Source organism: Mauremys reevesii, linkage group 19 (assembly GCF_016161935.1).
Source record: "Mauremys reevesii isolate NIE-2019 linkage group 19, ASM1616193v1, whole genome shotgun sequence".
In the NCBI taxonomy this organism is placed as follows: Eukaryota; Metazoa; Chordata; order Testudines; family Geoemydidae; genus Mauremys; species Mauremys reevesii.
This window is the reverse complement of record NC_052641.1, coordinates 19,520,760-19,648,676: the sequence shown is the minus strand read 5'-3', so window position 1 is coordinate 19,648,676 and position 127,917 is coordinate 19,520,760. Positions and strand designations below refer to the sequence as shown.

At 46.7% G+C, this 127,917-nt stretch overlaps 4 protein-coding genes, 1 long non-coding RNA gene and 4 other non-coding genes across 18 annotated transcripts; 2 read left to right on the top strand and 7 right to left on the bottom strand.

Moving 5' to 3' along the window:
* Positions 1 to 27,563: 27,563 nt before the first annotated feature.
* DIPK1B (divergent protein kinase domain 1B) lies at positions 27,564 to 65,626 on the top strand. 3 transcript variants are annotated; one of them, XM_039506405.1, is made up of 5 exons: positions 27,564 to 27,697; positions 39,581 to 39,715; positions 60,367 to 60,474; positions 61,444 to 61,620; positions 63,652 to 65,626. In XM_039506405.1, the coding sequence occupies exons 1-5, from the start codon at positions 27,635 to 27,637 to the stop codon at positions 64,462 to 64,464; spliced, it is 1,296 nt and encodes a 431-aa protein (XP_039362339.1). In that variant the 5' UTR covers positions 27,564 to 27,634; the 3' UTR covers positions 64,465 to 65,626. The 3 variants fall into 3 exon arrangements, with proteins under 3 accessions (XP_039362339.1, XP_039362341.1, XP_039362340.1); XM_039506407.1 differs by lacking the exons at positions 27,564 to 27,697; positions 39,581 to 39,715 and adding an exon at positions 58,899 to 58,948; XM_039506406.1 differs by lacking the exons at positions 27,564 to 27,697; positions 39,581 to 39,715 and adding an exon at positions 59,351 to 59,471.
* A 982-nt stretch (positions 65,627 to 66,608) lies between these two features.
* Positions 66,609 to 84,785, bottom strand: LOC120386733. 2 transcript variants are annotated; one of them, XR_005589885.1, is made up of 7 exons: positions 84,670 to 84,785; positions 83,808 to 83,868; positions 75,328 to 75,377; positions 74,276 to 74,321; positions 72,537 to 72,602; positions 69,162 to 69,246; positions 66,609 to 67,018 (listed from the first exon to the last, which is right to left on the bottom strand). It is a non-coding gene; the product is annotated as an uncharacterized LOC120386733 (long non-coding RNA). The 2 variants fall into 2 exon arrangements; XR_005589886.1 differs by lacking the exon at positions 84,670 to 84,785 and adding an exon at positions 84,185 to 84,330.
* LOC120387036 lies at positions 71,387 to 71,518 on the bottom strand. Its single transcript, XR_005590010.1, has one exon. It is a non-coding gene; the product is annotated as a small nucleolar RNA SNORA17 (small nucleolar RNA).
* LOC120387034 lies at positions 73,442 to 73,575 on the bottom strand. The gene has a single exon (XR_005590008.1). It is a non-coding gene; the product is annotated as a small nucleolar RNA SNORA17 (small nucleolar RNA).
* LOC120387035 lies at positions 75,167 to 75,299 on the bottom strand. The gene has a single exon (XR_005590009.1). It is a non-coding gene; the product is annotated as a small nucleolar RNA SNORA17 (small nucleolar RNA).
* LOC120387033 lies at positions 76,108 to 76,238 on the bottom strand. Its single transcript, XR_005590007.1, has one exon. It is a non-coding gene; the product is annotated as a small nucleolar RNA SNORA43 (small nucleolar RNA).
* A 2,445-nt stretch (positions 84,786 to 87,230) lies between the features above and the next one.
* On the bottom strand, positions 87,231 to 90,793 carry MRPS2 (mitochondrial ribosomal protein S2). Its single transcript, XM_039505959.1, has 5 exons — positions 90,775 to 90,793; positions 90,599 to 90,735; positions 89,578 to 89,700; positions 88,833 to 88,962; positions 87,231 to 88,117 (listed from the first exon to the last, which is right to left on the bottom strand). Exons 2-5 carry the CDS (start codon positions 90,624 to 90,626, stop codon positions 87,574 to 87,576), a joined length of 825 nt encoding a protein of 274 aa, XP_039361893.1. The 5' UTR covers positions 90,627 to 90,735; positions 90,775 to 90,793; the 3' UTR covers positions 87,231 to 87,573.
* Positions 90,794 to 91,657: 864 nt separating this feature from the next.
* On the top strand, positions 91,658 to 94,951 carry C19H9orf116 (chromosome 19 C9orf116 homolog). The gene is made up of 3 exons (XM_039505960.1): positions 91,658 to 91,868; positions 92,870 to 92,948; positions 94,459 to 94,951. Exons 1-3 carry the CDS (start codon positions 91,747 to 91,749, stop codon positions 94,645 to 94,647), a joined length of 390 nt encoding a protein of 129 aa, XP_039361894.1. The 5' UTR covers positions 91,658 to 91,746; the 3' UTR covers positions 94,648 to 94,951.
* Positions 94,952 to 96,939: 1,988 nt separating this feature from the next.
* PPP1R26 (protein phosphatase 1 regulatory subunit 26) lies at positions 96,940 to 114,041 on the bottom strand. 7 transcript variants are annotated; one of them, XM_039506750.1, is made up of 7 exons: positions 114,027 to 114,041; positions 112,187 to 112,324; positions 105,568 to 109,407; positions 102,645 to 102,728; positions 100,850 to 100,967; positions 99,518 to 99,619; positions 96,940 to 98,801 (listed from the first exon to the last, which is right to left on the bottom strand). In XM_039506750.1, the coding sequence occupies exons 3-6, from the start codon at positions 109,344 to 109,346 to the stop codon at positions 99,527 to 99,529; spliced, it is 4,074 nt and encodes a 1,357-aa protein (XP_039362684.1). In that variant the 5' UTR covers positions 109,347 to 109,407; positions 112,187 to 112,324; positions 114,027 to 114,041; the 3' UTR covers positions 96,940 to 98,801; positions 99,518 to 99,526. The 7 variants fall into 7 exon arrangements, with proteins under 7 accessions (XP_039362684.1, XP_039362683.1, XP_039362685.1 ...); XM_039506749.1 differs by lacking the exon at positions 114,027 to 114,041 and adding an exon at positions 113,290 to 113,425; XM_039506751.1 differs by lacking the exons at positions 100,850 to 100,967; positions 114,027 to 114,041 and adding an exon at positions 113,290 to 113,425.
* Positions 114,042 to 127,917: the final 13,876 nt, after the last annotated feature.

The window sequence follows — 127,917 nt, the reverse complement described above, 5'->3', positions numbered from 1 at the left end:
TCACTTGACACTGGTATAAATCCATTGTCTTTGGTGGAGTTACTCCTGATTTACACCAGCGTGATAGCAAAATCAGGACCAGTGACTTCACTGGGTCAGTTCATGGTGGCAAACACTACCGACCTGATCCAAAGTTCATTGAAATCAATGGGATCATTTTCATTGGGTTAAGTGAGTTTTGCAATAGACCCTATTCCTGAAATTCTAGCCCCATTAAAGTCAGTGGGAAAACTGATTAACTTCATTGGAGCAGGATTTCACCTGAAGACTGGTAATAAATATTTGTAGGATGAGGCTCTTGTGCCGTCTAGGGCTGCACCCAGCTCCTATTGACTTCTGTACATCAGGACCTAAAAGTCACAAAAAGACAGAGAACAGATCATAGATAATGAACACCATGTGGTCATTTTAGTTAAATCCTCCCTTTACAACCTCTTGTCCTTTCACTATGATCCCTACATTCAATAACAGAGGTACAGACCTTTCCCATATGAGCACTTAGCAAAAACAGGGTCTGCCTGTGTGTATTTTTACTGTCCCTCTTAAAGAGGATCTGATAACTAATCTGCTTTAATACTTAAAAAGAGAGACAAGTCCAGCTGTTACGTCTCTTATTTCTATAGATGGAGGCCTGCAGTCCCTAAAATTGCCTGCACCAGTGTTATGCAAGGAGGGCAAGAAAGTTTCACCCAGTGACTTCTCACAGCCGGCCTCATGATTCCCACTCATACCACCAAGAAACCTGATTTTATTAGCATCCAGATACTGCATTAAATTAATCTGTGTGGTCTGTACCATATAAGACTTTTCAGTTATCCTTGTTAGGATTTTGCACCATACAGCATGTGTTTGTGGAAATCTTTGAACTCTGTTCAGTGCTGGAACACTTTTGCATTGACTTATTATGATACTCACTTTTGTTAACGTGTTAAGAAAGTCACTCACAATCTATCACTTTGGAGTCTTATTAGCTAAGCATCCCTGCTTGAAAATAGGTGCCATTAGAAAAAATGAAATTTAAAGATGACATGAAGTGATGGTAGCAAATACAATATAAAAGAGATCATTGTGTTATCAGTTTATTTCACCTACCTGTCTCTCATAAAGTGTTAATGTCTATTTCAGCTATAAGTCTTGAAGCCCTCTAATGGATTTGCTTGAGCAACGCAAATGAAACACTTAATATAAGTCTGTAGCTGTTAAGTGAAGGAAAGGGAGTAATTTCTGATGCCAAATTAGAAAACCAGGCATGGACCTGTACTGTATGTTAGGAATTGAAGTGGTTATATTGAGTTACTGCATAAAGAAGATAGTTATCTCCGGATTACAACTGCTCACGCATTAATATTATCATAACAAACTGATTTATATAGTTGCACACACAAGCCCCCAAGTACTTTACAGAATGACAAGTGAATGTGGCAAGGATCACGTCACAATCACTGAAATGCAGCCAGCTCTGGGCAGGGATTAAAGTGGGCAGGGGCGGCTCTAGGATTTGCGCCGCCCCAAGCAGGGCGGCACGCCGCGGGGGGCGCTCTGGCGGTCGCCGGTCCCGCGGCTCCGGTGGACCTCCTGCAGACGTGCCTGCGGAGGGTCCGCTGGTCCCGCGGCTCCGGTGGACCTCCCGCAGGCATGCCGGCTCCACCGGAGCTGCCTGCCGCCCTCCCGCGGGACGCCGCCCCAAGCGCGCACTTGGCGCGCTGGGGTCTGGAGCCGGCCCTGAAAGTGGGAACACAGGGTAGCACAGCTACCCCATCCTCTGCAGAAAGCATAGGGAGAGCATCTCTTCCTGGGCAAGAGTCAACAACAATGTACATTATACAACATTATGTATTTTTAATAAAACCTACCAGATTGTGCAGTGCATTTTGCATATTTAAAAGATTGATTTAATTATTTAGACTTATTTCAAATGTGCCTCTGGGTGGCTCTAAATGCATGTGTCCAACACATTTATGCAAAATAAAAACACCACTGACCCTGAATAGACTGTAAGCTCTTAGGGGAGGGGATTGTCCTTTTATTCTATATACAGCACCTAGCGCAGTGGGGCCTTGAACCTCACCTGAGGTCTCTAGGTGCTGCCAAAATACAAATAGAACAAACCAAGGCCCCAATTCTGCATGATCCATTTCAGCAGACCTACCTATGCAGGCCCCACTGAGTTCAGTACAGCTCTGTAGAGGCATAAGAGAGTCCAGCTGGGCAGCTTGTAGGATTGGGATTTCAAACAAAATCTCAAAGGCATAATAGATTTTTTTTTTAAATGCCCGTTCCTGGATTGTTTGTATAGCACTGTTGTTGTTGTTGTGAGTCAAATCCCCACCTTTCATGACTGAGAGCCTGTGTCTATCAAATGGCAGCTTCTCCACAGCTGAGGCCTTGGAGAAGCTACAGTTATGTATAAATATGCACAAAAACGGTGACTTTCCATTTACTTTAAATCAGGCCAAATCTATTCAGGTGGGTGGGACAGAATCCCAACGAGGTTATTCAGCTTTTACTAGATTTATTGCCTCCCATGGAAACAGCACAGGAAACTAAGCAAGTGCAAGAAGCAGCCACTTTTGATTGAATAGATTTCACCTAGAAAAGAAAGAAAGGGAAAAGCAGCTCTCCCTCTGTCTCTCACACCCACATGCACACGCAGGGCAAACAGAGGAGATGAGACAGTGTGGGAGGAAACAGGGAGAGGTGCAGATAAAGGAGATATGCAACCAATAATTTTGCATAACCCTGTACATAGCTGAGCCCGGTGGATGGAGAGTGAAGGTTTTACTGCATCCCAAGCTCTGCGCTCAGTGGGGCCGTGCTGGGCTTTCTTGGGCACAAAAGGGGCTGAGGAGGAGGCAGGGTCATGGTCTTCCCACTGCTGGGATGCAGGAGGTGAGGAGCATGGCTACTACCCTGAAGGGATGGATGGGGCCTTGGGGGTTCTAACCCTGTGGGTCTGGGCTTATGCTCCCATCAGGTTCAGTGCCCCCTGGTGCTCCCGCTGAGATGGCCCTGTTCTACATAGCCTGCCAACATGGGACAGTGGGTAAAGCTGGCTAATTGTGTGGGGAATCCATTCCATTACAGAGACCTGCAGTGCCAACTGCTCGAACAGCTCTTTCTTCTTCACCTGCTTCTAGCACCTCGGGTGGCTCCCCGTCCCCGCAAGCAGGTCCCATCCCTGCTGCTGGTGGTGGAGGCGAGGCATGGCCAGGCAGCATGCTGCACGCTGCCTCCATCCCCCCTCCCCAAGCACTGATTCCGCGGCTCCCATCCCAGCCCATTGGCCAGGTCCAGGATCCGCGGCCAATGGGAGCTGCAGGGGCGGTGCCTGCAGAGCTACCTGGCCACATCTCCCCTCCAGCAACAGCTTGTGGGGGGAGCCGAGCTGCCCAAGGTGAGAGCCTCCCACACCACAGACCTTGACATTTTTACGACGGACACTTGCATCCATGTATGGACACGTTGCTGACCCGTGGTGTGGGGGGCAGCAGATCGTTAGAGAGGACAGCACTGTGGTAGGCTAAGCCACGTGGCCCTCTAGCAGTTCACCAGGGTTGTAAGACCCCCTGTGAAAGAGACACTCACATTGCAAACACTGCAGAATCAAAGTCAAGTGCCAGGAATAATCCCACATCTGGGTAATACTAATGTGGATTAGATATAATGACTCCGATCCCCAAAGGTATTTAGTTGTGTAACTCCCAAGATGACTTTTGAGAGGGAAGGAGGAAGGAGAGATTTAGAGCCGTCTTTGGCATTTCACACACAAACCATGTTTCTTTCACAAACACATTCACTCTCCACCCGGGGGATCTCACTTGATTTCCATCAGCAGGAAAAAGGACAAAGGAACCCTGCAAGATGTGAATCTGGGTGCAGGACAGTGTCTGGGGTTGGTTTATGACCTCATGCGCACTGGTCCAAATCTAGAGTCGTGTCATTGATTTCAATGGAGTGACTCTGGATTTACACAGGTGTAAATGAGACTAGAATTCAGCCACCAGGGGCCCAGAATTCTCCAAGGAGCTCAGCTCTCATTTAGGCACCAAAATCAAGAGCCAGCTTTTCTAAACAGCTCCACACCCACTATCATGTGCTCGCTGGAAAATCTGACCACAAGTCTCACAATGGGAGCAGCCGGGGGCTGAGCTGTTTGGAAACGCTGTCCCTTATTTAGGTGTCTAGATAGGGGCCTCACTCTTTGGAAGACATGGCTCCAATTGTGAATGCTGAGCACTTGGGAGCCTGGCCCGATGTGTTTCTAAAGTAGGGTGACCAGACAGCAAGTGTGAAAAATTGGGACGGGGGTGGGGGGTAATAGGAGCCTATCTAGGAAAAAGACCCCAAAATCAGGACTGTCCCTATAAAATCGGGACATCTGGTCACCCTATTCTAAACTGAAGTTTATACTACTATAAACTAAACCTACCTGTGCCTCTTTCTATCACACTGACGGGGCTGAGTTCAAGAGGTGGGCGTGGCTGGGTTAGGAGACAGTGCCCCAGCTGCCAAAACTGAGGGCAACGTGACTCTTTTGGCAGACCTCACTCTCAGCTGAAAAACAACAAACCCAGAAGTGCTAAAACTCCTGCGGAGAAAATGTCTTTGGGGAACAGTTTCTCTCTCTCTCTCGCCTCTCTTGGCCCTCCCCCAACGCATTCATGTGCATTTACCTCTTATTGATTGATTGCTTTGAATGACTCCAGCTAAAAAATCTTGTAGCTGCAGCCTGCAAGGGGAGATCAATGGAGAGGCATTAGCAAGAGACACAGAGGAAAGATCTCCTTGGTGGAGGGTCTCTTCAAAAGTCCTCTCTGGGAGCAAAACCACAAAGTGCCCGATCGATATTTCATCACGACCTCTCTCTCCCCTCCTCCCACAAGGGAGCTCGATAACAAAGCAGGTCCTCAAGTCTTTCACAGAGACTAGATTATAACTATCCCAATTGATTTGATATGTAAACAAAAAGGAGGCCCTTTAAGCCAAGCAACTGTATTGGCAAAGCTCCAATGGCTGCACAGACAGGGTCAAACTCTCATTAGTTTCTAAAAGCTTGGAACCTGTCTCCTATGGATTGTGGAACCTGAGCTGCAGAGAAATTCAATTAGTTACGGCAAATTTTAACTACTCATCCCCAGAGACTTCCCAATCAGCTGGCCGCTCTGGTTAGACCTTTTCACTGATGTCAGAGTCAATTTTCTTTCTTCACCGGTTAATGTAGGCCACAGATTTTGACCAGGGGTGTTTGTATCCAAAATTTGGATTCAGTCCTGTGGAGAGCTACAGGCCGCCCCCAGTGTTTGGGTGCAGATCCAAACGTACCCAGACACCAAGAGTGTTGAGATTTGGTTCCATCCCTCATACAAGTTGTGACATTTGGATCCTGGGTCCGCACTCTCCCAAAATTCAGACCCAAATTTTTGGTTACTGGGGATTGTCCCCAGTAAAAATAAATAGGAGAGGAGGGGAAGACCCGGAATAAAACTCTGCAAAGCCAGGTTTGGTCTATGCTTAAAAGCTAGGTTGATATAACTATGTCGGTGCAAGGTGTGAAAAAACCCACACCCCTGACTGACATAGGTATTCTGGCCTAACCTTTAGTGCAGACACGGCTATGTCAATGGAAGAATACTTCCGTCAAGCTAGCTTAGAGGGCTAGTCTACACTGAAAAATCCACACCCCAGAGAGATACAGCTCTACCAACCTATGCCCCGGTGTAGACAACGCTATGTTGACTCAAGATTTCTTCCATCAAACTAGCTACCGCCTGTCAGGGAATGGGAAGCGGATTAACTACGGCAATGGGAAAACCTTTCCTGTTGCTGTAATGAGCGTCTACACTGACGGGCTACAGTGGCTCTGCAGCATTTTAAATGCAGACATCGCCTAACTTCGTTTGGGGAGGTGGTGTTCTGACCCCTTCTGTCGGTGTAGGCTGTGTCTATGCGGAAGTAGCTAGTGTAGACACAGCCTAATCTGCCAAGATTCAGAGTGATCTAGTGAGCACAGCAGGGAGGAGAAGCTTCACCTTGCTCTGCAGTGATACCTGGGCTGACTGAGGCACAGTGTCCTAGGGTTACAGGTCCATCTCCTCTTCCCAGCTGGGAGTCATAATTACAACAAAGGCCTGTCTGCAGAGGGAGAATTTAAACTTTCAGCAAATCTCATTAGATCAGTATCTTCAGCCCAGCACTGCCACAGGGGCTATTACTGGGATGGGCTGGTGAATACTGGGAAAGCAGAGTTTGTGGACACTCACTCAGATCCCCAGCGGTTGGTTGTTTAGCAAGAGACACAGAGGAAAGATCTCCTGGGGGAGTGGGGGGTCTCTTCAAAAGTCCTCTCTGGGAACAGGTTGTTCCAGCCACATCTGTGCTCTTTGTATTGAGCTCTTGGGGAACAAGGGTGCAGATGGGTTTTTGCTCACATGACTGTTTGGAGAATCAGACAACTTCCTGGCTCTGCCACTGAGCTGCTGCATGGCCTTGGCTATCTCACCTCACCTCTTTGTGCCTCTCTTTTCTCATCTGGGAAGCAGGGCTAATGATATTTGCCTTCCTTTGGAAAGTGCTTGGAGAGCTACGCCACTAAGGATCATTATTAGTTATCATTCTGAAGCTGCCCAGAGGCCTTTGGACCAAGGCCCTTGTGATGGAGTGTGTAAACTCTGCGCAGCAATGGCCACAGCGGGGTTAATGGATAAAGCAGCTACCTCCTCACCTGCAGCTAATGACCTGACTAGCAACAGCTGGGATAACAGGCTGTCGCTGAGGCCCAAGGGGGCAGCTTCCAGCTGCCAAGGCACAGCCCCACAGGGAGTAGGGTGAGAGAGGTGGGAAGGGACCAGCCAAGTGGATTTCTCCCACTCCATCCCGCCAGGTGGAAGAGAGGATGGGGCTTTCTGAGACTCATGTCAGTCAGGCCCTTAGAGAGATTATGACAAGGCGTTAAAAGGTAGCCAGCACAGGCTGGAAAACCAGGTCTGAAGTCAATAGGGTGAAATTCAATAAGGACAAATGCAAAGTGCTCCACTTAGGAAGGAACAATCAGTTGCACACATACGAAATGGGAAATGGCTGCCTAGGAGGGAGCACTGCGGAAAGGGATCTGGGGGTCATAGTGGATCACAAGCTCAATATGAGTCAATCATGTAACACTATTGCAAAAAAAGCGAATACCATTCTGGGCTGTATTAGCAGGAGTGTTGTAAGCAAGACACGAGGAGTAATTCTTCCGCTCTACTCCACGCTGACTAGGGTACACTTGTCTACACTTTGCGGTCGTCGTGGTGAGGAGAGTTTCGTTTCTCGAAACTCTACGCTAATAATCTAGATCTAGTTCAAACTCCCCACCCCTCCCCTCCGAACTCCACTCCACCCACGCACCGCGGCGCGCGCGGGGAGTGCGGGAGCTGGACCGCGGACTGCGGCGCGGCGTCTGGGTGTAGTAGTACGAAGGTACTTGCTAGTTCACGCTTTCACAGCTTTTCGAACTGCTGACTGCTATTTCGACTCCCCCTTAGTGTAGACCAGGCCTAAGCCTCAACTGGAGTATTGTGTCCAGTTCTGGGCGCCACATTTCAGGAAAGATGTGGACAAGTTGGAGAAAGTCCAGAGAAGAGCAACAAAAATGAGTAAAGGTCTAGAAAACATGAGCTATGAGGGAAGATTGAAAAAATGGGGTTTGTTTAGTCTGGAGAAGAGAAGCCTGAGAGGGGATATGAGAACACAGTTTCAAAAGGTTGTCACAAGGAGGAGGGAGAAAAATTGTCCTCTTTAACCTCTGAGGCTAGGACAAGAAGCAATGGGCTTAAATTGCAGCAAGGGCAGTGTAGGTTAGACATTAGCAAAATCTTCCTAACTGTCAGGGTGGTTAAACACTGCAATAAATTGCCCAGGGAGGTTGTGGAATCTCCATCACGGAGATTTTTAAGAGCAGGTTGGACAAACTCCTGTCAGAGATGGTCTAGATAGTGCTTAGTCCTGCCATGAGTGCAGGGGACTGGACTAGATGACCTCTCGAGGTCCCTTCCAGTCCTATGATTAGATGAGAACAGGGTCCTAAAGGGCCAGCATCCCCTTACTGGCCCCTTGGGGGGGACTGTGCCCCCTCACGGCATCAAGGAAGTGAGCTGATGCTCATTAAACACCCACACAGTCAGGTTCCCTGAGCCATCAAGCTGAGAGTCTCTGAACACCGTACGAACTGGAGTCTAGCAAATAAATACAACTTCAAGCTGCTAGAGACTCTCTGAAAGGAGCTTTGATTGCAAAGACTGCAACCAATCGTCTTGTTTGCTACACAGCCTTATTTCTTCTATTTCCCTCCTCTGAAAATTGCAATGTTTTGGCAACCAAGCGAGGGGAAGGGAAGGCTGTTTGCTCTTTCCCAAATGCCAAAGAGCTGCTGCAAACACTCGCCTTGGCTCCTGTACATCCACGATTCCCGCAGCGCCTTTCATTGTGTTAACCCTTTATTTGGTTAATGGGCAATCACACAGACAGCACAGGCCCTGGGGAGCTGAGACGGTTTGGAGCTACATTCTGCTCTGTGACACCGGGGAGAATCTGGATTAAATCTACTGATTTCACGGGCATTCACATTGGCGTGACGGAGAGCAGAACTGGGCCCTAATTTTGTCTCGCATGATAGTTGCAGATTAACATAGATACAAAGATAATCTACCTCCCAGGGTGGGTGGCTATTTTCAGCTGCAGCAGATTTCTTTTTTTAAGTAAAAGGAGTTACAAAACCGAGCGTGACTAAAAATGACATGGTATTAAAAATATTCTTGTGAGCTGGGTTAAAACCTCATTGAAGCCGATGGGTGCGAAGGTCCTTTTCATTTAAGATGACAGTAATTGACATGTAAGGGGCCCCACCTATATGAGGCAGGAGGAGGCTATGGAAAAACTAGCACCATGTGGACGGTTCCACTGAATATTGCACCTGTGTGTCTGCATCGGTGGGAGTGGGAGTGAAAAAGGCAAGCTGGGGTGCAGACAAGAAACTGAGGGAGACTCAGATGCAGAGCAGGGAAGTGATGCAGCAGCCTGGGTGGCTCTGGGAGAAGCCTAGAGGAAGATTTTGGGGTGGGACGCTGGCTGAAAGAAGCTATCCACTGGCTTTAGTTCCTCCAGCCCTCACAGAAACAGGACTTTCTACATTCCTTGTAAATAAACAAGACCGAATCACAGAAAGCACAAACTGAACAGCTCCCTGCTAGCGAACGAGGCCCCAGGAAGTGAGATTGACTCTACACAAGTGGTGCGGGGGCTGCTCTAATTTACGCCAGGGCCCAAGCAGAACCCAGCACAGCCCCACGGTGTGGAAAGCACAACGTCAGCTTAAAGTCCCACCTGTTCCAGCCCTGCCCCTATTGTGGGAATGGAGGGAGTGGGAATCAGGCCCAGGGATACTCCTGGTGTGGTCTGGTCATTAATTCTTGCTCCAATGTCATCACCTGAGAGTTGAGGAAAAAGTGCCTGAGAACCCTGACTGCCGGCGCTGCGTCTCTCGGTGTTTACAGGGTCTTTGGGAGACTTGTAGGGGGATGAGAATCACTCTTTAACCCAGCCCTTTAATGTATTCTGGACAAACTATTGGCACTGCATCAAAGAGAAACAAAAAGGGTGCCTGGGGGCTCGCAAAGGAACCAAGGAAACTGGGCTGTCACTCACGTGATGGAGGCTGGCATGGGGCAGGGGGCAGCAGCGAATCCTCTGCTCTGTATGGCAAGGCAGGACCCAAGCCAGATGTTATGATGCAACTGAAGAAAAAAGTGGGACTTATCTGCCTCACTGGCTCCTCTGCCCAGCACCTTAGACAATCAAAGCACCAATGCCTCGGCGTTCCGGGCCAGAGGCCACCTCCGGGTGTGCAGAGGACATGGGTTGCAGTGGAATGACACTGCCAGGAGAACAGGAGGTCTCTGAGCTGGAGTGAGGCATAGAGCAGGGGATCGAGCCAGGCCATATTTGAGTGAGTGGCACAGCAGCTGGGCCAGACCTGAGCGGCTCTGTGACCCAGGTGGCACTGCACGGAGCAGGGAGCTGAGCCCAGCCTGCACCGTGGGACAGGGGCCGTGGTGTACGTATGTTAATGTGTATGTTCTATATTGTGGGTAAGAAATATTTAGCAAGCCAGATTTTTTTTTTTGCACTAAAGGCATTCCCTGGCTTGTGATGGGCCATCAAGGTTTACAAATGGGTCGGGAGCCCAGAAAGGCTGAGAACCACTGGCACCAAGTGTCCATGGGGATGACTCTGGGTATCTAGCGGATCCCGGACATGAGGGCCAATCTTGGGGGTGGGCTCCATTGAGCAGCTGAACCTCTGCCCTGACACAACAATGGGGAAGGCTCCGAGACTGGGCCTTGAGTTCAGGAGGGGATGCTGCCCTGCCAAGGATGGAAGGCAGTTCCTCCATCATCCGCGATTCCCCTGGCTGCCTCAGGTCAGTAATAACCCTGCGGCGCTCCGAGACGCTGGAATAAAGCCGTGCAGTGTGGTTATGGACACTTGGCACTATGAACCTCCGCTGTCTACGCGTGTTGTTGTTGTCGTTCTCCAGGACTGGGAGAGGCTAGTGCTCCCCTTGTGCTAAAGTGTGTGTCAGGCACAAGCTGGCTGGGGTGAGACCACCCAACACCTGTCTTCACCTGAACCAGGGTTTGAACCCGAGTCTCCTGAGGTGCAAGGCCAATGGATTAACCCCCCTCCCCGCAACTATATCCAGAATATGAAAGAAGAAAAACCACCCTAGGCCCAGATGCTCTTTCCAGAAAGAGACGGGGCTGCAAACGAGTCAGATCATGGCTGGGGCATCTATTTCCCACAGGCTGTGGGGAGCGGGTGCTCGGAGGTGCAATGTGCCCCTGTCGTGTGTGTGCACACGGATACGTGTGTGTGTGTGTGCGCGTGACCAGCTTGGACTACGCACATCTGGGGCCCCACCACATGAGTCTGCCGAGAGTCACACCACATTCCAGCAGCACCCGTCAAACCCAGCCTCCTCCGGCAGGACTTGACCCTTGGGCGCCACCTGCCGCTCAGTGTGACGCTCAGTAACACACCCTTGACTAAGGCCGAGAGAGACAGAACAAAGCTTTTCCTTCTTTTAAACCCCACCCCACTATTTGCCCCCTTTCCCTTCCCTGCCTGGAGCTCGTGGTAGCTTTTCTGTGATGAAAGCCCTGGGACATGGGGAGCGAGCGGGGTTGGGAGAGACCTGTAGCCCGGAGCAGGTGTCACCTTGTTGAGCGTGACAGCTTGTTCCAGGCCTTGTGGGGGAGTGAGACCGCGCAGCCTGCATCAGTCTGCACAGGAAAGGAGTCATCACACCAGCCCCATTCCCTGAGATCCCTCGTGTTGCAATCAGCAGCAACTTCAGAGCCCTGAGCTCACCTGTTAAACAACAGGGCTTCTCCCAAAGATTGCATTCCTGTTTCTGCAGCTCGCAGACATATCAGTTTCACAGGTGCCTGCCCCAAGGGGCTTACAAGGCCCCAATCCTGCATTCAGGTCCACATAAGTCCCATTGGGTTCTGCAGGGAGCCAGGGGTCCATCCACACATATCCGATTGCAGGATCGGGGCCTAGGAGGCTGACTCTATGATGTATCCTCAGTTCCCACTTCAGTGGGGGTTTATCCAGGAGTCTCTGAAAGAAGAATTAGGTGCTTGGGCGGTAGCTTATGGAAGAAAGGGGCATTAACCTGGGGGGCAGGTTATTGCATTGTTCTGCATCTGTACAGCACCTAGCACCATGGGGTCCTGGTCTCTGATTAGGGCCCCTGGACACTATGGTAATACAAATAATAGATAATAATAATACTTGCCCATTATGGAAATCCTTGCACCTTGCTCTGAATCAACTGGTGCCAGCTGCTGTCTGAGACAGTGAACCGGAGTAATTCTAATCTGCTCTAGGCCTCTGGCCATTCCGGTGTTATTGCAAATCCTGCCCTTTTGCATGCTCACCCCTTCGAGTTCCGCTCTTTCCTACTGACACATTATGTCAGTAGATGAGATGCACTTGGGAGATGAAGACTGACTTTAATAAACCCGAGAGCTGTGTATTTCTTTCCCAGCAGAACACCACTTAAAGGAGCTGTGATATTTCATGGATTCTGCAGACGCTCTTAGAAGTGTAGCTCAGTATAAAATTTCATTTCCTGCCTCCATGCCTCTGAAGCTTTATTGTAATGATGTTGTAACCTCTTCACTGCACTGCCTGATGCTGCACTGAAGAGCTCGGTTTGCTCAAAAAGTGGACCAGCTCGGAGCACCGCTCTGATGCCAGGAGGAGCTCAATGTTTTTAAGCATTTTTAATCACATGCCCAGTATTAGTGACTGATCAGCCCGAGGCCTCTGTCTTTGTCTGACTATGGCTTGTCTGCACACCTGCCAGAGTATAGTCCCAGACACACATGCATTGTATGTATGGGACAAATACACAGTAAATATACGCGTGCACAGTAGAGATGGACCAAACAGGAACTGATTAGCTGTGTTTGTATATGTGTGTGTGTACAATAGCTCTGTGTGTGTATGTGTGTGTGTACAATAGCTGTGTGTGTGTGTGTGTATACGGCATCTACGTATATCACTGTCTGTGTGTATTTACTGTAGTTGCATACGCAGCAGTTGTGTGTGCCATAGCTCTGTGTGTATAACTCTGTGCATGTGTCCAGTTGTGTAGCAGTGTGTGTGTACAGCAGTTCTGTGTGTATTGCTCTCTGGGTGTGTCTGCAGTAGCTCTGTGGTATTAGCTGTATGTGTATGTGTGGGTGGAGGGGTGTATAGCGGTTCTGTGTGTACAGCTCTGTGTGTACAGCGTTATTGTGTGTAAAACTTTGCATCCGAAGTCCATTGCCCTTGTTTCCAAGGAACTGATCTCATTGTCCGTAACTCTTGCAAGGAGAACATGATGGCTTTGGCTCACGGACTCTTTCTCTGGAGAAGACCCAAGCTTCTTTGTTTTAAGAGCTAATGGTGGGATGATGCCTTGTGGTGGGGGGAGGGATTAGAGATGGGGGAAGCAAAGGACACTTCCCAAGGGTTTTTCTCTGCAGCCTTCATCTTCTAGCACAAACAGTGAAGACTGACTAACAACTAACTCACTCACTGACTCACTAACTCAGTGAGCTACTTTCTTTTCCTACATTGTCTCAGGCTCCTTCAGCAACCCCCTGTCTTCCTTCTGCTCTTGGATTCTCAGCTGGGAAGAACCTGCAGTTGGCACATGACAGAAATCCTAATGAAAGCAGCTACCCTTTCAGAGCCGCCTGGCTGGCTGTTCTGAATGGCAGCCTCCTCCCACTCCCCCTGACTCCACCTTTTTGCCTTTAACTCCAGCATCCGAGCCCCAGCAAGCTGATGAATTGGGCTGCTATGCAAGCAGCTCGGGCCGAGCCCAATGAATTGAGCTTGGAATCTCCTGTGGAGAAAGGCAAAGAGGAAAAACAATTCCCTGACTTCTGCATTGCTAGGGATTGTCACCTGCGTCATAAGCCTCGCTCAGCTCACCTTGGGCTCGGGTGGAGTCTGGGTGCTGCACGCGGATGATATCAGGGCTCTGGCCCAGCTGGGGTCTCCCCAGCAAGAGCTAAGCTGCAGGGAGATCCTCAGTGTGTTGAGTGACCAACAGACGTGATGACAGGGCTGGCAGCAGTGCGGGATGGCTAGCGGTGGGAGGGCATGGCCTAGCCTCTCCCCTCCCTGTCCCTACCCACACACAGCCTGGCTGCTGAACTGTCCGGGTGCATGGGAGTGCAGAAGGAATCCTAGCTGGTCAGCCCTCCTGGGACCCACACCCATTCGTGCAGACAGGTACCTGCACTTGGGCTCACATGCACTAGCACACCTACACACACACACATGTATATGCACACAAACACACACGCATGCGCACACACACTCTTCCACCAGCCTGATAACTGGGGAAGTGTCTCTCCTGGAAAAAAAATCAAAGGACAGAGGAAACTGAGGAAAGGAGCAGTGCAGAACAGACCGGCCCTCTTCCTTCCCCCATCCCACATTGTATCAGCTTGTTGCCTCTGCACCCTATTGGCACAGATAAAGTGGGGAACTGCCCTGTTGCTGGGCAAGTGGTAGGTGGGGACCTTGAACACCATGGCCCAGAGATGCACTGGGGTCATTAAAGTTATGTAAGCTGAGCAAAGGGCACTGCCTCCCCCTTGTTCTGGGGCTGGGCAGGTAGGTCCATCTCTCTCTTCTGTGACAATCCTGGCACAAAACAAGCCCAGAACCTCCAGGCCTGGGCCTTTGAGTTCCACTTTAGCTGCCCAGGAAGATTTCCTCTAGCGATGGGGACACGTCTGCTGGCTCAGTGTTTAGATTCAGGTTGAGGAGAGACCACGGGGCTCGGCTCTCGCTCCTGCCGTGCTAAATCCGGTGTGCAAATGGGGCTGTCTGGGGCAGGACACAGCCAAGGCAAAGACACGTTCTTCTCCAGCGTGCACCTGTGTAAATCAGGAGCAACATCACTGAAGTCAATGGGATGACACTGGGGTAAAAGCAGGGAAAGCTGAATCAGTCCCTGAGAGACCATCTAGTCTCTACAGACCATCTCAAGGATCCGGCTGAACCCAGAATCCTTTGCCCTTCTCCAGCCCCTGGTATCCGAGGATCTCAAAGCACTTTACAGTCATGAATGGAATAAGCCTCACAAGGCCCTGCTAAGGGGCAGGGAAGGATTATTATCCCCTGGGTAACAGTGTCATTAACAGGACTTTGTTCATATTCACCCTGTGCTTTGAGAAATGTCCAGTGGTACGTAGGGGCTCAGTGTCCTTAGTCTTACACCTGGCTAGTATTATCTCCATGTTAGAGACGGGGAACTGAGGCACAGGGAGGGGGCATGCCCCAGCCCTCAATCTGAGCATCCCTGAGCCCTGGAGAAGTCCCAGTGCTGTGGCTGTGTGGGACTCGCACGAGGGAGACAGCGGATGAGCCAGGAATAGAACCCAGGGGTCCTTTGGGGAAGAGGGAGAGGGGACGGGGATAGGAAACGGGGACGCTAAGAGTCTCAGCTGAGGGAATTGAATCCTGACGTCCCATGGGGTGAGGAAGAAATTAAAGACAGAACCTTCCTCTCCTCCCATTCCCCGAATCTTCACCGGCCTTTGCGTTCAGGTTCTGAAACAGCCTGGCCCGCGTCTGCGTGCCCTGTTTCAGGCGGAGCCCGGAGGGGGAAGTGCTGGGAATCCCCTTGAACTCTCGAGGTTGCTGGCCCAATTCTGCACAACCAAGAAGTCCCGGCAGGCAGGTAATACAAACGTTGCTTCTTCCCCCCTGCCCCGCCCTGCATGCTGATCTGAACAGACCCTGAATTCCCAGATTGGAGACTCACTGATTTCAGCAGAGTTTAATCACAATTAATGGGGAATTCAGAGAAGGGGTGGAGGACACACACACACACACACACACACACACACACACACACACACACAGGGAATATTGTGTTGCGGGTGGGTGGGCTGCCAAGCCAGAAAAACAAGAGCCGATTAGCATTTCTAATTATAACTGCTGCACCCAGCAATATCAGCCCTGTCAAGCAGTCAGAGACAGCTGATGGCATTGTGTACAGCCAGCTGTGAGTTAGATGCAGGAAGTATGGATGATCTGCCTCAAACACTTAAAGGATGAACAGAAAATAACATTACAATAGGGGTCTGTCATCTACTGAGCGGAGCTGGGAATCCCAGGTTGGGCTATGGGTCAAACCTGCGGCCATGCCCCCACCTCACTAGGCAGAAGGGGGATTCCTGAATGTGATGTTTCCTCTTTAATGCTAACAGGGTGCAGTGTGAGCTGCTTCATGCTGATTGGGCTCTTGGTGGTTCAGGGCATTATCCCCTTTTTCAATGCCCTGCCTGGAGTGCATCACAACTAGCCCCCTTCTTGGTTGATAAGGGTAATGCCATCCATGTAAGAGACTTCTATATGGCCTTTGACTTGGGAACACACAACATTTTGATGCAGAAACTAGAACGATACAAAAGCAACATGGCACACCCTAAATGGACTGAAAAATGTCTAATGGTTGGTCTCCGAATGTAATTGTAACTGGGGAATCTCCATGAAGTGAATATGTTTCTAGTGGGGTCCCGCAGGGATTGGTTCTTTCTTGGCCTTGTGCTACTTAACATTTCTATCAATGACCTGGAAGTAAACATGAAATCATCACTGATACAATTTGGAGATGACACAAAGATTGGAGGAGGGGTAAACAATGAAGAGAATTGGTCACTGATACATAGCTTGGTAAGCTAGGTCGCAAGCAAAAATATGCCTTTTAATAAGACCAAATGTAAATGTACACATCTAGGAACAAAGGATGTCAGCCATACTTAGAGGATGGGGGGCTCTACCCTGGGGAGCAGTGACGCTGAAAAACCTTGGGGGGCTTGGTGGATAATCAGCTGAACATGAGATTCCAGTGCAATGCTGTGGTGTAAAGGGTTAACATGATCCTTAGATGTATGAACAGGGCAATACTGAAGTGGAGTGGGGGGTGGGTGGGTGGGTTATATTTTGTATTTGGCACTAGTGCAACTGCTACTGGAATACTGTGTCCAGCGCATGAGTCCTGAAGCATGTTGAAAAATTGGAGAGGGTTCAGAGATGAGGCATGAGAACAATTAAAGGGTTGGAAAACGTGTTTTATTGTGATAGATTCAAGGAGCTCAATCTATTTAGCTTAACAATGAGAAGATTAAGGGTTGGCTTGCTCACAGTCTATAAGTACCTACACGGGGAACAGGAATTCGGTAATAAATGACTCTTCAATCTAGAAAACAGAGGTATAACAAGATCCAGTGATTGGAAGAAGCTAGACAGATTCAGACATTTTTAACAGGGAGGGTAGTTAACCAATGGAATAATTTACCAAGGGCTGTGATGGATTCTCCATCTTCGGGAATTTTGAAATCAAGAGTGGATGTTTTTCTGCAAGAAACACACTAGTTCACATGGGAATTCAAGGAAGTCCTATGGCCTGTGCTATCCAGGGTGTCAGACAAGATGGTTGCAGTGGTCCCTTCTGGTTTTACAATCCATGAATCTCTGAGCCTGCTACATCCGCGGGTAACAGGGCAGGCTCTTTTAGCTGAGGCTGCAGCACGCTGTTAGAACCAGACATCCGAGGTTCAATCCCTGCTGATGATAACCCACCCAAGGGCGCAGTGTTACAAGTGGTGGCTCCAAACTCCCTGGGGACCACCGTCCTGAGGCTGAACTTAGAGCAGATGCCTAGCTCACTGCAGCCCAGAACTCCTGAGCTCACGGGATCCATCAGCCTCATGGTAGAACAGGTAGGGGCAGATGGGGAGAAGGCTTCTAAATCTTGGGCTTTACAACAGAGGGCGTAGCTGAGGGGCTTGGTAGGGGGCCCTGGATTAGCTTGACCCAGCCTGGAAACCTTGACCTGAGGGCTCCAGGTAGCTGGAGTCCTTGCGCTGTTCGACCACATGCAGTAAGCACTGTGCCTGCTGCCTCCCAGGAATAACGGGAGAGAGTGGGTGGGTGGAAGAGACAGAATCTCATTTTCAGCTCCGCATTTTGTGGTGCTGGCTCATCTCAGGCTCTTTGCAGTAGCTTAGTGTGGATTTAAATCTCTTTTTAGACGCGTGTCTGTGAGGCAGGGACTGAGATCCCACGTGGAAGGGAATAAGAACTGACATACCAGACTAGCTCACTGGCAAACCCAGTGATGTGAGTTACTTAGCACAATATCCTTACTTTGGGGATTTCTGTCCATGGGCCTCTCAGTCCTAGGACTCTCTACTGAAGCTGCCAGCTGGCCCTGATGGGTTCTGTGATGGGGACACCTGTCCTGTTAGGAAATTAATTTAGAGAAACACCTTGCTAAGCAGAACCTCCACAGTCAGAAACCTCTAGCGTTTGAGAGGAGGCAGAAACACTGGATTTCAGAATAATAACATCTAACCCTTATACAGAGCCTTCATCTGTAGAGCTCAGTGCACTGGCAAAGGAAGGAAGCATCCTCTGTCCCTGTTTTATAGACAGGCTCAGACAGAGGAAGTGGATTACCCACAGTCACCCAGTGGGGGTCAGGAATAGAACCCAAACCCTCCCAAGTCGTACGCCTGTGCCCTATCCACTAGACCACACTGCTTCAGATACAGGATCATGGCTTAATCTGGATGCCTCTTAAGAGTGGGCAAGTGCTCAGTGACACATCAGAATGACTGGGCTGTCACCAACGGGAACTGTTCGCTCTCACGCAAAGCCAACATCCAACTTCCTGCCTTCTCGGCTAGTCTGATGAGCCGTGAAGACTGGGGCAGCTCAGAGGGATTTTTCAAAGAGACAGTCAGCAGGGCCGGCTTACTGCAGGGAGCTGGGAAAGCAAAACCTCCTCCTTTCAAATCAAGCAGAAAGAGCTGATCTGTGTGAGCGGTGTGGCCTTGTCATCCCTCCCTGAGCCCTGTAGGCTGGGCCACATTCCTTTGACAAGATCAAATTGGTAGCAAGGGCTAAATGTGATTAGGGCAAATCTCTGCACAAGGAATCAGTCAATTACCAATCCCAGAGGATCCAACCTGCCCTAATATTGCATAGCAATGATCTAACGATTCCTCTTCAGGATCCTGCCTCGCCTCTGTCGTTTGCAGAACAGCTCCCAAGGGATGGCAGCTGGGCGCTCTCGGGAGCGAACGCATATGTTCTGCAATGTGACCGAGTCGCTTTAAATGCAGCGTGCAAGAGGGGCACATGCCTCCTGGGGAGCTCATCTCCTTATTCGGGTGTGTGTGAGTCTACACGCCTGTGGCTGTGAGTTAGTGTGTGAGAGTGGCTGTGTCTCCGTGTGGTAGTGTGTGTCTGGGTGTTCCTGACAGTGTGCGTGTCCTTTGGAAGTCCCTGTCCCCTGCTCCGCTCCCATGGCCTGGCTGTTCTGTGAGTGAATCCGTCCGGCAGAGAGAGCTGTTCCTTTCCCTCCCCCCCAGGGCCTGATCCTGTAGTGGATCGAGCACCCTCAAGTTCCCTAAACTCATCTCTGCATGTGCAGGAGGCAATCAGCACCTTGCAGGATTGGGTCCCTAATCTTTCCTGTACCGGATTGCAGGCCTGATCCTGAGAGGTGCTGAGCACCTGCCCCGACCCCCTGAAGGCAAGATCCTGTAGGATAGGACCTGAGGAAGCAGGGAGGCTGCTGTGCTGCTCTCCATTTTTGCATGAACTGTTTCCATGGGGATGATAGAAGAGGCTGGGGTCCGGATTCTGCTTTTATTTCTACCAGACTCACCCCCGGGATGTTAATTTACACCAGCGCAACTCAAAGCAGACTCTGACTCCTCGTGTTTCCTGTAGCGCTAGCAGCATAATCAGTCCCACTAGGGAGAATTCAAACAATCCCATTGAATTCTACTTGACGCTCCGTCTCTGATTCCTTTCCCTTTGCTGTGTCTGGAAGGGAGAACTGCCATCCTTCCACCCTGGAGGTTTCCCTCCCCGGGAAACCTGGCATCAGCAGCACCCTAGAGCTACCCATCTGCTTTTCACATCCACTCTGTGCAGATAAAATCCCTGAGGCTGTCATCTGGAATGATGCTGGGTGGTGAGCGAGTGCGGGATGGGAAGGCAGAATGGTCTCCGGCGATGTGCCTGTTCCCTACACCAAGCAGCTACCGGCGAAGGCACCATCGGTCTTGGGGTAGGACGATGTAGTCACCCTGAGAGGTAGGCTATCATGGCAGCAGTGTGCCGGGGGCAGGACCCCCACACAAAGGCTGTTGGCAGACATGATCCAGGCACTCAGCACTTGGAGAGATTTTGCTGAGAATTACAGGTGCAAAGAGGAGAGGGAAGGAGGCCTTGTTCTGAAGGGGCTGGAGTGACTCTGGGGAGTCTGTGCGACCTTGGGCACATCACCTAACCACTCAGTGCCTCCGTTTCCCTTCTGGGGATAATAATACTCCCTTTCTCCCAGCTTTAAGCTCTTCAGGGACAGGGACTGGCTCTCACTCTGTGTCTGTACAGGGCCGAGCACGATGGAGCCTAATGTCCATGAGGGCCTCTAGGTGCTACTGTAATACAAACAGTCGGGGTGACTGGCACTTGGGCAGGGCTTCGTACCCCCTGGGGACAATCATCACTATCCGCATTTGGGGGTGGCTAATAATGGGGCAGCACTGGGGAAAATCAAGCACGTGCCCCATTGTCTGTCCATCCGTCCATCCCAGGAGCCAGAGGCACGAAAGGACAACGAGGGTGTTGCCGCCGGTCCTCTCACTCCATACAGGATCACTCCTCGCACTTTATCAATTCTACTCCTAAATGACCCGAGGGACAGAGCCATCACTTCCCTTCAGAGACTCCACCACAGTCTAGGGTCATAGGCTGCAAGGCCATGTCCACCCAGCCTGACCTGCCTAACACAGGCCATGAATTGCACCCAGTCTAATAAAGCTTGCAGACAGGAATTGCTTCCTGATGTTCAGGATTTGTTCATTCCTCTCCACCCCCACTCTCTACTAAAGATGCTACCTCCATATCCTGGGTCTAGCAAGCTAATACACCTTCCTCTGAAGCATCTGGTCCTTGACATTGTCCGAGACAGGAGATCAGATCCAAAGAGACATTGGTCTGATGTGTTATCACAATTGTGTCTACCACATCTGTTTGGAAGGGAAATCGCCTGGCCCACTGGTAAACGTTTTGCCAAATGATGGAGGGGTTGGAAGTGTCATTCATAAATAAGGGCTATTTATTATTCGGGGATGCTTATTACACTATTCTAAGGATTATATATTATACTATTTGCATGTATGTGTCAGAAAGAGACAGATATCTGAGTGCTGCCACTTGAGAACTTCTGGAGATGTAATTGGAATTCATGAGGTCTCAACAGCACTTCAAAACAAAAGAACATATTCCTATCCTACTCTGATTATACACAGAAACCTTCCCATGGCTCTACATTTCTGGAGAGGACACTTTGGGTGTTTTTAGAAGTGAATGTATCGATTCAATGCAAGGACACACCGCCAGTAAGAGTGAAACGGTTGCCAAAGACGCACCATTGGCTGAGAAGTGATCACAGGACTGTGGCTCTCTAGGAAGCCGATTTATTGGAGATTATCAGGGCTTTTGTGATCTAAATTACTGGAGAGAAGCTGAAACAAGTTAATCAAAGGGCTTTAGTGGTAGATTTCTCTGAGGCCCATATGGCCAGTGTGGTGTGGGCAATATAGGCCACTGAGAAAAGTTTCTCCATTGGAAACAAAGGGCAAAAATCCTGGCTCCATTTGAAGTCCACGGCACAATTCCCATGATACCTCAACGGAGCCTGGATGGCACCTCAGGCCTTTAATGAATGAGTTATTTTTTTACCCAGATTTCCTGCCACCCCACCCCATCCTGCTTCTTCTCTCCTTCCTTTGCCTGGCCTCTCTGGGTCTGGCAGTCTAACAGAGATGAGAGGTGTTTTAATGAGCTCTTTGTACAGCTGGTCAAAAACTTTCCATTGAAACTCTTGGATGGGAAATGGCTTTTTTGACATTTCATGAAAAACGTCCATTTTTGTTGAAAAATTTGGGTATTTTGTAAATAAAAAATGCCAAAGCCTGAAAAAAAATGATGAATATTTTTAACAAAAACAACAGTTATTTTTGTTCAAAATTTCCATGGCATATTATATAATTTCCCAGCCAGCCACTAATCCTTTGTTGGATTTCAGCTCTTCCTGGAACAAAAGGATAATCTAAAAATCCCCACACATCTGCTGGGAAGGCAGAGAGTCAGAGCAATACAGTTTGGGCACCGAGGCCTTTTGTGTAGGTTCATCTGAATGCAAGTGGCCATAGGCCCTGATTCTGATCTCACTCCAGTTTTACGCTGGCGTAACTCCAATTACTTCAGTGGAGTTACTCCACATTTACCCTGGCATAAGGATCTGATCTTACTCCCATTAATTTCAGAGTTTCACTCGGAGGATCTTGTCTGTACACCAAACCTGATCCTTAGAACAGAATCGGCACTCCTGATTTACCCCCGTGTTCAGTGTCAGATACTCTATGCGCACAGTATGTAAATACATGTAGCTAGATATCAGAATCAGAGAGAGATGCAGAGAGATTCCTCTACCCATGCTCAGTGGGTAGATGATATAATCACACCTGCAGAATTTTTATTACTCTCATTATTGGATTAATTAATCATTCAGTGATAACTGATCTTTAAGCATCTCAACAATCAATACTAATCAGTTAATTACTTGGCAGGATGCTGCTGTAGAAGGTCTGCTAACGCCTAACTAGATACTCTGGACAGTCCACCCCTGAATATTACACAGCCTCTATGGGAATCTGTGGCATTTCAAACCCCTCTGAGCCCTTCTCACAAATGTGTCATTTCTCATCTTGCTCCTTATTCCAGCAGGCCTCCACACATGGTACAATTGTGCCTATCTGAATGGAGCTCTGCCCCAGCTCTTGGGCTTTTAAAATGCATAAATCTCAAGCAGAAGAATGACAATTAATAGCGAGCACAGGGCATAGGAGCGAAAGATCAAGAGCCGTACATCTGCCAGGGCTATGTCAGCGAAAGCAGGATGCTGCTGGAGTCAAAGGCAGAGCTATATACTAATGCTGGGTGCTTTTCTTAGGTAGCACGGGCTCCATGTACACAGACTGGCCAGGGGGGTGGGTTTTTTGCAAGTAGGTCAAATAGGTCACCTGTCAATAAAATACAAAACAAGGATCGCTGCATAATCTTATCAGAAGGACTCTGGCTGGCTGTAGAGAGCAGGGCTGGAGGTGGGGCAGGCAGAGAGAGAAGGTGTGGGGAAGAGGAATATTATCCTTGCCATTTGTGATACAAAAGCCTCAAGAGAACGTATATATCTATATCTATATCTATATCTATATCTATATCTATACACACACACACACACACACAATGGCCTGGAGACTGCTTCATGGATCCCCAAGCCAATGAGGATCAGGCAAATGTGAAAACAATGATCCTAAGATTCAAAGCAAAATAATGAATTATTGCTTAGTAACACGGCTGGTTCCTGCCTTTATGACCCTGGTCTATGATGAGGAAGAGGGGGTGATGAGGGGGAGTGGGAGAACCATGTCATGTTCTGTTATGAAATGAAATGCTAGGTGGATGAGAGGACAGAGTGCGTGTGTGTGTGTGTGTGCGCATACATGTGTGAGTGAGTGAACACGCCACGGAGCCCTCTTATTCCAAACAGATGTTTCCCTACAACTAAAATAGTAATCGGCACATTGCAATGCGCTGGGCTCATTTGGGATTTTCATTCTATTTCACTCGGAGGATCTTGTCTGTACACCAAACCTGGATCTATATAACTTTCCTTATACCACTGCTGTGTGTCCATGCACACATGTCCTCCTGCGGGAGTTCTCTGGACTTCCATCGACACAAATTAATTCAGCTTGCAACCAAAGCAACCCTGTACTAGTGGGAGTTAAACTGGTTTAGTAGCAGCTGCAATGCATCCTATTTCCAATTTAACTAAACTTGTGTGAGTAGGTGTCCAACTGCTGTCCAACACTGCCCTGAGGAATTGACCGGTCTGGTCACCTTTCTTTACTCCGCTGCTCCAGGAGCATCTGGTCCAGATCAGATGTCAATCACCTGTTTTAATTGCTCTGGCAAATGCATGGAGCCCATTAAGCTAGGCACATGCCCAGCTGTGTTCCAGGTTTCTGAGGGCCTCCTGAAGCAAAACACTTGAGGCTCGGCAGTGAGGGTAGTGAACTACAGAGCCTTGGCATCCACTCTGCACTGACTAAACTCTTAAAAGCCCTGTCTTCCATGAACTTGCAGTAAAACCTGGGATGGATTCTCTAATGGTGGTTCCAAAGTCCTGAAGAGGAATCATGATGGGATGTTGCCAGGGCATTACAGGCTTGATTCAAAACCCTGCATCTAAACATCCTTGAAATATGGGATTGTCTGAACTCTGAATCCAGGAGCTAATCCCCTTTTTGCAGTTGCCTCCCTATCTTCATAATGCTTTGAACTGAAAATCCAGAGCTGAACTCCCATGAATGTTGAAGTGTTCGGAATCTGGATCCAGCCTTGGACTTATGGACTATAGCAGCATTTGTGGTGATACAGGCAAAGGGACTGAGCCTGCAAGGTGCTGAGTACCTCCTGAGTGAGGCTGAGTGCTCTCAACTCTCACTGTAGTCAACAGCTGAATCATAGAAGGGCCCATTACGATCATCTAGTCTGACCTCTTCTAGCTCAGCACCTCCAGGGTCAGCTCCTAAAATAGGGGCAGGAAAGTCTTGTGCTTAAGGATATAATAATCTGATCGGCAGATGGGCTTTTTGGGGTGGGGGAGCAGGGCCAGTGCAACTAGGTGGTCGCCTAGGGCGCCAAGTGGTCGGGGGCGCCAGAAAGCATTGCCCTGGCTCAGCAGGGAGGAGCCGCCTTCCGGAGGCACTGGAGAGCCAGTGAGTGGATTCGTGGCAGGGGTGGGGTGGGCTCGTGGGGGGGTTGTGCACCCTCCAGGGGAGTTCAGGGGGCGGGGAGGGGGGAACCTGGTCTGGGGAGCAGCCCTGGGCATGGCTGGCCCCTGGGATCTATAAAGTTGCGCAGGGAGGGCGCAAGGTGGAAGTTTTGCCTAGGGCGCAAAATATCCTTGCACTGGCCCTGTGGGGGAGAATGGGGGAGTGCTGGTTTCCTCCAAAACATGAGATGCTGGAGGCAGATCACTGAGTGCAATGAGTGCACAAACTGATCCGGTACGACGTCCTGTTTTCCCACACTGCAAGTGACATTGGCAACATGCTTTTCAAATGTGCTTCCACTCACTGGGCTGACTTTAGATAAACAATTCTCCTGGCCCAGTGGAATATATTTACACCCCACTGTGGTGGTCTATGCCAGAGGTCTCCCAGCTGATCTCTTTGTGTTAAGGGGAACACCTGCTGCTTGGGACATTTGACACTTTGCCTACTTGTACTAGGGGTTTTGGTACATGTCTCTCACAACCTTCTTTTTGCTCCCTATGTTTTCCATGAAAATGGTGCTTAAAAGAAAGTTCAAGGGACTTATCTGTTTTCCTGGGCCAATTAAAACTAAAAATAAGATGGGCAACTTCATCAGACCATAGAAAACTGAGTAAATGAGACCTCCAGACACCGTAGCTGGCTATTAATCCAGTCTTGTTATGAAAGGGAGGCTGTTAACTAGTAGCTTAAAACTCCCAGGGCAGAGGTAATAAAATCTTTCGAAGGGATTTAAGATGAATAGAATATTTTTTTCATATTAAAAGCAAAATTAAATAAACAGAGTGTTTTATTTATTTGTTAATTTAAGCACATCCCTAGAGGGTTATGAACTTAAACAATAGCAGCTTTGTGCTAATATATAAGAACCAGAAAGGAAAACTGAATAGAAACCAATGGGAAACTAAAGTGAAAGTGAGCACATTCTGGTTTCAAAGTCCCCTCTGAGTGAAGTGCAAAAGTAAACAACTAGCTTACACAGTGAAAAGGAAAGTAGATTCAAACCAAACCAAACCAACGCCAAAACTATCTGTGTGGGTTTAATAATCTAAAGTGCTCTTAGTAACACAGGCAAGCAATTCTTTTAAACATATGAATTTTAACTTTTGTGTGTGACCTTACCCAGGTCATTTCCCCCTCTGTGCTGCTTCCTTGTTTATTTCTATTGCAAACTCCTTGGGGCAGGAACTGTCTTTTTCTATCAGTTCGTACCATGCCTAGCACAATGGGGCCTCTATGTAATACAAACAACGATAATTATTATTATTTTCAGTGTACTGTTAAATTAATAAGATGAAAGAAAGAAACTTGGAATTTGTTTTCTCACTACAGGGAAGGAATTTTCTCCTAGGTCAGATTGGCAGAGACCCTGGATTTTTTTCGTTTTGCTTCTTCTGCCTTGTGTGACACAGGTCCCTTGCTGATTTGAACTAGTGTCAGTGGTGGATCCTCTGCAACTTGAAGACTTTAGATCAAGATTTGGGGACTTCAGTAACTCAGCCAGAGGCTATGGGCCTATTACAGGAGGGGATGGGCGAGGTGCTGTGGCCTGGTGTGCAGGTCAGACTGGATGATCATGATGGTCCCTTCTGGCTATGAGAGTAGCTCTGTGGAGTTTCTGTGATAAGCCTCATCTACTGGAACATAAAACAAAAGGGAAACGTGTAGCACTGAGAACGCTCTCACAGGTTAGTTACTGTAAACAGGTCAGGGCGCTTTTGTGCGCATGTGTAAATTATTGGTCAGAAAAACCAGTGTCTTTATTGAAATGCTTTTGTCAGCTAAACACATTCTTTCCAGCTGAACATCTTGCAGGAAAAGCCCATTAGGGACACATTTTCTGGGCATAGTCTCTGAAGTTGAATGAGACTTCAGATGAGGTATTCAGACATTATAATGATAAGGGCCATATAGGTACCTACAACAGATAGATAGACAGATGGGGTGGATGGGATGGATAGATAGACAGATTGATCGATAGATAGGGTGGATGGAGTTAGATAGATGGGGTGGATGGGGATAGATAGATAGATAGCCCTAGGTTTATTAGAAGGGACAGATATGCAACAAGATTTTTGTCACCCCCACCACAAACTTGCAAAGGGACCTGCTCATGTGGGCTCTGCGTGGGCCAGGGCTAGCAGATGCAGTCGCAAGATGAAAGCCCCGGGGGCTGATTTCATGGGCTAAAGGGCCCACTTTGGGGCACTCTGCAAATAAATGGCCCCCTGCACTGAAATGAAAGGGGGAAGCTCATTCAGCAACCAGGGCCTCTATCTAGGGGCCAGAGCAGCCTTGTTCCCTGAGGGCCTTTAATGGGGTCTGGAAACCCTCAAGGGGGCTGCTGGATTGAAAAGAAACTGGGGACCTGTCTCTCTCGTCCCCTGCCTGCGGCACACGACGGCCCCCCCCCCCAGGTCTCCCCCAAAGGGCTCTCCCGCAAACAGCCCAGCTTGTCTCTGACTCAAGCACCAGCCGGCGGGGGGCGATGGGGGCCGGGCGGGGGCGCACAGCGCAGCGGGAGAGGGGGGGGGAGGAGGGGAAAGCAACCCCCCCTCCCCTTCCCTATCGGCCGTCAGAAAGCCTCCCTTCGCCTTCCCCTTTAATTCCGGCGCTGCGCTGCGCTAGGAGCCAGACTCGGCATCGCCGCTGCAGATCCCGCCGCTCGCCCCGCAGCCGCGCGGGGAGGTGTCAGCCCGGCGCCGGTCCGGGTCCCCATGCACCGGCCCGGGGGGGTCCCCGGGGCCCGGCCCGGCGTGGGGGTGAGCGGGGCCGGAGCCAGCTGGGCTTGATCCCGTGCAGCCTCCGGGCCGGGGGGGATGCGCCAGCCGCGGGCAGAGCGGCTGCCCTCGCCCACCGCTGCCCCGTGCCCCATGCAGCCGCCGAGCAGCCGGGCTCGGTAGCCAGCCCGCCCCCGGGGGGGAGCAGAGCCGCGGACCCCGCCTCGCCCGAGGATTGTCTTGGCGGCGGGGGCTGAGCTGCTTCCTCCCGCCCGCCCCGGGGGCTGCAGCCGGACCCCCGGCGCCGGAGAGCAGGGAGGGGAGCGGACTGGATTTCCCCCCGTGCGGCTCGGCCAGCCCCAGCGCCGCAGCATGAGGCGGCTCCGGAGACTGGTGCATCTGGTGCTCTTCTGCCCGCTCTCCAAGGGCTTGCAGGTGAGGGCCGGGGGGCTAAGCAGCTGCCCTGGCGGGGTCCATCCGGCCTCGTTGGGAGGGAGGGGGGCGCTGCCTTTGATCCCAAGGTGGAAATAAATAAATGCCTACAAAGTTAAGCCCATGTCCGGCTCCTCAGATTGATCCTGAACAGCCTAGTGCAATTTGGAGAAGGAAATTTAAAAAAAAAAAAAGAGGGGGGTTTAACCCCCTCCTCCCCCATCACTCCTTAAGGGATTCGCCTGAGGGGGAAACTGACAGATGGTTAATTTCACTGCACCTTTGCTTTCCCATTGTAGGGGACCTTGTAGGTCAGGGGGCTGGATACATAGAGAGAGATGAAAATTGTGGCTGTTTAGTTTTGTGTGCATATGACAGATGGATGGATGGGGAGAGTCTGATGAAACCATTCCCTGGTACCAAACTCATTTTCTTCTCCTGCAGAATGCTGGGTTCCTCTACCAAACATTAGAAAAACCTCCAGCCCTGTGAGCTGTGAGTCATTGTGGTGGCTTCTTTTTCCATTCCCCCCGAGGGTTTTTTATTTTATTTTCATTTGATAAGAGTGACTGGTTCCCTGTAGTTGCTGGAGAGGGTCAGTGTGGATGCTACGTTTGTAAATCTGTTTCTGACCCTGCCATGAATGAAACCTCAGGTGTGCATGTAATGAAAAAAGCAAATAGATGGATATTCAGCTTCAGTGCCACTGTATTTAGGGCTTGATCCAAAGCTCATTGAAATCAGCAGGAGTCTTTCCACTGACTCCAAGGGGCATTAGGTCAAGCCCTTAATCCACTGATTTGCAGGGTGATATTTTCACCACTAATGCTCTCCCCCACCCGCTCTGGCTTGTTTCTGAAAAGTGATCCTGGATTATTCTACATGGAGTAAATATGGACCAGCACGGCACACCGATTGCATAACAGGAAGTTTAACTGTGAACCTCATGTTGGGAAGAAGTCACATTGATAAACTGGCTCTTTCATGCTATGTAGAGGCAATCAGTCCTTACATAAATAATGGAACAAGCCAATGCAGCAATGTACCAATCTAGAACGATTACTTTTTGCTCTGGCACGCCGACCTAACTGAATTCAAAGTCTGGTTCATAGAGGAGGAGAAGGACTAGGAATGATTATCTCCCAAGAGGTCTTTGGAGTGGCAGGGAATAGAACCTAGCAACAGAACCTGAGGTTCTCACTCAAGGCAAAATTCCCAGGGAATTTCAAGGAAAATGAGCAGGATTTGGGGCTCACTGATATATATTGGGTGTGAAGAGTGTTAGTCTGTGTTAGTCTGTAAGAAGCAGCAAAGAATCAAGAGGCACCTTAGAGACAGATGTTTGTTTTTTGCATGTGGTGAATACCCACTTCTCGGCTTGCATTGAGAAGACTATTTATTCACTATCGACTCATGCTCATGCTACAAATCATCTCTATAAGGTGCCACAGGATTCTTTGCTGCTTCTATATATTGGGTGGGGGCAGATCTGACTCTGGAGAGCAGAAGTTCCTCGTCCATGAATGTTCTACCAGAAAAAGTCACACTGAATGTTCTACCAGAATGAATGTTCTACCAGAAAAAGTCACACATGTTTGATTAGCTGGAAAATGGGCTAATGTGAGGAGAAGATTTCCTATTATCCAGTAGGGCCAGCACTGGGGGAGAAATGGAAAGCATGGCAGAGAAAATGAGAAAAAGAAACCCAGCAAACCCCAAAAGGCTGAGGGGGCAGTTAAAGAGCAACGTTCTCAGCTATGGCAGATCTGTTCCTGCAGAATGATGTATTCTCTACTGCCCTCTCAACCCCTCTCCAACTGGAATGATCACAGTCCTGGCAGCATAGATCTAATTTGCAATGCTAGCTCGGCCCTCTGCCAAAGCATGTGGGACAGTCACAATGAGATGGGGACCGCTGCCCAGGAAGGAGCTGAGCTGAAAGCATTCTGCTGGCTCCTTTTAGTCCTGATCTCAGAGGTGAAGGGCCTCTGAGCTGCCCAGGCTCTCTGCTTTCCTTATAATGCTCAATCATGGCATTGAAATGGGCAGTGGGGGTGCTGCTGTACATGAGGAGCAGCGTGGGTTTTACACGCAGGACTTGAAATCAGTCCCTGGCATGGGAAATGGAGTGTCAAATAGTGAGCCCCCACCGCCGCAGAACAGAAACAGGCGAGCATGTTCACCATCCATGCTGGCATCTCTTTTACTGTGCTCTGCTCCTCTTGTGCCAACTGTGCAGCTCTGGCAATACTTAGCTGCCTTTTGCACTTGCATTCGGATTAGTGCCCTGGTTCTTTTTCCGAGTACTCGCTGTGTTAACCCTGCAAGGCAAAGTCAAGAGACCGGCAGAGCTGTTTGAGGACCAAATCCAGCTCGACTTCTTTGCACAAGAGGTCTCCTTGAAGCCATAAAGGCTTGATTCTCTGTGCCCTGCACCTTGTGTCATCATTATACTTGGGCAAAGTGGGCCAGGTCCTTAGCCTATCCCCAAGTATCTATCTATCTCTCCAGCCCTGTAAACGTAAACTGCAGCTGTGCTGATTTGCAGCAGCTGAGGATCTGGCCCAGGGAGGGCAAAGTGGGGAGTGAAATCCCAGCACCAGCGTGAGTGTCGGATTCTGATTTGATAGCATTTCACGCTCCCTTTGCCCAGGTGCACATGCTGACATAAGGTGCCAGACAGTGGAGAATCCGCCTCTAGGTGTCTGTGTGAAATCAGTGCATTTGGCAGCTGATGTGTGCACACTTGATTTTGATTTGCTTCATCAAATTATGAAATCAGAAACGCGATGCCGACAGAAAGGAACTTGATATTCATTGGCTAGAGAACCTCAGTTGGTGAGAGCCTGATGTGCACTGATAATGGCCCTGAACCAGCCTTGTTTGTGATGCTGTATTTTGCTTTTTTAAAAATTTGCCTGTTATACCGTTTACTCCTGTAATGTAAGAGTCGTGCGAAATCTTATTGACAAGCCCTGAGTTTCTCTCTCTGTTAGCAAGGCCTGGCAGTTGGCAGTGGTAAAGAATCACAGAAAGAGCCTTTTTCCTCCAACACTGAACTCCATTAGAATAAGGGAAAATCCAGGATTATCCCTAAAGCTACTCTCTGTGTCTCCAGGCTTCAATGGGGAACTTTTGCTGAGAACCCAAGGCCCATCTTGTCTAGCTTCCTGCAACCGATTTAAAGAAACAGTACAAATATACAGGCCATGGGGCAAATTGTTTTGAAAAGAGCCAGAATGACATGAGTGATGAAACCGAGGTTACTCTGGAAGGATGTGGAAATGCACCGATACTCTCTGTAGTGAAATAACAGCCAATCCGCTAGTAAAGCCCAGCAGAGAAGAGAATGGGTGTTGCACATTTTTGCCCTAGTCCCACATCTGTCCTGAAAGAGCATCGTCAGAGGGGCGGCTAGGTAGGCCTGAGACTAGCTGGCAGGTCATGGAGAGCTGCGGCAAAAGAAAGGAGACAGAGCGGCCTTTGAGCGCTCTGTCAGGTTTGCCTTTGAAGTTCACTCCAGCCAAGTATCTGTAGCACTTCAAACAGGAGGCACTGAAGACTCCTGCTGGCCAGCTGACAGCTTGTTATTCAGCCTACCCACGGTACCCTGGCCAAAGGAAGGGCAGACGCTAGCTGCTGATGAGATGTAGTTGAACTTAATGAGTGGGTCCGGTGTTATGGTAAAACCCCGCCCGATATTGAGAACAGGTTTTTGTGAAATATACATTAAAAATACCCGGAATGTATCCGTCCTCACTGGATGAAAACTGCCTGCAGAGGGAGCCAGTGGGAGCAGAAGATCTGTCACTGTTCTCAGGGTTTCACAGGGGGTTGGAACACACCTGTCTGCCGTTCTCTTGTCCTCCCAGCCCCACTCCCTCCCTTTTGTCTGGTCAGTCACCTGCGGTGCACTGTGAGCTCTCTGGGGCAGGGAAGCGTCTTTGTGTTAGTTGGTAGGGGGCCCTGGTCCCTGCTGTTAGGGGTTACCGAATAATTAGTCAAGGAAAGTGACCTTTTAAACACCAACACAAATTCCCTCTGATTTCCTGCAAAGTGGCCCATATTTTACCAAAAACTAAATACATACAAACTAGCAAACAAACGGATCCCTTCTGGGGCCAGATTCTGTTCTCATTTACACCGTATGAACTAGAGTCACTCAAGGTTTTTAGCTTGGTGGAGTTACTCATAAAACCGGAAAAAATTAAACGCGAAGGGCCAGATCCTCAGCTGGTGTAAACTGGCAGAATTCCGCTGACTTCGGTGGATTTATGCTGATTTATGCAAAGTGAAGATCCAGATCTAAATAACCCAAGACAAATGGGTCCTGTTGTTATTTATAGAGAGGATCCAGTCGCATTGTGCCTGATGCCATACAAACAGCTCTGGTGTAAATCCAGAGTAACACCGAGATTTTTAGCTCAGTGGATTTATTCTGGATTCCAGTGCTTTAACTGAGAGCAGAAGGAGCCCTGATGCTGGAAACTCTAATACCGATTGTCTCAGCTCTGACCTGCACCATTTGGAGGAGGATTTCCTCTTGCAATTCACCGGGAAGGCAAAAAAGTGAAATAAAAGGAGCAGGAGACCATGGCACTGAGAGTTGCAATAGAGATGTCCGTCTTCTAGGACCATGCTAGGAAGGTCAGGTCTAATTTCCCTTCATTTCATGTGAAACACACGGGCACCCCGCATCACTCAAGCAAGAGCGGGCTGCTTACACGCTGTCAGTTATTCAATGGCTTGGAAAAAACTAACTCAGCGGATGAAGGCTGGACCATGCCACTTATAGCAGCTGAAGATGGAAAAGGCCTATTTGATTGTCTAGTCCAGGGATAAGCAACCTATGCCACGGGTGCCAAAGGCGGCACGCGAGCTGATTTTCAGTGGCACTCACACTACCTGGATCCTGGCCACCGGTCCAGGGGGCTCTGCATTTTAATTTAATTTTAAATGAAGCTTCTTAAACATTTTAAAAACCTATTTACTTTACATACAACAATAGTTTAGTTCGATATTATAGACTTAGAAAGAGACCTTCTAAAAAGTTAATATTTATTACCGGCTCGCAAAACCTTAAATTAGAGTGAAAAAATAAAGACTTGGCACAGCACTTCTGAAAGGTTGCTGACCCCTGGTCTAGTCCATCCCTACAGTGTATCTTGGAATACATTGTCTAGGCAAGTTTTACATGTCTTGAGAAATGGCATTTCCAATGCCCTCCTTGGGAGAGCACATAGTTGACTGGACCATCATTGGGCTGATGGCTGAGCTGTTAGGGTATGTAACTTCCCTTGAAAAGGGAGACAGGATAACATGAGTGCAGCCTCTCATCTCTTCAGTTATCATCTAATCTCTCTCTCTCTAATCATTTGCCCCAATATAACAGATACTATTCTCCTGTAACTGGCTTGTACGGATTTATGAACCTATGTGTATGATGCACTGACATTAAACCAGGGCCTCATCCGAACTGCCAGATCCAAACACCTTCAGAGTTTGGGGTGGCCAGAATCTAGAGCCAAAATGTTGCTGCCCAGGCCTGGCCCATCCATAGTTGACTCTCTGGAGGTTGGATCCCAGCCCTGGCAGCTTGTCCCAGCAAACCTCTTTGACAGGCTCAGCCAAGGAGCTGGGTTTTTAAAAAGAATAAAATGGCCAAATGGGCCAAAGGCAATTGGTATTTGGATCCAATTCATTAAGGGGGAAAAGTCACTGGCGTTGTCTTCTGGAATAATTGGCTGGCTTGCTCCACAGATGGAGACCAGGTGTAAAATAAAGAACCCTAACATTTTAGGGACCTGTCCTGTAGTTCGTATGCAGGTGAGGCTCCCAAGCACCTCAATGGGAATGTTGAGCCTGTAGTGGTGTGGCAAACTCTGGCAATTTTATTGAGAGTCTCAGGATATTTGGTGTTTTTTTTTCTTAAAGCCCCAGCTGCTGGAATCATGTGAATACATCAGAATCAAGGCTTTTTAAAAATCTCATGGATTCTTTTTGTACTGGGGTGGCAGCTGACTCATGATTTGAACACCTGGGGTTGTCCATACTGCTGGAGCTAGCTTCTGCCTGCTGAACCAGCTCTCTCTTCTTGGCCACACAGGAGTTTCTGGCCTTGCTGCTTGGGCCAATGCAATAGAGCCACTTTGTTCCTTCTAAGCTATCAGTGGTGAAGACACCTGGTGAAGCTTTGTGACCTTCAGAGATAATCCAAAGACACTGATTCATGAAGTTTCCTCCATCAGTTTTCCTGGGCCAGTTTGAAATCCGTACACTGGCACCTACAGTCAGACAAGTAACCAGACTAACCGGGACAATATAAATGTTCAGGTGTTCCAAAGGACTCAGATAGCATGTGGCTTTACAAAAGCGTGCTGCCCTTAATTGAGCAAAATTCCTATTGAAGCCTCCTGCTCATGAAACGCATTGGCCCAGTGTGTTTTTGTCTCCCTTTAGTGGCTGAATCTTGTCAAAGGTGTATGAGTCTGTTACTGATTTCAAGCTTGCAGACCCAGGTCACGCTTGTAGCGTGAGATGTCCTGGATTCAGTGCTGTAGGTGACCCAAGCAGGGCATCATTACATTCAGATACCAAGAACTGGAATAGAAAGAATAGGATTTCTAGACTAAACACCCAGTCTCACTTGATGGCCCCATATCAGGCCCCCTCTAGATCCAACAGAAGCCGCCTTGGGAGCAGTATTAAACTGCCAGGAGAAAGCCCCATTTGCTGATGATGTGTGTGGGCCTTTATTGAGTACAGCTGTTTTTAGGTCTTAAGTGCAACATAGTCAAATAGGAATAGCCACAAATCTCTTGTATTTGACAACTGCTCGTGGTAATTAGAGTCCCCCTTTTTACAGACAGTAATTTGTGGTGAATGTTTTTGATGGTGAAATAAGGCTAACCCAGGGCTTTGTGGGCTGATTCACACCTTGGTACAGTATTTGCAATTAGCACACACTGGGTCAAGATGTCTGCTCAAACCTAGACACTTTCACACTTCTCTGCAGATTAGTTCAGAAACAGTTATTCAGATTGCACTGAAATAATGTAGCTAACTCAGTCCCATCGAGCTGAAATGCAAGAACGGGAGTTTGTTGCCCTTGTTTTCCGACAGCAGGTCAGAAAACCATCTGGCGTTCATGCAGCTAGATCAAGGAGGTGCTACAGCCTCAAGATTTAGAATTCATAAGTGGCTTTGGAAAATGTAATGGGCCAGATCCTCAGCTGGTGCGGGTGTAAATCCATTGGGTCCATTCAGATCCGGCCTTACATGAATAGAAACAGTTGCCAATTTTGGTTAGTTATTTCACTGGAAACTGTGGGTCAGATTCACCCCGATGTGACTCTCTGATTAACTGGACCAGTGTGTTTATAATCTTTGCTGGAGACCCAAATACAACCTCACTGAGTGGGCATGAATAAACCAATGAGTGCGACATTGATTGGTTGATAAAACATGTTTGCCGAACTCTCTAAGGCTCAGCTGGAAATGTGCTAATGAAATAACGAAGTGAACAATTAACAAAGTGACCCCCAGTGTCAGTGGAAGTTCTCACTGACATTTCTGCACCACTTCCTTAAACCGTGCTGGCCCCTCCGGCTCATCCCCTTCAGGAAAAGCCAGCAAAAATAGGGGGGCATTGAAACACACATTGAAGGTCAATAAACTTGGCCTCTCAGACCAGTATGCGGCATGAGTCCACAGCTGGTGACCTCTAAGTGAAGATACTCTACTTCCAGCCCCTGGGTGTCTGATCCAGAGCCCACTGAAATCAATAGAAAGATGCCTATTAACTTCAATGGCCTTTGGATCTGGTCCTGAAAATGGAAACTCTCAGTCTGAGTGATTTGACTGATCACAGCTGTTGAGACAGAACATGAGGAGAGGGGGTGTTTCTGCGGTAGCCATGATCCCAACCATAAAGTGCCAGGAATTGCATCTGGAAACAAAGTCTCCTGTGAAGAGCTCTGCCAAGTAAGGGACTTATCCAAAGTCCATTGAAACCAATGGGAAGACTCCCATAGTCATTGGCTCAGGTCCTAAGTTTGCAGCTGCTATTCTGCACTAGTTGTAGTTTCTAAGTGATCTCCAGATGCAGCCTCAGGAAGAGTGCAATGCAGGAATCCAGTCTAGAGCCAACCAAGGACTGGCTCACTGGGGCAAGGTTCCTCCCCAGGAAAGGCTGCAACCTCCTCATCACATGCAGATGAAATGAAGCAGTTGGCTGCTACATCTACTTAACTGTTTAAGAGGCACTGGGGATCCACCAGGACTCCTGGATCCCATTACAAAAGTCAGGCAAAGACCTGCATAGCAGGGAAGCCAAATGATATCAGATAGCGGCATTGCGGTTGCGGGCCCCGGGGCCGACAGGGAGAAATTACCATCTTAATGCCAGGAACAAGTCAGTCTCTGAACCTCGGCGTCGTTTGCATGGAATATTGTTGATGCCTTTGACAGACCATTCATTGTTCCTGTGAACTCTCCAGAATGAAAACCCAGAGGTAAGAACCTGACCGTCATCATCATCATCACGTTCCCATTACGTCTCTGGTGTTTAGGGCAGTGACGAAGCTCCTCCACCCCTGTCTGTTTCTGGCAAGTCTTCCAGTGGTTCCCCAGCTGTGCCCCAGGTTTTTCAGCTCGGCTTCCACAGCTCCTCACCATGTTGTTTTCGGGCTTGCCTTCATGTGTCCATTTTATTCCTACTCTGGTGATGGAATCAGTTTCCGTCCGAAGCACATGGCCCGAGGCTGTTGTTAATCTTCCTGATCCCGTCCATCTGCTCTCGCTGGCACCCAGGATGTGTAAGCTGAAGCGTCTCATCTCTGCTGAGATGTCCGTGTGTTCCAAACACCAAGTTTGTTTTTTGTCTTGGTGGTGAGCACTTCAGTCTTCATGCCAGTGGCTTCCTCTCGGCTTTCACCACTGCCAGTCCTACGGGTTGTTGACTCCTGCGGGCCATCACACACAGTAATGGTCGATTTCTCCGCTGCTGTTTCCGTAACATATTTTGTTTTTTACGGGACAGGGTTGCTAGCCCTGTGCCTAACCCCCAACCTGGAGGACCAGAGTGTCTGTTTAGTCCGGCCTCTCCTCCACAGACCAATCCAGCCTGGTTGAACCTGCACAGAGCAAGAAGCCCCCGCCGACACAGACTCTAGGGATTGTTAGAACATGCGAACTGTCCCACCACAACAAGGCACGGACACCGGAGGACAGAACCTGACAGTGCTTGGGGTTTTTGTTCCATGTACACGAGGTGTCCTGAAGGAGCAACAGGAGATGCCTCCAGCTGTATATGTCAGCATAGAACCATTTTATCCCAGGCCCCTTACGAAGGGGACAGTGGCGGTGTTAGAGAGTTTATGGATGACTGGAATCCCTGCCCTTGGATTATATTGTATCTAGGAAATGTAGTTTTTTTAACAGGCCCTTGGAACAGTTTCACTAGAGGGTCAACGCCTCCGCTGTTGCAAACCAACCCAGTCAATGGAGCTATGCTGGCATACACCAACTGAGCCCAGCATGTGCCGTGAGATAGGCGCTTGCATTGTGAGCTCTCCCAAGCAAGGCAGCGCTGGAGCGGCTCTGTGCAGGGGAGATGAGAGCTCAAAGAGAACCCCAGGGGCTGCACATGATCACAGGGGTGATTCCCCCCACCTGAGCTGGCACTGAACCAAAACACCAGCATGGTGTTAGGGACTCAAAGGTGGGGAAAGGGCTCTGTAGACCCCTGCCCCTCATTTCTCACATAACAGAAAATATTTGCTTTGGAAAGGGGTGACGTTTCTTGCATCGCGGTGACTGAGCTGCATCGCCGTGGGGCACAGTGACATCACCCCAAACCTAGGAGTCAGCTGGCATGTGGTTTCGCCTCCCGGGTTTCAGGACATGTGGTTACCCATCTCCATCGTACTGAAGAGTCTGGCCAACTTCTCGGATCCTCACAGCATAATCTTCCTTTTCTTTAATTTGCAAATGACCTACTCGCAGCCATAGTTACACGAGAGATTGGGGTGTGTAGATAAATCCAATAAAGGTTAGAAAAAGGGTTACTGAGAACAGAACGTCTGAAGTTTCTGCTGGTGCTCAGACTGTCCCATGTGGAAGTGTAATCACGTGAGCATGCCTCCCGAACACACGCAGCCACGGATCTCCCAGGCCCAGGGCCTCCAAGGTGTATAGCTGCCAGTGAGGATCTGGGTCGCAGTCACTCCCTTACACACGCCCAGGGCCATATACACAGACACGCTCACACACTCTCACACACACACACTCACTCCCCCAATAGGTAAGTACCCAGATACACATGTGAATACATATGCCCATGGCCACACACACAGCTCACATGTGTCTGCCATTAGGATATTTTCCCCTGATAGTAATGCATGTCTACAGCCTGTTCGGTGACCTTCTCCTCTCGCCTCCACATGTAATAAGCTTTTTCGATGGCAATTCCTCTCCTTAGGGGCTGACAAAAGCCCCATTTCAGCTTAATTGGGGCTATAATCCGTGAAAAAAATGACCAGAGTTGGGCAGAAACCAGCTAGACTCCTCTGATCTCAGCCTGAGGCTTTTGACACTCCCTCCAGCTGGGCTTCTGTGCAGCAGGACAGCATGGGTGTGTCTACACTGCATTGTAAGCCTGGGTCAGTGGGACCCGGGCTAGTGGACTCAGTGTGTCCAAGCCCAGGCCGGAGCATCCACACTGCATTGTAAACCTGGGTTTACAATTGCTGGACCTGTGGTCTCTCACCTGGGCTAATGGATCCATGCTGCCCTATGCAGACCTTCTGACTTGGATCTGCGGCTTGAGCTGCATCCGCACTGCAGAATGACAGGGCTTGGACTCAAGTCTCAGTGGGACTTGGGTTCAGACCCCCTGTGCCAAGTGGGTCCTAGGACCTGGGTCCTGAGTAGCTGACTCGAGTCAGACTGATTTGTGTGTGGACAGAAGGGCGGGGTTGGCTCTCAAACCTGAGCCTCAACTTGGGTCTACAGTGCAGTGTAGACATACACAATGGGATTGAGAGGAGGGTAATTGCTTCTTCCCCTAGGAAGGACTCTGCAGGAGTAGAACTTGCTGTGGGTGACTCTGATGTGATTTGCTTTGTCTCTGCCAGTAATTCTGGGAGTGAAAAACAGCCCAGTGATAAGTGCACCTAACTGCTCCGCCCAGCGTGCTTTAAATTCAAGCTGACTGCAGGAGCGGGGAAGGGGAGTGACTCCTGCACTCTCCTCGTGCTCCTTCCCTCCATGCCCAGAGGCCACTGGGGCCAGAGCCCCAGCTGGGGCAAATTGGTGTTAATCAGCAGTGCTCCACTGACTTCAATGGCCAAGTTCCACCAGCCACGGGTCTGAACCAATGGAGGATCCTCGTTGTACAATATGTCCCCTATGGACACCGCCGCCAAAACCTTAATACTGCTGCTCCTTGCAGAGATCACCCATGGCCACCTGCTTATTTTACGTGATCCTTAGAGGAAGGAGAGCAGTGCCCCTCCCAGGGGGCCCAAATCCTCTTCTCTGTACTTGCCTCCTTTTTGTTATTTGCATTGTAGTATGCCCAGAGGCCCTGATCTGGGATCACTGCCCCCACGTGCTAGGAGCTGTACAAATATCCATCCATACACTACTACCATGCAAATAACACAAATGACAGAGGACTGTCCCTGCCCCAGAGAGTTCACACTCAAAGCTCAGCAAGGCAACAGGTGAATACACCAGCCGGGGTTAGGAGGACGGATAACGTAACGGTGAAATTATCACTTGGAGTGTAATAAGTCACAGCACACCCCCTGCCTAGCCCTTTCCAAGCGTTAACGTTTCTATTCCTTGTATGTAATGTTGGCATTTTCCTGTTGTTTTTTCCAGAGTCGTCTCCCTGGCATCAAAGTGAAATATCTTTTCCTTGCCTGGCTGGGCGTCTTCGTGGGCAGCTGGGTGGTGTACATGCATTACTCGTCCTATTCCGAGCTGTGCAGAGGTCACGTCTGCCAGATGATAATCGTGAGTGCTGGCAACTTTCACTTGCTCCTGCTGCTTTGCTTCGGATCTGTGTGGTTTTCAAAGCCCTCAGGAAGGGGAGCGGGGGACTTGGGACATTGGGAGGTGGTGTCATCAGAGCAGGGGAGCGGACCAGAGGTCATGGCTACGTTTCACCGAGGGAAGCGATCGCTGTGATTGTTTGGGTGTCACTTTTAACACGTTTTGAGGGTTCTTGAGGATGAAAGGGGCCATATCTAATACTAAGAGAGGAGAGGGCTGAGACTGTCATAGGGGAGACGCTTTCCTGTGAGATTTCTGGTGCTTCGGCTTCCAGGCAATGGAGGGGGAACAGCCTGTTCCATGAGGTTTTTACATTTCAGAAGTGAAGAACCAGCCCAGCGAAAGATCCAGGCACTCGCACACTGTGCAGAGGCTCAGAGCCTGATGTACACGTCATAGCTGGTGAGTGCTTCTGTAAGGGACAGAACCAAGTCCCTGGACAAGAAGCCCACCAAATTCGGGGATGTTGGCATCCCTTCCCATTCTTTGCTCTGCTCTCAGTTCCCACAATGGGTTGATCCTGCCCCCCTGGCCAGAAAACAAGAATTCCTTTTCACCCGCGTTTCTCAAACAGGGGTCGCCGCTTGTGTAGGGAAAGCCCCTGGCGGGCTGGGCCGGTTTGTTTACCTGACCCGTCCGCAGGTCTGGCCAATCGTGGCTCCCACTGGCCGCAATTCGCCGCTGCAGGCCAATGGGCCCTGCGGGAAGTGGCACGGGCCGAGGGAAGTTTAGTCATTTCTTTGTCATTCTGTGTCAGAGATTATTTTTATGAAAAACCAGAGAGAAAGAGCCCCGGGCAGAGCAGAGACTTGTCCCCAGGTCTGAGGAACATTAACATCAAACCCAAGCTGCTTCCGTGACAGGTTTCAGTTCTGACAAATTGGCATTTTCCAGCAAAAATAAGTTTCGTCAGAAAATTCCCGACCACCCCCAAGCTTTGGAGCAGTGTGGACGCAACTCCAACCCCAGCTTTGTGGCTTGGTCTTAGCATTTCAGGACTGAGATGAGGTTTGGTTTGAGTTCTTACAAGGGGCCAGGAGTCGGGGGCGGTTTCTGTTTTCTCCCCGATGGAAGACAGCGGATGACTGTAGCCAAATGATGCTGGAGGGCTTTTTGGCACAGACCTGGCTCCTTCCCTTTGTGGGGAGATGATCCGCTGTGCTTGGGAACATATCTAGGGAGCTCTACGGCTTTATCCCCCTAATATCTGAGTACCTCCTACTGAATGAGCCGGCTGCCGGGGGATCTGAGAATGGAACGTGTCCGTGTGGGCAGAGATGGAGCAAGGCGAACAATGTGGAAAACGTTTCTTGACAAACGCATGGCGTGAATGTGTGGCAAGGGCCTTGCGTGCAGCAGGGGGTGTCAGAATGAGTTCAGTCTCACACGGGGCCGTGCGGCGTCTCAACCCCTTGCACGCGCCCGGGGCAGGGTAAAGTAGGGCCGGGAAGGGGCGTGTCTGAGGAGCCGACCTGGGCTTGGCTGCCAGCTTCATCATGCTGAGCAGACACTCTCCCCTCTCAGGCCCCGCTCCTGGTACTCGGCTGGAGTAGCCTGGAGATGAAAGATGGCCTTGCAAGGAAGGCCCTGGGCTGGGTCTCAAGACAGAGTCACAGATGCGTAGGACTGGAAGGGACCCCAGGCAGGACAGCTGGGTTCAAATCACAGCTTTGCCCCAGACTCCCTCTGTGAGACCTTGGGCTGGTCACCTCGCCTTGGTACCATGGGGAGAATCTCTTTTTGGGGACTGTCTCAAACTCTGTGTTTATGGAGCTCCGACTGGGGGCTCGCTGGTAACACAGATAAGTATGAACATGAACCGATGAGGTAGGGTCCTTGCTCTGTAGTGCACTGGCCCCCGCTCACCCCCTCTCACCTTGCGCCAATACGCCCAGTGCCCTGAAGATGTCCTGGGCAGCTCCTCCCCTCCCCAGCAGCCTCCGGATGTGCTGAGCAAGCAGCCCCGCAAAGTGCTGCTACAGGAGTCCACAGGGTGATGGCTGGAAAGCTGCTTCAAACCACCATGGTGCTGCTTACGAGGCTCCTTGGGCTTTATGAAGAGACGTCTAATTAGAGTGAACCCCCCTTTGGTGGTCCCAGACGCTCGCCCAGTGCTTCCGGTCTGTGACTTCCCAGGGCCAGAAGCCTCCGACCCGCAAAGACGCCCACTTAGTATTCACCCGGTAGCTGTAATTAGTGGGGAATCAAAGATCGTCTATGCCACAGTTAACATACACAAGAGTTTTCAGCGGTGTAATGAGGCGTAGATGCCGGAGAATTTTCTGCTTCTCTGGCTCACTTCTTACTGCCTTCCTAACCTCATTAACACTTGTTGGGTTCTGCTTCGTCTCAGCTCACCTCTGCTCTCACCCAACCTTCCGCAATGGAAATAACCCCGGCCCCCGAGTCAGCTTTAGCGGGCGCCCATGGAGCCCCAGAACTGGGGCAGGGCCCCTTCCGTTCAGATCTCCTTTAAAAAAGGAGTCAGTGTCTGCTCCTTCTCACAGTGCTGTTGGCAGGACAGGCATTCCAAGGCCCTGAGCCTGTCCAGCTCACAAAGCTGGTCTTCGGGGCTGGAGACCAGGCCCCTGGCTTCATATAGCAGGAATGAGACAAGAGCAGCCCCCTTTCCCCTGCACTCAGCAGTGGGGTGTGTCAGCAGCAGCGGCAGCACCCTGTCCCCTCGGCATGTGAGGAAGAGCCGGCACAACACGTGAGAAGGCGACGGCCTCAAGCAGCGAAAGGAAGCTGCAGGTGTTGCCGCCTTGTGAAGTGGCGTCACTCCACGGTGGCGCTCTGCCCTGCCTCCCTCCTCCGAAGCCCCCTCCCTAAAACCCAGCCCTGGCAATGTGGCCACTTGCCCAGGCAGCCTCCTGATCTCCAACCCATCTATTTCCTGGAGATCCACCCACCGAAGCATCATCCAGGGTGTGGAGGTGCTGTTGATCCTGGGGAAGGTAGCAGCTTCCTCCCACTCTACAACATTTCCCCTCGTGTGTGTGCTAGGACACTGTCCGCTCCCTTGCAGGAGAAGAGCCCTCTGACCCTAGAGGATGTGAGCCGATAGCCAGCTAGGAGAGACCCAGCAGGGCAGCTGGGACAGCCAGCGTGCAGAGCTGGGCTAACACGTCTAGACAGTACCATCGGCTGGAGGGTGGGATCTGGGTACCAAATGCACAAGCATCTACTATTGAGCTGCAGGAATAAGGCCAAGATTTGCAAAAGCAACCAGTGACTTTGGGTGCCTCAGTAATCAACTTCAGATGCTTCAAAGGGGCGTAATATTCAGAGGAGCTGGACACCCCTCAAGTCAGACCACTTCAAAGTGACAGGCTGGGCCTGCACTAACCAAGATCACTAGTCACATTGGAAAATCCTGTCCTAAGTCTTTCATCTGGGAGTAAGGAGAAGGATGGGGGCAGAGACTAGAGGGAGGGCCATAGCTAGGGTGAGCAGACAGCAAGTGTGAAAAACTGGGACGGGGTGGGGGGTAATAGGAGCCTACATAAGACAAAGCCCCAAATATCGGGACTGTCCCTATAAAATCGGGACATCTGGTCACCCTAGCCATAGCTGAATGCCTTGAGCCAGTGTATTAGACCAACTTGCCTGGGAAGCTGAATTTTCCAGCCTCATGCTGATTTGGTTTGGGGTGAATTCACATCCCACGAGCAATGATCACAGCTGCCTGAATGGCTATTTGTGGGGGGCCGAGCAAGCGACCCCACCTTGAGACTCCTGTGCCACGTGTTGACACTGGGACACAGCATCCACGTGCTCTGGGGGCTGGGGTGCAGCGTGGCGGCCGTTTCATGAAGCTATGGTGACGTCCTACAGAAACATCCTGGGGGTCCCATTACAGCCTGTTGTTGTGTTGGGAGAAGTTTGTCCTGCCGTGCAAACCTCCCAGACTGACAAGACGACTAGAAAGGCAAATGGGTGGGAGAGGGATTTTTTGAGGTGGGGGGGGGCATGCAGGGATGTCCTGTGTCAATGCAAAATGCACACAGAGACGGACAGGTAGCCATTGCTCAGGATCATAGGATGGAGTCCAGTGTCTTCCTGTTATACCCACCCAATACAAATCCTAGTCTGGCAAAGAAAATCATTCTGGGCCTGATCCTGAGCACCCAGAACTCCCCCTGATGCAATGCTCTCAGTACCGGTATCTTTCCGGCTCAGAGCCTGCAGGACAGATCTCTTTGCTGCGAGATTAATGGTATTTTGCACAATAATAAAAAGAGCTGCTGTGTGTCAGCAGGCATGGATGCTTGTATGTATAGGCATGCGTGTGCTTGTGTGTGCATGTGCGTGCTTGTGAACATCTGCACACGCGCGTTTGAGTGCGTATGCCTGTTGGCGTGAGCGTGGTTGTGTCTGTGCAGCCTTGTCCATGTGTGAGGGTTTGTTTGTGTGTATGTGTGTGTTCACTCCGTTTAAATTCCCAGAAATGTATTTCCTGGCTGTGGGTTTCATTGAGACAGATTAACTCTCCCCCGCAACCCCACTAACCAGCCCTAACCGACTCCTGCAAATGGCCGTGGTAACGTTGTTACATTCTAATCCGATAGTAGGAAGGAAGAAAGCAGCAGTGGGGGAGGCAGGATGTTAGTGGGATGGAAAAATGCTTCATCTGGCATGCAGACTGAGCTGTCTAATTGAGCCAGCCAGCTCTGGGAAGCTGTTAAAACCCAAAGGGATGGTGGATGGGGAGAGCTATGAGAAAGACAATATTGAATAAACGATGCAACGCTGTCCATCAATTTTATCGTTAACTCTCTGTCATCTCCCTTTGGGGTTCTAAATACCTCCTAACAAGTTATTCGTTAAGGATGTAAATTCTGCTGTCAAGATTAGAATGAAATAGCGGCAAGTTCATCTCCTATTTTGATTCTTATTTTAAAGCCATGAAGGGTCTTTTCCACTGCAGACCAGGAAGGGAATGATCCCGGGCCCCGGCCTGGTCCTGTCACCCCCAGGGAGATGAGCCGCACGGGCCCACAGGGGAGGAGGAGGCAGGAGTCACTTCCACCTGCAGAGGTGCCATGAGCATGCCAGGGCTGGGGCAAATCTGGAGGAATCTCTGCCCCAGAGCTTCAGAACTGCCCAGCGGGCTGGAGCCGAGAAACGTAACAATCACCAGAGCTTCTCTGAGCAGGGCGTGGTACTGGAAGGGAACTGGAACAACGAGGCGCCAGATCATTGGCAGAGCTCTGAAGTCAGATCCGTTCACCCCATCTGGGGGTCACAGCCAAACAACAGGTGTATGTATGTGTGTCCAGGCCCGTCCCCCTACTGCTATCCCACTGGGGCCTGGGGAAACCGGTGCATTTCCAGGCCTGAGTTCCTTGGGAGCCTGAGTGCCCTTTGGGGGAGGTAGGCATCTGAAGCCTGCTCCAGCTGACCCATTTGAGCCTGTCTTAATCTCCTGCTGTTGATCCTGAGCCTGCAGCTAGGAAGCGTGTGGTAGCTCCTGTGTAGAACTCAGAGGGGAGAGAGGGACTGGGAGTGGTGGGGGGCGCGGTGAGGAACAGCCCTGTGCATAGTAACTGACGTCTGCAGAAACTCGATGCCTTGTGAACTGACCTCGGGCCTCTGGGTGCTCACACGGGGCCCTTTGTTCAGGGCAATCCTCGCTCGCTGGATACCCGGCTCCGTCTTGGCTCCTTTGGACTCGGTCACCTCTCCCTGAACCCAAAACCTCTCCCTTGTAACATGAGGAGAGAATCGGCCCTTGTGTGAGCCCACCAATGTGCCAGGTATGCTCCCTGCCCCTCCGGGCCAGTGCCAGGGCTGCCTCCGTGCTGCCAGCCCTGCGGTCACAGGGATCCCCCTCCTCCACGGCTCGGATGAAAGCTTAGTGCACGGTGCCCAGATGGCACGGTGCTGTGTGTGAGCGGCGCCACTCTGCTGGGCAGCTCGGCAGGGACAAGCAGGCATTAAAGTGGATGGACCGAGGAGAAGCAGCTGTCACTGGACCAGCCATGGGAAGTGGCCTGGGGAGCACACCCCACAGCTGCCCGTGCACATCTGGTTCCTGTACCCCTGCCCCACACCTGGCTGGTTCTTGGAAACCTGAGATGTGACTTTCATAGTCCTGCCTGGGCCTTAACTCTCTTTCTTCTTCAGACTGAATATTCCCTTTGTTATTGGAGGGTTGCTTACAGATCCTGGGTTGCACACGTGTGTTTGGTTTTTGGGTGGCTCATGAGTCCTGGAGCTGAGTATCCTGGAAGCATAGGAATTGTCTGACCAGAACAGACCCTTGGCCCACCTAGACTGGTATCATGACTTGAAAAGTGGCCAGCGACAGGATGCTTCAGAGGAAGGTGCTGGACGTTTCACATGGGGGCAGTTTCTTCCTGACCCCAAACAATTAGTGGTCAGCCTATACCCTGAAGCATGAGAGTGTACTGGCTTGTTTTTGCAGCATCTTGTAAATAGCTGCCAGCGTGGATCACACTTACAGAAGAAAAAAACATTTCAGCTTCTACTGTGGGGAAACAGCTATACAAAGAATTACACAGACTTTGAAAACAGAGCGAAAAAGATGAAAATAGATCAAATTTGGGGCCAGGCAATTTCAAACCTCTCTCTTTAAGTTGGCTGTAAGATTCTGTATCAGCATCTCTTCTAGACTGCAGTGTAGTGCTGTTGTGTGCTGTTAAACAGCTGCCATACTCCAACCCAGAAGTGGCCGCATTTCAGTGAGGGCTGAAGTGACTCCCCATACAGTTTACCTATCACTTTGGGATGAAATGCAAGATATTCGTAATGGGCCAATACTCAGTCCTTACTTAGACAAACCTTCCGTTATCTTCAGTGGGAGTTTTGCCTGAACAAGAGCTAGAGAGCATTTTGGCCTATTGTTACTTATTCCAGGGGTCACCCCTGACTGACTAGCCAATCTAGTGTTCACATCAGATCTGCCTTCAGTGGTGATTAATTCTTGTAATTGGAATGAAGTGGGGAGGAGAGGCTTTACTGTGAATGCTGCTGGAGTTGGATACGACAGCAGCCCTGATGAATGAAATCTGTGTTGTGATCTAATTCATAAAAGACAAGGGAAAATGATAGCATGGGTTGGGAACAGATTTTGTTCTAGATGAGGTAATCCCCTACTAATAATTATATCTAGCCCTTATATAGCACTTTTTATCATTCAATCTCAGATCACTTTGCAAAAGGAGAGATGTATCATTATTCCCATTTTACAGCTGGGGAAACTGAGGCACAGGGTAGGAAAGTGACTTGCCTAGGGTCACCCAGCGGGCCCATGGCAGAGCCAGGAATAGAACCCAAGTCTCCTGAGTCCCAGTCCAGTGCTCTGCCCACGAGGCCTTATGATTTCAGTGGAGTGACTCCTGATTTATAGGGTTGTTACTGAGGTCACAATCTGAACCATTTCCTTCTGTACTGTTATTAACTGGTGCACAGGCCTTGTGCTGACCCTCGGCCCAGAGGTGAATCCCTCCATGACCCCTCATTGAGCTGGAAGACTTGACCAAGGAGACTGAGTCATCCGCACAGTGGGTGACAGAGGCTGGTTTCACGCTGAAGGCTTCGCACAGCAGGTAGCGAGTAGGTGGGTGCAGATACCTGCGTGTTGCTCCCCAGCTTGTGTGCGCAGCCAGCCCATGCTGCATGCGTCCATACCTCCACTGCTTTCCAGGGCAACTTTCCACACCTGGCCAGGAATTCACCCAGCCAGGGGATGGGTAGGGCCCTCGCAAAATGGAAGAAAAGTCTCGAGAGAGCAGGCTCTCTCTCTCTCCCCCCACTTACCGAGACAGGCTTTTTAATCAGCCCTGATTACTGAAAGGTTATACTATGTTTTGCTAATGGATCAGGGACAGGAGCGAGTGAGAGGGAGAGAAATCCAAAGCTTTTAGCGTGTCGGGGCCAAAATGTACCATCAAGAGCTGGGGATGGGAGCGGCCTCTACTGGATAGTTCTTAAGGCCCCGATTTATTGGCTGTTAAATGAGGCGTGACCTGCCTCCGTCTGATTGAGTAGCTGCTCTACCGGCAGCGAAGGGGGGAACTGCACAGCAAGGTGCTGGGTGACAGGAGGAGGGAGGGCACTGGAAAACATGCAGCAGCCAGACGGCTGAGGATGTAGAGATTGGCAGGGGTACCAAGAGCAAGGAGAGACCAAGGCTTGTTTGCCTTTCTGTCCTGATACGGTCCAAAAAGTGGTGATCTGTGTGGAGCGATGGGTGATCGGAGCTGAACGTCTCTTTATGAGGATGTGTTAATGGTTTGTATTATGGTAACGCCCAGCGGCCCCCGCTAAAATTGTGGCCCATTGTGCCAGGCACCATGCAAATGCCCAGGAGGAGACAGTCCCTGCCCCATAGAGCTTAGACCCTAAATAGACAGGGTGGGAGGAAGGCCGGATGATTCTTAGAGCTTTGTGGATTTTCTCGTCCCATGAGAATTTTTGAGATTTTTGAAAAATTGTCCTGTCCCAAATTGGGACAAAAAGTCAAAAATCTCTAAAACTTTCATGACCTGAAAATCCTTCATGCACTGCTGATCGTCGGATGATGGTGCAGAGAACTGTGCAGTGACCTGGAGAGACTGAAACCAATCTGATGGTCTCGGAAGAGGCTGTAACCGATTGCAGCACTAAGTAGAGGAGAGGAGAGGTGCTGAGATGTGACCTGTGGCAGTTTAGTAGCAGAGAGGCTTATAAGTCAGTCCACAGTGAGGTGGGGACAGCGGGTTCTAGGCTGGGGACTGTGATCAGCACAAGGGATGAGGACTTAGGAGCCTGGATGCTTCTTTGAACCTTCTCTACCTGTGGCGCGTGCAGGGTTTGGCTGCAAAGCTCACAAGGACAGAGTTCCTTCCAGTGTTCAGAGGAGGAGACTGGGAGTCAGGCTTCCTGGGTTCCATCAGCACCTCTGCCACTCTCCCAAGATTCCCATGTTGGATGCTATTGTTATTGTTATGGTGAAAGGTGCTAATGAGGTCTTGGATCCTGGACAATCACAGAGCTCGAGGTGAATGGGTACACGTAACCTTTCTCCTTTGTGTCCAAGAGGAGGCACAATTGGGACTCTTGCAGTGAAACCAGCTGCAGACAAAGAATGGCAAGAGGAGCAAGAGCAGAGGTTTTCCAGCCCCAGCACAAGCCTGGGTGCTGTGTGTGTGGGGGGAGCAGTGAGAGCATAGACAGAGGTGTAGAGTGACCCAGGAAGGTGAGAGGCTGAGAGACCAGGGCTGGCATGTCTGGTTTGGGAGGAGAGCTGGTTGGAGCATTTATAACAAAATTAAATGTCATCACAGTATGGTGCTTAGACAAAGCTGAAACATTTTGTGGAGATCTGTCAATTTTGACAGTTTTCATGGTGATGGTTTTTGTGGTCCAGGGCTCTCTGGTCACCTCTGATCAGAGAGAGACAGACCCGAATCAAAAACCTGAGAGTTTTGATCCCAAAATATCTGTTCTGGCACAGTCCAATTGGTGAAAATGTTCCAAAGGTTTTTGGTCTCATTCGCCTGTGGGGTGTGTCTCCCCCTGCTGGTCAGAGCTACACGACCGGGTGTCTACTTCTGTGAATAAACAGACTGCACCCAGAATATACCCGACTCATATCAACGATTTCTCGCCCGGGCCGAACAACCCTGCAAGGCCCTGGATTACACTGTTCCACTCAGCCTATGGGGCCACATTATTATTAGAACTTGTTTAGACAGAGAGACCCCAACGGAGATCAGAAGCCATGGTGCTAGGTGCTGCATGGACATGTAGTGAGAGAGAGTCCCTGCCCCGCAGAGCTTATAGTCTAAACAGACAACTCAGGATTCTTACCCCATGTCACAGAGGGGGAGCTGCGGCCTAGAGAAACGAAGTGGCTTGCCCTAGGTCACACAGGGCATCTGTGGCAGTACCGAGAACTGAACCCGGGTCTCGGGAGTCTCAGGCCAGTGCCTGAACCTGATGGCAGACCCTGTGCTGAAAGGCGCTAGAGAATAGGCTTCGAGCAGAGGGAGGCATGATGCAGACACGAAGAGGCAGCTCCTTCTGGGAAAGCGTCTCCAGGTGCCTGGAAAACAGCAGCTCAGCTCCCTGAATTTATCGTTCCATCTCTCCTCGCGCTCTGCCTACCTGTCGCCAGCTGCCAGCTCTAGTAATCTCTCTGTGACACATCAGCAAGCCTACGAGTCTGTACCCTTGTTCCTGGCTTCTCCCTCTGTCTCATCACAGCTGCATTACTATTACAGCACCCGAGCTGTAGGCTGCCACGGGCGTTTTCTCTGGCGATCCCCAACAGCCAGGGACAAAGGCTTGTGTACCGGTCTGGGTCATGCCGCAGTCGGAAGCTAGGGAGTGCTTTCGCTTGAGACTTGCAACGTCTTAGATGTAAATTAATAGCACGAGCAGCAAGATTGGAGCAGGGAGACCATAGCCGTGGTCCTGGGAGCATTATAGTGCCGTTGAAGCCTATTAGAGTGATGGATTTATATGCAGGGTGACACGCGTGGCAGACACCGAGCAGCTAGTGGGACGTGGGAGGAAAGGGTTGCCAGAGGCTATCGCAATGGCAGGCGGATCTCAAGAGCAGGGATGTTGAAGAGGTTTGCAGCTCTCAGCAGCGAATTGAGCCTGTGCTAAAGGGGGCGGTCGGAGCCCCTGCTCAGCACCGTGAGTGCACCACAAAACCTCCCCCTGTTCTCGTCCAACACCCTCTGGGTTTGGGCCACGGTTGAATGGCACCAGGGCTGTTAGAGTAACACGAATCAGCTCCCTGCTACCGCGGTGCTTCATTCTCACCTAGTTTGTCTGTTGGTGTTTTTATCTGCCTGTCTAGTCTCTCTGTCCACCCATCTAGAACTGTAATGCCACGTCCATCACAGTGGCCTCTGGGCACCTTACAAAGAGATCGCTCCCTCTCTCAGCTCCTCTCTCTCAGGCTTTCCTAGGCACAAGCTTATAATGCTTGAGTTTGAGTCCAGCTCCCCAAGCCAGCTAGCCTGGAATGTGGATTTCCGCCACGTAGGGCCAGACTGTGAACCCCTTACACCCACTGGTGAGTAGTTACAACCGTGCATTGTCCCAGAGCGGGGAGGGAGTTCACAGCCTGGCCCCTTAGCTTGTTACAGCAGTTGAATAATATTGTCCATTGTTAGTAATGCAGTAGCACATAGGAGCTCCAGTCATGGCCCAGGGCCTCATTGCGCTAGGGGCTGTACAAACACAGAAGACAACAATCCCTGCTCAAGGAGCTGACAATCTAAGTATGAGGCAAGAGACAATCGATGGATACAGGCAGATCCCCTGGGGAGCACAAGGAATCAATAAGACAGTACTGGTCAGCATGATAGGCCGTGGCCTGAGCATACCAGCTGCCTAACTGCGCTCAAGCGTGTTGCATCCTGGCAAAGAGGAGCTGAGATATTAAAATATTCAGGTTTGAAAGCTGGGCCCCAAGAACTCCTCGTAACTCCTAATTCCCCTCCCTGTTAACAGCCCAGGACGTGGCATTGTCACATGGGGAAGTCACAAGAGGAGCGAGTTGAGCTTGTCCTGTCCGGAGGATGGCAAAGCAATTTAATTAGATGTCGGCAGAGAGGAGGCTAGGCCAGGCAGACAGCGGCAAATTAACGTCAAAGTCAGGCCATGGAAATGAAGTTACAATGTCAAGCAATGACAAAGCGATTCCTGTGTCAGGGGAGAGCACGGTGCACTAGCAGAGCGGCAGCAAAATGATTTCAGTCCACGCCTGCGGAGGGAAACCAGGGCCTCTCAGTGAGAGCTGCATAATAAAGAGAAGTGGGAGAAAGCTGTGGCTTCTGGAACTAGCACTCAGCGGTACAGAGGCCCAAACAAAAGCCATGAAACACCGAGAAGTTGTGTTAATGTAACGTTACGCGATTGACCTGAATTGCTGAGTGGCCTGTGTTAGGCAGGTCAGGCTGCAGCATCACAAGGAGCCTTGCTGGCCTTAAAACCGATGAGTCGAGAGGAGCAATGAAATGCCCCAGAAAGGCTGCCAGCCGGAGCTCAACCCGGTTGTGCCAAGGCTCCGTAGCACACAAGCTGCTCTGCCAGAGGAACAGCTGCAGCGTGTGTGGCCACTCTGGGGAGATCCTGAACACATCAGTATATCTCTGCCCTGCAGGCCCCTCTGTGAGAGGGTCGGGTGCATTGCTGGGGCTAGTCCGATATGGCTGGGCTGAGGCGTTAAGGACGAAGCTCCTGGTTATACTAGTTATCCCTTTCTCCTTTGTGCCATGGCTCCGGTTCTCTGGCAAGGAGATTCCGAGCCATTAGCAGACAACTTGGCTGTCTCTCCAACTGCCCTTAATGAGATTTTAACAGCAGCCGTTGATCGTCCTCAGTGAGTAACTACTGAGTTAATTGTGTCAGGCAGTGGGCGCCTGATCACTAATCCTGCAGTAATAACGGGAAGGGAAGATCAGGAGGTCAGAAGCACTAGGCCATGAAGGATGCATTAATGTGGAGGAGTCCCTGTTACGTCCCGCAAGCACACATGGCCCGTGAGAGGGACCTGGAAGCATACACGGGCCCTTATAAAGAAGTGCAAGAGAGAAGGGCAACAAAAATGATCAGGGGTAGGGAACAGCTTCCATATGAGGAGAGATTAAAAAGCCTGGGGCTGTTCAGTTTAGAAAAGAGACCACTGAGGGGAGATACGATAGAGGTCTGTAAAACCATGACTGGGATGGAGAAAGTGAATAAGGAAGTGTCATTTACCCCTTCCCATAACACAAGAACCAAGGGTCCCCCAATGAAATTAATAGGCCGCAGGTTTAAAACAAACACAAGGAAGTTCTACTTCATACAACGCACCATCAACCTGTGGAACTCATTGCCAGGGGATGTTGTGAAGGCAAAAAGTATAACTGGGTTCAAAGAAGAATTAAAGAAGTTCCTAGAGGATAGGTCTTTCCATGGCTGTTAGCCAGGATGTCAGGGAGGCAACCCCATGCTCCGGGTGTCCCTAGCTCACAGTCAGTTCCTTTCTTATGGCCTCTTCCTACTTGGTCATTCCCCCCCAATATAAAGAACATTGTCTAGAAGTTAGAACCTGGACTCAGGAGTCAAGACTCCTGGATGCTGTTCCCTTTGGAAGGAGACTGCAGGCCTGTACTTAAGGCTGCTGACTGAGGGTCAGGACTCCTGGGTTCTCATCCCCTGAGTCATCACTTCACTTTGCTGTCGCTCAGTATAAACGGATTTAAAAACACTTCGTCCCCGCCGTGGCTGTGAGACTTAGCTGACTGACGCCCTCAGACCAAGTGCCTGGCAGATTCATTATTTTAATGGGTTTTTCCTCTTGGCACGTACATTCTCCTGTTTGTGCCCGGTACTTCCCTTTTGCTAGGATTTTCTAGGGCGCCAGCGTGAGAAGACAGGGGCCCTTCCTCACCGGCTGGCAGGGGGAAGCACGTGCTATGCCTGCTCAGAGGTCAGGGAGGTTGCTGCTGCGGTGCATGTTGACCCCTGTTCTCTGTACCTTGTACTCGTCTCTGCAGGCAGCTTGCGTCCAGGAACTGCCACTAGTGCCGAGCTCCTCTGCTCACCTCCAGCGTGGCAGCAGCCAGTAAAGCCGCGATCCCACCCCATTTGTGCTAAGATCTCTCCCCTCTCAGCTTCATCGCTAATAACGACTCCCTGGGTAGGGAGCCTTTTCATTTGCAGGCGCGCTGTGCTCACGTCAGATTTCAGCACTACTGCGCCTGCCTTGTTTTGACACATTAATTGATTCTACTTGGTGAGACGTCACCGAATCAACCCCGCTCCTAATGAGCCTGCTTGATGAGGGAACATATAACAATGGTATTGCTGGAAATTTCTGCCAGGATAGATAGGCCTGGCCTCGGGAGTGCACGTATCGTTACATGGAATAGCTACGGGGTGATTAAATGCTTGGTGCTCCATGGGTCTGCTGCTGTCATGTCACCAGCACCGTTTGAGAGTCCACCCGCATGGCCGGCCAAGCTCATTGCTGCTCTGGCATATGTTTCCCACTAAAATGTGTGTGTGTGGGGAGGATTGTGGGGGAAGAAGGGTGCAGGGGGGTGGATTGCAGTCCCTAGACTTTCAACCTGGAGCAAGCTGTTCACAACAAAACACGCATCACTCCAATAATCCCAGCACATATGGGTGAGAAACTATTGGATGGTGGTCTCTGGCCTGTGCTATGCAAGAGGTCAGACGAGATGTTTGCGTTGGCTTCAAAAAATCTATTCTTCCCCGTCTCCCCCCAGCGTTATTTATTTATTCCGTTGCTTGTATGACAGTAGTGGCCAGAGTCCCCAACTGCTATGGGGGCCCCATTATGCCAGATGCTGAACAGGCACATAATGAAAGACAGTCCCTGCCTGAAACTTGCCGTCTACATAGACACAACAGACCAACAAAGATTCTCTAGACCATTCATTTTTCATACCTCTATCACGTTCCCTCCTGTTCACTCTCTCCCGCCAAACTAAACACAATCTTTTCAGGCTCTCCCTGGACGTCTCTCCTGGCCTCCAACCATTTCCACCTGCTGTCTCTGAACCCCCTGCTAGTTCTGCTGTAGCTTTGTTACAGATTGGGTGACCGGAGTGAAGCACGGGATTCCAGTGGCGGGCACACCGTTCGTCGCTTTGGGGCCAGGAAGGACCAATACGATCATCTAATCTGACCTCCTGTGTAGCGCCAGCCATGGAATTTCACCCAGTTATTCCTACTTCAAGCCCATAACTTCTAGACGAACTAGATCATCTCCTGTGGAAAGAGATCTAATCTAGATTTAGAGACAGCGAATCCCTGGCATCCCTAGTAAATTGTTCCAATTGTCAGTTCCCCTCACTGTAAAAAACACCAATGTGTGCTTTGTCTCTGTCCTGAATTTACCTAGCTTCAGCTTCCAACCATCGGATCTCGTTATGCCTTTGCCAGCTAGATTAAAGAGCCTTCTGTTAGCAGAAGCTGCCTCCTCGTTTAGATGCTGACAGACAGTGATCAAGTCACTTCTTACTCTTCTCTTTGATAAAACTAAATAGGCTGATCTTCCTAAGCCCCTCACGATAAGGCAGGTTTGCCAGATCTCAGATTATTCTGGTAGCTCTTTTCTGAGCCCCTTCCAATTTTTCTACCTCTTTTCCGAGTGTGGACACCAGAACCGAACACGGTATCTAATGATGGCTTCACTGATCCCATGTACAGAGGTAATCCCAGCTCCCTTCTCTTGCTATTCCCCTTCTTATCCATCCAAGAATTGCCTCAGCCCTCTGGGAGCTCATGTGCAACTGGGGGCCCCCAAGTCCTCGTCAGAGCTGGGCTACAGTCCCTCATCCTGTAAGCGGGATGCATGTTCTCCGTCTCCAGACTGATTTATAGAGGTGGCCCATACCCTGCAGCCGAGTGCTCCAAGCAGTGGAGGTGCTTGAAATCTAGGCCCAATGGGTTTAGAGACACATCCCAACCTCAGAACGTGACTCCTTAGGCAGCAGGGAGGAGGAGAGTGTGTGAAATCTCCTGGGCAGAGCCTGGGGCATGATGGACACTCCAGGAACACAAATCATTGTGCCCTTGAGCACAGCCTGCCAGCCTTGGTACGGGCGCCTTCCCCTGCCGTGCGCAATGGCTGGGCTGGGTTTCTGCTGACCCTGCTTTACCCCAGCTATTTCGCACTGGCAGCCCGGATTTCAGGCTCTGTCTGCAACCTTGGGTTCCCTTGTTGGCTCTAACCGATTCTGCTGGGGCAGGTCGGGGGTGGGAGCAGGCAGGATTTGTAACCTGGTGCAGGAGTCCACCATCTGGCCATGCTGAGCTCACTGCTGCAGGCACCCAGCCCTTCTGACCTGAGGGTTCATTTGTCAGCTGGGGGAGCTGGTCCAGCCCCACTGGGGAAGTGTTGGACTGGGGTACACAGGCCACGTGCTGCTGGAAGCATCCTCCCTGCCTGGCTGAGACAGCAGCTCGCCTGGCTGTTTGCTTCCCTGTACCTTCCTTTTTCAGAGGCTTATTCCCAGGCCTGAATCCCCAGGGCCCTGCACGCTCGGGGGGGGAATTGGTGGGAGTTGCAGGTGCCTCGGGCTGCGTGCCACTGGGGAATGCCAAACAGCCAGGGCGAGCACAGTGCTGATGTCTGCACAGGCCTTCACAGCACAATCCCTTGCTGCCAGACTGCACAGGTGCAAGCTCAGAATGGTCCCTCTGGGGGGAGGAGGGAGAGTCAATGTCATCTGGGGACACTGGAAAAACCCATTTATTTTCCTAACTCAAAGTCCAAGTCACTGCAGGGCCCAAACTTCTTAATTGGCAACAGCTGCTACGAATCCTGCCTCTGAACCAAGATCTCAGGGGATGCTTGGTCAGGCGGCAGCATCTACATTGCCTTGGGAGAGCAGAACCGGGCAGCTCCTTGAATTGACTCATTTGTATCAAAGCATCAATCAGCTTGTGGATCAGACGGTGCCCAGGCTGCATGGGCAGGAGCACAGCCCTGCTGGGGAGGGGCAGGAAGGGGGTCCTTTGAGGACAGAATAGGACCCGTGGCTTTAGGAGGGAAGGCAGCCTTACCCTGCAAGGTTGGGACAGTGATTCATGTGGCCAGGCAGGTGTAAAGGACCTTTCTCTTCTTCCCCCCCCCCCAAAATGCTTTTTCCAGTTTCTATGTGGCCGCTAGTCACCAATGATTTGTATCCAGCCCCCCCATTCCCCAGCAGCTCTACCAGCCATCGTAGCAAACACAGAATTAATCTACACGGCAAGACCCCTTCTTCTCTCCCTGATTCAGGTTCAGCCCAGCTAGCCCCCATCCCCAGCAGCTGCCCCTTCCTCGGTCAAACCTCAGAGGTGTTTCATCTACTCAGCAACCTAGCATGCCCCCAGGCTTCCCTGCCTGGACTCTCCCCCCACTACTAGCTACACAACAGCTTGAGCAAAGGAGACTTTTTAAAACAAACATTTTTCCTCTCTCAAGAAATCCCCCCACAAGAGCCCTAGCACAGCAGCGACTAGGAGAGTCTCAGCCCAGCCTCAGACAGGCCCTTTCAAAGGCTTGGCTACCTTCCCCGCCCGCTCTCCAATCAGCCAGGCTCAGGGATGGCAGGTGTAGCCCATCTCCCACTCCGCGTTTGTCTACACAGAGTTGTGTCTGAGTAACGGTTCCTGACTTACTCCACCTGCGGCCGCTCTGATTCTGGAACAGGGGGTGCCTTGTTCCAGTTTAGCTCAGCCCAGCAGGTCAATCAGGAATAACTCCAGCTGTAACCAATCCTTCAGCCTCACAAGCCCCTGCTTTATAGCGTTGCCTGTTTACTGACCCTCCCTGAATCTCAGCTCTGCTCCAGGGCCTGCCAGCTTCCCCTGAATGCTCTAGCTAGCTGGCTGTCTCTGTGTGAAGTGGGGTGCTTCTCCCCACCCCTGTTTAGCTACATGAGTGGGGAGTTCAGGTGCTTCCCCATCTGGTTCTCCTGTTTGACCCAGCCGGTAACCCTCTTCTATCACCACCATAGCGAGCAGAGCCAGAGGGCCCTCTCCATATAAACAGGGTGATGGGGGCTCATCCCGCAAGGTGCTGAGCACTCCTGGGAGATGCCCAGTGCCCTCAATGGGACCAAAGGGTCCTCTGCCCCTGGCAGGATGAAGCCCTAGGTCAGGATCAATGTTACCATCTCAAATTGCAATTCACTAAAAGCAAACCAAGGTGGCCTGTTTCCCCTCCCCTCGTCCGTGAGACTTGAGATTGCAATGGCAGGAAAGGTGTGGCCCTGTGCTAAAGAGGGGAGGAATCTCTAGTGACAGATGCTCCCATTCCCGTAGGCTGGGACATGCCTTAGCACCAATTTCACCTGGAGAGGGGCTCAGAACAACTCCCCCCAGCTCCTTAGCCCTGACCACTTCACAGCACAGCTGAGCTCCTGGCCCTTTGCGGCTGGTCTTTAGCACCATGAGGGGCCGAACGGGAACCCCGGCATCCCTGAAAGCTGGGAGAGTTTGGATCCCGATTCAGTTTGCGACTCATCCTCATCTGGAGAGTAGCGTCCTGGCTGGAAAGCACCATCTCCAAATTGAGCCGGAGCATCCTGTTTGCGCTTACTGAGAGCTGGGCAAGGAGTGGCGTGAAACCACCCAAGTGAGGGAAGCAATGCGGTGACCACACAGCCCATCTCCCCCCAGTGAGAGCGGCAGGTCATTTAGTGCTGAGCTGCCTGCCAGTCCATCCTAATTAAGGCATCACTCATTCTGTCAGATGGAGACTGCCACAATGGAATGAGTGATTACCAAGTATTGATCCACCCGCTGCCTGTGGGGACTAATTTGTTTATTGATGCCTGCTGGATCCTTATGGCAGGCCTGAGCCTGGGACAGAGTGGGCTTAAAGGGGTGGGTTTCTTTCAGAACACAGAGGCCAATACAGCCATTTGGGTAGACAAATGTGCAGCACACATGCCTGGGTGGGGGAATTTGCTCCATTCCCAAGCAGTGGGCTTATCGGCTGCAGCAGCTGTCTTGCTTCTGATGATGCCCGTTTGATAGTGTCCAGGAAGAGGCTGGACATGTGCTGTAGGCAACAGGTCAGATCAAATTGCCAGGAAAGGCAACAGCTCCAGCTGAGCTGCACAAGCTGCTTTTGCAATAAAGCCAAATGTAGATGGCAGGTGGAAAAATTAGGCCCAGCTCAGCTGAAATTATAGGAGCCTGTTTTACCTTATCCTCAGCTCTTTGTGATAGAAATTCTTGGGCAAGATTTTTAGAAGTGACTGGTGAGTTGGGGCACTGCCCTTTGTGAGGACGCCACCTGAGCTCCAAAGAGGCTTGACTTTCAGAAAGTGGCTGAGCACCTGCCCTCTGAAAATCACGACCCTTCTTGGTGGCTCAGTTTGGGCATGCAACAATCACTAGCCCCATCTGAAAATGTCGGCCCTTCAGATTGATGTAGCTCCTCTGGGATTTCACAGCTCTTTGCAAACATGAATGAGTTAAGCCTCACCCACGCAGATGCAGTTGTTCAGTATCGTTATCCCCAAGTTACAGGTGGGGAAACTGAGGCACAGAGCACCTCCACATAGCTGAATCCCCCAGACAAGTTTTGTGTATTTACAATCGCCCTCTCCTAGTTTGTAAGGTTTTCTTTCCTGACCCTGTTACTGGCTGAAAGCCCCCCCTGAGCAGAGGAAACTGTGAAACTGACTATAAGCAAAATGCTATTGAATGCACAAAGTAAACAAACAGAAAAACAGAGCAAGTATATATTTTCCTGTAATCTGCATGTCTGGTCATTTTAGCTGGTCAACTTCTACCAATAGATTAAAATGTAATTTCAGACAACTGTGCATGTTTTTTAATTGACAGTGTCCTTTTGACCAAACTGTATAAACCCTATTTAAAACATATCTAACAATGTAAAACTAGTCCATATAGCTACTGAACCATTAGCTAGTCTAAGCTCTGAATCATTTACTGTAGGTTTATAGTAAATAGCAGTTAATTAACATCACTTTAGTTTTATGTACGAGGTACAATATCCGTTAGCTAGTTACACCTGAATTCATGATTTAAAAAAAAATAATTAGTAGTAGATGTTTGTTTACCAATGGGGGGGAGCAGGGGAGGAACAGGAGAACTGGAAACAAAAAGCCTCCCCACAAAGGCCATGATGCTCTTCCAAGGACAAGTTCCAGCCCTGGAGACACCAAAACACTTCTCTACTCCCAGGAGTCTGTGCAGCTCTCAAAATATGAGGGTGTGTGGGGTGCTGTGCTCCTTGCACTTGGCACTGCTGCCCCCTTTGGGCTCTGGGTCGTTGGCTTCCCCCTTTAGTGGGGTTACCCTACAGGAACGGGCTTGCGAAAGCTAAAAGGCTGCAGCTGTAACGAGGACACCACATTAAAGTTCCATGCACTCTTTGAGAGCAAATAGGATTCCAGCTGCCTGAAGAGCATCTCGCTGTGCTCAGAGGAAGATGCAAATCTCAAAACGTAACCAATGAGGTGCTAGAATATGGAAAGATGTAAACCGTGCTGATCATTCAGCTGGTTTTCTAAGCATGCTGATTCATTTCGAGTCCAATGGCTCTGGACTGGCTGTGTTTAACTCCCACGGAGGGAAGCATAGATCTCTCAGTCAAGAGTGGCTGAACTTTACATCAATTTTAGAGGCTAACTTAGAGAGACGATTGGCAGCAGTTCATAACGTATAGTTAAAGCACTCAGCTGCTACAGGCTCTTCTGTGTTTATTTGCACATGGGTCACAGAGTCAGAAACTGAACTGAACCCAGCTGCCTCTTATAATTAATTTTTGGTTTGTTTTTTTCCCAGTAACTCAAGCTGTTCTAGATCAGTATTTAAAAGCCTTAGCAGCAAGCATTGAAGTTAACCCCCTGTGAAAATGGTGGTGGGTAGGCTGGACAGCTGCAGGTTTCATCCTGCATGACTCGGCCGACAGATTTACATGGAGCAGGACAGTGAGTAGAGAGTGCCACAGTCAGATGGGGCGATTAGTTCCTTTGAATTGGCTGTTTGCATTCTGCATTAAGGTTAAATCTGTCTGACCCGCCTTTCATTTGTTGCCCTTGGCAGTCATATTATGCCTCTGATCCTGCAAATGAGTTGGCTAACCTCTCTCTCCCTCTCCCCAGTGCGATCAGTACAAGAAGGGGATCATTTCTGGCTCAACGTGCAAAGACCTGTGTGAGGAGCACACCCTGGTGTTCCAGCAGTGTCTTTCCTCCTCCCCCACTCAGCAGGTAGGTAGGGGCTGTCTGAGCTCTGGGAACTTAACTTGGTGGGTAAATGAGTCTCTTCCCACAGGGGGAGTAGGCTACTGGTGCCCCTTTAAGATAGCTGCGCGTGCCATGCACACCCCATACTCCTCAGAGCCTGGTCTGCACCATTCTCGTCACAACTGGCTTTTGCTTGGGAGGTCTGGGCTGAGCTCCTTAGAGACCACAGTGGATGCTGCTTCCTTCTCCTGGAGCTGCAGGCCAGCCTGTGCTGCTAAGCAACCTCATCCATCCCCTGGCCAGTCTCCTACAGTCAAAGCAGGGAGGGTCTGATCCAAAGTCCATGGAAGTTCCTGGGAGCCTTCCTACGGACTTTGGATCAGGCCCTTGGAGAGGAGGCAGGTCAACCAGCTTTTCCTGGCCCCTGCTGGGGGTGGCATTGACAAGACATCGCTGTACGGAAGCCATTAGAAGAGTGGGGACACAGTGCTTACCTGAACTCACTGGAGTTGGCATCCAAGATCCCCCTTAAATAAAATGGAGAAGACTTGGTGCAATGCTGGGCTACCATGGCAGTTCTGTGGGGCTGCTTTTCATAGGTGGGTGAACACACTCCCCAGACCACCTCCACTGTGGTTACCCCCCATGTGCCTCTGCACTCCCTGCGTCAGTGGAAAGGCCAGGGACTGAGTGGGCCACCCAGAACCCTTCTGAGTGATGTTGGCACAGCAGCGTAGGCGAAGCTTGCACTGCCTCTGCCCATGTGGTGCCTGTGATGCAGATAGAGGGCTGCCTGGCTGCCAACCCACCCTCTTACTGTTACCAATACTAAACTAAATGGAATTAGTGGAAGGAATCTCACTGATATCATCCAATGGGCCTCACAGCCACTGGGCTCTCCTGGGAACCCTTCAAGAACTCACCAGTTAATTATTTGCATTTGCTTTCAGCCAGTCAATCTTCCCATGGTCACTTACCTCTGCTTTGGTCCAGGTTTACAGGGGGCGCTGGATGGAGAAAGAAGTGATCATTAAATGTGGTATTGAAGATGCTTTAAAGGCAGACAGCAACCCCGATTCAGTGCCCAGAAAGGACCTGGTTCTCTTTGACAAGCCTACAAGAGGGACATCCATGGATGAATTCAGAGAGATGCTCCTGAACTTCCTAAAAGTCAGTGTTGCTGAGGCACCCAAGCTCTCACATTGCGTTTTTCCGGACAGGATATTATCACCTCTGTTTGGAAGTCCTTGGGATCAGCAATAGTGCTTGCCAGTGGGGAGAAGCCTAAGCTAAATGCATTCTTCTATCCCCTGTAATCCTTGAAAAAATCCAGTCCTGTCTGAAGGACTCCGATCCCCACTGTTTGTTGTAGAGTGAGGCTTTGTGTGATATGTCATGTTCAAGATAATCCCCAGAGCAGATACTGTAGGAACCACTAGATAAGGATATGTGTCGAACAAAATCACTGTTAGGTGCGAGGGTACATTTCAGTCTCATTTTGGAATTATATTTGCAAGACCAACCCCTACAGTCAGTCAGAAAGGGACTCGGGCTGCTCCCTCCCATTGATTTCAACAGAAGTTAGGAGCCAAATATCTTTAAGGATCTGGGTCAAAGGCCCTTTTTGGCTCTTCTCTCAGCATTGCCCTGGGCAATGTCCCATGCGTGTTTATATAGCAGTTAAGGGGACTCTCTTACTGTTTTTAATGCAGTGCTACTGGGGCATCATTCTATTTTGAATTTATATAGCGGTTCTAAGCACTGAAGTCTTTGTCTTTAAAATACCCTCTTTGAGTTTGAATGTAGCTGTATTGAACATTTTCATTGAAAGTGTTCATTTTTCCCATTTTCAAAAATGATTTTTTTAAATGTTGAATTAAAATACACCCCACAACCACACTGATCAAATTATAAAAAAACCCAAAGTAAAAACTTTTACTTATTGCAACTTTTACTTTTTTTCCTGACCACCTCTACTCATGACTTTTAAAAGCAGCCCAGTGCCCTTTTGCTAGGGAGTAGTTTATAATCCCAGTGATCCAGCCAGATTCCAGTTCAGATACCATTCTATTTGCAGGAGTTATAAAGGTGGTCTCTACCTGACTGAGGTATTCATCATGTCCGAGCCTACAACTGTGTGCTGCTAAGCACTTGCCTCTTTTCACGCTGGTGTGGATGAAACAATAAAACTGTATCTAGAGCCCTAAAGGCCATGTTATTTGATTACACTTTGAGTCATCCTGTTAGAAATACTCAAATCACTTCTCAGGTGGTAATTCCCTCCAAGTGAGGCAGGGATAAAACCTGCATTATGGGAAGAGAAATTAGTGATCTTATGTGACACACGCCTGAAATTAAGTTTTCTGGCTTCTCGAAGTGGACAAGCACTGGCTTCCTTTTAACTCCTTTTCTAAGCTATCCTCTTTCAAGAGGTATAAAAAAGGGAATTTTCTTAAAGGGAGACTGCACAGATTAATTAGAGCACCACAGACTGCTGCTGTACTTTCTGCAGAAGAGAGTCCCCAATGTTCAGAAACATGTTAGGAACACTCGCCCCTGCTTTCATCCCAATATGCTAGTTTCTCTCCCCCTAGAACTGCGTATTTGCAAATATTTAGTCTAGCTCCACCTCCTGATAGCAAGCAGGTTAAAATGCAAAAGTAGGAACTTGCAAGCAGACTTTCAAAGCCATTCTGTTTTAATGTGAGTCTCTACTGTTCCTGTGCAATCTAGCGGTAACATTTGAACCTAAATCAGGGTGTTAAGATGACATCCTCTTATTTTGACTTTAGATGTATTAACTCTTTTGTAATTAGAATAGATTAAATTGCAATAGATTTCCTGTGAAGAAGGGGTTGGGGGCTCTGATCCCAGATTGGCTGCAACTCCCTGGGGCTGGCCCCAATGGGTGTAGCACCACTATGCCCCAAGGGTAGCGGACAGGCACAAAGGTGTGTCCAGAGCATGCTGCACTCTGCCTATCCCCCTTGAGGGCTTTTCCCACATTAGAGCAGCTCTCAGCAGCAAAATCACTGAGAATCTGAAGGGCTGTAACCAGCTGGCTGCAGCAGAGCGCATGTCTCGGGGGTGTTCTAGCACTTTTACCTCACTCAGAAAGCAGCACCCTACTACTCTGCCCTGAATTAATGTACACAATGGGTAAAATTTAAAGAGCTGATGCGATTTCTTATCGATTTGCAGGCTAACCTAGGAGATCAGACATCACTTGCAGCCTTGGTGAACCAAATCATCACCATCGCAGATGTGAACAGAGATGGGAAAGTATCTCTGGCAGAGGCCAAATCCATCTGGGCTCTACTTCATCTAAATGAATTCCTGCTCATGCTCTCCTTGCATGAGAAAGAGCACACCTCCAAATTGTTGGGGCACTGTGGGGACCTGTATGTCACGGAGAAGATCCCTCACAACTCCCTCTATGGTACTAATGTCCCTCACTTCTTCCAGCCACTGCTGCCTTCAGCCATCCACCGGATTATTCACCAGTGGTTTGCCCCAGCCTGGCCCAGGAGAGCAAAAATCGCCATCGGCCTTTTGGAGTTTGTGGAGGAGATATTCCATGGGACGTACGGGAACTTCTACATCTGTGAAACTAGCTTTAAGAATGTGGGCTACAACGACAAGTATGACTTCAAAATGGTCAACCTGAGGAAGGTGGCAACAGAGATGACAATCAGAGGTTTCCTCAAGGGACGTCACTGTGAGCAGAATGTGGACTGCACCTATGGGAAGGACTGCATGGCAACTTGCGACAAACTCATGAAGCAGTGCAAGGGCGACATGGTCCAGCCCAACCTGGCGAAAGTCTGTGGGCTACTGCAGGATTACTTGCTGTACGGAGCACCATCTGACTTGAAAGAAGAGCTGCAGAAGCAGCTACGAACTTGTATGACCCTTAGCGGCCTGGCTAGCCAGATGGAAGTGCACCACTCACTTGTGTTGAACAATCTCAAGACCTTGCTTTGGAAGAAGATTTCAAATACCAAATATTCCTAACGGGGCAGCCGGGATGGTAGGCTATAGTGTTGGTATCCAGTTAAGGATAGAGGGTCATGCCTCTTCATTCTGCCAGAGAAAATGCATCAGAAGCAGGTAGTTCACATGGTTGCAGCCTTTTCCTGTATGATGCCCTCCGCCCCCCATAAAGCATCAATGACCCATTGCCACTCAGCAAAATCATCAATAGCGTGCTGTAAAGAACATGATGCAAAGTAGAAATACCAAGAGCCTGGCTGAATAGGTTTGGGGGAAGATAGAGGAACCAGCCAAGCTGCACCTCTTTCCTGCTAATCAAGGAACAATCACAAGTGCAGAGTATGAATCGTCATGCTGTAATTGTCATATCTTATTTTGATGAACACCTCTGATGTAAATAAATAGCTTTTGTGAGAGTAGCACTGGTACACCAATGGCAAACAGCCTTTTAAATACCAGCATCCTGGTGATTCTTAAAAGGGTAGAGTATCCCACCCTGGAGTCTGCACAATTTATTTTAATGTCTGAATTTGATACTGTAAAATTCAGACAGTGTAGGGAGCCAATAGACAAGCTCAGCCCCACACACTTTGATTCTGGTTGTTACACACCTTCCTGAACTGCCTGACCACATAGTAGGTAGGTCCTGGCAAATTCTAGGTTTCGTGTAAACAGCTGCTACGCTTGCGAGAAGGAGCATTACCTGGTGGACCGCACCATTACCCATTTGCATTGTTTAATGTGTTACAATGATTACAGTTAAAGGAAAACACTGATGGCTATAACATAAGGATAAAACAGACCTATACAAATACAGAAAGTCCCCAGGCAGACACAAACCAAATTAGCAGTGGCATATATGCTACATGGTAATACTGTGTTCCCCACATCAAGAGAAAAACAGTGCTTAGACACCAGTTCAGGTCCAAATCCACCTCTTGGTTTAATCGGCACTTTTAAAATTGACAGGATTTGACTGGAAAGTTAAAACTAATCCCCCATTAATCCATTGCTCTTCCCCTGCCCCCAAATAAAAATAAAAGGAATTTCAGACAATTTTTCAGTTGGCAACAAAAACAAATCTCAATTGGTTGTCTGACCGCTACCTGCTATTGAAATACTGACCCTTTGTTTCCATTTGTATTTACTTATAATAATCCTTTAGCATTCAAGATGCTCTGAACACATGGACTGAGTGGGGTGTTTAGTTTATGTAAACTATTGTTGGTTCTCCATTCCCTGCACAATTTTATCCATTCTGATAGACTGCATGCTGGTGATCCGACAGTAGCTTTGTGAAGTGAAGCACATCTGAAGTACAATCGCTAGAAAAAAAAATTCTGTCCCACAGGATATATGGCCTCTGAAAGCAATCTTTAATGTCACAGCTGTAAAGTTATGAGCCCTTTGGAGTGGAGATATCAGTCCTTTCTATTAGTTCTAAAGATCATCACCACCACTCAACTGTTATTTATGGGGAAAATGTTTTAGTGGCAACAATGCTTTAAATCTAGCTTGCAGCCAGTCTAACTTGCTTTCCCAGAGCCAGGCCAGCTTTGCACCACAGTAATTCATGCACCAGAAGGCTAAGCATCTTTTGTGGGGGGTATTTTGTTTGGTTTGTTTGGGGTTTCAGATTCATTGTGTTATGTCCATAGAAGTTACTCTGACTTGTTAAATACTATAAAACTACAGTGGGTAGGAAAAAAGGGAAAAGAAAGGGGCCTAGAAATGCAAAGGCAAGCCAACAATCCGAACGCAATGCATGCTAGTGCATTAAAAGGGCACTAGGTTGAATAGTTGTTTTTTTAAGGATCCTGCCTAGTTAAGTGCCAGATTTTCCATCTTTTGCCAGTTGAACCAGAAGTGAATTTAAGTAATTTTTTGAATGCAATTTAAAAATAAAAAAAAATTGGAATGGTTTAAATGGATATTACTCATGGTACTGTGAATACATCAATATAATTCACTTTAGATTAATTGGGTAGGCCCCTTTTCTCTTTAGACTGACACTTAAATGAAGCCCCCACCCCAAGCCAGGAACAAAGTCAGTTTAAACTTTAGGCTCTATGGTTTCACTAGCCATTTGCTACTCTAAAAATGCCTGGGAAATACATGCATATAACATTTAATGTAGTTTATCAGGAACACACGCACAAGCAGCGTGAAGATCAGAATAGCTATTTATTCTTTATTGCACCTTGGCTAAACAGGTTACAGAGAACATTTAGAGTTGCAAAGAATATATTTACATCATCGCATATTATATTCACATTCACTGTCTGTAGTGCTTGCAGCGTCTTTGAGCCAGTGCATGGCAGAGGCTGAAGATATATCTAGCAAACTTCAAGTGCAGAGACCCCAAATGGTTTCTTTTGGTGCTGCCAGGCGTGTTAGAAAACACAAACTTACAGGCATCATCTGCAAACAAAGTACCCCAGCATATTAGAATAAGAACTTCAAATAAATGCCACCCTCAAAATATAGTGCTAGACATTGCAATACTTCTGTAGCCCAGGAAGGTACATCATACTGCTCCTCACGCACATCTGGTTTGATACTTCTGATTGTGGCTCTGAGGGGAAAGATAGAAGCTGATCAGTCCCTGCATTTAAGACCTTGCTGCTCACTGTGGTAGAGCATCTGAGTACCGTACACATTTAAAATGAACATACATCTCTGTTCTGATTGGCAACAAGATGATGTCCCTGTAGCCAATGAACCAAGGATGTTGAATAGAGTCAGTTATGACACAAGGACTATTCAGAGAATTTCATTTCTCAAAGAAAAACAGCTCCATAAAATGAAACCCAGTTTTCCAGTAAAGTCATTACAACAGATAAATGAAGAATTCGAAAGGCGCTTCCATTTTAATCACTCTGTGCCCAAGAACAGTGGCAGGTGGACATTACTAAGAAACAAAGCAATATGGACTCTCAGTGGGTAAAATTCATCCCAGCACTGAAGGCCTTGCAGGAGGCCCTATGCAAACTATGAATCCCTTTGACAATGCATTTAAGTCATGAATATGGCTATGTGCATGCACCGAGCTGAATTTCATTCCAGTAAAGAATACTCAGGGCCCATTTAACAAAGAGGATACAAGGTTAAGAAGCCATTCACAACCTCATGACTTGTTCACAGTAAGGGATTCCATTTTTGCATAGGGTTATTGGGCGACACTGAACCATCAGCTTCAGGATACGGGTCACTCAGGAAAAAGGTTAAAGACCTAATCATTTGAGTTTAGCAAGCCATAAGCTCTTTTTCCCAATCCTTTCTTGCTTGTGAGGGTCTTCTGCATCCCTCAGAGTCCTCTCCCAATTCCCACATTCCCCCCTAATCACCAGTGTAAATCCAACTTGTAGCCACCTTCCTTCCAACGGAAGAGGAACAAAGCATCAATAGCAAATCTCAAGATGAGCAGATGCTACTGGTGAGCAATGTAAGGTTCTCTCTCTGCCTCCCACCTCAAAACTAAATGTTGTGTGCTAACCTCACAGCAGGTCCAAGCCCGTATCAATCAGAGCCAAAACTAAACTGCATGATTACGTTAGCAAGTAGGTTTGAGATTGAGAATCTACGTTAGTGTAATTTCTATGTGGAGGTGCTGCGCAAGAGGGATGTACAGGGAGGATCAATAACAGAAGGACATCAGAGGCTAAATTAAGCAGTCCTGCACCTGCTCCAACTTTCTTACTTTAACTCACACCTTCCTATGGCTGCTCAGTATGAAGATGCAGCTATTTAAACACCCTTCTGAAGTCTAGCCTGGATTTTGGCTCTTGGTATTCAAACTGGGTCTCCAATAGCAACAGAGAGCATTACCCAGGATGCCGCTGAGCTGCACCAAAGGAAGGATTTTTTTCCAAAACCATTTGCAATCAAGGATTTATCATTCTCAGCTGAACTCCAACAGATTGGATCCAGCCTTAGTTATTTACTAAGGTTTTATTACTTTGCTATTATGCAAATTACTTCATCTCCTTTGGCAACTAATTTGACTAATATTATCGAGTTGTAGTAGTTTCTGGGCATATTGAGTAATAACGAACCCATCTCAGATAACAACACCATTGCCACAAGCTGCAGGTAAAAGCCCATGGCAGCAGATAAGCGAACCTGATGCAGAAACCAAATTATAGCAATATTTATGAAGAGATTATTGCCATATATAGCAAGTATGAATTCTAAGACAACCCTAGAAGAAAAAGTAAAGGCAGCATAAACTAAACTGGGTCTCAAGACAGGTTTGATGTTTAATTTACAATATGCAACAATGCCCATTTTAAACCTTTCTTAATACACGTGCGTCTTGACATTTTACTAAGTTTCTCACTAGATCAGTAATATTTCTACTCTTTCAAGTTTTGTTTTTTTTTAAAATCCTCCAAGTTTGTCTTACAGCTTTCCCATCATATTCCTGTTTTCATGAGTTCAAGATGTTGGTGGGGATACATGAAATCATATGACAGTTCCACAAACCATTGTTTGTTCCGCATTAACACTTGTGTCGAGACTGGAGCTTTCATTCTCTCAAACTCAGACCCTCAAAGGCCTGACACCACACGGCTATGGTGATTTTACACCTGCAACCCTCAGACTGCTGGAGTGCTTAAATCAAATGTGTTGAAGTCCTAACTTACTACCTCTATTTGCAGTGTCTCAAATGTTTTCAGTGATGCTAATTACATCGGCAGGAAATTACATATAAATACCTGATAAAGTAACGTTGAGCTCAACTGAGGTGTCCATGCTCGTCTGTTTAATCCTTAGGAAGGTTGGTATTTTCCTCACTGCCAGCTAGAGAACACACAGTGGAACATAGGCTTTTAGTTTCTATTGAACTCATTTAGCTGTGGCCAGGTCTTGGAACAGTGACTTTCATTAGGTATCATACGCAATATCTAATCAGTGAGCTGTAACTAGAACAATAACCTAATCTCTTAATTTCTTTGTATTCCTTGGTTTAAGTCAAACCATTACTTAATTGTGTAGTTAGTCCAAAAAAGCCATTACCTTAAATTCTGCTCAACATCTCAGACGGTAATTATGCAGATCATTTCTTTTTTCCACTCTCTTAAATATCTTGATTCTTAACTGGCTACCATTTTACAACTGATCTCCTTCTGGCACAGCTTTCAATATGCTATGCTAGAACTCCACCCCCTCAAGCTCTCCTCACATGGGGTATGAATGGTTAGACAGATGGGAGTCTCAAAAGCACTTTATTTTTCCCAATATTCACATCTTGGATATTTGTGATTTAAATGCAACATATGCAATGGTAAAGCCTTATTTTAGAGGTTATGCCACAGCATGGAATGGTTCTAGATTCTGATGTATGAGTCAATGTGAACAATGGTTTTTCTTTCAAAAGATGTCTGTCAGAGAAAAACAGAGTTCTCACTCTCTGGTTGGGTGCAGCAAAGTCAGATACTTACTATCTCCAGCAATTGCGTGGCGGGAGACAGCAAAACATGTCTCTCTCCAGCTAAACAATTACAGCAAGCATTTATACCTTTGGTTACATACAATAAGCAACAGCTGCATTTTGTTTATACATAGGTCATCTTGATATCTTATTTTTCTCCTCACTTCTATTTAGACGACAGTCTATATTCCATATCTAGCAACAACGTCTCACACAGTTCTTTCCCATGTGCCCCTCACAATCCTCGCTTCTACAAGTCTTGTGTTATTATGGTAACAGCTGGCCTGACTCTTGCTCACGGAAGAGACTGTTTGCATTTAAATCCCCTTCAAATCCCTGTCAGTTCTTGCTCTACTTCCACATGTCTTATTTTAAAAGGTTGGTATTTTCAATGGCTGAAAATCAGAACCATGGATGAGTCCCCCAGGAAGGTGTAGTCCATATCTGGATTGCTGTCTGCCTTTGGGAAGATAATTATTAACTGGCACTATTAACATGTTGGGAAATCCACTTCAACCTTATTAACATTCTTTTAAGAAGCCACTGCTATCAGGCAGTGCCTTTTCTCAATTAAATGGCTCATTTTGCAGCCACCAGCTACTCGCTTGGTTAATGGCACCTTTGGCCCCTCTAATGCCCACTTAATGAGGACATTTTCCAGCATTCAGCACTGCCAAATTTTGTCAGGCTATTAGTCAAAGCCTTCAGGAGTTTTAGAATGCTCAGTCTGGCCATAGCCTATTCCTCTTCAGTCACCTTACAACACCAGTACAGTGGAGGGCTATCTGCACTATACCCCCGAGATGGCATAGGTGTTGCACAATTATTACAACATGTTTATATCTTTGCTCCTTAATAGCTCATTAACTTGGAGGTCAAGCTTCTTTGCAGATGTATTAACATTAGAAAACTTATTAGAAAACTTACAAGCTATGTTGCACCTTTTAAGAAAAGTTCTTTTTTTTTTTTTATAAACAATCAGATCAAAGCATTTCATCATTGGATGCACTGTAAAGTTTATTCCTCTCTTATAAAAGGACTTCACTGAATTTCTGCACAGGGTTTGGATTGGCTATTGAAAGCGTATTCTTTTAGCTGATCTATTCCTTTAACATACCTGAATTAACGTCTGTTTTATTACAAACTTGCAACATATGATGAATGCTTTTGCAGTGTTTGAAAGGATTTTGCAAACAGACGTGTGGAAACATACAATCAGCGTTAAAGTTCTTTAACAAATGTGTCTACTAGATTTAGCATAATTTTGTTGAGACATTTGAGAGAAATGCTGTGCTTTAATAACTTTGTATTACAAGTTAATTGCTATATTAATGCATTAAGACCAATTTAATTTGAAACAGAGCAGTCCTTAAATGTGCTTTAAAAGGTAAGTGATTTTCATTTGCTGAAATGGTTGTGTAAAAACCTTAACACAAACTAAATCTCAACAGAACAGTCTGATGCAAAGAAAACAGATGACCCTTCCACCCTTCCTCCCCAAATTAATAAATTGTTTAGCCACTGTAAATATCTGCATCCATTCTTTAAGGATATAGACTCAAAAGCGGCCAATGCTTCCTCTCTGCCCCCCTCTGGCATAAAGACAACACTGCAGTCGTATTTATGTCTCCACGGGGCAGTAACTGATTAGCAGGCAACAGTAAAAGGAAAGTTTAAAAACGCAGCCTTGCCAAGTGAAGTAGCAAACATCTACTTTAGCTATCTGAACTTAAGAGGCTAATATGTCTCCACAATGCTGACACACTAGTGATGGACCTGCCCTGTGCCAGAGGGTTAAGCAGTGTTAACACACAAACATCTGAGACAGTTTGGTTTCAAAGGTAGTTGCTGTTATCAGTAAATATTATGATGAAAGTTATGTAGTTCTGCTTGTGTGCACATGAATTTTATAGTGCTTACAAATATTAAAATGTACGTATAAAACATAAAATGTGAGAGCTCTCACATTTTATCAGTTTCCTACATGAGCCAGGAAAAAAGTTCTAGCCCAAACCCAGTGGACAACGATGTATGATCATGACTGTTCTAAATTAAATAATGAATGCATTGTAGGACTGCCTTCCATGGTTATTGGGCTTTTCTTTAAGGCTTAAAAAACAAAGATGGACAAAAAATAGGAAAAAGTAATTGCTCTGAGAGTTTCTCAAAATTAATGCTAGATGGTCTGGGAGCTTAGATCCAAAATGAACGTTGTAGAAAAATAAGGTATAAATTGAAATGTACTCAAAGTTTTTAATTCCAGGAAAACAGTTTGCAGGTTGAATTTAAAAATCCCCTTCAGCCTAAGTAACCTAAACATAACTCTAAGCAAAGTGCTTCAGAGAACCAGAAAGTGAAACTACCAATCTAATTTCATTGTCCAATCTAAATTAGGATCAGTAAAGGAGGGGAGGGGAAATCAGCAAAAATGATGGAAGGTAAATTACATTTTAAGACCTTTCGTTTTCAAGCATCTAACAGTTTATTAGTGACAGATAAGGACTTTTTTTTAATAAATGTGATTTTTTTAAAATAACCGGACCATGATGTCCCTTAAACATCAGTTTTTATGCTCCAACTCACTAGCACCAGCAGTTGTGGTAACTGATGTCATGCCTGGAATATTAGCTTCCGGTGCAAAGGATGCCATAGTACGTACCTTCAACAGCATTTACATTACACCATTTCAAAGGAAATTAGTGCTGTCGTCCTTCCTCAAGAGCAACTATGAATAGGAGACAGAATATCAAACATTTGCAAAGCAAGGCACTGATTTTAAAATACTTCTCAGTTCTCCCTATTTTAAAATGATGCATTCAAATGTAAAACCCACTGAACTGTTCTTTTATTTCCATGCAGGCACTGCATGAACTCAGTAATGTTCCTACAATTCATACATCATGTGCTTACCCGCCTTGTTGGGAACTAGGTAACCTGTATACATTCAACCATGCTGCATGCCAACAAAATAGGCACAAATATTTCTACTTCAATTCATAAATAACCAGGATTTCTCTCTTTGCTCTTTCATTAAGAAATGTGCCTAGTCTCACAAACCCAGAACTGAAGCTAATGGATTAACATTTTAAATAGAAGCATTACTTACGGCTTGCCTACGTGGGAAATTAAGCAGCAAAACTACAGCTGTATAATTACACTGCTATAGGTATACTGGGAGAACTCTTCATGTGGCATTAGATAAACTGGAAAGTCACTCTCATTCCAGATTCTTAGCATTTATATGATGCTTTTTGTCTTCAAAGTGCTTTAAAAGTATAACCCTCAAAAAACCTCATGAGGGGTATTAAAATGTTATCTCCAATTTAGATATAGCAGAACTGAAACCAAGTGGCAATTTCCCCAAGGCCACAGAAGAGAGTTTCAAAGGCAAGCATAGGACTGAGGAGTTCCTGAGAATAGAACAGTCACTTCTACTTGTCCTTGCATACAAGGATGTAGGGCCTTTTCCTGATGCAGCTAAAATTAGTGCTTTTAACTGCCTTTCAAAGGACATTTGCGCCATCTTTCCCCAACCCTCTGGAGAAAGCAGGCATCCTTGGAAATAATGTCAGGCTGCTAATCATTCTGAGTGCTCACAGGTTTCAGAGCACTGAGCGTAGACGCAGCCGCTTCCTCTCTGCCACCTAATGACACACACACGGCACGACAGCCACATGTGTAATGCCTCTAGGGGCATGGGACTATTAACACACATGATGCTGAAGAGAAGTAGTGATTCTTCCACAATAAAATCAAAGCAGCAACAAAAAAGAAATCCGAAGTAGGACCTCAACCATGAGACTGAAATCAACATATATAATCGCCGCTATCCACTTACTTTAGAAAACAGGGGGCTTTAGAAAACTCAAACAGCTGCTGAATTTCATAAGCAGCTCCTGAGACAGCTCTCATCTCTCCCACCACCTCTCAGCAATCTAAAGCAATGCAAATACCTGCCATTTTGCAGCTTATATCTGTATTTAATTGTACATCGAGGACTTAGCTAACTACTTCCAAATTCTGGTCTAGACAACACATACTAACAGGCTAGTGTAGACAAGGTTGTGTGTTTAACACAGTATTGGAGGGGTAGTAGCCATGTTAGTCTGTATCCACAAAAACTATGAGGATTTCTTCAAATGCATCTGAAGAAGTGGGTTTTTTACCCATCAAAGCTAATGCCCAAATAAATCTGTTAATCTTTAAGATGCCACTGGACTCCTCATCATTTTTAACATGTCAGCTTAACATGTGTTAAAGGCACATCGCCTTGTGTACACTTCAGGCTGTCAACATTGTTAGGAAACACATGCTAATTCCTAGTCTAGATAAGGGCTTAGCTGATGGTCTCTGATATACGGAAGTACTATTTAGAATGTACATGGTCTCCATGCTCACCTCATGTCTAGGATGCAGACTTCTGGGACCATGTTATCTTTTGATTCTTCTTCCCCAAAAGACAAAATGCATTATACAGCAATTATAATCATTCTAAAACTTGGCATGGAAAGGAATTATAATTCAAGAGAGATGGAAAGGATTGGGATGTTTGGATCTAGGATATTTCAGAGAAGCAGAGTGGATTCAGGTTCACTTCTGCAAACATAATGTCCTTGAACAAATGGAAGGCGGTGGGGGTGGGGTGGGGAAATAATGTGCTAGATGGACATTTATTTCCATGAAAGGATCCCAGTCTGCAGAGTAAAATATCAGGGCAGCTCCACCTATCATTTTAAATATGGCCAAATACTGACTAAATTGCAGTTCATGGAAACACCAGGTCACAATGGTACATAAACAAGGTTAGAGCTCCCTACTCCTGCTGATCAAAACAGCAAATTTTCACAAAAGACCTTGTTCATCCTCTTTACGCTTCTTTAGAACCAACATCATCTGGGGATACCAAATGATTGAAGGGGACTGGTACTGGTGGAATACAATACTCATCAATTCTAAGCTGCTGATTAAAATTCAGCTCCAGCTGGTAGTACTGTAACTAAAAATGGTTAGCCACTGAACAGCTATCTACAGGTAATGCACAACAGGTTAGTTGGTGTCAATCTAACGTAGGACAAGTGTCCACATTGCAAAAGGCATCACCACAATTTGCCCCAACGGAATGGGTAGAGACCAATTACCTTCTTGCCCAGAGGTGAACACATTGGAACAGGGCAGGGAAGAGAAACTGGCCCTGCTCCTGAACATACGATACCTGCACTAGACAGAAAACTTCTATCTTCACAACTCAGGATCCAGCACCTTTCACTGACTACAACATTTATATTAAAAAGTGTCAGGCTGCTAATCATTCTGAGTGCTCATGATTTCAGAGCACTGAGCGTAGACACAGCCGCTTCCTCTCTGCCACCTGATGACACAAACATGGCACAGCAACCATGTCTGCAACGCCTTTAGGGGCATGTAGTGAACCTGCATGAAGTGATGCTCACCTCAGCTCTAGGAGAAAACTCCTGTGTCTGCAGTATTCACATCTGCCCCCCTGTAAAAAAAGCAAAAAGAAAAACAGAAAATAGAGCATTTATTATACTCATTTAGACAGGCGCTTCAGAGGCCCACTATTTGGGTATCAGTGTGTGGCTGAGAGCAGTTTGGAAGACTAAGCACTACAGCCAAACTGAATAGAACCATTTTTTTTTAACCTTATGAGGATAAAACATGTACACCATCTTTGCAAATAATTTTACTTTCCACCAGCCCCACAGCAAGATCAGAGTGTTTTTTTTACAAGAAGTGTCCCTTGACTAAGCTGACCACAGAATCGGATTAGGAGATCTTTAGAAAGTTTTCATCAGTTCTAAAAAAAAAAATAAAAATGGACAGCAGCAGCAAGGAAGAACTAAAAAGCCAATTCCATATGAAAAATATGGAGAAATTAATCCAGTGGTTAGAGCTGTGGACTAGGAGTCAGGACTTCTGGGATCTATTCTCAGTAGTGCCACCAATTTGTTACATGACCATAGGTAAATCATATTCTCTTCATTACTCAGTTTCCCAACTGTGAAATGGGTATAGGAATATTTACTGAGTGGATCCATAATTTCAAAGGATAAACACAGACAATGCTCCACAAACTTTCTAGTAGTGTTTTCCCACTGTAGTACAAGGTATTCTTTGATCCATGAAGTTCAAAACAGGAGAAGTCTGAGACTTCAAGGGCACATTTATCCAGTTTCTCATGTGCCGTCAACAAAGCAAGTCTATTTTATAAACAATGTCAGGCTATTAATCATTCTGAGTGCTCATGGGTTTCAGAACACAGAGTGCAGACATAGCCCCTTGCTCTCTTCCACCCAATGAAAGATGACACAGTAGCCACTTGGCAAAACTCAGGGAAGGAACCCATCTAATGTCAAACGATGCATACATAAATGGCAAATAGCAAGGATTTAATTACATTGGTGAAGATTCTGATGCACAAACTGAGTCAATAAAACGAAAACATGTCATGACATCAATAAAGCCATATAACAACCTCTTTACACCCCCATTTATTCATGCACTGTTGTGTGCGTATGTAACACCTCATACTGCTCTCTCTCTTAAGGGAATTTCCCCCAAAGCTAGTTACAGTGTGAGATTTTAGGATTCATACATTTTTAAGGCCAGAAGGGACCATTCGTTCGCCTAATCTAACTTCCTGCATAACAGTGCCAAAGAACATACAATAATTTCTACATCAAACCCATATGTGCTTTGTCATGAATAGTTAGTAAAGGGTTAAAGTATAATACCTGGTGGGCACCTGACCTGAGGACCAATCAGGGAAGAGAATTTGAAACTCCTAGGAGGGAACTTTTCCCTCTGTTTGGGGGGGTCTTTGTCTTTAGCCGTCTGGAGTTACAAGAGACCAGATGTTTTAATCAAGTCTACAAGTTTCCACCTTTCTGAACTAAGTTCTTCTAGTCAAGATAGTGAGTATTAGAAAGATACGTTGTGTCCTCACCTAATAATCCTATGCTTGCAATTCTGTGTGTTTGTTATTGATTATTCTTATTCTGCTGTGTTGTTGTACTGAGAAAGAGAGAGGATTCTCTCCAGAACTTATGAGTTATACCCTATGCGGGTCCAGCTTGGGCTCATAGAGATTCTGTATTTTCTTGTTTTTCTTTTAATAAATTCTTTCTATAAAGACTTGATTAAATCCCTTCCACTGTGGATAGGGGAGGCGAAGACACTCTCTCGGTGGTGAGACAGGCTTATCTCCGGGCAGAGAAGGGAGGGGGGAGAGGGTTCCTCCTGGGTTTGATTCAACCAGTTGAATCAGGTATCTCTTTCCAGTGGCTAGGAGAGAGAGAGGGGGGGAGGTTTCCCTCCGATGAGTGGATCTGTATTTCCCCAGGGAACGTCTCTGGAAAGGGGAGTGGGAGGGGGAATATAGGGGTGTCTCGGCCCACGTAATCGACCGAGTGGTGGCAGCCTGAAGGAGACCTACCCTAAGGATTTTGGGGTGGGGGAAGACATGCTGGTCCTCACTTTGAAACCCCCCAGCTTCAAGTGAGGGTAGACCCATGACATGGTGGCAGCGGAGTTCGAACCCATTGTTCGAAGGAGTTTTTTCAGCTGGGCTACGCTGAAGGGAGCTCTTTTCTTTCTTGTTGCTTGGACAGGCAGCTTGAGGAAAAGGTGGTTTTGAAGCAGGTTCAGGGTTAGAAGATTTTCAGTTTCTTCCAGGGCTTTCTGTTACAAAGCCCCTGTGGAGTGCTGTTTTCGTCCATTGTGAGAGGAGATATCACTCAGGATTCCTGAGGTGGGGGGAAGTGCTCAACAAAGTACATTCCCATCCAACAGGAAAAACAGGTTTGGGGGGGGGGAGAGATAAACCCTCCAGCCAGGTTTTTTTTTCCTGTGTTGAGAACACAGATCTCTGAGGAAATAGACCAGATTTTTCTCAGGGGTATTGTTAGCAGCAGCCTTTCAGCTGGGCTGCTGAGTACAGCTACTCAGAGCAGAGTGGGACAGAGAATTTTTTTTTTACTCTTTCCCTCTTTCTCAGTACAAACCAGTAACATTACACAAACCACAATTTGCTATACAAAGGATTGATTTCTCTTTCTTTACTCAAGTTATCATAGGCAGGGGTAGGGACTGTCAAGCAACACAAACAGTTCACTGACTGCAGAGGGGTGTGGCCAGCACCTGAAGGCACAGACATGACTGACTCAAAGACCGCACTGGAAATTGCTCAAGTAAATTTAAAAATCCTACAGGCACAAAAAGAGAAGGAGGAAGCTGCCCATCAGAGAGAGATGGAAAAACTAGAAGCTAACCAGAAAGCCAAAGAGGCAGAACACAGGCGGGCAATGGCAGCCAAAGAGGCTGACCGGGCAACCAAAGAGTTAGAGCTACGAATCCAGACACAGGCTTTGGAATTGGAAAAAGCTAAACAGCAAACTCCACCCAATCCAATCCCTCTTCAACCTACTGATCAACCTTCTCGGAGAAAATTTCCCGCCTACAGGGCAGGGGATGATGTTGAGGCCTTTTTAGAAAACTTTGAGAGGGCCTGTATTGGATACCATCTTCCTAAAGATCAATACATGCTGGAGCTGAGGTCACAGCTCAGCGGACAATTATCCCTGGTGGCAGCTGAAATGCCTCTGGGCCAAATGAACGACTTTCAACTGTTCTAACCAAGGCCAGACTCAGAATGGGCATCACCCTGATCACGCCCGTCAGCGTTTCAGAAACCAGAAATGGACACCGGAGGAGTCATTTCCAAAACACGCCTCCTACATTGAAAAGCATTTTTCTTCCTGGTTAGCAGGAGCCAATGTTCAAACCATGGACGAGCTAACCCTCCTGATGATGATGGAGCAGTTCTTGGATGGTGTTCCGGAGAACATTAGACGCTACATACAAGATGGTAAACCAAAATCTCTCACTGAGGCAGGGGAGATTGGAGCCAGATGGATGGCATCGGTAGACAACACAAAGCTACGGCCAAAGGAGCGAATCACACAAGGTAGCCACCGAGACTAAACCTTACCATCGAGGGCCAATCAAGCCCACACCTACAACCCAAGCACAGTCACACCCTACTTCTTCGTCTACCTCACCAGTTTCCAGTAAACCAACACAACCCCGTGACCCATCAAGTGGGCGATGTTTTGGATGCAATGAACTGGGGCATATCAAAGCCAAATGCCGAAGAACCTGAACGGGTCCAACTCCTTGCACCTGCACACCAAGGAAACCGGAATTAGATATATCTCAAATACCCGTATGCTTTAGGAAACTTTGAGAGTGGACGGAAAGGAAGTTATCGCATGGAGAGACACTGCAGCACATATGTCAGCTATCCACGAACCCGTGGACCCCAAATTCATCAACCCGAAAAGCACAGTGACTGTTCGACCCTTCATGTCAAAACCTGTGACATTACCTTCGCGCAGTTACCTGTCCAGTACAAGGGCTGGTCAGGGCGTGGACTTTGCTGTCTATGACAATTATTCTGTCCCCATGATTCTGGGCAACCACTTAGCCCATCACGTTGAGCCGCCAGAAACAGAGGGAGTGGTTACACGCAGCCAAGCCAGACGAGCTGCTGCAGCCATCCCTGTCCTGAGCCATCCACCAAGACCCGTCTGTGTTAACAGGGACCCAGACAGAGGTGGTGGAACCGGATCCCATGACAACACCTACAGCAGCCATACTACATCCAGTCCCAGAACCGGAACTGGAAGAGCAACCAGCGGCAGTACCAGCGCCAGCACCGGCGCCAGCGCTTACAACTCCACCGCCGGAGCGACAACGGGCCAAAACTGGCAGAAGCAGCAGACAACCCTACCCAAGAGGCTCAGCCGGGCCTGAAATGACACTTTGTGCACCAGCGGGCGCGGTTCACAGTCAACGGAAACAACCTCATCACCTACATCGCTTCCACAGGAACTGGTGTCTCCGCCTCAAGGGAACAGTTCCAAGCAGAGCAGGAAGCCGATGACAGCCTCAAGAAAGCATGGGCGGCACGCAGCAACCCACCGCCTCTCAGCTCCACTAACCGATCCCGGTTTGTGGTGGACCAAGGACTTTTATACAAGGAAAGTCTTTATGGTGGACACCAGGAGGGCTGGCATCCTCAAAAGCGGTTGCTAGTTCAAAAGCTCTTAAGCTTAGCCCATGATCATCCCAGTGGCCATGCTGGGGTGAACGAAGCAAAGACAGGTTGGGAAGGTCCTTCGACTGGGAGGATGGGCAAGGACATTGCCAAGTATGTCCGGTCTTGTGAGGTATGCCAAAAGGTAGGGAAACCTCAAGACCAGGTCAAGGCCCTCTCCAGCCACTTCCCATAATTGAGGTCCCATTTCAGCGAGTAGCTGTGGATATTATGGGTCCTTTCCCAAAAAGACCCCAGAGGAAAGCAGTACATACTGACTTTTGTGGACTTTGCTACCAGATGGCCGGAAGCAGTAGCTCTAGGCAACACCAGGGCTAACACTGTGTGCCAGGCCTTAACTGACATTTTTACCAGGGTGGGTTGGCCCTCTGAAATTCTTACAGATTCGGGAACAAATTTCCTATCAGGGACCATGAAAGACCTGTGGGAAACTCATGGGGTGCATCACTTGGTTGCCACCCCGTACCATCACCAAACTAATGGCCTAGTGGAAAGGTTCAATGGAACTTTGGGGGCCATGATCCGCAAATTCGTCAATGAACACTCCAATAATTGGGATCTAGTGTTACAACAGTTGCTGTTTGCCTACAGGGCTGTTCCACATCCCAGTTTAGGATTCTCACCATTCGAGCTGGTGTATGGCCATGAGGTTAAGGGGCCATTACAGCTGGTAAAGCAGCAATGGGAGGGGTTTACACCTTCCCCAGGGACTAACATTCTGGACTTTGTAAACAACCTTCAAAACACCCTCCGAGACTCTTGGGCCCTTGCTCGAGAGAGCTTAAAGGATGCTCAAGCGGAGCAAAAGGTCTGGTATGATAGACACACCAGAGAGCGTTCCTTCAAGGTAGGAGACCAGGTCATGGTCTTGAAGGCGCAACAGGCCCATAAGATGGAAGCATCCTGGGAAGGACCATACGTGGTCCAGGAGCGCCTGGGAGCTGTTAACTACCTCATAACATTCCCTGATTCCTCTTTAAAGCCTAAAGTGTTTCATGTTAACTCTCTAAAGCCCTTTTATCCCAGAGAATTACAGGTCTGTCACTTTACAGTTCAGGAAGGAGATGACACCGAGTGGCCTGAAGGTGTCTACTACGAAGGTAAAAGAAATGGTGGTGTGGAAGAGGTGACCCTCTCCTCAACCCTGCAACGTCTGCAGCGGCAACAGATCAAGGAGCTGTGCACTCTCTTCGCGCCCTTGTTCTCAGCCAACCCAGGACGGACTGAGCAAACCTGCCACTCCATTGACACAGGTAATGCTCACCCGATTAGGACCCCACCCTACCGGGTGTCACCTCATGCCAAAGTTGCTATTAAACAGGAGATTGACAACATGTTGGAGATGGGTATCATCCGCCCTTCTACCAGTGCATGGGCATCTCCAGTGGTTCTGGTTCCCAAACCAGATGAAATACGCTTTGCGTGGACTACCGTAAGCTAAATGCTGTAACTCGTCCAGACAACTATCCAATGCCACGCACTGATGAGCTATTGGAAAAGTTGGGACGTGCCCAGTTCATCTCTACCATTGACTTAACCAAGGGGTACTGGCAAGTACCACTAGATGAACCCGCCAGGGAAAAATCTGCCTTCATCACCCATGCAGGGGTGTATGAGTTTAATGTGCTTCCATTCGGATTACGGAATGCACCTGCCACCTTCCAAAGGCTGGTGGATGGTCTACTAGCGGGATTGGGAGACTGTGCAGTTGCATACCTCGATGATGTGGCCATTTTTTCTGATTCATGGCCCGAACACCTAGAACATTTGAAAATGGTTTTTGAGCGCATCAAGCAGGCAGGACTTACTGTCAAGGCCAAAAAGTGTCAAATAGGCCAAAACAGAGTGACTTACCTAGGACACCAGGTGGGTCAAGGAACCATCAACCCCCTACAGGCCAAGGTTGAGGCTATCCAACAGTGGCCTGTCCCAAGGTCAAAGAAGCAGGTCCAATCCTTCTTAGGTTTGGCCGGATATTACAGGCGATTTGTACCACACTACAGCCAAATCGCTGCCCCACTAACTGATCTGACCAGGAAAACCCAGCCAAATGCAGTTAAGTGGACTGATGAGTGTCAGAAAGCCTTTACCCAGCTTAAGGCGATACTCATGTCGGACCCTGTCTTAAGGGCCCCAGACTTTGACAAACCCTTCCTAGTTACCACCGATGCATCTGAACGTGGGGTAGGAGCGGTACTCATGCAGGAAGGACCGGATCACAACTTCCATCCTGTCGTATTTCTCAGCAAGAAACTGTCTGAGAGGGAAAGCCACTGGTCCATCAGTGAAAAAGAATGTTACGCCATTGTATATGCCCTGGAAAAGCTACGCCCATACGTTTGGGGCCGGCAGTTCCAGCTACAAACTGACCATGCTGCGCTAAAGTGGCTTCACACCAACAAGGGAAACAACAAGAAACTTCTCCGCTGGAGCTTAGCTCTCCAAGACTTTGACTTTGACATTCAACACATTTCAGGAGCTTCCAACAAAGTTGCTGATGCACTCTCTCGTGAAAGTTTCCCAGAATCAAGTGGCTAAAAACTTTTCTTAAAATGTTTTCATGCTTAGTAGTCGATGTAATAGTGCATGTGTTTTATTACTCTGGTTGTTTTACAGTTCTAGGAGGAAATCGCCAGTGGATCCCACTGTGACGATTTGGGGCGTGTCATGAATAGTTAGTAAAGGGTTAAAGTATAATACCTGGTGGGCACCTGACCTGAGGACCAATCAGGAAGAGAATTTGAAACTCCTAGGAGGAACTTTTCCCTCTGTTTGGGGGGGTCTTTGTCTTTAGCCGTCTGGAGTTACAAGAGACCAGATGTTTTAATCAAGTCTACAAGTTTCCACCTTTCTGAACTAAGTTCTTCTAGTCAAGATAGTGAGTATTAGAAAGATACGTTGTGTCCTCACCTAATAATCCTATGCTTGCAATTCTGTGTGTTTGTTATTGATTATTCTTATTCTGCTGTGTTGTTGTACTGAGAAGAGATGATTCTCTCCAGAACTTAGCAAGGTTATACCCTATGAGTGTCCAGCTTGGGCTCATAGAGATTCTGTATTTTCTTGTTTTTCTTTTAATAAATTCTTTCTATAAAGACTTGATTAAATCCCTTCCACTGTGGATAGGGGGAGGGGCGAAGACACTCTCTCGGTGGTGAGACAGGCTTATCTCCGGGCAGAGAAGGGAGGGGGGAGAGGGTTCCTCCTGGGTTTGATTCAACCAGTTGAATCAGGTATCTCTTTCCAGTGGCTAGGAGAGAGAGAGGGGGGGAGGTTTCCCTCCGATGAGTGGATCTGTATTTCCCCAGGGAACGTCTCTGGAAAGGGGAGTGGGAGGGGAATATAGGGTGTCTAGTGGTGGCAGCCTGAAGGAGACCTACCCTAAGGATTTTGGGGTGGGGGAAGACATGCTGGTCCTCACTTTGAAACCCCCCAGCTTCAAGTGAGGGTAGACCCATGACATGCTTAAAGTGGAATGTCACTGATTCTCAAGTAGATGCACTACTCTTTATATCCTAATTGCTAAGTGAGGGTGCTCAATGTCTTCCACTGTACAAGTCATGTTTTAATACAGAGAATGTCTCATGGACAGGCCCCTTCCCATTTGTAATCATGCAGCATACCCCTGGGACCTACAGGAAAAGTAACATTAGGAAAACATTTCATGTATTTTCCATGTAATTTAGCAGCTTCATAATGAGTAGCAGCTAACACAAGCTCTCTGCCAGCCAGCACAATGTGTTTCATAGATCTCCATACTTAGGTAACTTTGTACTAAACCTAAAATTCACTCACCCAGTGTCTCATTTTCAGGATCAAATCTCCTTTCATGCCACAATCTCTTTATATACTTTCGCTAAACAAGAAAAAGGAAAAAGAAAATCAGAAAAAGGACACAGAGTATCAAACAGCTGCCTCACACACAAGCCCCTAAATTTTATTCTTTTCTCACCCAAGAATTCCCTTTCCTGAAAGCCCACCTCAATATACCTTAGTTCCCCAAAATCTTCTCCCCACTTTAATTTCTAAAATATTCACTTTCACCCCTTGTCCCAACCTTCCTTTAAACACACACACACCCACCCCAGATTTCATGGTCTGCGATGCATTTTTCATGGCTGTGAATTCGGTAGGGCCCCAGCTTGTACACAAGGCTTCAGCAAAACACAAACCCCTTTAAAATGGCCGATTTGAAGAGGAAGGAGCCAGCAGGATCCGTGCACCCCGAAAGCGGGTCACTCACTGGGGCCCCGTTCCCACTGGCGCTCCGCCCCCCCGCTTTACACGGCTCCCCGCGACAGCCCCCACAGCCAACCGCCCCCCCACCGCGCTGTGCGAAAGGGGGGAGCAGCGCGAGCCGGCGACCAGGGTCAGAGGGGCACCCCCCACTCGCCCCCCAGGCCCTTCCCCCAACGGGGGCGGGGTTCGGAACCCCGGGGAAGACCCCCCCAAGATACACGGGGGGCGCCCCAGGAGCAATCTGGGGGCGCGAATACGGGCCGGGGGGGGGGACAGCCGGGCCCAGCCCCGCGGGTGACCGTTGAGCGGAGCACGGCCCGAGGGCTCGGCCCCCCCCGGGAGAGGATCCCGCTGGGGTGCGGGGTGCCGAGCTCCCCCACGGTCCGGCGAGGGCAGGGCCCGGCCGCCCCGCACTTACCGCCGCTCTGCAGCTAGCCGAGAAAAAGGGGCCCTGAGGCCCGCGCCTCCCGCTTATATAGAGCTGCCCGACGGGAGCCCTAGAAGGACAAAACACCTTATCCTCCGCAGCCCGCATCTGGTTCGTGGTCGCAGACACTCCCCCTGCTGGACAGGAGCGTGAAGTGCAGCGAAAAGAAACGGGGGGCCAATATGGCCAACCCCTGGCGTTCAAAAAGCTCGAGCCTGGCTCTGTTCAACAGCTAAATACATTCAAAATAGCTGTGCTTTTTATTGCTCCTCCTGGTGTCTGAGCCTATACAGCTCACATTTCCCAGCCATGCAGGCTAGACACACAGGTTTCCTAAATAAAATAAAATAAATCAAAACCAAACCAAACCCTACAATGGCAACAGTCTCAATGAATCCCATGACTCCATGAGACGGAGCTTTAAGAGAAACACCAAATAGCTCAAGAGCTGGCAACACTGGAAAGGGGTCTGTAAAGGCAGGGGACAAAAGGAAGGGAAATGAGGAGATCGGCCTTGGGGAGGAACGAGAAGTGGGGTAAGGCTGGATTAGAGACCCATTCCTGTCCAGGAAGTGATTTTACCCCTGGAATATCTCAATGTGCATGCATATGAGGAGAGAGCTGCAATGAGGCTGATGGACTGAAAGCGAATGAGAAGCTAGTCTGGTGAGCTTGAGGAAGACCGGTGCACCATTTCCGTATTCAAGGTGTGCACATATAGGACCATATAGGTAACAGCTCTTACTAAACACACTTTCCTCTTGAAATGAACAGAGAGGCTGGTTTAAAAAGCAATGGCCCACAGAGACCACTGCTCAAGTTGTGCTTGTCCAAGTCAAACACATATCTTGCCACTAGTGTTAAAAGAAACTGATTGTTTCAAATGCTAAGACGAGAACCCAGTCTCTTCATAATATAGGCTGCACTTCAGCAACGCACCTGATCATCTGAGCCTTCAATGGGAAAACAATGTTAAACTAAAAAGTTAAGCACAAGCGTAAGAGCCTTGCTGAACTGGGGCCTTATTCAATTTCGGCACTCATATTTTCCTTCCACATAAATCAATAGAGTTAAAAAATAAAAAACAAAACATAAAAGCTTTTAATGGACTGCAAAGAGTAAAGTGATTTCACTAAACTGGGTCACTGGGCAACAAAACAGCAGATGAAAATTCAATATTGATAAGTGCAAAGTAATGCAAAATGGAAAAAATAACCCCAACTATACAAAATGATGGGGTTTAAATTAGCTGTTACCACTCAAGAAAGAGATCTGAGTCATCAAGGACAGTTCCCTGAAAATATCTACTCAATGTGCAGCAGCAGTCAAAAAAGCTAATAACATTATGTACCATTAGGAAAAGGATAGGTAATATAGAATGGAAAATATCATAATGCCATTATATAAACCCATGGTATGCCCATATCTTGAATATGGATATGACTGGGGGCGGGGAGAGGGTAATGATAGAAGTCTATAAAATCATGAATGGTGTGGAGAAAGTGAACAAGGAAGTATTTATCCTTTCCCATAACAGAAGAACCAGGGGAGATGGGTGTGTGTGTCACCCAATGAAATTAATAGGCAGCAGCTTCAAAACTAACATAACAAAGTATTTCTTCACACAACACACAGTTGACCTGTGGAACTCGTTGTCAGGGGATTTTGTGAAGGCCAAAAATGTAAGTGGGTTCAAAAAAAGAATTAGATAAATTCATGGAGGATAGATTCATCAATGGCACGTAGCCAAAATGGTCAAGGGTGTAACCCCATGCTCCGTGTGTTCCTAAACCTCCAACTGCTAGAAGCTGGGACTGGACAATGGGATGGATCACTCAATAATTGCCCAGTTCTGTTCATTCCCTCTGAAGCATCTGGCACTGGCCACAGTCAGAAACAAGATAATAGGCGAGATGGACCATTGATCTGACTCAGTATGGCCGTTCTTATGATTTTCAAGCTACAAAAATGGGCCTGGGTCACTCAGGGGCTAGTGCAGAACCTGAAACTACTTAATTTGTTTTTTAAACTCACCAGATTTCAAGCTGATAGGGACACTTTAAAGAGTAGAGATTTTACCAGCCATATTTTAGGATCATGATACAATTTATACTCAGCCTATGACCTAACACCTGACTCAGACTTGGCACTGATTAGGCTGTAAGACACCTTTTCTCTCCCCCAACCAATGACATTCAGTCAGTTTATATTTTTGTAAGGGATTTCTCATCTTTCATTTAATAAAACACACTTGCATGTGCAAAAGAAGGAATATTTTATTTTTTTCATAGGGAGAAGAGAAGTGGGAGGAGAGGAGATGGGAACTTTAACAGTTAAATTCAGATCACAGTAAGTTTATGGAGGGTGGGGGGAGGGAAATCACAAGACAGATGCTTTACACATTCCTCCTTGAAGAAGAGGCAAATACAAGCAAACCAAACTGGATATACCCAGCTTATTTAGCCTTGCATAGTTCTAGTTGCTCTGGATGAAGTTCCGGGGCGGGAAGTGGCTCCCACAGGTGACTGATATTCATTGACAAATCCACTCACTTTTTTGTTTGTTTGGCAAGTTAAGAATCACAGATGAGCACAGATGTGTGACAGCAGAGCGGGGGCTGCCATCACCATGGGATTTCCTCCTCAGGACTAGGCCAGGGACCTCTCTCCTTGGACCCAATCCAATTCTCATTGAAGTTCATGTTAATATTTCCACTGCCTTCAATGGGAGCTGGATCAGACCTGTACAGAGCTAAGGTGGGAGCCAGCATTCCCATCCCCTCCCTCCCTCCCAAGCCCTATGCAAGTCAAAGAAGCCTGCTGAGTACTGAACACCATCATGGTATGGATGAACTAGCAGATTTTCCACTGGGGCTAGTAAGAGCACGAGGCTGACCTAACTGCTGTCAGCTTTCTTTTGCAGTCCATACAAAACCTCCATCTGCTTCCTTTTGTTCTTTGCCCGGGTAATGGTCATCTTAAAGAGCTTGCAGTAGAGCTCCACCGCCAGGGGGCTGTCGTCGTTCCCAGGGATGGGGTACGTGATGATGGAGGGGTTGCAATTAGTGTCCACCACTCCCACAGTGGGGATGTTCATCTTGGCGGCATCCCGAACGGCCACGTGCGGCTCGAAGACGTTGTTCAGGGTGCTGATGAAGATGAGGAGGTCGGGCAGGCGAATCCCGGTCCCATACTGGACGTGGGCATTGGTCAGCAGGCCCCCCTGCCAGTAGCGGGTGTGGGCGTACTCCCCACAGTCCCTGGCCGTGACCTCCACCAGGTGGCCGAACTGACGGTTGCGGCAGATGAAGAGGATGATCCCTTTGCGGTAGGCGACATGGGCTGTGAAGTTCAGAGCCAGCTGCAGATGTTTCATCGTCTGATCCAAGTCTATAATGTCCTGATCAAGGCGGCAGCCAAAGATATACGGCTCCATAAACCTGGGGAAGGAGAATGAGACATAAAGAACTCAGAACATTTTTATTTTTTGACTGACGTTTCCAAATGCTCCCTGCCCCTATAGAAACTCTCCTACACTGGGGCATTAGACAGCCTCTAACCAATGGGAGTCAAGGAGAAAATTTGCCAGGGGGCAGGTTATTCCATAATTGCCTTCTTGCACCTTCTTCTGAAGGATCTGCTGCTAGCCGCTGTCAGAGACAGGCCGCTGGGCTAGATGGACCTTGGGTCTGATCCTGTCTGGCAATTCCTGTGTTCCATTTAAGGGAAAGGGCAGTTAAGGCCCTGATCAGCCAATCAGATCCCTGCACCACGGCCCGGCAGACAGGGGCTCATCCAGGTGGATCTGGTTTTATTTTGGTTCTAAACCAACCAACTGGCCACTCAGCTCATTACACTGGAATCCCAGAATATCGGCAATATGAAGAAATCTCTGGATGCCGAAAACCTTTTGCTTCCAGTGCTGCATGCCTGTGTGACAGCAAATAAAATAACCTTCTCTGTGCTATGACAGTCAAACACAGACTTATTGTCAAAGTCATTAGGAAGGAGCCACCTTGCAAGCACTTTACAGGGCAAATAATCCTACCCTTCTTTTAACTAAAGACTGGATCCAAAGTTGATGGAAATACACCCATTGACCTAATGGGTATTGGCTCAACCCCCAAGGCTCCACATCAAAGTTGTGTAACTTACCTGTGACGGCAACCTTTTTTATGCCCCAAGTGCACTCTGGCATCAAAGAGCTCTTTCAGGGAGAAGAGCTCCTTCACGTTGAAGAAGTCCGGGTGTCTGAGAGGCTCAGTTATAAGCTTGTCATTAATAACTGAAAGAAGGACAAAAAAGAGGTTTGAGCTCTGCCCCCAGTTTGTGCAGCACAAAGGTTCGGTTGTGGTGTGAAAAGGAGAGTGTCGTTTAGTCCTGGATTGCCAATAACAGCACGTTTGGGCGTGTATATGGCGGTTAATGCATTTACACAATCCCTTCCATCCAAGTATCTTAGAGCTTTACACTTCAAGACTCATATTATTTCTCTCTTCTTACATACAGGGAACCAGATATACAGAGAAGTGAAGTGACTTCCCCAAGGTCACACTGGAAGTCTGTGGCAGAGCCAGGAATAGCACCCAGGAGTCCTGACTCTGAATCCCAAACTTTAGGCACAAAACCTTCCTTCCTCTCCTAGGCGTGTGATCAGATAGGTTAGAGGGGAATCAAATGTACTGAAAATCACATGCATAGACAATCTGAAAACTAAAGTAGGTAACAGAGCTTAGAAGAGATGCTCATTAACTTAGCGATACATTATCTTCCAGCTTAAAGCAAACCTGGTGGCTGTCAGAGAGGGACGGTTGGCTTGACTCAACTTGCTTTGGACAGTAGAAGCCAAATAGCCTGGATGCTTTCACTCTCCTAAAGTAGGTGGGGTAAGGACTCTCACCAGTGGGGTCCACCTGCTGATTCGCTTCCGGGGCAAGAAGAGTTCCATAAAGCCGACTGCTGAGCTGTGAGGTACTGGGAGCAGCTTTCCCCAGGGACCCCAGGCAGCGAAACCTTGGTACCACTGACAATGGAGAGAAGGAAGAAATTAAACAAAAGCCTTAAACAGATGGGTAGTAAAATAAAGACACCAATCAGAATACGTTGCAGCACCCATCTGCGGAAGAACCCAAAGCACTCCACAAACACGAAGGCTTTCCGTGGCACACGGTGGAGAAGTGGCTTGCTCAGGACCTCTCAGTGTTAGAGCCTAGTTTCCTAAGAAAGATCTAAGAACTTTCTCTCCTCCAACTGGGCTTTGGGAAGTATGAAGTGTGCACACCAGATGGCAGGCTCTGCATAGGGGCTCCTGGGACCTCATAAGTCAAGCAGCCCCCCTTCCTCTAACAAAGCGTGGCAGGGAGAGGGTAGGCAGCACAGGGCACAGGCTTAGGAGCTCTGCTAGGGAGAAGAAGGGGGCGGCTCGGGAAGTTGGTTGCTTGATTTCAGTAACAACCAGAGGGGCTGTTTCCGGGGGGCGCTAGACTCCAGCAGCATAACCCCGCAAGAGGCGAGTCTCCAGATCGTCGGGGGATTTCTTAAAGCCCCAGCTCCTGGAATCAGGAGAAGCTCAGCTCACATGTAAAGGCGAGTGTCTAGCTTCTGTCACCCACGTGCACCCTCAAGGCTCAGACACCAGAGAGCAAGGACCAGGCTCCATTTTTTAAAATGCGCTTTAAAAAAAGACATCCGGATATTTAAGCCGCTGGGGATTTTTACATGCTTGAGCTTGGCAGGACTGCCCCAGCCTGAGACTCACCAGGCAAAAGCCAGGCATAGCCACGGCCCAGGGCAGCGGAGAGGCACCTTGCACAGCTCGCCTGGGCTCGGATCCGCCCGCCTGTCCCCCCCCAACTCCGCTCCCCGCGGCTCCAGCCCCCCCGCAGCCCGAGTCTTTGCCCGCACGGGAAGCCCCGTCTCACCCGCCTGCAGCAGCCTGGCAGCGGCCATCTCCGGCGCGGAGCTGCAGGAGCAGCGGGCCCGGGCACGGAAGGGCAGCTGAGGCTGCTGCACCGGCCCTTTCCGCTTCCTCCAACCCCCTGCCCCGGGCGCAGCTCCGCCTGCCGCTGCGCTGGCGCTGGCTCCGGCTCCGGCTCCGGCTCCTCCCCTGCCGAGCTGCCCGCCCTGCCGCGGGCTAGTCTGCAGTGCTGGGGCCGGTCCGATCGCAGACCCCGCACTGCAAATGCCCCTTCAAGGGCAGACGCTGCAAAAACCTGCCCGCACAGAGCAGGCGCGGGCCGGAATTCCTAGCGGGACCCGCTGGGTTTCTACAGGGACCCGAGCAGGGGTCCCTAGGAACAACCATCGGTGCTGGAACAGGGGGCTGCCGCACCCCCTGGCTTGAAGTACTTTCCATTCTAGGCAGGGGTTACAGTTTGGCAAGGGCTTTCAGCACCCCCACTGTGAAAATTGTTCCAGCCCCCCTGGAAACAGCAGGGTTTATTGGTGAGCAAATGACTGTTCCTCAGCTCAACCCCCTTTTTTAGAAATGATCCGTATTTAGGGTTTGGACTGCGATAGCCCTTAAAAGCCCCAGTCCCAGATTAGGATCCCCTGGCGCAAGGCACTGTGCAAACAGAACAAAAAGATAAAAGGTCAATTCTTTGCAGCAGGAACTAAGTATGGGGTAAAAGACAACAGGTGCAGGCAGAAGGGGAGTGCCAGGAACCAAGGCGACATTATGGGTCAGCCAATGTGCCTTCCGTTCTTCACTTCAGCAGGGTTCTCTCTCGTACATACACGGCTAGAAAAGGAGACATGCAGAATACTCAGGAAAACTACTGAACTAGGGGGACTGCAAGTAACAGAACTAAGGGCTTGATCCTGCAACCACTGCAGGGCTTAGTAGGAGCGAATACTTCCACAGCCCGTGTGCATAGGAAGTGTCTGGAAGCTGGACCCTTGTCTACAGTACTGTGCCTTTAAGGGCCTCTCGCTTTGTTGCCAAGTTACAGCCTGTCTCCTAGCAACATACAGTTTGTTACTTAAGCACCCTGTTTCTTGTGTGCCTGATCAATTTCCTGCCTCTTTGTCCAGTTGGACCAGAGTCCCAAAAAGGTCTCAGCTCAAAATGTCCCAGGCGCATGTGCCGGAGGCAGAGGAGGGTCGGTCCCAGAGAACCAGTGATTACTACAGAGTTAATGACGATTTGCCAGCCAGGTTCAACCACCCAGGATGGTTTCGGGGCTACAGGTGAGGAAGGGGATACAACTTGTGTGATGAGCACAAGCAGCATGCTGAGAGAGAGGGAGGGGTTCATGGTGCACCCAGAGGTTGCCACACTTTGCAACAATGACCTGAGATCCTGTGAAGTCATCATGACCTCTGCAAGATTGTGAAAATGATACCCATTTTAAGGCCCGAAAGGCCTCTGGGATGTGTCCCATTACATACAGCCAGATTAGCCATCATGGCCAGAGGTCCCATCTTCATTCAAGCCCCAGCTCTCCAGAGTCAAGCATGCACAGAATTGTCCTTGTTCTTAAATTCCTCCAGGATCCTTGTCTTGCTGTTTCCTTAGCAGACATTTCCTCTCTGCCCCATCAGTCTCACTGCTGGTGGATTCATAGTACCTGGAGACAGGTACGTCTACAGTATGAAATTATTTCAAAATTATTCTATTCGAATTTTTGGATAGTACCAGGAGACAGGCGGTGCACCGTCTGCTGGCAGTATGGCATCTGCTGTAGCTTTCATGGAGGGAGGAGCGAGTGACAACACACACCCAGAAACACTCACGAGAATGTTTTTGCCCCATCATGCACTGGGAGCTTAACCCAGAATTCCAATGGGCAGCGAGGACTGTGGGAACTGTGGGATAGCTATCCACAGTGCACAGCTCCAACATTCAATGCTAGCCTTGGTACTGTGGACGCACTCTGCCAAATTCATGTGCTTTAGTGTGGACACACAAGACCAAATGTATAAAATCGCTTCCAAAAATTTGAATAGAATAATTTCGAAATAATTTCATACTGTAGACGTACCCTTAGAAATGCCTTCTCATCTCTCCCCACCTTATCCATTCCCCATTTCATCCCAAAAAGCATCTTTTCCTTTGTCTGCACTTCTTAATGTCCATCTGTTACTGTAGTTTATCTCCGTAAACTGCACTATTTAACTATGTCAAGTGCTGTGGGATACAGTTTGTATGAAAGAAACCATACCAAGTAAAATTATATTCTATTGTATAGAACGAATGAGCCCCATCCAATGTACAGGACCACCAACCAGATCTATGGAAGCAAAGCGCCTACTGTACATGAAATGCCAGTAAGTATATGCAGCACAAGGCTAATTAAAGTGTGTATCAATCTTACCTTTTAAGTGAACTCTAGGTACCTGTTGAGGAATAAGTTATTTGCTTTATCTGTAGGAATACTTTAAACAAATACTCAGCTACGCTTTTTGCTTTGTTCCTTTAAAAAAAACCTGTCAATTCACTTTACCTTCCTTACAGGAGTATCTATCCTTTGCAGTATTTAAAAATGCATCTATTATCCTGCGGGCACTGTTTACTTACCCTCCTCTGCCCAGATATCACCTGTTACTGGCATGAGCAAACTGGGTAAGGAAACAGTCCGTGTGTGGCACAGCCAACCAGAATACAGGCACAGAATACTGAAAAGTAGTCAAGGGAAATTGGCAAGGGGGAATTCTGATGTTCAAAATTTATTTTACCCTTATATCTTTTGTTAAATTTAAGGGTTTTTGATGGTGGCCAGCAGTGATTCAAATTTAGGTCTCCTGTATAAGACCCAATAGTTGAATTTTTCAATTGCTATTCAAATTTGCATTTCATGTTGCCACTCCAGCCACTTACAAAGGAAGGGAAAATACAGTAATATAATTCATGAAAAACTGAGGGGCACCATAGTTCTGTTTTCATATTGTAGGTCCCAGCAGATCTCTGAAATCAGAAGGTGGGATTTTCAGAAGCCTCTAAATGACTTTCAGTGAGACACATGCTCTCATGTCACTTCGGGGCTTTTGAAAAATTCGACCCAGAAGCTTCGGTATCTCCAAGCAGTGAATTTTACAGTATAGGAGAGTTAGAAAGAAAAGACTTGGTAGTTTAAAAGGGGGCAGATACACTGACCTAAAATCTCTTTGGAAACACAATGGATTAGATCAATTATTTTTTAATGGGACACAATTATATTCCCCTCCTAAATAAACAAGGAGAGTTAGTCTCTGGCAACTTGTGGCTGAAGTCCGATGCCAAAGAGAACAAGGTGTTTACTCACAAACACCCCCACAAACAAACAATTATACTACTACTACGTTTAAAGAAAAAATCAGAAAAGCCAAGGTGGAACATAGGGATTGCCAAAGTGAAAAAATAAACCATAACCAAAACCATACACAGGGAAATGTGTGATGATCAATGCCTGAAGCTCCAGAAGCTGGCCCCAGCTCTTCTCCCCACTCACACATAGTATACCTTTCTGTGATAGAAGAACTAATATGCTATGTAAGAATTGCAGTTTTTGAATTTAGCTGAAGTTGGTGTAACATCTCTGGCCTGCACCACTGGTGTGCTGCAGAAACCAGCACCCTTGCAGCAAAATATAGGACAAGTTTCCTGAGTACACAGGCCCTTGATTAAAAATACGCAAACAATGGGTGGATGGGTAGGGTTTTTTTCTGACCATAGCTGGTGTTTGGTTCATGCTTTGAAGCATGAAGATTTAAAGCCCTTATACCCTAGCTTTTGTAAAAACACAGAGATGCTATTCATATGAGTATCTACAATATTTCCTCTTGCTTTTCTCCCCCACAGACCTCCTTTAACATTACCTCACATGCATTTTCGAAACATCTTGGAAAGTGTGGCATGTATAGGAATAACGGGCTCAACACCTACATGGAGAAAAGTGATGTGACTGGCATAGATAACCTTATCACCTTCTACGACAGACTCAACTTTCACCCCAGTTACAATGGCAGTGGCCCATCCCACTGTGAATAATGTTTCAGCCATGATGTCTGCAGTATGACACCTGTTCTTCAGTTTACTGTCTACTGCCTGATTAAAAAAACCCCCAAAAACGAGCGAACAATAGCATTGACATTTCCTTAAGATTTCTGCTTCTCTCCTAAATCAGCTCCTAAGACTCTCTTTGAAAGCATGACTGGAAATGGTGCACTCCTGCACTGAGTGATGTTAAATACACTTCCGTCTCCCACATTAGCTTGCAGGATGATTCACCACAACAAACACAGGTTTCTGTTACAATAATAATGCATGCCATTAAAGCATCATTAAGCTGCAATGGGAATCTTTTATTATAATGTCTGACTTGAGGTTACCTTGCTGAAGGAGAGCCTAGATCCAATGTTAGCATGACGTAGTAGAAAAGGTCATGAAAACAGAATAAAATGGGTAAATGAGCAAGGATGAAAACTCTGTAATTGAGAGTAATAAGAGCAAAATGCTGCTTTAGAGCAGGTGTGTTAATAAAGAAAAAAAATCCAGAAAAATGTTTGTTGTTTTCTTAAAATGCCTGTGAACATAAGTGAATTTAATGCTTGTTAAACATAAATGGATGGCTCCACTCTCCAGTACAGCACAGGCAGCCAGCACACACACTTTCCCATGCCACGTTGCCCTGGCAGTGTGCCTCAGGAATGCCCAGCAAACACCACTGAGAGAAGTTCAGAGAAGTTCTACGACCCACTCCTATCTTGGGTCTCTGCTCAGATTGCCAAGTAAGGGCTACACTTATTCCGGGTTAGAAGGGACCCTTGTGATCATCTAGTGTGACTTCCTGTATAACAGGCCACAGAACTTCCTCAAAACAATTCCTAGAGCAGATCTTTTAGCAAAACATCCAATCTTGATTTGAATCCACCAGGGCCCTTGGTAAATTGCTCCAATGGTTAATTATCTTCACTGTTAGAAATTTACACCTTATTTCCTGTCTGAATTTGTCTAGTTTTAATTTCCAGCGAGCCATCTTTCTCTGCTACTTTGAAGAGCCCATTATCTGCATGTGTTCCCCATGAAGGTACTTCTAGACCGTGATCACATCACCCCTTAATCCTCCCTCTGCTAAAATAAATAAATTGAGCTTTCGCGGTCTATCACTATACAACATATTTTCTAACCCTTTAATTGTTCTCATGGCTCTTCTCTCTCCAATTTGTTAACATCCTTCTTGAACTGTGGACACCGGAACTGGACACAGTATTTCAGCAGCGGCTGCAATAGTACCTAGTACAGAGGTAAAATTGCATCTTTACTCCCACGCAAGATTCCCTGTTTAAGCCTCACATTAGCCATTTTGCACTGAAAGTTCACATTCAGCTGATTATCCACCACAATGACCATTTTCAATCACTGCTTCCCAGGACAGTGTGTCTCATCCTGCAAATATGGCCTGTGTTCTCTGTTCTCAGATGTATACATTTCCATTTAGCTGTATTCAGATGCCTTCTGTTTGTGCCCAGTTTACCAAGTGATCCAGACCGCTCTGTACCTGTGACCTGTCCTCTTCATTATTTACCATTCACCCAATTTTTGTATCATCTGCAAACGTTGAGAGTGATGGTTTTATGTTTTTTTCCAGATCATCTGCAAAAATATTAAACACTACTGGGGCAAGAACCAATCCCTGCCAGGGCCTACTAGAAATGCACACCGTTCAATGATGATTTCCTCATTTACAATTACATTTTGAGACTTATCTGTTAGCCAGATTTTAATCCATGTAATGTGTTCCCTGTTAATTTTATATCATTCTTGTTTTTTAAATCAAAATACCATCCATTATCAAGTCAAGCACCTCACAGAAGTCTAGGTATATTACATCAATACTGTTACCTTTATCAACCAAACTTACAGTCTCATCAAATATCAAATTAGTTTTCCACAAATCCAGGTTGATTGGCATTGATATTACCCTACTTTAATTTTTTATTAATCCCTCCTTTAATCTGTTATTAATCAAGTCCTGTATCGGTATTATGTTTCCTGGGTTCAATGTCAGATTGACAGACCTATAATTACCTAGGTCATACCATTTACTCTTTTTAAATATTGGCACAACATTAGCTTTCTTCCACTCTTCTGGAACTTCCCCTCTGTTCCAAGACTTACTGACAATCAACATTAAAGGTCTACAGTGCTCGTTGGCCAGCTCTTTCAAAACTCTTGGATGTAAGTCACCTGAACCTACTGATTTATAAATGTCTAACTTTAGTAGCTGCTGTTTAACATACTTAGTTACTGCTGGAGTAGAAATATATCATCATCATCAGATATGAATAATCATCAGTTTTTATTCTTAAATACAGAACAGACATTTATTGAACACAATCTGTACCAGTTACAATGGTGACTTCTGTGACATGGACTCTTGTCTACTACAAGGAACAGTAGTTTAAATGGTACCAATAACTTGAGCTGATACCGCATAGAAGAATAGAAGTAGATAAACTGTCCGTAAAATAATTCCTACAGTACAGTAAGCGGTAGCAGATTAACAAAAATGCTCCAACACATTAACCTTAAAAGTCAAATCTTGTCCTGTTAAAGTATGTTTTTCCCACTGCAAGAAAAAAAAATTACCTTGCTTGATAACAGGACATTTCCTATGAGGATCTGACAAAGCAACTACAAAATTAAGAGTTTTAAGGTGGAATTGTGTTCATAAAGCTGAGAAAAGGTGTCATCAGGGAAATTTGTTTGAGAGAGATTGTCAAGTAGCTAAACCCTCAAATTTAGGTTTGGAGATACAAAATTTTTAAAGAAATTTCATTGTCAACAGTTTCAAAAGCTTCTGTCTAGGAAACACAAACATGGTTCACCAAGGAACTGGAAAAAATCACTATAGAATTTCAAGAATAAACTTATTAGAAAAAAAGACACCCATTAACACACATTTAATATGGTTAAATGATATTCAGGTGTTCAGGCAGAAATCCTTGCTGAACCCCTTCCAGTCAACATATAGTTACTTATAATTAAGTGATAGTTCAGTTAACATAGCTTACAACAAAGATATACTTAATAGGCTTTTCTTCAATCACAAGTGATCCTTTCAACTCTTGGCTCATGTACTGCATGGTACTAAACGATGAATGAATTTTTGAATCTTTGTTTCTATGTTGTTTAGAATCTGACCAGGATATCTCAAGATCCATGTTTTCCCAAAGATATTAACCCTTTAAATAGTATTGTTAACTGATTTGTTGTAGAACATTTGTTATTCCTTCCTGTCTCAAGACTATAATTTCTTAATGAATTATTCAAACAAGGGCAATGAATCCTAGATAAATATTTTCTAAAGTTTTATTGCAACAAATGCAGTTATACAACCAATGAAACGGCATCATTTTATATAAATCACACTCCATTGCAGTTCTAACTGTGCCATGTATTTCCACTTATAGTTCTCAAGAACTTTGTTTGTGGAGGAGACACTATCCTAGTTTAACAGTGCAACACACTGGCAATATATAAATAAAAGCTATGAAAAATTGCCAGCAGCTGGCTGAAAATAATATTTGGTATATTAGATGAGATGTGTTCAGGTAATACTGCAACCTATATTTTTCATAACATTTTCTTAAGAAAACTTTACTCTGACATGGATCATTTTTATACTGTCTTATAAAACTGAATTGATAAAGCATGACAGGGCAAAGTTTTCAAAAATACAAGCAAGGCAAGGTTACTTTGTTACTAGTTAACAAGATCAATAATGAAACACCTGAAATATGAAACTGAGTAGTAAGTCTAATAAAGGCATGAACATAGAATAAACAAATACAAATATATGGTGCCTGATCTAAAACCTATTGTAGTTCCCAAAGACTTTTGGAGAAGGTCGATGGTGTAGTTCCACTATTACACCACACAATATTGGTGATCTCAAATACAGAAATACCTGGCAGAATTCTGCCTTCATTTATAACCTGTCAACGGGGTTGAACAAGTATAATAAAGCAAGGGCTGAAATTCACCCAAAGGCTTTATATTTCCAATATCTATCATATGGCTTCCAAAGAAAAACCGAAGTAATTTAGAAAAAAAATCAGCCTTCTGCTTTCTCATTTACCACTTCTCTTCTAGAACTTCAGGGCATGTCTTCATTTCCTCCATTGTTTCCAATTCTTTGCCTGAAATACAAAATCAACACAGTGCAGAATAAATAACAAACAGATCAGGCAATTTTACACAATTTTACTATTCCATCCACTTTTTCTACCGATGAGATTCGTTTACAGGGAGGACTGTCTCTTTTAAAAAAACTACTCACATTTACCTGCCCATCTCTCTCTACCACATACTTTCTCCACAATTTTTAAAATCTCACCTAAAAAAAATAAAAAATCTTTTCTGTTATGCCTAAACCAATTCCCTGGTTTTGGTATTTGAGCTGAATGCTTCACTTTGTTACATATGGTTTATCTCACAATCTTCCACAACAGGCTGCCTTGCATAATTTAACTTTGTAGCATGTTTGGGGATACAGTTTATATTAAAGATGCTATGCAAAATAAAGTCATATTGTACTGAATTGTATTTGTGTATCATTATAAAGAGCTGGAACACACCCACACACCCCTTTTAGATCAAATAATACAAGATGCACAACTAAACTTATCCCTCCTTTTAGGAAACAAAGTGATTATTCCATCATTTTTAGAATCAAACATCACCATGACCAGGGTATTTGGATAATATTCATGCTAACTAGTAAAACTTCTAACTGTCGTGGGAAAAGCCTTGAAGAGCTGTTTTAAACTGCAGATGAGCTACAAAATTGCCTGCAGAAAGCCTATTAGACAGTTTTAAAACTACGGGTGGTGTCATAGTGAAGTGCAGTACATACATTGTTTTGTTATTTCCATTGCTTTTCGACCCTGAGAAACAAATCAGGCTTCTTTTCTTTTCTTTTTTCTTTCTTTTTGCCTTCAAACATGCAGCACACTTTCTGAAAGCACCAAAACACAAAGCAAAACAAATAACCCCACCATTCCTAGATTAAACATACCAACATGATTTAGGGGGGGAAGTCTTTCCATAGGGTTATGAAGAAAATTGCCCATGCTAAAGGAGTGTGTTAGGACATTTGATTTTTTTCTAGGTATTTATACAGGTTTTAGTCTAAAAAATTTACAATATATTTGAGTATCACAGGGATGCTGTTGATATGCTTAGTACTAAGCTAAGATGTTGATGTCAGATGTAAATTTACATTTTCTCTAAGTGTGACTAATCCAGAATTTACTAGTATAACATTTTTTCAGCCTCTGGAAACACTTGTTCCAAACATTTTAAGTCAACCCTTCATTCCCTCTCCACCCCCAGCAGACAAATATTACAAATCTCTTTGCCTAGTTATTTTTAATGAGCCCATCAGTGTTGTATCAGAGTCTGAAATACAGCTAGCACCTAACCTTTACCAGTTGTAGATGAATGGAGTACTGGTGAAAAGTGCTGTATTGACAGCTTTGGGGACTGTAATCCTGTTTAGTAGCACAGCAGGTAAAGAACAGACAGTGCAGGCATACACATGTACTTTCTTCCTGACCTGGAGGAACCTCTATGGTCCCATCTAATTCTTGACCTCTCTACTGAGACTGCCAAGAAAGGCGCTAATTAATGCCATTTGAAGTGGTGGCTTTATTAATGGGGGCATCTGTACACTGGGAATGGGACTGAGACTTGTCAAATTCATTGCACATAGGTCACTAGGCCATTGTTAGATACAAGCAACTTAAAATCACAGCTGACCTAGAGGTGAAAGCCTCAATTATCTTATTACAAATCCTCCAGATTATCCAGTCCACATACAATGTATATCATGGTCAACACAGGACTTGTGCATTTAGGATATGTGTATGAACAATGGTTCTCTCTTCTTGCGTCTGCACGCTGCATAAATGCTTCAGTGTAGTCTGCTCTTAAAATTGTGCATTAAGTAAGGTAAAGAGGAGACTTTTCTACAACGATGGCCTGGTCCATTCTAACCAGAAAAAGGCCCCTACTGATGATTCCTGCTAGGATCAATTTAAATGGAGCATTAAGTATAAGATAAAGTATATCTAATAAGCTCCAGAGAAGATCCATGGCAACGAATAGGCCCTCAATGTGTTTAAATATTTTAAACTTTGGGACATCAAGGGTTAAAAAATGAGGCACTCAAAAAAAAAGAATCTACCTGGAATTCTCTCCTTCCATTCTGGATTTTTAAAGTAAGATTTTTACATATCTGTGTTGGAGATAAAGTTATATAAGGTTGTATTGTCAATCCAGGATCAATAGAGGTTCTTAAAGAACTGGAAAATAACAAAAAAAAAATATATATATGCATCAGTAGGCAAAGTGGAACAGATCTGCATTATAATCACTTCTGCTTTAGGCATCAAAAATATATATATTTTAAATTGCTTAAAACCTACATGAGCAGAATTTATGCACAGAGTTAAAAATCACAAATAATTACATTTTAAAATAAGACAGTGGATGATTTTAAAGTAAGTCATTTTCTTTTGTACTTACCTGCTCAGATCTGAGTTTGTCTACCGCTGAGGAAATATGGAACAGTAAAAGAATAACACCAACCTCTCAAGGAAGTTTGGAGTCACTGTCACTACAGGACAGGCACTGCAGGGGCATGCCAGTGCACCTTCAACCATCACCTGGAGGTGTCACCGTTGGGTCAAGAGGGCTAGTTTAGCTCCATACCTTTTCAATCATTGGCTTCTTTGATGAGTACCAATAAGGCATTCCTCAGTAGAAAGAAAACAGAAGCTCAAACCATGCTGGTATTGTGCCTAAGACGACATTGCCTTGTATGAAGGGGTCAGGCAGATCTCTTTTGTGATCCCAAAGCAGGTTCTGGATGAAGCTTAAATCCACATAAATTCACAGGGTCACTGACTCAGTTAATGTAATGCTATTATTCCTTGACTGGGCAGCCTTTATTCTATTTGTTTAATATTGATTGTTTATTGTTCCAAGAACTCAGGATTTATTTTCTTGACTAAGTGAATGGTTGATGAGAACTGTGTCCAGAGACTGGGAATGGTTGGGTCATTACACTAATTGAATCTATTTCCCTATGTTAAGTTCTCCTCACACCTTCTATGGGCCATCTTAATTATCACTTCAAAAAGTTTTTTTTTTTCCTCCTGCTGAGGATAGCTCATCTCAATTGATTAGACTCTGCCTGTTGGTATGCATACTTCCACCTTTTCATGTTCTCTGTATGTATAAATATCTCCTGTCTGTGTGTTCCATTCTATGCATCCGAAGAAGTGAGCTGCAGCTCACGAAAGCTCATGCTAAAATAAATTTGTTAGTCTTTAAGGTGCCACAAGTACTCCTGTTCTTTTTGTGTCCAGAATGATGCTGCTGCAAACACAGCATGGGAAGACACCTGACACAACAGCTTGGGTATGGCTGTGGTGCCAACACTGAAGATGATGTGTAGTGTTTAGAAAAAAGTTCCCTGTGGACAGTTTGCTTTTCCAACTAGTGAACAATTCTAAGGGGATGAAGTTCGAAAAATTCAGGAGAAGCATCAAAGCAACTAGGGAGGTATCCGTAAGGCACACATTGTGACAGAAACATCAGGGAAGACTGGTTGGGTCACATACCAAAATGCAACCTCAGGCCACAATAGACAAGCTTCTGCCACATGCAGATCTTTAATCTCCAACTACCTTCCTCCCAAAACAGTCTCAAACCCCAGCCATCCACACCCCAGTGTAAGCAGGAAACCATTCACCTCCTTCTCTACCAGTGCAGGCAGACAACCATCCTCACTGCCTCCAATCCTCAGCACTGGTCCTGGGTGCTGTAAAGAGTGTATGCTGGTCCTGGATACTAGAGAAGTGGTGCTGGGTAAGAGTGAGCGCTGATCCTGGAAGGTGGGGGTTGGTGGTGCCCAAGTTCCTTAGCGAAGTCTCTACAAATGCTTTCCACCTCCAATCCCATTATCTCCTGCTTACCTCTGCCTACCTCCCACTCCTGCAAAGCAGTCTTCAGAAGCTGCTACGGCAAGCTGAGGAAAGATCCCACTCCTTGTCCACAAGCTTAGGGGAAAAAAGGTGCCGACTATTACTTCCCTTGCAGCGCTGGAGCATCCGGCAACCCAGCTCTCAGTGCAATTGGGAGCCATTAGAACTTCTAGATTTATAGACCCCTTTTTTTAACATCACTTATGAAATTCTCCGAACTACATTCTAGTCACACTTCTTATAGCTTTGTAGGTTCTCCACTCATTCTCTTTATTGTTACTAGGAATATCTGCATAAAACCAAGATCTTTTAAAATCTGTTCCTGCTTCTTCTTCCCACTGGAAACCAGACTCCTGGTGTCATAGCCACAGAATTATGATTTCAGATAAGATGTGTACAGAAGTGGGAGGAGACAATAAGCAGCAGGAGCAGATGAGTGTTTAGGGACCCTGTTCTTGCTCCCAGTTAAGTCAATGGGAATTTTGCCATGGTTTTCAAGGGAAGCCGGAGTAAATCTTTTTTTTATCCATCTGACCCGAGTCACAAAAACTGCAGGCAGTGGTTCTCGACAACCTTGCATTTAAAAAAACAATGGGCAGGGAAAGAAAGATTTCATTTTGAATCAGTCTTTCGACACAGGATGTTGATACAAACCACTTGAAATCTTGCTGGTTTCATGGTTCATGATCAGAACCCAATTTATTAAATGTTATAAACTTATGAATTCACACCATTTCTTATATACAAATCAAGTTTCTCAATTTTTAAAAAAGTGCTCTTTAAAAATTAGATTAGTTTAAAGCACAAGTTACAATGAACTGCATCTTAACTGAAAGTGAATTAGTACATCAAGGAAGGTTTCAACCTCATGCACATCAGTTGGGGAATGAGACCCTTTTAAAATCTCAATGTTGGTTTACTGAAATTTTAATTGAGGAAACACTCAGCCTAATTTATATAGACAGGGTATATAGTGCTTCCATCATTAAAAATAATTATAGCTTAATCTTATTAAAGCAATATATTTGGAAAACTGCTATTTTAAAATACCAGCTTGCATCCCAATTTCAAACTAAAGACCCCAGTCCTGCAATCAGATTCAGGCAGGCAGAACCTTATGCCTGTGCAGACTGATTGCAGTTTTGGGGGCTTAGAATACAACTTTTTTTCCAGGTGTACTATTACTAAATTAAAATTTGTAGTGACCTGATGTAATATTTAACCTAAAAATCAAATGTGGTCAGGCAGTAAGATGCCAGACGACCACTATTAAAATATTTTTTAAGTGTAACTGCACAACAGTATAAAGCACACAAAAGATGTCTAGACATAAAGGTCATTGTTTCTTTTTTTATAACAACATTACTAGTACTACACTATTCTATGCCATAGCCTGTCAATTCTCTGCGAGATCAGAGCACATAGGGGGATGAAATGCAATACTGGATGCATTCTTGACTGCTTTTGCTCTATTCTGGGAAATTAAGGCCAGCCTCAGGCAGGCTGTTGAAATAAGAAATAGATGGGTGGTAGATAGAGATTTGGAAGAGGTTAGCCATTTAAGAAGACCAGATTATTACAGAAATGCCAAATCACACTGCTGATACAAAAGATACAGACTGACTTGAAGGGCTTCACTACACACAAACTGAAACTGAAATAATGAAATCAGTTTTAATTCACATAGTTTAGTTATTTCAGTGCAAGTCTATGTGTGGGGATGCTCTTATTCCAACATCAGTGGATGGAATAGGGGTGTGAGGGGTGAATGGAGTAGGGACACTGAAAATACCCTAGGATCTCACTCAAACTAAATATTTGCCAGCCAAAGCTTTTAAGGAAGTGTTTACTGTAGCAAGCCTAAGTTTGCTCTATTGCACAAAACAGTAGAAAGATCAAATTTTTGCAGAGATGCATCTTATAGAAACTATTGTTAAAAACTAAACACAAGACACTCCAATGCAACATAAAGTTAATTTTGAAGGCCAAAACTCATCATGTATTTGTAGGGCATCAAAATGGGATTAAAGAATGCCTATGGAATTATTTTGGCCTTGGATACTTCAGCAGCATGTAGATCTAGTGCAATCCACTGAAATAATGTTGTTCGAATAAACATATAGAAGCAAAAAGCTGCTTCACTGTACTGAACTGCAATTGTGCTTTGAAGCATCTGCTTACAGGAGGTTATCAGAATGTTTGGAAGATAAAAAGGACTCAGCAGTCCCAGAGTTGAAGCTGGAAGCCCTTAAAAGACTGCTCCACACCATGTTCCTGAACTTGCAGTTGAATCTATAGGGACAGACCTTTGCATCTGCATGGAGCTACATTGAGTTCAGTGGGCCTGTGTTAGTTACAGTAGTCCAGCAGAGCAGTTCTAATTTCAAGATGGGGACCCAAGTGGAAAATAGCTTCATGCGGCTGTTCTAAAATAGTTCCAATTCCATGAAATGTCAGAGAATGTGCTTCAAGATCTGTAATATTCCTAATCAGCTGCTGCTGTTTTCTAAGATCTCTTAGCAACTGGCCAATACACTGTGGACACAAATGGGTTCACTTTCAAAATATGTATGTTTTGATGCACCATATAATTTAAAGTATAATTAGTCATGCTATCTTCTTATCTAGGACAATGACATGTTAAATACAGCATTCTGTAGTAATGCATGCCCTAAAAATCATTATAAAAATATTTCCTTAAAGCACTTTAAATCATTTACAAAATTCTACAAAAAAAAATTAAACATTTATCCATGATACACCTGTTAAATAGGATTTTTCACATTAGTGTACACATGATATAGATCAGTATCTTCCATCTTCCTCCTTTTACTCTCAACTTTTATCAAGGTATTTACAATGATAGGTATTTTCTAAAAAGACTGAATGTTGTTATAAAAAAAAAAGTACTTACAAATCTGACACCTCGCTTTTCACCAGGGAACTTGTACATGCCTCTACAGCTATGTCACTAAATTCTGCCGAACTTCTGTCTAAAGTTTCCTGAACATGGTCCTCTTTACGATCAGCTTCCCTACTTTGCTGGGCTAACATTTTACCTTCCAAACTAGAGTTGGGTACATTAATTTCTTCCTGCCTGCTGCTGTCTTGCTGGCTCTCTCCTTCCTCTTCCTTAATGTATGTGTTTTGGCTCTCAAAAATAAATGTTCCTACGCTAACGCTGTCATCATTTACTGCTGCCATGTTGGGTTCCTGCAATTGGGGATCTGGATTTGAATCTGAGCTGCAATACATCTGTTTGTCTCCCAAAGTGTTATCCTTTCTGTAATCATCTGCTTCAGTTTTAACATGCAAAGGAGCAGCCTCCAGTTTTTCACAGGTTTCTGTTATATGGAGACTTGTCTCCTCTACTATGAGGCTCTGAGTAAAATTTGCTTCTTTTATTCCTGTCTTTCCCTCTCCACCAAGGTCCCCATTTTGCACCAGTGCTCCACTTTTTTGTTCAAGTGCACAAATATTCGGGAGAGTTACCTCAGTCCTTAATGTGCTGCTATGGGGAAGTGGAAGTTCTACATTTTGCCTTTTGTTTAAAAGCACAGATTTCTTTCTATCGCGAGCATACTTTAGACCAGCTATAAATTTGCTTGAAATTTTTAACTGAAAGGTGCTATTTTTTTTGGAATTAGACTTAGCATTAAAGTAATTTTGCAATTTACACCCATCACCTTTGCTGTGTGTAGATGAAAGGCTTTTCGGGTTAGGGTCTATAGTACTCTTTTTACTTAATGGATTTCCTTTTACAGACAAAGGACCAGCAGCTAAACCTTTAGTCCATACTGTCCCTTGCTCAGCCTTCAACTCCAGAGTAGTATGGAGGTACACGTTCTCTGCGTAGGATGCACTTTTCTCACCATCATGCATTATTGCACTTTCTCCTACAGTTCTCCGAGAACTTTTCAATTCATCTATTTGCTGAGATACCTTTTTAGTTTTTTTACTCTGACCCGATAACATGTTAGTCTCATTTTCGATTAGCTGATGCTTTGTTTTTCCTTTATTTGCACGTGGTTTGGTAACTCTCAATGAGTCAGCAGTTAAGTTATCCCTCCGTATTTCCATACTGTTTGCAGAGTCTTTAGCCTTTTCTGCCAAAAATTTCCTAATTTCTTGTTCGATGCTGTCGTCGCTATCCACAGAGCTGCTGTCATCTGTTGCTGAAGTGGCAGTCAAAGAACATCTTTTAATTTTAGCTGACTCCAAGTTATTCTGGTTGCAAACTGGTTTAGGTTTACATTCTTTTTTAAACTGCAAAGCAAATGGTAAGTCCTTTATGCTTTCTGATCTTCCCTTTGAGAGCCTGCCATTGACATTGTTCTGGGGGCTTCTAACTGCATTTTCCTTAGTATCTTTACGTGATTTTGAGAGGCAGCTTTTTAGCAGAATAGGACTTTTGCATTTCCAGTCCTTTTGCTGGAGGCTACTGAGTTCATCCAAAAGCTGGGTTTCTGTGTCACCAAATCTGACTTTCTTCTTGCATTGGATTTTTTGGTCTTTGGACTTTTTCTTTAGTTTCCTCTTGGACCTTAAGAGGTCTTTGATAGCGCTATCAAGATCTTCATCACTGTCCAGAGAACTGCTCTTGTCATCTGTACCATCTCTCTCTTGAGCCTGGACTGTATTTTTTATCAGTTCTCTTGTGTTACTCTGACCCTGCATCAGGCTGTTTGCTACGTGCTTGTCAACAAGCCCAGTGAATTCTGTAGAGATCAGCTGCTGACTTGTTTCTTTGTTACCAGACCTTCCAGCTTCACAGGCTTTTCTATGACAGCTCAGGCCACTCCCATCTTGCAAAACTAGCATTTTGGCGCTATTACCATAACCCGCATGGGTACACCCCATCTCCATCCCTTCTGTTTTATTGTCTATGCTCTGTTTTGCTACTTTGCTTTCTCCTTTAAGTCTCCTCTTACGACTCAATGATAGATTCAGTGTTTTGGGGAGGGAAGGTTCAAGGCCGCCAGTTACACTGTTACGCTCAGAAGACAAGGGCCTTTGGACAGAGTGGGACAAATTATCAGGTTTTGTTACAAGATTTTCTGACTGTGCCTTGAGAGCCAAAAAAGCCCTGATTTCTTGCTCTATGCTATCATCGCTGTCTACAGGGCTGCTGTCACTTTCACAGTGGGAGGAAGGCATGCTTTGGGGATAGAAGAAAGGGTTTGCTGCAAATGATTTGTCCTCACTTCCCATTTGGGGTGGCATGATTGTTTTGGAAATGTCAAGGATGGCTTCCGCACACATCAGTTCTGCGGATGTGTCTGCTCTGCAAGAAGCCTGCAACGTGAGCTCACATTTGGCAATTTTGTTTACTGGAGATGCACAACTTCTGGCTTTTTTCAACGGCTTAAACAGTTTGTTAAATTCATTGCCAGTGCCTTTAAATTGTGTAGATTTTGTACTCATCTCCCTCCTTTTGCTGCTTAAGGTTTTTTTATGGTCTTCTGCCAATGCACATTTTGTTGAGCTAATTGTTAAGCTTGCAGAAATGTCTGCCACACCTTTTTGGAAGTCTGTTGTAGGATTTACCTCTTTCTTGATTTTCTCCAGCTGATAAAGCTGAATGGCTTCTTCGATACCATCATCACTACTTGAATCAGATAAGTGTGTGCTTTCAATTATTTGTTCTCCTTCGGTTTTGCAGAAATGTCTCTTGCCTTCACTTTCTCTATTTTGCTCGACAACCCAGGGTTGGCTAGTAGCAGTCATTTTAAAATGTGCCTGGTTTGCTTTACTGAAGTCACTAGGCTCTTCACTGATTTTAGACTTCAAACATTTAGATTGTGCACTGGTCTTCCTTAGTTTGGGCTGGTGCCTTAAGAGGAGTGCTTTGCATCCTTGCTTTAAAGTACTGCGATTTGCTTTGTTATCTGATTCTTTGTTATATTTAAACATAGATTTCACTTGAGTTTCTCTCTGTTCTAGGTTTTTATCCTCCACAATTACACACTTATTAGTTTCTTGCTGTTTCTTTTCATTCAAGAACTGTACAATTTCAGCATGTATGCTCTGTTCAAAAGAGTCATCACTACTGATGCTCAGAGGTGAAGCAGACCGTAGCTTTTCACAAATTCCCACATGGTCAGAAATGAAGCCTTCAGTCACCATTTCAGCTTTAAATTTCATAGGGAGTAGATTACTAGTCACCTTATTCTGTGAGAGTTCCCTTTTGACCCTCCTGTCTACATCTGTTCTATCTGAACACTCTGCATTGCTTGGCAATGGCTGGATACTCTTGCTTTTCTTTTTCAAGTACTCTTGAATGGCTTCCTCTATGTCTCGATCAACAGAATCATCACTATCGGAATCCAACAGGAGGGTCCCAAACTCTGAACTGTCTTCCGCTTCTGTGCCATCAGAATCAGCAGGGCAACCACGCTTGGAATATTTAGTGTGCTGTTGTAGCACCCGGGTACTAGATGCAAGTCTGTTACCCCTTTTTTCTCCCTTTCGTTTTTTCTGTGTAATACAATCATAATCATTGTTCATACCCAGGGAAGACTCTTGACTTTGCAGGTTGTTTATGATCATCTGAACTTTTGCACTTACAGATGCTCTAGTAACATCCTCTTCAGATTCAGAGAAGCAAACAGGGTATCTACAACTCCTTGATTGTCCAAAGGATTCCCATTTTGTCTGCAGAGCTATCAAAGGAGAGGCATTCATAAGAAACATTCTAGCAGGCAATGACGAAGTCCACAAAAGAACTGTTTTTCAGGTTGGTCTCTCGTCCATCCTAAGGGAAAAGAAAAAACACTCATTTAATGTATATAAAATAAAATATATAAACACACCACTTAGATTTCCACGTGATACTCTGTGATACAACTCATATGTTACTAATGTCCAGTAGTCTTGTTACATCAGCTAGTCACAGAAGTTGCTCCTCAATATCATTTAAATGGGAAATCTATTACTTGTACCATTTAAAGAGGAGATAAAACTGAGGTGCTGACCATTTGCGGTTATTAAAGATCCCCTGGAACTCTGGCTCTAGCTATAGTCCAATCCAGGTAATTACACCCTGCTTACCTAAAACTCTCCCTGCACTTTGAACATAGTATTCTTTGATTCTAATTCTAAAATGCTGCGGGCTATAAAAAGTTGTCAAGGTGAGCTGTAGCTGCATTTTAGGGATGGGTAAAGAGGGCTCTTTATATGGAGGTGCATCATTTTATTAATTCTATAAAGAGTTTGGGGACAAAAGAAAAAATTAAAAAGGTCTTTTTAACTGGAGCAGACTGGGGGGGAAAACTGCAAAATATTCTACTAATGTCTGTTTGTATTTTCTTGACTATCATTATTGTGTTTAAATAATTTTCTCCATCCATAACTAGGTTTCACTGTCTATTTGGTTGTGCAGCAAAATTATTTATGACTATATTTCCACTGAGTGACTGCAATGTTATACATTCAGCAATATGACTTCACTGTGGGATCAAGGCCCTTCTATAAATACAAATCTTCAATAGCCAGTAAAAGTGGTAAGAAGATTATGAATTATTCTTTATATTACAGTAGGGGCCCACTCTCTTAAGTACTGTATAGCCACCCAGTGTAAAATAGACTTCATCTCCAAAGACCTTACAATCTTGCATGGGACTCCACATAGGCACAGGATTCTGACTGCAGGCACCAGTTTGCAGCATCAAGACCTAATTTTGTTAGCTCAACGCATACTCCTATCAACCCCCGTGTTCTGTCAAAACACTGCTGCAGTGGAGACATTCTACAACTCTGACACACAATCATCCCCACAAACATATTGGGTCTCAATCACTGCATGGCATTGTACTGTATAGAAACTATAAAACCAAGCTTCTGTCTTTGAATTTCTTCCAATCTAACTTTTCTCTAGACGGAGCATTCAGAAAGATGTTTTTTGCAACAATTTAATTTGTGGCAGTATATTTTCTTTAAGAATTAGTATAGCTCTAGAATTTTTAAAACAAAACATATTAACTTTTTCTTACCTCTCTCATGTTTTTGTTACAGACAAGTGGGTATTAAAAATGTGGGGGGAAATGATGCTTGCTTACTTTTATCAGGCACTTGGAGCACCAAGAATGAAAAAAGCATTACAAGTGTACTATATGTGGTTACTTTTGTCAAACTTGTTCTTTGATCTAGAGGCAGGGGTGAACTTTAACACCATTTTAAAAGCAGCCTAGGTCATTGTTCAAATCCCATCAGTCTAGGCAGAATCACCCCTGATCTACCTTACATGATTTCCCATCCCGGAAAGTCCGGTGGAGCTAATGCTTTTGCTGCTCCTTCATCCTTTGGCTCCCTGCCACAATGTTCTGGCATAAAACATTCTTGCTCAAGCCTTTGGCTCTAAATATCGATTCTTGATTTCCTCCCCCATGATAATTAGTTTTAGAGCATTGCTCTTGTTATATAATTTAATTTTTAAGGGTATTGATTAAGAATGTTCTTCCATTTGGTTGGTGCCCAGAGCAATCTGACACATGCGATTATAAATTCTCTCTATACTCAAGTAAAAAAAAAACCAAACAAAAAAAAACAGTTAAGGGTTTACCCCTAGTATGCACATTCTAATAAAATACAAGTATCTTTGACCTTTCAAGTGTCAAACAATTAGGAACCACAGGTGAACTGGTGACCTAGCTAGGTGGTCATTACTTAGCAGCAGCCTAGAAGACTTTACTTGCAACATGTACTGAGAGGGTCACTGGTAAAGACTGTGGATGATTAAATAGTTTCCAAGTTTTCTGTGGTATAATTTACAGTATACTTCATAAAAAAACCCAGAAGCTTTCAAGCATGGGTGGTAAGTTAAATAAGCATGTTATGAGAGATATGAATTAAGAGAGCGAGAGAATCAGAACGTTGGGTAATGCATTCAATACGTTTAAGCTTTTGGCTCTGTACACATCACTATTTTTTCCCTATTAACCTCTTTCTTTCCAGAATAGCGGATGTTTTCATTATCTGAACAACATGGGATTGTTGGCATACTGAAAATTCACAGCTATCCACAGGGGATTGGGTTTAATTTTTTTGTGTCATGTTATCCACCCATAACGTCGGTGGGCCACTGCCAATCATTTAATAGCGGCTGCTGGAACTTAATTGCACACAACTAAATTAAAACAATAGACTACCTATAATAACCACATTCAGCATCTTTATGGACAAAGGATCCCAAAGTACTTTACAGAGAGTATACACAGCTATCACGTCACCGAGTCTTGAAATGCAGCCACTTCTAAGGAGTTACGTAGCAGCTATTTAATGTTAGACAGTAATGTACCACAGTAATTTAAGACAGCAAGTGAGGGATACTGCACCCAAATACAAGCACAGACATTCGAGGAGGTAGAATTTAGTTATCCAAGTGGAGTTTGGCCAGGACATTAAAGTTAGTATCCTGACTCTTGCTGGTTGGATGTGGACCTGAAGAGGACACAGTTCTCTTCAGAGCTGTGCCACTGATTTGCCACACAACCTTCAGTAACTTGCTGTAAATGGACACAGTGATAGCAACCCACCTCGGCAAAAGGATTTGAGAACAGCAGCTGAAGAGTCCGATCACTGCAAAGTAGATGGCCCACAAACAGTGCCACGGTACCTTCAATGCCCAAGAATGGCCAGGCACACTGAGTTTTGCCTTCCTGAAGGAGATTCCCCTATCAGGAGACATCAAAGCATTGGTCTTCCTCAGCTAACCTCACACTGGCCTCTGCCTTCACACCCCTCTGGAACCCCAACCCAGAAACACTCCCAACCAGCCCTTGGCTTCTCTGCTCAAACATCACCACCTGCATCCTCCTGGGCCACAATCTCCAGTCCCTTCCAGACACACCCTAGGCTGCCATCCCTAGGGACCCCTCCCCCCAGCCCAACCTCAGGGATCCCAGCCTGTCACCCCCAGGGAGCCCTCGACCTCCCAGCCCTGCACACCCCAGGGATCCCACCTCCAGGACCCCAGCCCATCACCCCAGGAACCCTGCCTTGTCACTCCCTGGGATCTCAGCATGTCACTCCCAGGTTCCCAGCCTGTGACCCCCCCCCATATCCCAGCCCCTTACCCCCAAGGACCCCGCTCCCGGGATCCCAGCCCATGACCCCCAGGGAGCCCTCGACCCCACCCCATCACCCCCAGAGACCCTGCCTTGTCACTCCCTGGGGTCTCAGCCCCCTTCCTGGGTTCCCAGCCTGTGACCCCCTCAGCGAGCCCCCCCAGTACCCCACCCCCCATATCCCAGCCCCATACCCCCAAGGACCCCGCTCCTGGGATCCCAGCCCTGCACACCCCAGGGACCCCACCCCTCAGCCCATCACGACAGGGACCCTGCCTTGTTACCGCCAGAGAGTCCCCCCCCACCCCGGGCTCGCAGCCTGTCACCCGCCCCGTACCCCTAAGGACCCCGCTCCGCGATCCCACCCCTCCCCCCAGGAGCCCGGGCCTTAACCGACCCCGGCCCCCAACCGCCCTTGGCCTCGCCCCGCCGCCCAGAGCGGAGGCTGCCCCGGGCCTGGCCCCTCGGCTCCGCCTGGCAACGGCTCCCGCCGCCTTGGTCCTGGCGGTTCCGCTGCCCGGCCGGGGCCTCGGCGGCTGCCGCGGCGCCTCCCCGCCGCGCTGGCCGCTCACCTGCCGCCGGGCCCCGGGGTGGGGGCGCTGGGGGAGCGGGCCGCGGCGTGGGCCCCGGGGCGCGGCTCCCGCCTGCTCCGGCCGCTGCCCGCCGAGCTGGTGCAGGGGCGGGCGCCGGGCGGCGCTTCCTCCCCTGCCCCCGGGGAGCGGGGGGCATGCGCCGCAGGGCTCCGCCGGGGGAGGCGGCGGCGGCCTGGCCCGCGCGGGCCGGAGCGGGGGTAGGGGCCGGGCCCCGGCTGGGGGGCAGCGCCGGCAGGCGGGCGGGTGCATGGCCCCCGCGGAGCCTGCACGGGAGCCGGGGCTGCAGATGGCGAATTGCTGGGGGGGGGGTCCTTGTGCTACACGAGGCCAAGGGGGGGGGGGCGTGTGGAACCGGCTCCGTCTCTTTAATCTCTGCCCCCCATCCTCGGTTCCGGAACCTCCCGGCCCCCTGTGCCTTAGAGCAGCACAGGCTGCGGCATCCTTTGTTTAGGCAGCGGGGAGCCGAGTTTCAGAAGAGCGACCTAGAGAGGTGCAGAATCTGGCCCCATATTTGGGTCCCGAAACGGGAGGGGAGTCCCCGTGAAAACCTGCGGCTCCCCGCTCCGGTGGGTGGTGTGAGCCCTTCTGAAAAACCCCGGCTCCAAGTCCCAGAGCCTGAAGTGAAGTCTCTCGGCTGCAGGACTTAATGTGTCTTTTCTGTGGCTAACCGGCTTCTCTGCATGTGGCCCCCGAGGTTCCCTGCACGTTGCTGCTACCTGGCCCCGTCGCTGCAGGTGACCCATGTTGGGGATGTTAGCAGGTCTCCTCTAGGCGTGCTTCAGCAGGGCAGCACCCCAAGTTGCAGTGGTTGTATGAACACCAGCACCTCAGTTGTGGGGCTAATCTCTGGACAGTCACAGACCCCTAAATGCTGCTTGTGTCCATAGAAACAAATTGCCTCTCAAAAAAGTAAACTTTTTTTTTTTTAAGAGTTAACATCAATTCAACTTGGTTAATGCATTTGGGGCCTGATCCAAAGCCCATTGAAGTTAGCAGGCGTCTTTCTACTGACACATCAGTAGGTATTATATTGGGACTTGGTGAATTCACGAGTGCCAGTCTTTATACACATATGTATAGCTCAAGCAGTAAGAGGCTCAGGCTTGATCTAAAGATCCCATGTTCAAAATTTGCACGTGTCTCCGTCAGTGGTGTCTTTATGTAGGCAAAGAATCACCAGGCAGTGCGTGTTTTAAGTTCTTCCATTTTCCCAGCCATGTCTGTCTCTCCCTGCACTTAACAAAGACCTTTAGCTCAAGCTATACTTCCCATCTAGCTCTGTGGCTATCTCTGAGTCTTCTCCACACCATCTGCCATCTCCTATTTAACTCGCTGAAACACCCGGACAGAAATACCACTCCTTCTAGTAACAGACAGTTCATAAAGAGGACTATCAGTTCCTTTTTCTTAGCCATGAAAGAAAACTATTGTTGCAGTGACAGTGCTGTTTCAGGGTTATATTTATAGCCCTTTTTACTCTGTTCATTTTAGGTCCTGCATTGTTATGCAGGCCTAGAAAAGGGCAAAGGGACATTCAGTTTGAAGAAGATAAGAGGTGGAGGTGTACAAAGGAACCAACAAAAGCTAAACTGTAGTTTGCACTCTGCATTAGAGCAAGAAAGAGAGAGAGAAATAATGGAATATTCCTTGAACAAATAGGTAACATTTTCTACTAATGTAAATTTACATAACATTTTTAGATTGGAAAGAGTTAAAACCTAACATGTCTTTCAACACCAGATGAAAATGAAATAGAGAAAATATGCTTTAGAACAAAAAATATATATAATGGATATTTTGCAATAAAATAATAATAAAAAAAAAAAGACACTCCTCCAACCTGCAAATACTTACACAGGTGAGTAGTCCCAGGCTACTGCCATGTTTAAAGATAAGCACATACATAAGTCTTTACAAGATTGGGCCCTAGAGTCACCTGTGTGGAACTCATCTCAAGATCAGGGCTTAAAGTCCCAATCTTGCAAATACTGATGCACATATATAACTTTACTCACCCGAGTTGTCCAACAGGACTACTCACCTGTTTTAAATGTGCAAGATTGGGCCCACACAGTGCAGTGCATTTATACACCGATGTTATTACCAAGACCAGGAAAAATGTAGCATACAAAGGTAACAAAAAACAATTCACTCTAATGGACCCTTGGGAGTGTAATATAAACCGCTTGGTCCAGGGGAAAAAAATCCTTAAAACCAAACAACCCCCAAACAAGCACAAAACTCAAAAAGAGATTCTGCTCCCTATACTTGCTCCTGTCTGCAGTAAACCCTGGTGTAGGAGGCATGTTGAGGGTAGAACCAGGGAGTCAGAGGAGACCGGGCATAGCACATACTGTTATAGACATTCTGACTTGTGCCACAAGCAGCACTGAGGAGGAGAAAGCAACAGTTATGCTGGAAGCTGTTTTTGTGGCTGGAGAAACTTTGAATCAGGAGGGTTCAAAGGTGGCTTAAAGCTTCCTGGGTTGGCTCAGCAAAGAATTTGGCTTAGTTTCTAATCGCTGCATCTAGAAACCTCTATGAACAAAGGAATAGGGAGATATATCCTCAGGATTAATGAGAAGGCAATTCTAGAGTGTTTGTTGCTGTTCAGATACTATAGAATGGAACAGCAGCTGTAACACTTTTCAGAAGAGAGCAAGAACTTCTGTTAAGTCCCTGATCCAACACAACTTCAGTACAGCCACTCACATACTTACAGTTATGTACATACTTAAGAGCTTTGCCTCATTGGGGCCTTCATGATCAAAAAGCCCAGCAACTCTTTTATGAGAAGCCAATTTCAAAGTTCATGTAAAGAATATTAAAGTCACCTTCAGTTTGTATATCACAGAAATGTAAGGTTGGAAGGGACCTTGAGAGCGCCTCTCCCCACCTCCCAATGCAGTGGCAGGACCAATATACCTAGGCTATCACTGACAGGCGTTTGCCTAACTTGTTCTTAAAGACACCCAATATTGGGGTTCCACAACCTCCCTTGGGTAACCTATTTCAGTACTTAATTTTCCTTACAGTTAGAAAGATTGCCTTCTATCTAACCTAAATCTCCCTTGCTGCAGATTAAGCCCATTACTTCTGGTGCTACATTCAGTGGACATGGAGAACAACTGATCACCGTCGTCTTTATAACCTCCCTTAACATATTTGAAGACTATCTGGTCCCTCCTCAGTCTTCTTTTCCCAAGACTAAACATGCCCCATTTTTTAAACCTTTCCTCATAGGTGAAGTTTTCTAGAATTTTTATCATGTTGGTTGCTCTCCCGTGGACTCTCTCTAAATTGTCCACATCATTCCCAAACTGGACACAATAGTCCAGCTGAGGCCCCACCAGTGCTGAGTAGAGCAGGAGAGTTATCTCCTGTGTCTCGCCTATGACGCTCCAGTTAATAATATCTCCAAATGTATGTCAGTTCTCTTTAGTTTCCCATAGATGAAAGGGCCAACATGCCACCTTGATTTATTTTCCAATAAACTTAATTTCACAGAGCATAAATGTTTGTATGATGCTTCATAACAATTAGCATTCACTAGAAATTCATCTGATGAAACATGCAATATTTGGGATGCTTGTTACCAAAAGCACACAGAGAAGATCTACCGTGAATGCAGGAAATGCTGCAAATTTTACAGACACCCCAGCCCTCCTCAAGTACATGACAATGAGAAAAAATCTAAAATTTTCAATCACAATCTTAAAAAGGAGTGACATCTAGTGGCCGTGCCGTCAATCTGCTGCACAACGCTAGCCTGACACAATGGCCCTGATTCTCCTCTGTTCCACCTTTTGTACACCAGCGTTACTCCATTAACTTCAGGAGAGTTGCTGTTGATTTACACTAATGTAAATGAGGTCAGAATCAGACCCTACTCCTCTTAATAATGATGTCACACATTCATTTTCTCTAACCTTTTTTATTCAAATATTACAATGCATGCTATGCATTTTGGATAGAGATTGCATGACCACAACTGAATTGCTGCCACCTTGGGATGAAACGTGTCAGCTGTCTGACAGCATATTGCAATGACACAATAGAGTTTAGGATAGAAAGTATAACTGAAATTGGATGGGAGGTTTAGCTAAGTACGATATAACAGAATTTGGTTAGGACACGAAGGCTTATGGCTCCTACTCTTGCAAAAAGTGCCACTGGAACTTTAATGACCACTGGTCCAATTTGCTGTTGCCCTGCACCTTGTTTAGTCTTTGCACCATTCGAATGTTGGTGTAAAATGCTCCAGTTGTGATCTAGTAGCATTAGCACACACCTTTGCACTCACTTTGCAGCATGCAAATGTCTAAACTGGGTGTGGGCAGAGGAGAACTGGAACCCATGTGAGGACAAGACATTGGTTCTCTATTTCACCCAAAAGAGGGCACTTCCGGAGAACAGGGATATTATTTCAATACTGATTCAGAGAGAAGAATGCCATTTCCTGGGAAACTAACTCCACTTCCCGACGTTTCCTTAGACATCCCCAACTAACTACTGACCAGCCCCAACCCTGCTTTGTTTGCAAAATCTGATGAGATGCCAACTCAGGCTGGCATGTATGGTTTCAGCCTCCCATTTTAACTTCCTCCTACCCATACGGTAGCTGAAACGGGGGAAATAAAACTCGCTGAATGTTCAGTCAGTGTTTCTTTTGACATATATAATGTGCTTTTAAATTCAGAGATTGCTTGGCTGAACAAGCTTTTTAAAAGGCACCTTCTACAAAACCCCACCCCACCCATACAAAGCTTCTAATAAGCTTCTCTCATCCCTAACCACCGAGACTGTAGCTCAGTGGTGACTAAGGTATGCTCTCTGCATGACACATCCTTCCCTCCAAAGCCATGTGAGAAAGGAGGAAGGACTCAATGTTTGTGCACCCCGTTGGAAATGTGCCAGTTCAGTTTGCATATACACACACTTTTAAAGATTAAAAACCTAAATGATTGCAGCAGTGTTCTTGTACACACGCCTTTTCTTGGGAACTGCATAGAAACTACTTGTTGACTGACAGCACTCTGCAGTTACCAAGAGCTGGAAAACTGTGGCAGGATTTTACGACTCTGCTGGGTGAGTTGCCACATTGCACATCCCTTGACTTGAGAGACTCACCAAGCCACTTCCTGAGGTCCCCTTAGGGGTCATTTGTCTTTCTGATAAATAAATGTATGTGAAAATGAAGCCAGTGGTCTCAGCCCAGTTCCCTTGGGGACAGATGACAAAACTGATTAGCACTAATTGGCACCCTTATTAAAATTACCAGAATGAAAATGTCAGTGTTTTCAAAATACAACATTCTCCTGACTGCAGGATCTGACTATTTCATTTGCAGCTCGTTGCAGGGAGCTTTCCTTATATGTGGTTATGCATTAAATGCTAAAGCTGCTTCTGTATATGGATTATCCAGGGTTGAGCCTGGAGTATTGGAAATGGCTTTTTTTTTTTCCAGACAGAAAAGGACAAGGCTGAAAAGACACGAAAAAAGAATCGCTTGGCAGTTTCTCCTGATGTTTGGACATGGAGCCACAGGTTACCTATTATATTTCTCATAATGACCCTTGTTAAAACACCACACACTTCTACCGTGCTCCTGTTTCATTCAGACCATTAGGGGTTCCTATACTGTGCAATGCACAAGCATATAGCTGTCTCTAGAGCAGAGTGAAACTTGGCGATCTTAGTCTGTGGGGTTTGTGTGAACTATTTTTTCCTGGGTCCTGGTAGGTTTACATTCTCTGAGTTTTGCTTTGAATTTCAGGTTCAACCAAATCTTAAAAAAGTGAAATCCAGCCCAGGTCATTGAGTTTTGGGGTGGAAATGATATAAAATTCTATGGTTTTGTATGGTTCCAAGTGGAAGCTATAACTGACCCCTGGGTTTACTCAGAACTTGAGGCTGTAGGCTTGCATGGCTGTCAACCAAGGTTCATGAGACACAGGAAACGTTGCAGCAAAACCGGAGCAAGTTTTGGCTTTATGGTGAAACCCAGAAGAGATGTTCCCCCTAGTTTTGTTGCAAAACTTGTTTGTGGCTCTAGCTTGCTTCCCACTAATGTGGGAAGCACAACCCACTGCTCTGAATTTCAGGGGACATCAACTGGCAGCAAACAAAGAACTGCATCAATTCTCCAGGATTGTTATAAACACTGTAATTTTGGGGGTTGAAGTGACAAGACCCCCAAATAATGCCCACTTGCACCTTCTCATTCTGAAACATTGTTCAATCCCTTCCACCCGGTTATACTCAGCAGACTAGATGGAGAACGATCGGGTCGGGGAGTAATATCACCCAGGGCCGCCCGACGGGGTGTGGGGGGGCAAGTGGGGCAATTTGCCCCAGGCCCCCATGAGAATATAGTATTTTATAGTATTGCAACTTTTTTTTATGGAAGGGGCCCTCGAAATTGCTTTGCCCCAGGCCCCCTGAATCCTCTGGGCAGCCCTGATATCACTGATTGCAAAGTTAAGTTGTTATTTAACGAATGTCAAAGGGATACATCTGGGGCCTCGAGGTTATAAGAGACACATCTAATTTTCTAAAGAGTGAATTCACTGTTGGTGAAAGCTGCCAGCGAACAACCTTGGAAACTGAAAGTCTCCATTTACTCGCAGGAGAGAGACAGCAGGAGCAGAGGTAGTGTGAGCTTCTATCCCAGAGTGCCTCAGTGCTGACCTGGAAGGCCCACCTGTAGGAGGAGAAGGGGAATTGAGGGCAGGTCCTCAGCTGGTGAAATTGGCATAGCTTCACTGACTTTCCACTCTTAGTCATCATGGCCCAATTCATCCTTGGCACCTTTGCTGCGACTGCAACAAAGGGGTCAATCAATATCAATGGCCCTTACATACCACTTAAAATAAAATAGAGTCACATGGTACTTACTAAATATATCCAAAGGAAAATTATTACTTTTAATGCTTCAGGATCCATTCAGCACCTCCCAAGATTGGACCCAGAATTTGTATGGGGCAGTCAGGTATTGTTTTCAGACTTCCCTATATTGGTGCTAGCAGCCTGCACACCTGGAATTAGAGTAAAACCTAGGAATAAAATTTAATGCCAAAAGATTTGGTTGCAACCTCTTCTGTTTCTTGTTACCATTATAGACAAGTTTTGTATTTTGACCTATCTATAGAAATCAGTAGAGAATAAGTATATGCTATAAATAGGTTAAAAAACTATCAGAAGGTTTTCTTTTTTTCTTTCCTTCCATATACACACATATATAAATAATCCTGTTATAAATTCTGTTGGAGGTTTAAAAAACATGGAAAGTATCTAATTTTCTGTAGATTATTAGAGCAACAAAGAGTCCTGTGGCACCTTATAGACTAACAGACTAGATTATTAGAGTAATTTCCACAGATGTCTCTTAAATTTCTGTGGACTCCTCCTGGTTTCATTCCTAATAAATGCTATAAGTTTTTTTCCCCCATAACTGAATAGCTGGCCAATTTCTATTTTTGTTACACTATTGGATGTGACCACTAGGTGTCAGACTTTTATCATCATAGACAATATCTGGTTTCTGAAATTTCCCATAGAGCCGCAGACAGCATGAAAAGTCATCTCAAGAGATCATCTTCCAGTCCTATTAGTAGCAATGTGAGCTGATATCAAGATTAATATGACATGTCTACAGTACAGGGTACACTCTAAATGGACACAGAGTTTTTTTCCCCACACAGGGACATTTGGATTCCATCTGCTAAAAAGAAGCTCCAGAGGTGATGGGGCTTAATCAGCCACCAAACCATGACTTGTGCCAGTCACTGGCACCTTCTTTATGGGCTCCATTTGCTCCTGTTAATGCCCACTTCAGACTCTGCTCTGGGACAACTTCCATTTCACGGACCTTGGTTTACAGACTGGGATGTAGGTGGAGGCTCCAGAGTGTGGATCAGAGATTTCTGCCCTTTCATTGCATGTACTTTACATGATTCATTTCTATTTTACATCTCAGGCCACATCTTTAAGCTTTCTACAGCACCTGGAGGCAGAAACGGACTGTAAAGGCAGCTTAACTAGCATCCTGAGAATTTCTCCAGGATAAGGGGAATTTCTGGGTTGTGCAGAGCTGATGAATCTGTTCTATGCCTGGCGTAAAGGGGGCAGGGCCACAGGGCCATTGCACTCTGGCCATGCCTGGCTGCTGGGGCCCTAAAGATCCGGGTGAGACTATAGATCAGGGCCCAGGGTAGGCAACCTATGGCACAGGTGCCGAAGGCGGCACGCGAGCTGATTTTCAGTGGCACTCACACTGCCCAGGTCCTGGCTACCCGTCCGGGGGGCTCTGCATTTTAATTTAATTTTAAATGAAGCTTCTTAAACATTTTAAAAATCTTATTTACTTTACATACAACAATAGTTTAGTTCTATATTATAGACTTATAGAAAGAGACCTTCTAAAAATGTTAAAATGTATTAGTGGCCTGCGAAACCTTAAATTAGAGTGAATAAATGAAGACTCGGCCCACTGCTTCTGAAAGGTTGCCGACTCCTGCTGTAGAGGCTGCTCTGATTACTCTTGGGTCCGAACTGGCTCCCAACCAGCCCCAGGGTCGGGAAGCTGCAAAAGTGGCACAAATCACCTTTGTTTCAACTCTCTTTTCTGTGCGGCACACAGCTGGGCTAGCTCAGAGGGTGCATCTCACTGATCATAGCTTTAAAAACGTCTCTTCAAAAATACATCATCTGTAAAAGGCAATTTACATCGTTTGTTATAGAAAACATTTTTGTCCATCTGTACAGGTGACATGGCACTTTGTGGGCCAAACACACCTGACATAAGGAGGAGTAACTCCCTTTCAGGGCACTACTCACATGAGGAAGGATGACTTGTATAGCTGGAGAGCTGGGTCTGCAAAATGCCATGCATACTAAAGTGCTGCAAACATCATACATTGGTAGCCTATGCGACCCGCCACCTACAAGTTGTTTAGTATAAAACAAAAAAGAATCAGTAAATAAGACAAAAGCTTTACTTTGAATGCAATCAAGACAGGTGAATGCCGAATCCAAGCAACTGTGTGATATTATTATTGCAACCCTTGTCCTTTCTCCCCCTCTTTTTGTTTGTTTCTTTGACTTGTTGTGTCACGTCTAACATGAGCATGTCAAACAGGGACCATGCCTTCTGATTGGTTCGGTAGAGCGCCTGTCACAGCCTGGCAGCTGTACAAAAAATACAAAATAACAACAACATAGTAGGGTCCTGACTTTTTCAGTATTGTCCAATTTTATTGGGTTCTCACCCCACCTTCATCAAAGAGGCTGAATACTCACAAGCTCTGTTCAGAATGGCCAGCCAATCAAAACAAAGAACACCAAAGACGGTAGGCCAGGGTCGTGTCATTTTAACGACTGTAATGCTCCTCTGAAAGCATATCTGTTTTATGTGTCAGAGAAGCTCGGGAGCACTGCAGAACACTGAGGGATTCATTCGTGGACTTCAAGCCAATATCTTTTTTTTTTTTTAAGTGAATCATTTGTCCCAGCCTGCTGGAGAATTTCCCACAGTGATGCTTTGATTCCAGCCCCGAGCTGGAATATAAACACAGAGCATTAGGATCCACAACAGTGGTTGGTGAAGTCGATTAAAAAGAGGGCTGTGTGCTTCAAAATGGACTGTTTAAAGGGTGAGATCAAAGAAGAACAATGGGAAATATACCTTTATTGCTACATGAAGGAAAGACATAATGAAACTGAGACGCTGCTCTGTGCCACGTATTTCAAAAGGAAATTGCTCTGCTTTGACTTTTCACTAGGATCACTGAAAGCTTTTCAATGGAATTGGGTGGAAAGAAAATGCATTCTAGCCTCAAACTACCAAGCTTTCCTCATTCTTGTTTTTCTGACTGTTTTACTGCTAAATCCCAACACAGTTTTGGACCAACAGCTTTTTAGATGCAGTTATAATGTCTCACCTATATAGAGTGCCAATCTTGTCCACATGCTTCATGGACACAAGAATCACTTTAGCCGCCTATGAGATGGTACTCAGCAGCTGTATGTCAGTGCAGGGTCCCTGCAGGAGAAGTGCTGGAAAAGAGACTGAAATTCCAAGAGAATTTTAGGGAGGCAGAATTGGGCCAGCACATGCATGGTTTACCACTACCCCATGTCTTATGGAAAGCATCTTGGGGTCAGCACATTGATCTTACATCTCACCTGAGAGCTGCCCCTAGTGCTACACTGGGCCATTGATTCAATGCTAACTCAGAGGGAAAAGGTTCCTCTATTGTTATATGTGTGTGTACAGCACCTTGCACAACTAAGCATTGATCGTGGCCTTTAGGTGCCACTGAAGTACAAATAATAAATAGTAATTTGTAATTTTGGGACCAGATCCACTGTTAGTGTGAAAGGGCAGAGGTCCATGGAAGTCAAGGGGGCTGTGCTGCTGTGCCCATTTACACCAGTTTAGGATCTGGTCCTTTTAGTCAACTTGTATGTAAAACCTCGTTCTTGCTCTCATTGAATTCAATGACTCCAAGGGCAGCAGAAGCAGGCTCTATAAACGAGGGCCTAATTCTGATCTCCCACCTGGTTCTATACAAGTGTAAGTCCATTGATTTCCCTGGAGCGACTCCTTATTCAGGGTGTAAGCTGGATCAGAATCTGGTCCTGAGTTAGCATTTTGAACTAATATTCTTAATAAATATCTTTATATTTATATTTTTTAAAGCTTTGCAGAACACCTTCCAGGGATACTCTACTATTTTTAGAATGTGTAGACTCTCGTGACTGCAAACAACAGAGACTGCTCTGCAGTGAATTCATAACAGGGTTACTTGGCAGATTTTCAAAGCTTGAAGCACACCACAAAAATTTGACCCTTCCTGAGATTTGTTAAACTCCATCCATAGACAAATATATGCAGTCACTACAGGACCCCACATCCCAGATTATGCCTGGATAATGATCAGATTGTCTAAGGGTCAAAACTTGATGCATGTGACAATTTCTTTTAATAGCTGTGAACCAACAGTTTGTTGGGCATTTGAAAATCATTCCGGCTCCAGTGCTAACTAGTGTCAGCTTCAAGCTATTCCATGCTGGCAGACCTTTGTCTTCTTGAAAGGCTTACGTTCCTAATTTGGCAAATATTGCTAACAACCACAAATAGTCAAGAATTCATTTAATCTAAGAGATGGCCACTGCAGTGGCTAGGGTGATCAGATCACCACACTAAAATATTGGGGTACATTGGGGTGTCATCAGCCCCACCCACAGTCCACCCCTGCTCCTCCTACTCTTCCCCCTCCACTGTGCCCTTCTTCATCTGCCACTGGCTTGCTGCATCCCTCCTCAGTCCCCCACCCACTGCTCGCCTCCCCACATGCCACTCACCCCTACGGTGCTGACTTCTTCTCTGCCGGGTGGGTGCTCACCCCCCCCACATCTTTACTGCCCTCACCCCGCCCCCATTCCACCCCCTTCTCCCAAGTCCCTGCCCCGTCTCCATCTCCTCCCTTGAGTGCACCATGTCCCTGCTTCTCCCCCCTGGAAAGCACTAAGTGCTGCCAAACAGCTGTTAGGTGTCGGGAAGTACTGGATGGGGGGGAGGAGCAGGGACATGGCACATTGTGGGGAGGAGAAGAAGGTGAAGAGGCAGGAGCTTGGTTGCAATTTTTCCCCTGTGGGTGCTCCGGGGTGGAGCACCCACAGGGTCAGTAACTCATAGAATATCAAGGTTGGAAGGGACTTCAGGAGGTCATCTAGTCCAACCCCCTGCTCAAAGCAGGACCAACCCCCAGACAGATTTTTGCCCCAGATCCCTAAATGGCCCCCTCAAGGATTGAACTCACAACCCTGGGTTTAGCAGGCCAATGCTCAAATCACTGAGCTATCCCTCCCACTCAGCTCCTTATCTGAATATTGGGACAAATGGCGTCCCAATCGTACATTGATCTGGATGTGGGACAAAGGGTAAAATATCAGGACAGTCCCGATTTTATCAGGACATCTGGTCACCCTAGCAGTGGCACAGAATCTCCTAGCACCATGCTGGGCATCAATTCTGCGCAGACTCAGAGAGAAGAGCACCCTACTGTACGCAGCTGAACTTCTAGAAGGAGACATTTTATTTTTATCCCTTACGTTGGATACACTTGCATTTTACTGTCAGGGCCCTGGTCTATCTCCAGTGGTAAAAATTTTTGACCAAGGACAATATCTGATTTATCATCCCATCCTTTTATTAGCTGGCAAGGGCTGGAGAAATATTGATTGTAAAAGGGCACTAGAAATAAGTTATGTGAGAAGGGTTTATCAGAGCCTTCTGGAGCATAGAGCAGGTCTATTCCTGTCCTTCCTGTAAACATTAAGAAAAACAAGTTGATATTTAGAGAGATGTTTTCTGTGGGCAGGGATTGTAACTGATGTCATTGGGTGCTTAACATGCAGCCCATCTGAAATCATCACTCATTCACTATTTGATTCCTTGGCTGCTAGCCAAAGCCTTTAGCTAATTATCTGCTCTAATCTATTCTCTGCATTTATATAGCCCCTTGCATTGTGGTGCCGAGACACCAGTCAGAGGCATGAATGCTGAATGTAGTGTGGTGTGTGTGTATGTGTGGTTATTATTAACTAATTGTATTAACGGTAGCAACTAGAATCTCCCAACCAAGATTGTGTCTCCAGGTGCTGTACAAAGACATAGTGAGAGACAGTCCCTGCCCCCAAAAAACCTACAGTTCAAAGAGAAAAGCTGAACAAAGGGTGGGAGATTGTTATTCCCATTTTACAGATGGGGAACTGAGGCAGAAAGAGATTAAGTGACTTGTCTAAGGTCACACAGGGACTCTGGGGGCAGAGTCACATATATTAGCCTAATTCTCCACTCCATTAGCCAGTCTGACTCCATGACTTCAGCGGAATTACACCAGCCTGACATGGGAGAGGCAAGCCCATAGCTTTATTTAGCTTTAGTCACTGACTGATGGAAGTTTCTCTAGTCTAGCTCTGCCAATGTATTTTATCTCTGAGCTTCACGGTTCCTCACTATTCTCCTCCTGGGCCTGCACTGAGCAGAGACTAGCAGAGCTGAGCAGAGTATGATTGTTTGGTGCTTTCTGTAAGAGAAGCCAGGTTTCTGGAGATGAAAGGCCAGTCTATTAACCCACCTGGGCAGCTTAAGCAGTCTACCATTGACAATGCATTTCAGAAATTATTTGCCTGAGGAAGCATGAAATTTAGTTCATATACCAAAGTAGCTTCTGAATGCTAGTCACAAAAGGCCCGGCTTTGTTCAGTTATGTGGCATTGGTCAGATTGGACTATGTGGCTCAAAGAGACAAAAGTTTCCTTACCATTTACTTGGGGTCTTTCACATTTTGCTAGGTCCCCCTGGGCATGGGAAAATTCAGCTGAGAACTTTGGCCATATTTAATGGCACCTTCCCTTTCCTGGTCATCACACAGTTTGAATCACCCGCAGAGGAATATGCTCAGTGTGGAAGGCAAAGATTGGAATCAGGCCCAGTTCCTTCTGTTACTCTTCTTCAGGTCAGCTGAGCAAATTGTGATGAGCGTGGGGAGGAAAGGCATGAGCAGCTTGGATAGACCACGGGGAAGGAACCTGCAGTAAGGAGCTGGAGGGAGGAAGCTGGGTGGCAGCGAACTAGGGAGAATTAACATCTGAGACACACTAACACTTAGCTTTGTGCGTATCGTCATTTCTCCTTGTGGCAGGGATAATGTGGAGGGCTAGATTCTGCCAGACTACATGCCTGCTTAAGGGAGTAAGAGTGCCCATTACACCTGTGCATAGGCCACCTAGACATTGCATCAAGATAGACAGGAGTAAATAGAGTTACTGACTAGCTTCCTCCCTCCCTGGAGCATGTAGGTGGGGAATGGATGCACCCTTTTTGATTTACTGTCTGGTGCAGTTTTGTTGATGCGAGTGGGGTTGCAGCTTGCTGCAGATTTAGGCGCTCTGCTGAGTGATACCAGCTGTGGATCAGGCCTTGTGTTGCTTTCTGCCTTATCGCTTATTTTTTTCTGCCTTCCTGTCAACGTGGCGCCAGTTTGGTTTGGTTCCAGGCCGCCCCTTGCTACAGCGACAGGGAAGAGCTTGCAGGAAGCAGAAACCTGACACTCGTTTAGTGCCGAAAGCTCCAGGAGTGGCTTTATCACCCTGCAGAAAGAGACGCTGGGAGCAAGGAGAGAAGAGATGCTGCTGTTAGATGGAGGGAGGTCTCTTTTTAATTACCACTTCACATTTCCGCCAGGGTAATTTATATGGATGTCATTGGCACATCTGTTGAGAGGCAGAAGTAATACAGGTCCAGCTGAGTAATAAAATTGCTTTCAGGGCTGTTTTATTTCAAGCTCAGGAGGCTGTGTGGTCAGCTCTACTGCATAATAGATGCATCTTTTCCCCATGCAGCAGAATTTCTGCTGCTCCCATGACCCTATTCTTTAGAACAGGGTGGAGCTTGTGCTGCTCAGACATACAAAGAATATTCAGGACTTTAGCCTGAGGCCAGACTGGATAGGTGCATATTAATGAAAGACATTCCATTCCCGCTTCCTTAGCCACCTATACGGCTAGGTGCTTCAGTAATCATGGGCCAGATTCTGC

Coding starts and splice junctions, on each gene's coding strand:
- DIPK1B (XM_039506405.1), top strand. CDS start 27,635: ATGAGGCGGCTCCGGAGACTGGTGCATCTGGTGCTCTTCTGCCCGCTC. Junction 39,716..60,366: donor ACGTCTGCCAGATGATAATC/GTGAGTGCTGGC, acceptor CCCTCTCCCCAG/TGCGATCAGTACAAGAAGGG. Junction 60,475..61,443: donor CCTCCTCCCCCACTCAGCAG/GTAGGTAGGGGC, acceptor GCTTTGGTCCAG/GTTTACAGGGGGCGCTGGAT.
- MRPS2 (XM_039505959.1), bottom strand. CDS start 90,626: ATGGCCGCTGCCAGGCTGCTGCAGGCGG. Junction 89,701..90,598: donor TGCCAGGCTGCTGCAGGCGG/GTGAGACGGGGC, acceptor CTCCATTGTCAG/TGGTACCAAGGTTTCGCTGC. Junction 88,963..89,577: donor TCAGCAGGTGGACCCCACTG/GTGAGAGTCCTT, acceptor TCCTTCTTTCAG/TTATTAATGACAAGCTTATA.
- C19H9orf116 (XM_039505960.1), top strand. CDS start 91,747: ATGTCCCAGGCGCATGTGCCGGAGGCAGAGGAGGGTCGGTCCCAGAGA. Junction 91,869..92,869: donor GGATGGTTTCGGGGCTACAG/GTGAGGAAGGGG, acceptor TCTATTGTATAG/AACGAATGAGCCCCATCCAA. Junction 92,949..94,458: donor CTACTGTACATGAAATGCCA/GTAAGTATATGC, acceptor TCTCCCCCACAG/ACCTCCTTTAACATTACCTC.
- PPP1R26 (XM_039506750.1), bottom strand. CDS start 109,346: ATGTTTCTTATGAATGCCTCTCCTTTGATAGCTCTGCAGACAAAATGG. Junction 102,729..105,567: donor AAAAGCGAGGTGTCAGATTT/GTAAGTACTTTT, acceptor TTTTCCCCTAAG/CTTGTGGACAAGGAGTGGGA. Junction 99,620..100,849: donor ATGGAAGGAGAGAATTCCAG/GTAGATTCTTTT, acceptor TGGTGCTTTCAG/AAAGTGTGCTGCATGTTTGA.